Below are 144,179 nucleotides of genomic sequence, written 5' to 3'. Positions count from 1 at the left end.
TTCCTTTCTCACTGCAATTGCTCCAACAAGATCCTCATTGCTTCTTTCTGGCTGGACTTTTAGCCTCTGCTGCCCGATCTTCATGAAAAGCAACCCTAATTATATCACTCTCCATATTAAGAACTTTCAGATGGTTTACAGTTGTCTTTTGAATTAAGTACCATCTCCTTATTCTATCATTTACGGCCCAGCTACATCCTACCTTTCTCTTTTACAAACTCAGCAAAGTAAGTCACTGGCACTTAACAGGTACTCAGTAAGTACTTTTGAATTGTATCACTCAGTTAATCGCTTGCTATAGCCTGCATTTGCTTACCTTTGTCTCTTTGCTCATACTGTCCCCATCTATCCAGTCTTTTTGAGATTCATCTCAAGGTTCACTTCATTCCCTCCAAATGCACTTGTTCCAAAATAACTCTTGTCTCTTCATTCCAATAGGCAGAGATCATCATAGCAGTTCCTTTATAGAAGACAGGTTAATGGTAGTTAATTTTACAATTAAGTATTTGGATTATAAAATACCAAATTGGGATTTTGTTTGAACTAGAAGAGAAGTGAATATCACCCAGAGATGGATGCTTGGCTGATAAATTTTAGCTTTATTCATTTGGGGAAAAGATGTTTTGGCTTGTATGAAGAGGGGTTCCATTAAATTAGGCAGAAGTGTCTTGTGGTCGCTCTTGTAGGTTGAATGTTAGGATGGTACAGGGATGTTGAGTCAAGAGGTGGACTCTGATAGTTATGACCAGCTGTTACCCAGCATTTATCCCACTTCCCCCTGGCATAGCTTTCCTTACTAGAGAGGTTGGAAAGGTATAAACTACATTTCTATATTTCTCAGACTCCTTTGCAACTAGCATTAGAAATTTTCTCCCAATTTGAAGGTGGAATTAAAGAAAAGGCCATCTTCTTGCTGCTGTTCTGGCAAGCAAAGCTACAGAGATGCATTTAGATACAGCCACAATAGCCAGGCTCAGCCTACTCCCATGTGGTCACTAGCTGCATTGATGCTGAGAGACAGTTCAGCAGCTGTGCAATGAAGGCAGCCCTTTTATCCTAGGAGAGACAAAAGAGTGATATAGTTGTTCAAGTAGCATCCTGTGATTTGTATTCTGCTTCTTGCCCTTCTATTAATTTTGTAAACACCTAATCCTTTGCATTAAATTCTGTCTGCTTAAAATACTCCTGTGAACTGAATGTTTGTGTCCCCACAAAATTCAAATACTGAAGCCTTAACCCCCCAATATGACTATATTTAGCAATAGGGCCTACGAGTAGGTAATAAGATTAAGAGAGAGCATGAGGGTGGGCCCTAGTTCAATAGGATTGGTGCCATTATAAGAAAAAAAAAGACAAGAGAGATTTCCCTCTTTCTCTCTCCACCCCCACTCCCTCCCTCTCCCGCCCCTCATTCTGCCCCACACCTCTCTCTGTCTTGAGAGGATACAGCAAGAAGGCCACCATCTGCAAGACAGGAAGGGCGTTTCACCAAAAACTGAAACCTGGTGACCATGATCTTGGACTTTCCAGCCTCCAGAACCAAGAAAAATAAATTTCTTTGTTCAAGACACTTGGTATGCAACCCAATTTTTGCTATTTTTTATAGCAACACAAGCTGACTAATACAAACATCTAGAGTGGTTTGTACTGATCTCAACTTGATACAACTATTTAGAACATAATGTATGAAATGTAAATATTTCAGGCTTCATAAACTTATGAATATAAAGGCAATCACATGAATGTTAGCACCTAAAATCTCACCTTCCCTAAGCCTCCATCTTCATTATGTAGAGTCCTCTCTTCCTAACATTTCCAGAGGAACAAATGTGTATACACAGCCCGTCCTGGTGGTTCCCTGCTTCCTTGTTAGCTGGGCCAGGATTCTGCTGCAGCAGATATAATGAGACCCAAAATATGCTGCTCCTCTTTACCTGCTGCTCTTGCTGCTAGAAATTTGCTGCCCTCAATGTCAGCAAAGCCGCAATGCTGCCCCTACCTTCTGATTCAAAAATCAAACTTGCACTCCAGTTGGAGGATTTCTCATTTCCAAGATGTTCAATATTCCAGAGTATAGGAGTTTTTTCTTCCCTCACCTTCTATCCAAGCTGGGTCTATGACAGCTTCCCTCAGTGCCAACCCTGAAGTGGGATTTTGTCCTATGGTAGTCAGTCACTGCCGTTGTCAATGCTGCTACTTCCGCTGTGGTCATCACCACCTCCACTGCTGAATACACACTCTTCTCAAAGTTCACAAGATTGTGAAGCTACCACTGAATTCCAGTGCTAGAGATCGGCGCTCAGCAGACATTCTTATGAAGTGACAGGTAGGACCTTAACACCATGCTCAATGAGAATTTTTCCCACAGTGGAGTTCCTGGGTCACCACAGGGTAGAGTTCAGTCTTTAAATGCACACACATTGCCATTTCCCACAAGGTGCAGAAATGGAATGTTTCTAAGACCAGTCAGAACACTGGACCCAGAAGCACCCCGCTCCACATGACATCAAGCCCTGAGGCTAGGATGTACTTTTCATTTTCATCTCATTTTCAGTTACATTAAGTCTCTCTCGCTCGCTCGCTTGCTTGCTCGCTTTCTCTTTGGATGGGGTTCACTGCATCTGTGGGGTAGGATGGTGTTATCACAGGCTCCCTAATTTTTCAGACATTTGCAAATATCTGTGCAGGGTTCAAGTTTTTGTAAATTCAGGAAGTCATTCAGTTCCCATGAAAATGACAGTTTCCCAACAGACCCCTGGGGGACAGGATTCAGCCTAATCTAACAATCTGGAAGCATCTGAGCCCCAGCTCAGTCCACCCAAGACTCCCTGTCACATTTTAATTAGTGGAACATTAGAAACAACAAATATCAAAAATAAGTAGAATTTTAAGACAAAATGTGACATGGCTATATATGAAATACTGTATGAGCTTGAAAGATTTTTCCCCACTTAATAACATAGAAAAATGTTCAAGACAAAATTTTAAGCCAAAAAGCCAGATACTAAACTCTGCAAACAGTGTGGCCTGAATTATGTTTCAAAATGAGTATGTTTAAAAGTAAAGAGAGAAAAAAATAGAAGAAAAATAATACAGATACATATATAACAATTACATGAGTGTGGATTTGTGATTTTAATTTTGGGTTTTTTATATTTTATAAATACTTACATTGCATATTTTAATAGGAAGAATGTGTACTTTAGGAGGTCATTTCAAAAATAAGTCATAATTAACAATCATGTCACAATCTCAAAAGTGAAAGTAAGTTTCTTGTGAAGAAAAATTTTATTTTTTTAAAGTAAAACATAAGTCGGGCATTGAATAGTTGAGAGAGATTTTAAGTGTATGCATTCTAAAATTTCAAGTAAAAAATAATCTTTCTGAAAAGTATTTTTCAAGGATAAAATCGGGCTTATTTTCTGTAAGGTAACAATAAAAACAAGTGTCCTAAATGTTTAACAATAGTTGGAAAAAGAAAAGAGGAGGGCACTCCCTCCTGAGCTGTCAGGATCATGGCAATGCTATTTTTACAACCAAGAAAAAAAAAGAAAGATTTTTCTATGAAGTACGATCAGGCTTAGAAGAATGTTCTGTGGCGCTTCAAAGCCAATGTTCTATAAAAATAACTGCTATTGAACTTTCAGTAAAAATCTGAAATGCATCTTTGGTGTTTGGGTCATACATAATTAATAAAATATTATCTTAATCCTTCCCTTTTAAAAATTCAGATTCAGATGCTAAATGGCAAAATGTACATGAGCATGGGTCTTGCAGCCAAGACAACTGGAGAATTTTAATAAACAGATGTGAGAGTTATTCTTGGGTTACATTAGGGTTTCTTGTAGAGATAATAAGTAATTTTGAATGCTGGCTCCACAAGAAAGTTTTTCCATCTCATCTTTGGCAGAAGAAATATTTTTGCAAACAAAGGCAGTGAACAAGAGTTACCAAGATGGTGAACTAACAAGGATTTCTTCTGTACCTAATCTGCTAAGAACCACCTATGCTGGCATTTCGATTTGGCAGGCAAGATGGACTGTCATGCCACAGCAGAGACATGCTTAAAGAGCTTGAACACAGCACAAAAAAGGAACCTCCTTATCTGCAAATAGAACAGATCAAATTTATTTTCAATGTTTTGTTCTTGATCCTTTGGCCACTTTTCAGGGAGACTGCGTGGATAATCAGTAATTTATGAGTGAATTATAGTCCAAAAGTCACATTGCAAGCAGGTTGTTTAGGGTTCAGATTCCACAGATTTCTGGGCCATTCCTCAGAAGGTTCTATAAACAACAGTACTAATCACCTACTACTTACACTGTATAGAAATTCCATTTATGACATTATGTCTACATCAAAACACACAGAGGCCAACTTGATCTTGCATTTTAGGAACAGACCTTCTCCATCCACCAGAAGCAGGAGAGGACACTTCCACAAGCCACAAAGCAGTAGTGGCCTGGACACCCTTAAGTGAGAGGGCTGCCAACGGAAGTGACTTCTTGAAGATCAGTATCTCAGCTCTCCCCTCTTTTCATTATTAGGTTAAAGGGCACCTAGAGGTGATAAAGCTCTTTAGGTTCCATGGTCTTGGCAGCCTATGAAACAATATTCCACCAGGATAGAGGATTACCTGTATGTAATTGTATATGTGACTGTTTTTACAGCCATGTATAGACTAGAATATCTCAACCACAATAGTGTATCAATAAAAGATCCACTTTAGAGGCTGCTCCAAAATTTTGTGGTACTGTTTGTTAAGAATTTGTTCATTCATTTTGGTTTGGGGAATAGTAAACAAAGACAATTTTTTTTTCGTCTTTTTAGCTATTTCTTGGGCCGCTCCCGCGGCATATGGAGGTTCCCAGGCTAGGGGTCCAATCGGAGCTGTAGCCACTGGCCTACGCCAGAGCCACAGCAATGCGGGATCCGAGCCACATCTGCAACCTACACCACAGCTTACAACAACACCAGATCGTTAACCCACTGATCAAGGGCAGGGACCAAACCCGCAACCTCATGGTTCCTAGTCGGATTCGTTAACCACTGCGCTACAACGGGAACTCCAACAAAGACAATTTTAAGAAAATTTATAGAATAAAAAAATTTAAATAGGTAATTCTATTAACATTTCCTGAAAGTTGAGGAAAATTGATCTTATTCTGTCCTAACTGATAGCATCCTGGTCCAAAATTTGAGAGGACTGTTCACACTCTAAAAGTTTTAGATTAAAGACCAAAGGAGAGGTGGGAAAGGTAGGGAATGACTCAACGATGATTTCCCGTGACCTTATATTAATTACCTTTTTATGGCCAGGATCCCTGAAAATCAAAGCAGAAAGACAGACTCACAAAACGTTAACCAATAGAGCATCCCTTACTAGCAAGTTTTAAACGATTACAAAATCCCAAATAGTGGTACAAATGGGTTTCATTTGTCTCTCTACAGGATACCTAATGCATACACTAAACACCAAAATGTAGGGCAAATAAATAGAGACCAAAAAAAAAAAAAAACTAGGTAATTTCTTATCTCAGTTTGCTCAGGTTACTTGAAATGCATTGACATGGAACAAAAGCAATTTGTTTTAATATTAGGAGAAACTTGCTAGGAAAAAAATGCATAGGTCTGAGCAAGAAAATACAACGATGCTCGTTGCTCTGCTGAAATATTTATTGAATGAAAATTGAACACCTTGACTCCTTTGTGCTTTGAAAGAGGAAGCAGCTGTAACCCTCTGGCTGGTGGAAGCGCTGGGAACTTTCCTGAGCCTTCGGGTCTTGGGGTGTCTTCAATCTAATTTTCCAGCCCTAAATTTTAAAGACTTTCCATTTCTACTCTTAACACATTTCAACAATCAGTTTGAGCTTCAACAGCTTATTTCTAGCATTGTGTACATGTTTTTTTTTTCCATTTCCATTCACAATTTAATACACACTTGACAGGCTTAAAAGTACATGATTCTAATTCAAGCTAAACACCTGATCATAACTGATGATCATCATCATTATTTACGTCTGCTCCAATTGTCATATCAATTTTCCATTACTCATTATTTCAAATAATGGAAAAATGCATTAAATACTCAAGTGATTGTACAAACACTCCTGGACAAACCAAGAAAGCAATATAGTTTAAAATACTATGTTGACTGGCGGGCAGAGCCACCATCAGACACCTAGAAATATGTGTTCATCACTTGCTAAGTGAAAGTTTAAAGTCTGCAATTTGGGGTCATTTTTATGGAATATGCAGAAGTATAGGTTGGTTAAAGTCACATAAATTATTTGTAAGTCAAGGTATTATCTTTACTCTTTCACCTCATCCTTTAAGCAACGAAGTATAGTTTTGTTTTCTGAAAAGATTAATATCAAGTTTTTCATTAGAATACTATGGAAAGCGAATAATACCTCAATATAAGTTTATCTCTATAAATAGAAGATGAAAAATACACACACACACACACACACACACAGAATGGTTTTTGCACCAAGAGGGCTCACTTACCAGTTGTAGAGAAATGTGTATGGTGTCACTTATATTATTAATATTTGCCTCAAATTGTTTTTCCTGTAACATAATTGAAAGCACTACCCAAGAAAATCACTTTATTTTAATTTTTTTTTTTCTTTTTGGGACTGCATCCATGGTGTATAGAAGTTCTCAGGCTAGGGGTTAAATCTGAGTTACAGCTGCCGGCCTACACCACACCACAGCCATGTGGGATCTGAGTTGCATCTGCAACCTACACCACAGCTCATGACAACACCAGATCCTTAACCCACTGAGCAGGGCCAGGGATAAAACCCACAACCTCATAGATAATAGCTGGGTTTGTAACTACTAAGCCACAATGGAAACTCCTATTTTAATCTTTTTGAGCTTAAAAAAAAAAAACCCAAAAAACAAAAAACCAGAATTTTCACTAATCATAGGAAACTCTAAAACCAATTATACTCACCAGTAGTGTTTTTGTGTTCTTTAATTATTTTTGCTTAATTTCATTTTGCTTTATTTTACGTTATTGAGAGGCATGATAACAGGGTTCTTAAGAGCATGGGATTCTAGAGTCAGACTGCCTGGGCTTGAATTCAGGCTCTCCCAATTACCAGGGGAATAAGCCTGGGAAGTGCTTAACCACTCAGGCCTCAGTTTCCTCATGGTAAAATGGGAATTAATAACTGAGTTGTTGTGAGGAATCAAGGAGTATTGAATTCAAGGCAATCAGAAGAGTGCCTGTCATGTGTGAGCCCTCACAAACCCCTCTTCCACTTCATTTCTCTCTTCTAACTCAAAATAGGCAGAAAGGAAAACACAGAATTCCTCATTACTGGGCACTAGTGGTATTTGGGGTGGGACGATTAATTCATAGTGCGAGACTGACCCACAGAGCATTTACTATCCTTGACTTCTAGGCACTAAATGCCAGTGGAACGCTCCAGTCATTGTGACATTCAAAACCAGTGCCCCTTCCCAACAGGATTTACAAATGCCCCCTGGTTCCAAACGCCCATCTTGGCGAAGAAACACAGATGAGGTGGATGAGAGTAACATTAACAACTAGCAGATGTTGAGTGCTTACTATATGCCAGAGCTCATAATAGATCCATAAGGAGAGGAAGAAATAAAGACTTCAATGTTAAATAACTAATCCAGGTCACAGAGGTGTCAAGGTGATATCAGAATTTGAATTCATGGTTCTTTTACTCCATATCTTACACTCCTGCTCACCAAACCAGATAGCTTATTGCCTCAAGTTAACTACGTCAGCTGACCTTCAAATAGCTCCATCAGTTTGACTGAAGACCAGATATTGTGCCAAATTAACACACTCATCTACACATCTATAGGGTAGACCTTGAACAGAGATGTTTATGCTCACTCTGAGTCCTGGATTCTTGACTTTAATAATTAGGTAGAGTTCAAACAGTTTGTAGATAGATATAGAAAATACTACCTGTAAGAATTCTTAAGAAATTCACAAAAATTGTATGGAGATTAATGAATTCTTAATCTGTAAAGTAATAAGAGTCTAAACCAGAAGTCTGATTCTTTCTCACATGTAGATGTGACTTCTACTGGCTTATTGTCTCCACTTGCCCAGACAGCAATTCCTATCTCTAGGAATGTTCCCCTCAGGCATGTCTAAACATTCCTAGAGGTGCACTGGGTACAGCCAGGAACACCTGTTCTCCTCAGGCTCCACTCCAGCCCCTGTCTCATGAAAACCCACCTGAAGGGTACCTCCTCATCATCAGTGCCATGGAGACTGGCAGGAAAGTTTACATCCCTGCCAAGGGGGTTGTCTCCTGGCACTTCCAAGCTGATCATTCTGCAGGGCAGAGCCATGCTAGGTTTCCACAGAGGTGGGGAGAAGCCTCTCCCCCAGCTCTGGTCACATTTTTCTGAATTGCAGAGCAACTCTGCCTGAGCCCAGAGTCCCATCTTCTCATGAAGCGCCTTTAGTTTGAGGTTCACTTATCTTTACATTGGTGCTCAAACCTGTCTCATGAACCAGACAGGGAGCAGTCAGTCATGCTTTCCTCTACCCTTGCCTCAGAAGAAATAAAAGAAAAACCCCTTCATTTTGATGGTTAAGCTTATGAGTTAGCTTGACCAGGCTAAGGTGCCCACGTGCTGGGTCAAACACCAGTTTAGAAGTTGCTGTGAACGTATTTTCCGAGATGTGATTAACATTTAAATCTCTGAGGAGACTTTGAGTAAAGCAGATTATCCTCTGTAATGTGGGTGGACCATTGAAAGTCTTAAGAGGCAAAACTGAGGTCCCTGAAGAGAAAGGAATTCTGCCTCCAGGCTGTCTTTGGACTCAAGACTACAATAACTCCTGCTGGAATTTATAGCCTACTAGCCTGCCCTGCAGATGCTGGACTTCTAACCCCCATAGACACATGAACCAACTCCTCAAAATAAATCAATTCAGATTTAAATCTAAATACGGAGAGAAGATAGATATGGAATACATATAGGATGATAGGATAGCCTAATGAGATCATAGGATATAAGATAATAACATATATATATAGGATATTAGGATTATTATATATATGATTATATATACCCTATAATATCTTCTATATTTATTCTTTTTTTAAAATTTTTCTTTTTAGAGCCACACCTGTGACATATGGAAGTTCTCAGGCTAGGGGTGGAATCAGACCTACGCTACAACCATAGCAACACCAGATCTAAGCCGTGTCTGCTACACCACAGCTCACGGCAATGCCAGATCCTTAACACACTGAGCGAGGCCAGGGATCAAACCCACATCCCTATGGATACTAGCAGGTTCTTAACCGGGTCACAGTGGGAACTCCATCTTCTATATCTACTCTGTATCCATCTCCTACAGATTCAATTTATCTGAAGAACCCTGATTAATGTACATATCCTCTTTCAAGTGACCCAAAGTATTCAATCACAGCAACTCAAACATGCTCAGAGAGACCACCTGCTGCAAAGTCAGAAATCAAGACATTTTGTAGCCTCCGGAGCACTATTTTATGCCGTAGGTAATTTATAGGAGATACAAGGTGGATTAGGGTATCAGTCTCAGTGCCTTCACCAAGGACTCTAAACAAGTGTTGCTAAGGCGACACCTTCTGTGCTGACCTTGTAGCATCTTGTTCTTAACCCACCCAGTTGGCACAGGGGTATCTGCTTCTTCAAGAACATTCCTACATCACAATTTCTACTTCCACTCGTACTATAATTAGCTAACATTTACTGACCGTTTCTTCTTTCACTCAGATGTCACCTGGGATATACTCACACTGAGATAAAATTAGCTTGAATCCACAGTCCAGATCCCATGACAGTCCACATCGCTGCAGCTTTTTACATGAGAAGGAAAGTCAGCACAGGCTCCAGGGTCCTGTTGCTTCTCTTGAGTGATTTGTCATCTTAGACATACAACCCAGCTTTTTCCTCCATTTCTACTTAAAACAATTCAAACCAAACATTTGAGAGTATGTAGATAATACTGGGGAATATTTTATAATTTTTAGGATTTCTTATTTCACATCACTCAGAAACATATATTAGTGTAGTGAATAATATTTGAAATATGAATTGAAATTCCCTTTGCTTACATTTCCTTTTACCATTATCTTTCTTCTCACTACTCAAGCAGTAGTATAATATCTTTCATGCACCCTTAAGAGGAGGTTAGATAAAATCAGAGAAAGACAAATATCATGTGATATCAGTTGTATGTGGAACCTATTAAAAATGATACAAAAGAACTTATTTAAAAAGCAGAAACAAAATAATGCCATTTGCAGCAACATGGATGGAACTAGAGACTCTCATACTGAGTGAAGTCAGTCAGAAAGAGAAAGACAAATACCATATGATATCACTGATATCTGGAATCTAACATACAGCACAAATGAAACTTTCCACAGAAAAGAAAATCATGCACTTGGAGAATAGATTTGTGGTTGCCTAGGGGGAGGGGGAGGGAGTGGGATGGATCAGGAGCTTGGAGTTAATGGATGCAAACTATTGCTTTTGGAATCAATTAGCAATGAGATCCTGCTATATATATATAAAGCAGGAACAAACTCACAGATACCAAAACTCATCTTATGGTTACCATAGGTGAAACCATTGTGGGGGATCAAAGAATTGGGAGGGTGGGAATAACACATACACGCTATTGTATAAAATAGATGATAAACAAGGAGTTCCTGTTGTGGCTCAAGTGGTTAAGAATACGACATGGTGTCCATGAGGATGCGGGTTCAATCTCTGGCCTCACTCCGTGGGTTAAGGGTCCAGCATTGCTGACAGCTGTGGCATAGGCTGCAGAGGTGCCTTGGAACTGGCATTGCTGTGGCTGTGGCTTTTGTCTGCAGCTGCAGCTCTGATTTGACCCCTAGCCCAGGAACTTCCATATGCCATAGGTGAGGCCATAAAAAGAAAAAAGAAAAAAAGAACCTAGTGTATAGCACAGGAAAATCTACTCAATAGTTTGTAATAACCTATATGGGAAAAAAAAGAATGGACATATTTATGTGTATGACTGAGTCACTCTGCTGTACACCTGAAATTAAGACAACATTGTAAATCATCTAAACCCCTTTTTTTAAAAAAAGAGGAGGTCAGATATAAACTAGACAGTTGAACTGAGAGTCACAATACTACAGTGATTGAAAAAAAAGAATTTCTAAATTCCAAAATCTTAGCTTTAATTATTAAGATCCAAAACCTGAGGGAGGAAGACATAAAGTTTACCCTCAAACAATGTATAAGGAGGAGGAGAAAGATGAAGAGTCCGTGTTCAGCCACACAAGAAGAGGAGGAAAGACATTTCTTGTTGGGAGAAAGAATTTTAAAGAGGAGAGATGAGCAGGAAGATGGGTTTGTGAGTGTTTGGTGTTTCTGGATCCTCGTCCTCATTCCCCACCCAGGCTGAGTCCAGGTGGGGAAGATAATTGGAAATCCAAGATGGATTTAGGAGACCCATGGCAGGAAAAAACTAGATCTTCCTTCTCAAAGCATAGCCTGTGAAGCCTGCTAGTGTCTTAGAGAAACTCTGGTACAGCAAAATCTGAGAGATGCCTCGATAGCTGGTCCCAGGGCAGCCTTGGGGGGGAGCCAGGCTGATACAGGGACGACAACAGAAAGTTATTGTGGCCTCTGAAAGGGGGGTGGGGATGTGAAGGAAGCTGGGATCTATGCCCTAGGGGCTGGACCCAGAGTGGCCTGCACTGCATCCAGAGGCTGGTGGGATAAGGTGCAGCCCAGTGGCTGCCAGAGATGCACACAGGGTGACTTAGGATAAGGACATCCTCTTCTCTGGACCAGGATGATACTTAAAGTCTCTTCATTCTGGAATTTATGTCACTTCCTGGGCAGAAAGGAGGAAACTCTTGAGGAAGACAAGGAGACAAGGCAATGCCAAAATGGTAGCCATAATCTACAGCATTTCAACCCTAAGTATCTGAGCTAAACCTGAATCAGAAGATTATTTTTCTCACTACCCACTAAAAAGCAAGATTCAAAATTTAGTTCATTTACAGAGAAATAAAGTTCCAATGTTGCATACCTGTGCAACATATAGGGAAGGTTTATATAATTTTCACTCAAAATATCATTCCTGCTGTTGAAGTGCCATTTCATTTTCCCCCTGGGGTTTCTCAATTGTCCTTCACCCAGGCTTTCTTCTTCTTTCCGGCTTTCTCTACTCACATTCACTTCTCTGCTCCTTTTCCATTTTTTTTTTCCACCTTGGGAATACCAAATTCTGCTTCTGTTATACAAAGCAAGTCAACCCCTACACCTTCTCCCCTGCCTCATCTCCTATTTTCATCACACACAAACCAGGTAAGTCTTGAGCAACATGAAGCATCTTTCCATGGAAAATAATCTATCTCTAGAACTCATTTGAGGTTATGAATGGCACCTTTCTCCTTTTATAGCTATGTAGCAGTAATGTGCTGTATGTACCTTAATTAATAGTAACACAAATAAGAAAATTGAAGACACAACTCAACAGCAAAAAAACCAATAACCCAACTGAAAAGTGGGCAGAAGACCTGAATAGACATTTCTCCAAAGAAGATATACAGATGGCCAATAAGCACGTGAAAAAATGCTCAACATCACTAATTATTAGAGAAATGCAAATCAAAAATGCAATGAGTTACCACCTCACACCAGTCAGAATAGCATTAACAAGTCCACAGACAACAAATGCTGGAGAGGGTGTGAAGAAAAGGGAACCCTCCTACACCGTTGGTGGGAGAGTAAATTGGTACAATCACTATGGAAAACAGTGTGGAGGTACCTTAGAAAACTAAATATAGAACTACCATATGACCTAGCAATCCCACTCTTGGGCATATATCTGGACAAAACTTTCCTTGAAAAAGACATCCACCTGAATGTTCATTGCAGCACTGTTCACAATAGCCAAGACATGAAAACAACCTAAATGTCCACTGACAGGTGAATAGATTAAGAAGATGTGGTCTATATACACAATGGAATACTACTCAGCCATAAAAAAGAGCAAAATAATACCATTTGCAGCAACATGGATGGAACTAGAGACTCTCATACTAAGTTAAGTAAGTCAGAAAGAGAAAGGCAAATACCATAGGATATCACTTATATCTGGAATCTAATATACAGCACAAATGAACCTATCTACAGAAAAGAAACAAACTCATGGACTTGAAGAACAGACTTGTGGTTGCCAAGGGGAAGGAGGAGGAAGTGGGATGGACTGGGAGTTTGGGGTTTGTAGATGAAAACTATAGCATTTGGAATAGATAAACAATGAGATCCTTCTGTATAGCATAGGGAACTATATCTGGTTACTTGTGATGGAACATTATGGAGGATAATGTGAAAAAAAGAATATATATGTATATATGCCTGGACTACTTTGCTGTACAGCAGAAATTGACAGAACATTGTCCATCAACTATGATAGAAAAAATAAAAATCTTAAGAAAAAAGAATGATTATACTCTAAAAAACAAGCAAACAAAAAAACCAAAACCCAAAAAAAGCACTTGATGGAGGCTCAGAAAGAAACTAGAAGGAGACATAGGTCAGAAATACTGTGGGCACTATTCAGACCCTGTCTCCCGCTTCTGAAATCCTGCACAGTTAGCCATTTTATTGCAAATAGTACTAGTCTTTGCTTAAGTACTTGCTTAACATCCTTGAGGATTAAGTCTTTGATCATTCCATTTCTTCTGAGGGTTTGGATTCCTTCCAGCCTACTTTGCTTGATTTTCTGGTTAATGAAATGGCTGATGGCTACTGGGTCTGTCTCTCCAACTGGAGAGGTCATTATCTGCCTTCTCACTTTGGCAACTAGCTCAGTGGTACTATCAGACTCACTGCCGTTGAGGCCTGAGGGAATCTTTTAATTCCCCTTTGATGATAGTAGTCATTTCCTGCCCTGAGTTTCAACTGGAATTTGATCATGAACATTTCCTGTGCATCTCTCTGGAGCAGTGGCTGATGGATGGTATTATTGTTTAATCCTTTTATGTCCCCCACCCCCATGGACCTTTAGGGTCATTTGAAGAAATGTTCCAGCAACCTCCTCTGAGGAAAATGACTCCAAAAGAGAGTTGATTTACCCTAGTTCCCAACCAATGTTCTCACAAAATAGAGGGGGGAAAGAGAGTTGTGTAAACAGATAGAACCACACAAAATACTTCACCCTAGACTGAAAAAAATTATGTATTTGGAAATGCCTCACAGCTCATGAAAAATATGCACCTCAAATATTTTCTCATTTCAAAGACTAAAGAATAGAACATTGCATTTAACCTTGGAAATCCAAGTATCATTATGAATTTTATTTCAAGATCATTTTACTCTGAAAAATTAACAATTTTTGATATTTATTGAAAACAATTATAAAAATAATCTTTCACAAGTTAATAAATTGTGCTAGAATAACTAAGCAGTTAAGAAGAATAAACTCGAGTCCAAATTGATGAATTCCTGTTTTAAAAACTCTTTTAGGTAGGCAAGTTATTTCAGCAATCAAAAATCATGTAACTCACCATATTTTTAATTTTAAAAACCCATATTATCATCTCAATAGGCACAGAAAAAAAATCATTTGACAAAATCCAGCATCCATCCTGATTTTTAAAAAGTTTTTTTTTTTTCAGCAAACTAAAAGTGGAAAGGAACTTCCACCGTTTGATAAAGGGCATCTACAAAAAACTACAGCTAATATCATATTCAATGACAAAAGTTTTATCCCTAAAACCAGAAACAAGTTGAGGATGTCTCACCACTGTTGTTCAGCATTGTACTAGACATCCTAGCTAGTGCAATGGGCAAGAAGAAGAATTCAAAGATGTTAGAATGAAAGGGAAGGAGTTTACCTCTTTATTTGCAACCAACATGATTTTATACACAGAAAATCCTATAGAACCTACATAAAAGCTCTAAGAACTAGCAAGTAAGCTTAGCAAAGATACTAAGCATACTTAGAACAATTATACTTAGTAAGGAGAGAAAATCAGTACAAAAATCTATTATATTTCCATATGCTAGCAACTAATAATTGGAAATTTAAAATAATACCACTTAATATAACATTTAAAATGTTAAATCTAACCCAAAAATGTGCAACCCCTATACACTGTGTATTATAAACATTGCTGAAAGAAATTAAAGATCTAAATAATGGAGGGTTACACTGTCTTCATGTACTGGGGGACTCAATATTATTACAATAGTTCTCCCCAAATATATATATAGGTTCAGAGCATTAACATGAAAATTCTAGCAGGTTGTTTTTGCATAATTGACAGACTACATTTATAATGCATATGGAAATGCAAAGGACCTAGGGTAACCAAAATCATCCTGAAAAATAAGAACCAGTTTGGAGGATTTATAGTATCTAACTCAAAATTGTAATTAAGACAATGTAGTAGCAGCTTAAGAATAGACAATAGAGTAACTAAACAAGATACAGAGACAAGACATGGACACATGTATAGTCAACTGATTTTCAAAAAAGTGCAAAAGCAATTCAGTGGAGAAAGGATAATTTTCAACAAATGATGTTATAAAAATTGGAGGGCCACATGCAAACATAAACTGATTCATGCCTTAAACCATTCAACTCAAAATGGATCATAGATCTAAATGTAAAACCTAAAACTATAAAACTTTTAGAAGAAAACTTAGGAGAAAATCTTTGTGACCTTGGGCTAAGCAAAACTTTTCTTACACGTAACACCAAAAGCCAAATCTAAATTTAAAAACCATAAATTTGGCTTTACCAAAAATCAAGAAACTTCTGCTCTTTGAAAGACATCTCAAGAGAGTGAAAAGACAAACCACTAACTGGAAGAAAATATTTACAAATCACATATCTGACAAAGGATTTTTATCTAGAACTTGTATATAAAACACCCTCAAAACAGTAATATGAAAACAAATCATGCGATTTTTAAAAATGGACAAACAAGGAGTTCCCGCTGTGGCGCAATGGGATCGGCAGCATTTTGGGAGTGTTGGGATGCAGGTTCGATCCCTGGAGTGGCACAGTAGGTTAAGGATCCAGCGTTGTAGCAGCTGTGGCTTCAGTTGAGAATGTGGCTCATAACTGATCCCTGGCCCTGGTGCCATGTGCAGTGGGGCAGCCAAAAATGAAAAAAATAGAGAATAATAAAAATATTAAAATGGGCAAACAAGACATGGAAACAACCTAAATGTCCACCCACAAACTAATGAATAAAGTAGATGTAGTACATATACGCAGTGGAATATCATTCATCTACCAAAAAAAAAAAATAAAGGAAATTTTGCCATTTGAGACAACATGGATGGGCATTATGGTAGGTAAAATAAGTCAGACAGAGAAAGACAACTACCATATGACCTCACTTATATGTGAAATCAAAAATGCCAAATTCACAGAAACAAAGAGTAGTTGCCAGGAGCTGAAGGGGTAGAGGAAATAGGGAGATGCTGGCTAAAGGGTACAAACTTCTGGTTATAAGATGATCAAGTTCTAGGTGTCTAAGTTACAGCTTGGTGACTGTAGTTAATTGCATTGTGTTGGAGAGTTCCCTTCGTGGCTTAGTGTTTAATGAACCCAAGTAGGATTCATGAGGATGTAGGTTCAATCCCTGGCCTCACTCATTGTGTTAAGGATCTGGCATTGCCATGAGCTGTGGTGTAGGTCATAGATGCGGCTCAGATCCCTCATTGCTGTGGCTGTGATGTAGTCTGGCAGCTGTAACATCAATTCCACCCCTAGTCTGGGAACTTCCATATGCCACAGGTGTGGCACTAAATAGCAAAAACAAAAACAAAAACAAACAAACAAGCAAAAAACAATCGTACTGTATTGTATATTTGAAAGTTGCTATGAGAGTATATATTTATATTTAATATTCTTGCCATAATCACAATTACAGCAAAATGGTAATTATGTGAGGTAAAGAATGTGTTAACTATCCTTACTGTGCCAAGCACATAGCATGATATAGATGTGTTTCAATGTTTCGAATCATCACAATGAACATCTTTAACTTACATGATGTTATATGTCAATTACATTTCAATAAAACTGGAAAAAATTTTAAATTAAAAATGGGCAGAAAATTTGAACAGGCACTTGAGCAAAGAAGATACATGAATGGCAAATAAGCACATAAAATATGTTCAACATGATTAGTCAATAGGGAAGTGCAAATTAAGCATGATGTGATATTGCCTCACACCTATAAAAATGGCTAATTAAAAAGATGAACCATACCACATGTTAGCAAAGATGCTGAACAACTGTAATTCTCATACACTACTGATAAAATGTAAAATGGTATAAACTGGAAAACAGTTTGGTAATTTCTTAAATACTTAAAAATATACCTCCTTCCATTTGATTCAGTGATTTTGCTCCTGGGTATTTATCCAAAAGAAAAAAAAAACAAACATATGTCTATACAAAGATTAGTACACAAATGCTCGTAGTACACTTATTTATAACAAAAACTGGAAACAACTCAAATGTTCTTTACCAGGTAAATGGATACACAGATTATATATACAATTAAATACTATCCAGCAATTTTTTAAAAATGAGCTATTAATTCATGCAACATGCACGAATTGTAAAAATGCTTTTGCTGAATGAATGAAAACAGATTCTGCCCCACCCACCCACACGCGAAGAGTAGACAGTGTATAATTCTATTTATACATAATTTTGGAAAAGACAATCGAATTTATTTTCTGTCATGAAAGCAGATCAGTGGTTGCCTGGGGATAGGGAGGAAGGTTTGCTGGAGGGGTGGAGAGGAAAGGAGTTAGGAATTACAAAGGGCACAGGCTCCCTTTCGGTGGTGATTGTGGCGAAGTTTCCACATATGTCAAAAGCCATCAAATTGTATACTTGAAACATGTCCACAGTAGGTGTCAATCACAGCTTGGTAAAGCTGTTCTCAACAACCCCTTTTAAATGATTTTAATTAATTCATTTATGGAAAATCTGACTTTATAGCCTATGTTTTAAAATTAAAAATTTGCTATTTTTGGAAATGTTTCAAGCAGTCATTTTTAAAGAACATTTACGCATTTGAATGGCATGACTGAAAAATGTCAAACTGCACAGGTGAGATCTCTAAAAGGCAGATTTGTTTGAGCAAATGATCCAAAGTGGTTGCCTGGAACCAGGTGCCAGGCAGAGTGCTATAGGTGTAATGTGCATGGATCTTGTCTTTAGGGACTCAGGAGATCTGAACACACTGGAAATGTTGGACTCTTAAGGAAAAGCCAAAATAGGAGGACATGGCACTGGTAGCTTGGGCTGTTGGGATGGGGAAAGTACAGGCACCAGGCTGACAGTAGAAATGGGCTCCAAGTCTTCTTGGGGTTGACTGCACTCCCTCAGGCAGCCCTCACCTGCCCAGGTGGACAACCAGAGGCATCTCAACAGAGTGGCTCTTCTTTCTCACCTGTGGGAAGGCAACCACCAAGCCCTGCTTTGGGGCATGAAAAGCCATAAAGAGCTCACTGCTGCTCCTCCTCCCCTGAAAAGCTGAGAAGAGCAAAGAGGACCAAAAATGATCCAAATATGGCTCTAGGCCTGATTTTTGTGTTTCTGCCAATTCCTTCCTTCCTTCCTTCCTTCCTTCCTTCCTTCCTTCCTTCCTCTCTCTCTTTCTTTCTTTTTCTTTCATCTTTTGTCTTTTTAGGGCCACACCCATGGCTAGGGGGCCAATCAGAGCTGTAGCTGCCACCATACACCACAGCCACAGCAACGCAGGATCCAACCTGCAGTCTTTGACCTACATCACTGCTCACCCGAATGCTGGATCCTTAACCCACTGAGAGAGGCCAGGGATCGAACCCTAGTCCTCATGTGTACTGATTGGGTCTGTTAACCACTGAGCCATGATGGGAACTCCAGTTTCTGCCAATTTCAATAAGAGTCAACGTGTTATAGTCAACAATACTGCATTGTAAACTTCAATGTTGCTAAGAGACTAGATCTTCATTGTTTTCACCACAAAAATAGAAGCAATAATTGTGTCACGTGATAGAGATGGGTGCTGAGGCTACGGAGGTAATCCTACTGCAATACGAAAATGGATCAAATCAGCACCTTGTACACCTTAACCTTAGGCAATGTTGTGTGGCAACTATATCTCAATCAAAAGAAAAAGATTCAACATGAAGATCTCTCGCTGGCCATGGTAGCAGTGGGAAGAGCCACGGTGTACCTGTGGTGCCAGCCGTCAGTGACTACTTGCAAACTGTGTTGGCTCCAAACAGACACGTGCAAAAGAAGCAGCTGCCCCAGAGCAAATCAGTGATGAAGATGAGGTTGAGAGGGAACGTTCTATTCCAGTTGAGGAGGGAGCTGACTGAGGACTAACAGCTCACTAGAGAATTTAGGGTCTAGCCACAAAGGACCCAACTGTCACTCTGGGATGGGACATGTAACAGTAGCCACTGAAGGGCATCCAGTCAACCTCCTAAGACTGGGAGTAATCTAGATATGAAAGAGAGAAAGGTGAAAAATCATGAACCTTTCTTTGTTATCCCCTCAGAATTTGCTTTTACTCATCTATTCAAGTTGTCTTATATGAAATGGTTTCAAAAAATCTGATCTGTAATAAAATTCTGAAAATAAATATCATAGTTGGCATCACTGCTGTGCATAGAATGTCCTGCCACTGTGGAAAAAGTTTTCATCTGCACTGTCCAATGTGTTTGCCACATGTGCACCACTAAACACTTGCAATGTGACAAAGGTGAATGTTATTGAATTTATAACTATTTAACTTGTATTTGAATAGTGACATGTGGCTAATGGCTACAGTATTCATTGTTTATAACCTATCCTGAAACAGTCTGCTTTTTATTTATTTATTTAGGGCCGTACCCATGGCATATGAAAGTGCCCAGGCTAGGGGTCAAATAGGAGCTGCAGCTGCAGGTCTATGGTGCAGCCACAGCAACCCCAGATTCAAGCCTTGTCTGAAACCTATACCACAGTTCATGGCCATGCCAGATCCTTAACCCACTGAGCAAGGCCAGGGATCGAAGCTGCCTCCTCATGGATACTTGTCGGGTTTGTTACCACTGAGGCACAATGAGAATTCCCAGTCTGACTTTTAACTGGTGGTAGTGTTGCCCTGAGTGAAGTTCAAGAAACAAGTTTAACTGCTACAAATAAAAAGCACCAATACTTTTGAATTCTGCATTTGAGAACATCTCAAAATTGGCAGTTTTCTTCTCATTCTTCTTGTTGGCTTTTGTTTGTTCAGTTTTTATTGTTGTTTGCTTTTTAGAGCTGCACCTGCCACATATGGAAGTTCCAGGCTAGGGGTTGAATGGGAGCCACAGCCACAGGCCTACACCACAGCTGTAACAACACCAGATCCGAGCCACGTCTGTGACCTACACCATAGCTCAAGGCAATGCTGGAACCTTAAACCACTGAGCAGGGCCAGGGATCAACCCTCATCCTGATGGATACTAGCTGGATTCATAACCTGCTGAGCCACAATGGAACTCCCTGTTTGTTTTTGGTTTTAGTGAATACCAAGATAAATTTTTAGAAAAGACAGCAGAGATGTTTCTTTTTTTTTCTAAAGGAAATTCATTAATTTCATTATGTTAGAGATTAGTTCCTATCAGCTTTTATATAGTGAGCAAGAAAGTTTTAGCAGATATATGTTATTTTGCTGCTCAACTTTCACTTACATTTGTCCTGGTAACAGAACAATGGTTTATTTCTCTGTCATACCACCCAAACCCATCTACCACTTTCATCCTTGCCCCATCACTCAAACATGAGGCAGAGGGTGGGGTGGGGGGTGGTTAGAAACTTTCTTATCATCCAATCAGAACCAACCAAGTGAAATGAATTTTGTAGGGACTGTAGAGAGAAAGACTACTCATGTTGCCAGGACTGCTGGCACATGAGCATAATGTGAGCCTGGAGGGATCAAGGAAGCTACCAACAAAAAAGAAGGCTGGGCACAGGCAATGAGAGGCTCCTCACTCCCTCCCCTGTCCTTGGAATGTACATTCTGCCCACTGTTTCTGCATTAGGAACTACTTTAAAGATGCAGCCTTGAGAGAGCATTGTGTTGCTGAGAACCTGTGGATGATATATGTGACTGAATCCCATTAAAGCCTCTGTATAAGCTCTTTAAGATGCTGGTGGTGGGTGTAGAGATCTATTTCTCTTGCAGCTGGCCTTGGCAAACCTCATATCTAAGTTCTCTTGCTCCCAGTCTGGAATCATCTGCTTCTTCCTTTGGTTTCTCCAAAGGAAGGGCATATGGGTGCCTGCCTGAAGTTACAGACAAACATGAAGCAATACAGCTGGTTTCAAAATCAGGTTATCTAACTCAAATTCCCATGCCTTGTCCTTCCTACTGGGTTATTGATAATGTCGTCACGTTACTGGGGATACTGACGTATTTACACCGTAGAGATCACTGGGCTTTTTCAGACAGAGACTCACATGTGATTCAAGAGAGCCACGAGGGGTCCCTAAGTCCTGATTCAGAGCAATAGCATAATCCCTGTTGACACCCTACCATTAGTCATAAATCTGACATAAACAGTAATGCTGCTAAAGATATGGAAAAGAGTATAAACATTGATTTTTTTTAAAGCTCTACAAATATTTCCATTTCTCTTTTTCTTTTCCTTCTTCTTTTTGCCAAATGTAAATTCTCAAATTATTAACTTATAGAAATAAGCAATTCATCTGTAAGGGCTGAAGATACGTGTATTTAATTGACTCTGGATTTACTGTCAGCCTTTATGACCAACATGGAAAAAGACATGGGCTCTATGTTAGTTCATTTCACATGGTGGCTGCCTGGTAAATGTTTATTGAATTAACCAATTTTTCAAATAACCAAATATTTACTGAACTCAACTCTGTAGAGGCTCCAAGAAGAAAAACTTTCTGTCCTGAAGGAGAAATGACCTTGTTGAGGGGGTGAGGCAAAAACACCTGTTCATGCTGAGCGTCAACAATACAAGAATGCAGGATAATAATGAAAGAACTAGTATGGGATTAATTGCTGATTAAGTGATGGGTAATAGACAGTGAAGAATTTCTGAGCAGAAAGCACCTGTTCAAGCAGAAATGATCCAACAGACGTTTCACAGGGGAGATGATTTGAATTTGATCATAAAAGGTGGCTCTGCTTTGGGTGGATAAAGGTGTTGAGGAGGGCTACTGTGAAAGACATGAGAACAGGGAAACACAAAGATTTCCTGTCTAAAAGGCTGTTTTTCTATTAAAGAAAGAGTATAGGAGTATTGGGGTGAAGTTGCTTATGTCAGAGCAATCAGGAGTCTTTATCTATCTCAAAGCAGCAAAATATCTCAAGTACTCTTTAAGACTTTGGATACTAAAATAAATTAGCTAAAATTCAAGTGTTAAAAAATCAGAAAATTGCCTTTTTTTCTAATTTTTTTTGCTTGTAAAACTACACTCTCAGAGAATATCATTTGGAAAAGTAATTATCTTTCTCTAGAGTTTAAATTTAAACTAAGTCTCTGTGTTTTTTAGTTAAATCTCAAGTATTTAAATAATCAAGAGGGAGTTCTCATTGTGGCTCAGTGGTTAATGAACCTGATTAGTATCTATGAGGACGTGGGTTCAATCCCTGGCGGGTTCAATCCCTGCAGTGGGTTAAGGATCTGGTGTTGCTGTGAGCTGAGGTGTAGGCCGCAGATGCGGCTCAGTTCCTGAGTTGCTGTGGCTGTGGTGTAGGCCAGCAGCTGCAGCTCTTTTCAATCCCTAGCCTGGGAAATTCCATATGCCTCAGGTGTAGCCCTAAAAAAAAAAAAAAAAAATCAAGATTTTCCCCAATGAATACAAGCATTCACGATAATTTTCAATGGTATGTTTTAGAAAAATCCCATGTCCCTATCTTTTGTAAGACACCTTATTTTTCCACCTTCTGTTTTTGAGATTATGTACCATGTGGGAAATAGTTTTATGTTTCTCTTTCATTTGTGGACAGTCTATCATGTTTCCAGGTTGCTCCTCACATCCCAGGAATCTGAGGTTCAGTTTCGGTTTCTGAAATCCACAAAGAACCTTGTTACAGGGGAGTTCCAGCCAGAACTTGAACCCTAGTTCCCTGCATATATACCTATCTGTAAGTGACAACAAATTGGTTCTGAGAAGTGGATTGCCTAGTTTTAAAATGCGCACTATTCTGTCTAAGAATGAGACCAGGACAAAAATTTCCATTTGCCTAGGGAGTCTAATAAAAGAAAATGGGGGGGGGGAGTATTTATTATTGGGAAGAAAAATTGTCATCTCCTTTCCAAACAGTGCTAGAGGCACATGTCAGAATGTACTAAAAATAGAAAAAAGTCATTCTTCCCCCCCCCTTTTTTTTACTGTTAATGTAGCTTGTGTGAGGCAGCTGCAAATCTTCATTTCCATGGAAACAATCCCATACTCTTGTTCACCCCCAAGCCCTTTTCTTCCAACTCAGCTCTGATTTTTTTTTTTTTCCCTTCTCATGGGGTCGTAACATTTTGAAACTTAGGGATCGCTTCGTCTTATTTTATAAAGTGAATGAACAGACAAGAGTGATACAGGAAAATCATGGGAGAATCCACCCATCATCCTATCCCTTGTCCTTGTTCTCATGTACAGGCTAAGTACACTCCAGTAATATTCAGCTTTTTGAAAAGATGTGCTGATTGTAGGACTCTGTATCTTAGCATAGGTAGTTAGTTCCCTTGCCTGGAATGACCAGCTCCTCCCTCATCAGAAAGACACTTGCTCATCCTCCAAGACCCAACTCAAAGATCACCTCATCCATGGAGCCTTTTCTAGTGCTCTGAGGCAATCACTGTCTTGTGACCCCCATGTTTTCTTAGAGTGCCTGGTGACACCTCTGTCATAGCACTTGTCATGGTGTACTACAATAATCTGTTACACACTCAGACACTCACTGGACTGTGAGTGACTCAGTGTCAACTCTTCGTTTCCACATATCCATTGTTGAGCATAGTACTTGCCACATAAATACGTAATTAATAGCTGATGTCTGAATGGCTGGCTAGAATTTGCGTGCAGCCCCCCTCACCTCTAATATGTTACATATTCTCAGATCTGAGTCTTATTCTAAATTGAAATCATTACTTAGGTAATGATTCTGAACTCCACACCTTTTGGGTAATAAACTAAATTAACATAGTTGCTTGTTTCCAAGCTTCTTTGACATGTTTGCTGAATAAATTATTAACTAAAACATATGACTCATTACATTTTCAAGAAGTATATGGTCATTTAGACTTCTCCCTAGAAAAATTGAATCAGTGGACTTGACAAATTTAAAATAAAGCAAAATTAGAGTTTGATTATTTGTGCCTTTTTGTAAGACATCTCTTTGTCCTCCCTTAAATAGATATGATTAGACTTCATAATCAAGTTTTTATAAACTGTTATCCTCATGGATGTCCTTGAAGAGTTTTCCAACACTTGTGAGATTTCTGCCCTCAAATATTTTAGGGACTAGGAAGAATGGAGTTTAATAAATATGTGCTTAATAAATATTACCAAATAGGAGAGGTCAAAAATTTTAAACTTAGTTTTTTAAAAAGTCAGTTCTATCCTTATCTTCCAGTCTAGGAGTAAAATGGAAATGACTCTGGGAACTCTGACTGTGTTGCTGATGAATCATTCCTGCTGTGACTTGAGGCCCCAGCACTGGGTTCCTGTGTATTTTCTCCACTGCCATCATTGGTTTGATATGTTTGTTTAAAATGAGCCAAACTAGTGCAAACATTTCAGCCCCTATAGGAAGGCCACTAACCTGCCTGAGAGGGGAGCTCATTAGGGGTGTTGAACAAATCTTTTGGATAAAAATCAAAGGCTACAAAGAACTTGGTATAAGCAAACTCTGTAAGCACACATGGAGCCAAAAATAAATGGTGTGTATTGGCAAAGGCTCAGTGCTCAGAAGTTAGGCTTTGAAACTTCTGGTGTAAGTTTCCAACTTTCCCTCTAAACTGAAAATATACTATTTGCAGTTCTCTACAGTTCTAAGTAATTGCTCCCTACTACAGAAAAATGTAGAAATTGTAAATGTTATTCTTATCTATTTGTTTCCTCTTTTAAGCCAGCTGGTATATTTGTTTTTTGGATACAAAGGAAAAAAATCTTTAAAATTTGCCTTATATCCTATAGTTTTCCTAAAGGTAAAATCATGTCTAAGCATATATGTTTTCCTTATTTTTTTGTCTTTTAGGGCTGTATCCAAGGCATATGGAAGTTCCCAGGCTAGGGGTCAAATTGGAGCTGTAGCCGCCCCAGCCTATGTCACAGCCATAGCAACACAGGATCCCAGCCGCATCTGCAACCTATACCACAGCTCACAGCAACATTGGATCCTTAACCCATTGAATGAGGCCAGGGATCAAACCTACATCCTCATGGATACTAGTCGAATTCTTTCCCACTGCGTCACACCTGGAACTCTTGAAGTGTGTTTTCTCATTTTGCATTCCAATCATACGTATACATCACTTGAAACAAAAGCAGAGACATCTTGAGAAAAGATACTTGCATGTATATCCTGATTGGAGCAGGAAGTAACTTGGAAAAATCTTGTGAGGGGCTTTCTTGTGACCAAATTTGACCAGTGTTTGGGAAAGTCCAGGTGTTTATGAACTTAACATAAATTTTAAATTGTTCTCTGAACTCTTATACCAAGCATGGATTTACCTTTATTCCATCTCTCCCAGTCCCCACCCGCTAAGGTTTGAAAAGATATGTCTTTATACCTTGAACTTAAAAGGGGGAGGGAACTGTTACCCCAGCAAAATGCTTAACCAAAATTCTCCCATCTTTCTCCTTGCTGTCTCTTTAAACCAACAAAGAAAGGCGCCAGGACACTTTATGAAGCTTTCAAAATGTAAATCCTAGTTTTCAAATATTATGTTGCTATGAATTCAGTTCCTTGGGGAATTACTTTTATTATTAGAGCACTGATTTACTTTCTCTCCAAGACAGATCACCAGGGCTGAGTGAAAGCAGCGGGAGCCAGGCTCTATATTATCTATGTCAGCTCCCTAGCCTGCTGTTCTCTTAACCCAGGCCAACATGATGTGGAATAGCAGTTAAATATTTTCCAAGTTATCTGAGTAACACACACAAATATATATAGATACAAACACACACACATACATATATACTTATATAAGTGTTTGTGTGTGTGTGTTTGTGTGTGTGTGTATGGTTATATATGGTTTTACAAATAAAAGAGAAAGTCTTTTCAACTGGACGTGTTCTCTGGATAACTTTAAATACAAAAAGGTGGGCAGACAGGAAAACAGTGCCTGGAGATAGAACACGACCTGCAACTTGCATAAATCTATCCTCTTCTTAAGATGAAAATGACACACCTTGATGGGATGTAGCCTAAGCTTCCTCTTCCTCAATGAAGTCACCGCCTCAGCTGTTGTGCCCAGTCACTCCCTCGGTGAGTCAGTCATGTAATCATGTGTGGAAACTGGCCTACCATCGTGTGGTTTTGTTCCAAGAGGAGATTCACTTCATTGATTTCCAAGCCCAAGGCCACTGAAAGTGCATCATTAACAAAGCTTTTCAGGACATTTGTGTCACGAGATGTTTGATACAATTAAGTAGAATCTGCAATGATAGCTCAAGCCCAGTTAAGATACATGGAAAATCAGCAGTCATCCATCCATAACCCAGTTTTCTGATGGCAAATTCTGGGGGGAAAAAATTGCTTTGTAATACTAAAGCTTCACTTTGTGTTTTGAATAAAATGGTGCCCCTCATTAATAACATTTAAAATGAGTATTTTTTTCACTTTCAGAAACGGTCATTTTCTAAAGATCATAGACTAATCACAAGTCATAGCTGGATCTATGTGACAAGACACTAGCTTTTAGGAAGAATCAGTTGCAGCTGTGTTTTTTTGTCCTCCAATCATTGATCTCCCCCAAGTCGAGATTCTTTTACCCCTTGGGAAGCCATTTTTATATGTAAAGGAGATTTTTTATCTCCTACTATGTTATTTATTATCCTTGTTATATAAAGCCAAGAGAAACCACATTAAAGACAGGTCCCCTTTGTGAGTGAAACATCTTCCTTTCCAGATTTGTCTAATAGAATTCTCTGAACTCTGGAGTAGGAGGAGCCAGGTTACCATGGCATTAGCAGCAGCTGTAACCAATAATAGAGAAAAGGAATCTGAAAGGAGGAAAGGCATCCCTCACTGTGCCTCAAAGTGGGTAGACTTACTAGCAATTCTAGACATTGACTGCTCTAGAAGGCAGGGACCAAGAAAAAAAATCAGATATAGATGCGAAAAAGTTCTAGTATTGGAAAATATTCGGCAGTTCCTGTCATGGCTCATTGGTAATGAACTCAACTAGTATCCATGAGGATGTGGGTTTGATCCCTGGCCTAGCTCAGTGGGTTAAGGATCTGGCTTTGCCCTGAGCTGCAGTGTAGTTTGTAGACACTGCTCGGATCACCTAGTTGCTGTGGCTGTGGTGTAGGCTGGCAGCTGTAGCTCCAATTCCACCCCTAACCTGGGAACTTCCATATTCTGCACCTGTGGCCCTAAAAAGCAAGAAAAAAGAAATAAAGAAAGAGAGAAAGAAAGAGAAAATATTTTCAGTAAGGGAAACAGAATTTAAATCACTGAAATTTTACAGGCAGTGAAGTGAAGCTAAGTTTTTTTTTTCAGATTTACTGAGATATAATTGACATATAACACTGGATAAGTTTAAAGTGTTCAGCATAATGATTTGACTTACCTGTTCTTTGAAATTATCACCACAAAATGTTTAGTTAACATCCACCACCTCGTTGTTACAAAAAAAAAAAAGAGAGAGAGAGAGAATATTTTTTGTTGTGAGAACTTTTAAGATTTACTCTTTTAAAATGGAAAGATATTCCATGTTCATGGATTGGAAAAATCAATATTGTAAAAATGGCCATACTATCCAAAGCAATCTACAGATTCAATGCAATCCCTATCAAATTACCCATGACATTTTTCACAGAACTAGAACAAATAATCCAAAAATTTATATGGAACAACAAAAGACCCAGATTTGCCAAAGCATCCTGAGAAACAAAAACCAAGCAGGGGGCATAACTTTCCCAGACTTCAAGAAATATTACAAAGCCACAGTCATCAAAACAGTGTGGTCCTGGTATCAAAACAGACAGACAGACCAATGGAAGAGAATAGAGAACCCAGAAATAAACCCTGACACCTATGGTCAATTAATCTTTGACAAGGGAGGCAAGAACATAAAATGGGAAAAAGAAAGTCTATTCAGCAAGCATTGCTGGGAAATCTGGACAGCTGCATGCAAAGCAATGAAATTAGAACACACCCTCACACCATACACAAAAATAAACTCAAAATGGCTGAAAGACCTAAATATAAGACAGGACACCATCAAACTCCTAGAAGAGAACATAGGCAAAACACTCCCTGACATCAACATCATGAATATTTTCTCAGGTCAGTCTCCCAAAGCAATAGAAATAAGAGCAAAAATAAACCAGTGGGACCTAATCAAACTGACAAGCTTTTGCACAGCAAAGGAAACCCAAAAGAAAACAAAAAGACAACTTACAGAATGGGAGAAAATAGTTTCAAATGATGCAATGGACAAGGGCTTAATCTCTAGAATATATAAGCAACTTATACAACTCAACAGCAAAAAAGCCAATCAATCAATGGAAAAATGGGCAAAAGACCTGAATAGACATTTCTCCAAAGAAGATATACAGATGGCCAACAAACACATGAAAAAATGCTCAACATCCCTGATTATAAGAGAAATGCAAATCAAAACTACCATGAGATACCACCTCACACCAGTCAGAATGGCCATCATTAATAAGTCCACAAATTAATAAGTCCACCAATAACAAGTGCTGGAGGGGTTGTGGAGAAAAGGGAACCCTCCTGCACTGTTGGTGGGAATGTAAACTGGCTTAGCTACTATGGAGAACAGTTTAGAGATACCTTAGAAAACTATACATAGAACTTCCATATGACCCCGCAATCCCACTCTTAGGCATATATCCGGACAAAACTCTACTTAAAAGAGACACATGCACCCGCACATTCATTGCAGCATTATTCACAATAGCCAGGACATGGAAACAACCCAAATGTCCATCAACAGATGACTGGATTCGGAAGATATGGTATATATACACAATGGAATACTACTCAGCCATAAAAAAGAAGAAAATAATGCCATTGGCAGCAACATGGATGGAACTAGAGACTCTCATCCTGAGTGAAATGAGCCAGAAAGACAAATGCCATATGATATCACTTATAACTGGAATCTAATATCCAGCACAAATGAACATCTCCACAGAAAAGAAAATCATGGACTTGGAGAAGAGACTTGTGGCTGCCCAACGGGGAGAGGGAGGGAGTGGGAGGGATCAGGAGCTTGGGGTTATCAGGTACAACTTAGAATAGATTTACAAGGAGATCCTGCTGAGTAGCACTGAGAACTTTGTCTAGATACTTATGTTGCAACAGAACAAAAGGTGGGGGAAAAATGTATGCATGTAGGAATAACTTAATCCCCATGCTGTACGGCAGGGGAAAAAAAAAAGATTTACTCTTTTAGCAACTTCCAAATATACCATATAGCAGTGTTAACTACAGATGGCCCTTGAGGGCATGATGCTCAGTGAAATAAGTCAGACAGAGAAAGACAAATACTGTATGATCTTATTTATATAATTTGGTGTCTAAAAACAAGCAGACTCACAGAAAAAGAGATCAGATTTGTGGTTATCAGAGATAGGCGGTAAGAGAATTCAATGAAGCTGGTCAAAGGGTACAAACTTCTAGTTATAAGTAAGGACTGGGGAAGCTGATTAAGTCTTATGGTGATTCTCAGTTTTGCCCTTTCTCCTGGGTCTCATTTCACTAAGCATTAAATCAGAGACCTTGTGAAATCCTTTGGATTAAAATGAGTGCCACAGCAGCCAGGTCATAGGACTAAATAAGAAGGTAAATAAAAACCAATTCGATAACACTTGTTCCCAAATACCAAACCTGAGTAGCTCCTGCCAGCTTGATGGGTTGTGCGAATCCACGGAAGCTGTTGGTTCCATCCCCCAGGAAGGAAAGCAGTCTGTCCTGAGGGAGCTTCTCTGGTGCTGAGACTGCAGGAGGCCGAGCACTGTGGGTAGATAACAGCCATCAGGTGGGGAGAAGTGAGCAGGCCGAAAAGGAAGGGCTGCAGAGAGAATCAATGATTGGAAAGCAATACGGCAGGAATAAGATGAAATGTCAGAGGACATTGGGTTCAAAGACCTTGTGAAATGTACAGAGAGTAGAGACAAATTTCAAAATGCATTGCAGTACAACTCGTACATGAGGAATAGTACCATGTAAAGTGTGAAACTAAGAGGAAAATGAGGATGACACAGGTGCTGGGTTAATGCAGCAATGCAGGTCAGGGTGGTGGTGGCTGAGCTCCAGTGATAAGAGTCACAGTTTGGGTGTGTAATGTTTGTTCTAAGTTGGCTACAGATCCAGAGTATTAGAAGTTGGTAGAGAGCCTTTGGAGCAAGAAGCTGAGGACCTATGAAGTTTGGTTTTTCAGGTTGTACTATTAGATCCCAGATCCCTTTCTTTTTTAAAATTTATTTATATATTTATTTCATGATTTTTATTTTTTCCATTATAGTTGGTTTACAGTGTTCTGCCAATTTCTACTGCACAGCAAAGTGACCCAGTCACACACACACACATACACACACACACACACATATGTATATATATATTTTTTTCTTACATTATCCTCCATCATGTTCCATCATAAGTGACTAGATAGAGTTCCCTGTGCTATACAGCAGGATCTCATTGCTTATCCACTCCAAATGCAATAGTTTGTATCTACCAACTCCAAATTCCCAGTCCATCTCACTCTCTCCCCCTCCACCTTGGCAAACACAAGTCTGTTCTCCAAGTCCATGAGATTCTTTCCTGTGGAAAGGTTCATTTGTGCCATATATTAGACTCCAAATATAAGTGATATAATATAGTATTTGTCTTTTTCTGACTTACTTCACTTAGTATGAGAATCTCTAGTTTCATCCATGTTGCTGCCAATGGCATTATTTTCTTCTTTTTTATGGCTGAGTGGTATTCCATTGTGTATATATGCCCCTTCTTCTTAATCCATTCATCTGTCAATGGACATTTAGGTTGTTTCCATGTCTTGGCTATTGTGAATGGTGCTACAATGAATATACAGGTGGATGTATCTTTTTCAAGGAAAGTTTTGTCTGGATATATGCCCAAGAGTGGGATTGCTGGATCATTCAGTAGTTCTATATTTAGTTTTCTGAGGTACCTCCACACTGTTTTCCTGATCCCTTTCTAGTTTCCATTCTGTGCCACTTGCAACTTCTGATATGAGCCTCCAAGATTAGAGATGAAAAGAATGCAGAGCCACATCTATCAAAGAGATTGGTTTTTGAGTTTGGATCTAAACTGTTGGTGGTTCCCCAACTTTTATACTACTAGAGTAACAGTTGCCAGAAGTGGTGGAGCTTGTTTGAAAATACAACCCCAGACAGAGGTCTTTTTCAACAGATCTTAGGTAAAAATCCAGGAATTTGTATATGTAATCAGCATCCTAGGCCATTCTGATCAGAGCCAGCTGCTAGGAAAGATGCAACATGGTGCCAGTTAGAAAAAGGAGCCTCCTCTGGGTGAAATTAATTTAACAAGCTCTCCTTTACAGGATCCCACACACACCTGCCTGTGAGCACTTCCTAGCCAGCTAACTTTGACTCTTTAAAGGGGTCCTTGAAATGCAATGTGCAAAAACCTACTTTAATTCAGCATTTCCCAAGCTGCACTAATAATAACAGCATCCTGGTAACTTATTAAAATGAGAGCTCCCTGGGTCCTACCCTAAGCTACTGAATTAGATTCTTCAAAGGCAAAGGTTGGGAATTAGCTTTTTTTTCCCCCTTTTTTTGGCCACCCCTACGCATATGGAGTTCGGGTCCGAGGCCCAGTCATGACCCATGCCACAGCTGTGGCAACACGGGATCTTTTAACCCTCTGTGCAGGGCCAGGGATTGATCGTGCATCCTGGAGCTGAAGAGACACCATCCATCTCCTTGCATCACAGCTAGAAATCCAGAATTAGTATTTTTAACAATATCCTCAGAGGAGTTGGGAAGCACTGATTTAAGGGATGATAAGACACTGGAGCAACTTTGTGTTCTCTCACTTGGGGAAATGAGAAGCCTTTTTCCACCCCAGATCTGATTGCTTCTCAAGATGAAATAGAAAGGCATCATAACATAGACAGAAAAGCAGACTTGAAAAAGGTCCAGGAAGTTCAAAATACAGGGAAGAATGATAACTAGCTACACATTTTCATGGGAGAAGAAACTTGGAATATTTCCTTGCAGATTTAGGCTTAAGCAGCTGTAATCATTGGGTTCACATCCTCAAAGCCTTTTTCCAGGTGGCATATTCTGCAAAATGAAGTGAATTCAACATTTTAATGTCCTCACCTCCACATAGTTTGAACACTTTAAGTTGTGGTAAACTTATGCGATAAGAACATTCAAATGCACCTATCTCGCTGTTTTCACTTTCATTTTATTAAATAATACCAAAATCAGGCATGTCTGGGAGATATTGTGGTTATGTTCCAGACCACTGCAATAAAACGAGTCACATGAATTTTTGGCTGCCCAGTTCACGCTGCACTGTAGTCTAGTAAGTGTGCAAAGATTTATCTAAATAAATGATATACATACCTTAATTTAAAAAAATAGAAACATCAAAGATCACTGATTACAGATCAACATAAAACTATAAAAATGAAAAAGTTTGAAACATTGCAAGAATTACAAAAATGTGGCACAGAGACACCAAGTGAGAAAAGGATATTGGAAAAATTGCACTGATAGACTCAGGGTGACTTGAGCCTTCAGCTTCTAAAAAAATTAAAAAATTTTAAAAAATTAAAAATAGCAGTATCTGTGAAGCACAATAAATACAATAAAATGAAGTATGCCTGTAATCAGTCCAGAAAAGAACATAAAATTATCAAAATGAAAATATTAGAAGTGAATCTGCTATTCTTATTTCTTAAATATCTTAAATATAACTGCAGAAATGTGAAGAAAATACATGCTTTAAGAGTCTGGCAATTTTCATATGGTAACCAAAACTCTGCAATGTGCAACTTTGTAGGATCGAAATTCTGCAATGTGCATAGCCTGGAGTTACAGTATTCATCAGTGTCATCATCTTCTACAATTATAAAGTAATTCTCCATTATGGTGACCTATGAAAGAGTCTGTTCTTAAAGACATTCTGGCCAAGGACTGGCTCTGTACTGGGTAGATTGTTGTAATATGAGTCAGGATAACTTTTGGATGTTTCCAGCTGGTATTTGTGATCAGCTAGGGTCCTTGATTATTTGATGGTCTAATGACCACTCCTAACCAGACTGGGGATTTTGTTGTGTTCTTCCAGCAGACTTAACGAAATTGATTCCTCATGAATGTAGATGTTCAAATTGGTTTTTGAAGGGGGTACTCATGCCGTGAATATTTGCTAAAAAGTGATAAACATGAAAACCTGACACGAAAAGACCATCCTAAATCAACAGATGAGCTTTTCAAAAAGACAGAGTTCTTTGTGAGGAGCCCATAGCAATCTTACAAATTATTTGATTAAAAAGCCAAAGGTTTGAGTGACTAAACTCTGTTTATAGATGAATGGGTCCGTAGAGACTGGAGACTTGGAAAAGCCTCCAGCTGGGTCCTAGGATGTAGTGCTAAGGGATTCTTGGCCAGGAGGCTCAGACACTCCTGAGAGGAGGATGTAGAAAGGGGTCTTGCTCCTCCCCATAAGCAAAAGCAGTTTCTATTTTTATCTTACTATTATTATTATTATTTTGTCTTTTCTAGGGACGCTCCCACGGCATATGGAGGTTCCCAGGCTAGGGGTCAAATCAGAGCTGTAGCGGCTGGCCCACGCCAGAGCCCCAGCAACACAGGATCTGAGTTGCATCTGCAACCTACACCACAGCTCATGGCAATGCCAGATCCTGAACCCACTGAGCAAGGCCAGGGATCGAACCCAAAACCTCATGGTTCCTAGATGGATTCGTTAACCACTGCGCCAAGACAGGAACTCCGCAAAAGCCGTTTCTAGCCATAATAACACAAATAAGATGGGGGGAAAGGCAAGCAGATTAAAGGGAAGGAATGAAACTGTCTTTATTTGTAGACAATAGGATGGTCTACAAGGAAAATGCTAAGCAATCTACAAAAAAAATCTCCTAGAACTTAAAAGTGAGTTCAGTAGAGTCACATGATACAAATCAGTATTCAGAAATTGTTACTATTTACGGACAATGAACAGGTGAAAATCAAACTAAAAAATGCAATACCATTTAAAATTGCTCTTCCCCAAAATGAAGTACTTGGATGGAAGTCTAAGAAAATGTGTACCAGATCTAGACAATAAAAATTACTAAATGCAAAAAAAAAAATTACTAAATGCAGGAGTTCCCATCATGGCTCATTGGTAATGAACCCAACTAGTATCCATGAGGATGAAGATTCGATCCCTGGCCTCACTCATTGGGTTAAGGATCCAATGTTGCCATGAGCTGTGTTGTAGGTCACAGATGCTCCTCGGATCCTGTGTTGCTATGGCTGTGGTGTAGGCCTGAAGCTGCAGCTCCAATTCCACCCCCAGCCTGGGAACTTCCATATGCCATAGGTGCAGCCCTAAAAAAAGCAAATAAATAAATAAATAAATAAATAATAAAATAAAAATTACTAAATGCTGAATAAAGAAATTAAATACTTGGAGACATACAATGTTCAAAGATTGAAAAAATAAGGATGTCAATTCTTTTAAAATAAATCAATAGGTTTAATACAATTCCTATCAAAATCTCAGCAAGGTTTCTTGTAGACATAGACAGATTTATTCTAAAATGTATATGCAAAAAGAAGAAGCCTTCGAAAGGTTGAAACAATTTTAAGAAAGAATATATTGGAAAGAATCACTCTTCCCAAGATTAAGGCTTACAATACAGCTACAGTAACCAAGACTGTTTTACTGGCAGATAGATAGACTCACATAAATCAGTGGAACAAAATAAAGACCCAGAAAGAGCACTACACAAATAACGATTCAATTTATTTTTGACAAAGGGATGAAAGAAATTCAATGGAGGAGATACAGCCTTTTCAATACATGATGCTGAACACCTGGGCATCCCTATGCAAAAACCAAAATAAATGAATAAAACAAAACAAAACCCACCAAATTAAAAAAAAAACTATAACATAACGTCATGTCTTGTATAAAATTTAACTCAATAATAATAATAGAGTTAAATGTAGAATGTAAAACTATAACACTTCTAGAAAAAAATTAAAGGCAATCTTTGGGAATGAGGACTAAATGAAGAGTTCTAGACTTAACAATATATGCATAATTCATAAAAGGAAAATGGATCAGTTAGACCTCATAAAAATTAAATTTTTTTCATCTGTAAAAGACTCTGTTAGAAAAAAATGAAAACTAAAAATTACCAACTGGGAGAAAAAAATTTCTAACCACACATCCAACAAAGGACTTATATCTAGAATAAATAAATAACTCTCAAAACCAAACATTAATAAAAACCCAATGGGCAAAAGACATATCTAGACATTTCACCAGAGAAGGTATATAGATGGCAAATAAGCACATAAAAATACCTTCAATATTATTACCCATTAGAGAAATGCAAATTAAAACCATAATGAGTTATCCTTAAAAAGTTATAAGAAAGGCTAAAATTTAAAAAACGATAATAACACAAAATTCTGGTAAGGATGCAGAGAAGCTTGATTACTCGTACATTGCTGATAGAAAAGTTAAATGCCACAGCCACTTTGGAAAACAGTTTGGCAGTGTTTTATAAAGCTAATTATGCAAATACCCTACAACCCAGTAATTGTACTCTTCAGCATTTATTCCCAAGAATGTAAATTTATTTTCAGGAAGAACTTTGTACATACATGTTTACAGCAACTTTATTCATAGCAGTCAAAAACTGGAAATCAACCAAATGTCTTTCCATCAGTGAATGCATAAAGAAATTGGTACATGCATATCAGGAAATAAAAGGTGGAATCCCCTTCGTGGCTTTGTGGTTAACAAATCTGACTAGGATCCATGAGGATGCAGGTTCGATTCCTGGCCTCACTCAGTGGGTTAAGGATCCATCGTTGCCATGAGCTGTGGTGTAGGTCACAGATGCGGCTCAGATCCCAAGTTACTGTGGTTGCTGTGAGCTGTAGTGTGGTGTAGGTTGCAGATGCAGCTCAGATCCCATGTGGCTGTTGCTGTGGTGTAGGCCGGGAGCTGCAGCTCTAATTTGACCCCCTGGCCTGGGAACTTCCCTATGTCGCTGGTGCAGCTCTAAAAAGACAAAAAAAAAAAAAAAAAAAGGAAATAAAAGTTATAATCTATTGATACATGCAGCAAGTTGGATGAACTTCAAAGTTATGCAGAGTGGAAAAAATCTCAAAAGGATACATATTATAAGATTCTGCTTATGTAACACTCAGGAAATAATATAATTGTAGAGGTGGAGAACAGATTAGTAATTATCAGGGATTAGGGATGAGGATGGCCATAAATGGGTAATAAAAGGGTCTTATGGTGATAGCAAAGTATCTTTTTTTTTTGAAATATAGTTGACATACAGTTGGTTGTATCTTGATTGTGGTGGTGGCTAAAGGAGCTAGACACAGAAAAAATTGTACAGCACCACACACACATGAATACACACACATGTTTAACTGGTGAATAAGCTTTGTGGATTGTATGAAAGTCAATTCCCTGGTTTTGATGTTATATAAAAACTTGCTGTAGTTATTCAAGATGTTAACATTGGAAGCTTGTTGGAGACTTCACGGGACCTCTCTGTTGATTTCCTTGCAAATTCCTTTGAATCTATATCTACTTAAAAATTGAAAAATTCTTAAAAAGTAATAGGCAAGATGGGCAAGAAATAAGTGTTAACTGGTGCTCTCACATCTTTTTCAAGGTAGTTAAAGAGATACAATCTGTTTGGAAAATAATTTAGCACATTTTTGCCCAAATTATATATGCCAGAAGAAATTTTTCATGGTGTTACTTGTAGTGATATATATATATATATATACACATAGATTATAGCTCAGGTGCAATCTAACTTTCCAGCATAAATGGGAGGATTAATGACCTCAAGATGTGCCATCTAAACAGTGGACTGCCACCTGTCATTAAATGTTATGGTTAAAAATACAAAGCAGCAAAAGGAAAAATGCAGATAAGTTTATCAAAAGGACAACATCGGGATGCCAAATAGTATGCATTACATATACGTAAGAAAGAGGAAATGGAAATGTACAAGAATGATGTATATGTTGGTATATTGAAAATCTGGGGCTGTTTGCTTTCCCATACTTTGTATGTTTTTAATACACGATTATTAAATCCCACCCCACCATGAATTTGTAGAACATTTATCCCTTTGAGCAGGCTCAAGTGCATACAGGGGAAGGAGTGGGGAGGGTGGGCTGGAAAGTGCACCCGTCATCCTTGCCTGCTTGTTAATTCAGTCTGGGATCAGCCCTCCATCAGAAGGAAGACATTCTCTGCCTTCTACTTTCCTTTTACACGGCTCAAGTCTCCATTTAGTGCTGTTGGAAATCATGATGAAGCTATGCTATTATCATCTCTGCCATGTGAGCTGGTCTGGGTTCCTAATCATCTCTCATTACATTGTTTCTGAATTCTAAATCACTGCCAACAAAACTGAAAGAATCATTGTAATGATAGGAATGTAAAATGGTGCAACCACTATGGAAAACAGTATGGTTCTTCCTCGAAAAATTTAAAAGAGCAATCCCTTTTCTGGGTATTTATCCTAAGGAGATGGTTCACTGTCTCTAGACATCCACATCCTCATGTTCACTGCAGCATTATAGACAATAGTTAAGACAGGGAAACAACCCACATATCCATCAACAGATGGAAGGAAAATGTGGCATATGCTTACAATGGAATCTTATTCAGCTTAAAAAGGAAGGAAATCCTACCATGTGCAATAACATGGAGTCCATTAAGCTAGGTGAAATAAGTCAGTCATAGGAGGACCAGTACTGATAATGCCATTTACATGAAATATCTAAATAGACAAATTCATAGAAGCAGAGAATAGAAAGTTGGTTGCCAGGGCATGGGCGTGAGGCAGGGGAAATGGGAAGTTGTTCAATGGGTATAAAATGTCAGTTATATAAGAGAAATAAATTCCAGGGATCTGCTGTACAATGTAGTGCTTGTGATTAATAGCACAGTATTGTGCACTTAAAAACTTTTTCCAGGAGTTCCCATCATGGCTCAGCAGTTAACCAACTGACTAGCATCCATGAGGATTCAGGTTTAATCCCTGGCCTAGTTCAGTGGGTTAAGGATCTGGCATTGCCATGAGCTGTGATGCAGGTCACAGATGCGTCTCAGATCCTGCGTTGCTGTGACTGTGGCATAAGCTGGCGGCTACAACTCTGATTTGACCCCTAGCCTGAGAACCTCCATATGCTGCGAGGGCGGCCCTAAAAAGAAAAACCCCAAAAAACCAAAACCAAAACAAAACAAAAACCTTTTTCTGAGGGTCAATCTCTTGTTAAGTATTCTTACCACCACTACAAAAAGCAAACAAACAAAAACCCCCAAAGAAAACAAAACAAATAAACAAACAGAAAAGGGGACAGAAGAATTCTTTTGGAGGTGATGGCTATGTTTATTATCTTGATTGTAATAATGGTATCACAAATGTATGCATATGTCCCACTCATAAATGCATATACATTAAATATCTACCATATTTAACATATAAAGTATATCTCAAATAAATAAATTGAAAAAAAGAGAGAGAATATAGCACTGCCTTTCCTGGGCAACAAAATATGATGGTGACTATCTCTTCTATTTTGGCAATAAGAATCTTGCCTACGGGCTAGCCTATGTGTCATACAGTCTTCCGGATGCAAATCTATTGGTAATATGACCATTTATAATAAACATTAATAATAATATTAGCTTGTCTTTATATTAATGCTCTAACATGGATCCCACACTCTTTTGTATGGGTTTTTATGTGTCTGATCCTTCCCAACATCATAAAAATCAAATATGATTTGAAAGCATCATGTGTGGCTGTAGCTAGGACCATGAAAATTCATTGGTATATAAATCCTGATATTTGCCTGGAAACCAGCTGGGTGACAAGGAACAGGTGCCTGGCAGTATCAATTCTTACAATTCTCGACTTTTTCTCCACAGAATGTTGCCATCTCTAAATACGTCTTCATTTGTGTCGTTGTTTAATGTCTCCCTTCCAGTTGATTTGAAACCCCAAGAGGACGTGGTCACATCCCTTTCCCTCACTCCAGTATCCAAATGACCTAACAGACTGCCTAGCTCAGGGCCCTTAATGAGTATGAGCTGAAATAAGAAATGTTGAGGGTATAGGTAAGCTCTCAGAGTAGAGGGGGGAAAATGAATATTTATAAGAACAAATTACGTGCTAGGTGCTGTGTGCAATTCTTATTTCAGTCCTCAACTGGCTACTATAATTGCATTTGAAATAACCCAACTGAAGTTCAGAAGTTGAACCATTTACCTAAAGTTATACTGTTCAAGATTTGTTGACTTTAAATACTTTGTTATTTCTATATCTCACTGCCATTTTAAGCCCTGCTGAGAGGAGAGGATGTAATGACTAAACCTCCTTTAAAGGGGACTGGAAAAATAATTGTAGGGTCATCTGTGGAATAAGCTTAATGGAGAAAATAGACCAAACTAGTAGAGATACATGTTATGGAGTCCTTGCCTACAGGTCTACATACCAGGGGACCAGCAGCTGTGTGGAGGCTGAACTCCAACCCACCAGGTAGGTGAAGAGGTGGCAGAGAAACCCATAGCCCTTTAAGCACTCTCTTTGGAGAACTTCTCTCATGGGTTACCATGGGGTGTTAATGATGCCACAGGAAAGATGCCCACTGGATTTTTGTATTTGATGGCTCTCCTGAATCCCATTTTGGTTATAACACAGCAGCTTTGAAAGGCTGTCTAAAGAATTCTTGATGATCTGAGTGATTAAAGTATTTCAAATCTTGTGCAAAACCCAGTATCAAGATTTACTGTTTTATCTCTATATTATTCCAAACACATCTACTTAAAATAAATTGATTGTAGCTCCACTTACACTCTACTGAGGAACGAGGAACAATGAACAAAGGAAAGGGTGTCTGTCACTTTGACAAGACCAGCCATGTTCATTCCTTCAACCAAGAGTTTTGTTTTGTTTTGTTTTGTTTTCATTTTTGGCCACCCTGTGGCTGAACTGAGAGTCTTTTGTGCTAGGTTTTATGCCAGATGGGAGTACACGAGGCTAAAGAATACAGTCGCCATCTTCACGGAGCTAACTCTTCAAATAATTATAAACAATAATCAAACTCTAATCAAAATTCCCTGAATAAAAGTCCAACCAAGAACTAGAAATGACCTACTGTACAGCGCAGGGAACTGTATACTGTCTCTTGGGATAAAACATGATAGAAGATAGTATGACAAAAAAATGTATTGTTCATATATATGTATGGCTGGGTCACTTTGCTGTACAGCAGAAATTGAAGGAGCATTGTAAATCAACTATACTTTAATAAAAAATTTAAAAAGAAAAGAACTAGGAATGAGAATTACTTGACTCCATAGTTGACTGGCTTTATTGTTTACAAGAATGACAGAGAAAAGTCATCAAATACATTATGTTCCTTGAGGAAAGAACAGATTTCTCTGGGCAGGATAAATTCCTTCTGGTTCCCTCAAAAAACAGTGGAAGCAAAAGGGCAATGGACGGAAAGGATAGTGAGGGTTTCTTGGACTAAACGTTCTGTACTGCTTGCTTATATCCAAAAGAGAGCACATTATGTATTAAGCCACAAGAGTTCAGTGAAATTCCTTACATGGTTTTAAAATAATTATATAATGGAATACAAACCAATTCTTTGAGTTCTAATTCATAAGGACCAACTAATTCATAAGGACTTGGAAGTTGCTTGGACTTTAAGAAGCTTCGACAACTACTTTTTGATGAGTTGAGTGTGAGTGAATCTGAAACATATGGATTTCATTTGCTTTGTAATACATATGAGCTCAAAAACTAAGAGCAACAGTGGTTGTCAAAACATGTTCTGGGAAAAATTTGGTGCAATGTTTCTCTCAACCAAACCCAGCGAAATTCTTTTCATTTGTATCCTTAATGAATTCTAACAACAAACTTGGCACAGTGTTGAATTTTATTTTTCCCTACTTTAATGTCACATTTGAGGATCTCCATTATTTTAAACTTTGGGTTTTATGGGTGACCATTGCATTGCTTTTGATTTTCTACTGAATACACGAAACTCAAAAAAAGAAAAAGAAAAAATCTGTTTTCAAATTTAAATGAAAGTGAAGTGAAACTTATCTGTTTCTTTTAGGTGTTAGTGGGTGGATAGGAAGATCAAATTTTATTTATATAAAATCAGCTATTGTGTTGGAAAAAAAAGGAGTTTCAAGAATGTGAATTTTGTTATATTATTCCTACATTTGCTATAGAGTTAGGCATCTGAATTTTCTTCTACACTTTTATTTGATTGACTATTCTTCTCCTTCTCCTTCTTTTTCTTCTTTTTTCTTTTTAGGTCTGTACCCATGACATACGAAAGTTCCCAGGCTAGGCATGGAATCAGAGCTACAGCCTCTGGCCTGCACCACACAGCCACAGCAACGCAGGATCCGAGCTGCATCTGCTACCTATACCACAGCTCCTAGCAATGCCAAATCCTTAAGCCACTGAGCAAGGCCAGTGATTGAACCCACATCCTCAGGGATCCTAGTTGGATTCATTACTGCTGAGCCACGACAGGCACTCTGACTATTCTTTTTAATTGAAAGCTCTTGGAAAGCAGACTGTGTATGTTTTATCTGCTTAAATGGTGTTAAAACACTCCATACTTTTCTATGAACTGGATGATAATCAGTGCAATTACATTAAGACAATTTTCAAAGAATCATAAGGCCTCATACTTATTGGGGGGAACAAAATCATCAAAGCTCAATTATTTCTTTATTATAGAGAATAATTTAATTTTTATTAAGTACCAAATATATATCAGCTATGCTCCAAAATTATATTGCACTACCCTTTTTTATTGAGTAAAAAAAGTTTGTTTGTTTTTTTGCTTTTTAGGGCCACACCCTTGGCATATGGACGTTCCCAGGCTAGGGGTCAAATTGAAGCTGCAGCTGCTGGCCTACACCACGGGTCACAGCAATGCCAAATCCCCGACCCACGGAATGAGGCCAGGGCTCCTCATCCTCATGGATACTAGTCCAATTCATTTCTGCTGCACCACAACGGGAGCTCCTTTTAAGTAAAATTTATTTGCATTTATTTTATTTATTTTATTTTTATTAATTTTTTTTGGTCTTTTTGCCATTTCTAGGGCCACTCCCGTGGCATATGGAGGCTCCCAGAGTAGGGGTCTAATCGGAGCTGTAGCCGCAGGCCTACACCAGAGCCACAGCAACGTGGGATCCGAGCTGCGTCTGTGACCTACACCACAGCTCACGGCAACACTGGATCCTTAACCCACTGAGCAAGGCCAGGGATTGAACCCACAACCTCATGGTTCCTAGTTGGATTCATTAACCACTGAGCCATGATAGGAACTCCAAAATTTATTTGTATTTAAAAGGAAAAATTTTGCCTGTGTCTGTATCCTCTGTTATTTTTGGAAAGGTCCACTTTTTTCCCAGAGAAGTGTAAAAAGATTTTTTTCTTTCACTTTTTTTGAGATATAATTGACACTGAGCACAGTATAAATTTAAGATGTACAGCTAAAGATTTGATTTATATACATCATGAAGTGACTATCACAATAAGTTTAGAGACCATCCAACATCTTATATGGATACAAAATTAAAGAAATTTGAAAAATTTTTTTCTTGATATTAGAACTCTTAGGATTTACTCTCTTAACAACTTCCATAGGTAACATATAGCAGTGTTAATTCTATGTATCATGCTTTACATTACATCAAAACACAATGTCCTGGAAATGAGTTTTATAGCTAAATCTATGGTCAAAGCAGATTAAGCATAATTTTTATATTCAAACCCAGGAAGATGAGTTCTAGTATTCCATTTTGTACTCACAAAATCAGGATACCGCCATTCAGATTTAATTTAAAGGAGTTCCCGTCATGGCTTAGTGGAAATGAATCTGACGCAGGTTCAATCCCTGGCCTCGCTCAGTGGGTTAAGGATCTGGCATTGCATGAGCTGTGGTGTAGGGCCCAGACATGGCTCAGATCTGGTATTGCTGTGGCTGTGGCATAGGCCAGTGGCTACAGCTCCAATTTGGCCCCTAGCCTGGGAACCTGCATATGCTGTGGGTGCAGCCCTGAAAAGACTAAAAAAAAAAAATTAATTTAAGTAAAGTTGTTTAGCTCCTTATATAATTCCCTAAAGACATAATGTTAAGCTTAACATTTATTTTCAGGATATCATGGAACTGCAGTTAATGGTGTAAAGCAGAGAATTTGTCTTCATTGGGTCTCTGGATCAGTAAGCATCACCCCATCTTGACCATCCACTGGGATGAGGTGTATAGAGTACACAGAGCAAAACCAGATTAGTTTCTGGGCATTGCAGCTAGTGGACATTTACTGTCTGTTTTTCACTTAGGTGGTTGCCTAAGAGCAGAAACTTGAACTAAGTTATCACAAGAATTGCCCAACATATCAAGCTTGTCAACCAGTTTTTGACACCTACGTCAACACCAGAAAGAAAGCAATGATTGCAGTTCTGCAGCCACACCCCTCCACACACCCCCTGATATCACTAATCATAGGGCTTCCAGATGGAAAAAAATGATTGAACAATTTAGCCTTGCTTTATCTCTCCCTAAGTTTTATTTAAAGTTTTGCATATTGTATAATATTCTCTTTCAACCTCACCTAACCATAGAGACCTAACCTAACCTCTCTTAACCATCGAAAAGATATCGTTTTAATCCCTCAGAGAAAAAAATAAGCAGTATATTAGAGATGGGTAAAGCCATGATTGAAAATTTGTCTTTTCTAATCATGTACCCCATGTACATTGTCTTTTGTGTTTGTGCAGGTTTCTGACACATCTCATCTAGCTGACAAATGGTTTTGACAAATGCCTAGTCATTGTCTTGCTACCTCTCTACCTACACTTCTGATCACATCTCTGTTTGAAATCACAAGGTTACAGGACAAGTTGTCCTAAGTATTGAAATCCTGTATTTGTCTAGTGGTGAAGCATGTTTGAGGCAAGTACTAGTTTCCTGCCAACTGCTTCAGCCTTGACCCCCAGGACACCTGCCACCTTTGTTACGAGAGCAGTGATGCATTAGAGGTGGCCCTCTTCTGACATTTACATTCCTCCCTAGAATCAAGACATCCAGTGGACTGGGGAATTACATAGAGGCACAGGCGGGATTTGCTTTGAGAAGCAAAATAAGAGTGCAAAAAAATTTTACCAACTTCACTTTGGGTATTCCACCAGATAGGGTTAAGGCTTTAGGGAAAGACATTTAAATTACCTAGGTCCCTCTTTCCCTTTGTGAAGGATGAAACAGCTTCACTAGATCATGCCAGAGACTGACTTGACCTCTAGCTTTCAGTGGTTCTATGACAACAGAATGGTTTACCAATGGGCAGAAAGAACACCGAACAGCAAGAATATAAATCTTAGGTTCTCCACTGTCCTATGACATCTTGGGTTGCCATTTGCTTCATTTTCTTAGAGGATATAGTGGAAATATAGCATAAAAATAATCTTAAGAAGTTATCTAACCCATGCTTGGAAATATCTGCTCACCTGTTCACATAGGCACATACTTGTAACCATGTTGAAAATGTTACAGATTTTGGGAGTTCCCTTCATGGTATAGCAGAAACGAATCCGACTAGGAACCATGACGTTGTGGGTTCGATCCCTGGCCTCACTCAGTGGGTTAAGAATCTGGTGTTGCTGTGTGCTGTGGTGTGGGTTGCAGATGCAGCTTGGCTCTGGCGTAGGCCGGCAGCTGTAGCTCTGGTTGGACCCCTAGCCTGGGAACCTCCATATGCTATGGGTGCAGCCATAAAAAGACAAAAAACAAAACAAAACAAACAAAAAAAAATATGTTGCAGATTTTAGAGTTTCCATTGTGGCTCAGCAGGTTAAGGACCCAGCATTGCCTCTGTGAGGATGTGGGGTCAATCCCCGACCTCACTCAGGATTGAGGGTCCTGTGCTGCCACAAGCCGAGGCATAGGTTGCAGATGCTCTTGGATCTGGTGTGGCTGTGGCTGTGGCGTAAGCCTGCAGCTGCATCTCCAATTCAACCCCTAGCCCAGGAACTTCCATGTGTCACAGGCGCAGCCTAAAAAAAAAAAAAAAAAGTGTTACAGATTTTACTTATTTTGTCACCAGTGAAATTGAATGGGAAATCATGGGCCAGAGGGAAACATGTGTACCTTTTTCTTCTTTGATGATTATAATTCTTCTTATAATCAATCATAAAAAAGGATGGATTGCCCAAGAATGATTTATGTAAAAATAACGTAAACATCTAATTCTGAGTCATAAATGTAGAAAGAGAACACAGTGTACTAGTGTGAATACAGAATGTCAACAAGTACGGTGTTGGGACAAATGAAACTGAAAGATGGTTTTGTCTAAGCAACTACAAAATAGAAGTAAATAAGAAAGATAATGTTTTTATTAGATAAGTGATCTTGTCACCGCTAGTCCTCAGGACACTATTATAAAACATCATCAATGAGAGACAGAAAGCCATGGAAAGTCACATACCATTAAAAAAAAAAAAAAGGTGCATTTTGGTGAGCCTATTTCCAGAATAATGACAAAAATTTTACCTTGGTATAAAATTGATTCTTGTTATTGCTAAAGATGGAGAAAAGAACAAAATACAAAGATATCAAAAGTTGTACTTAGTAAAAATAGGCAGGCCTCACAGATACATCAACAAGCTTAGCAAACCAGCTACAAAATTGAAGGCAAATATTATGCTTAGAGAGAAAACAGAATTATCTCCTCCCTAAATCTCTTTACTAAATGACACCAGTGAAGGGCAAAGGTGCTGTGTCTTCTTTAGGGGTTAGGTTAAATAAGTAGCAAGAAGGCAAAGGAAATCATTCCTTTTGGAAATTTTTCAGGGTGGTGTTGGGTTGCCAGCCTAGGAGACGGACTATCTCTTACTTATTTCCTCCAACACTGGGACTCATCACTACTTAGGTTGGCACTGGATGAGTTACAGATTGCATTAATGGACCATGTCATACAAAGAATATGTACCTTCAACCCACAGAGTCATACTTGGTGCAGTGGGATGACAGATACATGGGATCTGAGAGCAGTTAAGGAATGATGGACAGACTCAGGGCCCTTATGGCATGATCGGGATACTTCATACATGTTGAGTAGAAGAATAGACAGAACTGTATGTATTTGAATTCTCTCTCTCTCTCTCACACACACACACACTTCATCTTTGTATAGAGGTAAATACACCTAAATTAAATGAGCAAATGGTGCAACATTTTTGCTTTGCATCAATGTGTTTCAAAAGGAAAGAGCAACTTCTATGCTTGTCTTCAGATCTGTCACATTTAAACAACTGATGGGAAGTCCCTGACAAATTTGCTACCTCAGAAGATCTAGTTCAGTTGGTGAAAGACTATATTGCAAGCTAGAGAGCAACTGAAAAAAAAAACGTGTTGCCCTTAGTGTTGAGACCAGCAATGTGTGAAGAAAAAAAAAACTGCACCTGAATGCTTCTACTCAATACCAAAAAAACAAACAACCCCATTAAAAAATGGGCAGAAGATCTAAACAGACAGTTCTCCAAAGAAGACATACACTTGGCCAAAAAACACATGGAAAGATGTTCAACATCACTCATTATTAGAGAAATGCAAATCAAAACCACGATGAGGTACCTTACACCAGCCAGAATAGCCATCATCCAAAAGTCTACAAACAATAAGTGCTGGAGAGGGTGTGGAGAAAAAGGAACCATATTACACTCTTGGTGGGAGTGTATATTGGTGCAACCACTGTGGAAAACAGTACGGAGATGCCTCAGAAAACTAAAAATAGGAGTTCTTGTCGTGGCGCAGTGGTTAACGAATCTGACTAGGAACCATGAGCTTGAGGGTTCAATCCCTGGCCTTGCTCAGTGGATTAAGGATCTGGCATTGCCGTGAGCTGTGGTGTGGGTCGCAGACGTGGCTCGGATCCCACGTTGCTGTGGCTCTGGCCTAGGCCGGCGGCTGCAGCTCCGATTAGACCCCTACCCTGGGAACCTCCATATGCCCCGGGAGCAGCTCAAGAAAAGGCAAAAAGACGAAAAACAAAAACAAAAACAAAAAACAGACTGCTGAGTATGGAGTTCCCATCGTGGCTCAGCGGTTAGCGAATCTGACTAGCACCCATGAGGACACGGGTTCGATCCCCGGCCCTGCTCAGTGGGTTAAGGATCTGGAGTTGCTGTGGCTGCAGTGTAGGCTGGCAGCTGTAGCTCCTATTTGACCCCTAGCCTGGGAAGCTCCACATGCTGCGGGTGTGGCCATAAGAAAAAAATGTTCTCTTACTATTCAGAACTGTCAGAATTCCTAGTTTTAATAATATTAAAAAAATAAAAATAAAAATAGAACTACCATTTGATCCAGCAATCCCACTCCTGAGCATCTACCCAGAGAAAATCGTGACTCAAAAAGACACATGTACTCCAATGTTCATTGTGGCACTATTTTCAATAGCCAAGACATGGAAACAATCTAAATATCCATTGACAGAGGAGTGGATCAAGAAGCTGTGGTACATATGCACAATGGAATATTACTAGCCATTAAAAAGAATGAAATACCCACATTTTTTGCAACATGGATGGACCTATAAATTACCATGCTAAGTGAAGTTAGTCATACAATGTGACACCAACATCAAATGCTATCACTGACATGTGGAATCTGAAGAAAGGACAGACTGAAGTTCTTTGCAGAACAGATACTGACTCACAGACTTTGAAAAACTTATGGTCCTCAAAGGAGACAGTTTGGGTGGGGGGATGCGCTGGGGTTGTGGGATGGAACTCGTATAAAATTGGATTGTGATGATCATTGTACAACTATAAATGTAATAAATTCATTGAGTAATTAAAAAAATAGGTCTTCTGTAAGTTCTTTTGTGGTGCAGCAGGTTAAGGATCTGGTGTGGTCACTGAAGCAGCTTGGGTCACTGCTCTGGCTCGGGTTCCATCCCTGGCTCAGGAACTTCCACACACCACGAGTGTGGCCAAAACAAACAAACAAAAAAACCCAAAACAAAAATAGGTCTCCTAATCTTGGTCAGCATGATGCTTATAATGACAACAAACTCATTCTATAATTCCATGGAGTTTCTCATATAGCTCTTCCCAATGACATGCTCAATTAATACCTGAGTAGGGAGAACCTGTCTCTCTCTTTCTGCACCTACTTCTTCCTGCAAATCTACTGCAACTGTTGGGGGTAGGGGTGGAGAGAAAAACAGGGAAGAAACACATCTCTCCAGGTGCTGACAGTTCAAATCACAAGGAAGTGTGTAGGATCTTAGGTCCAAGCTGTGTTCACCAATGTAGATATAATAAATCAAAGCTAACATTTTGACACCAATTTCCATATATCAAGTGTCTCAGAATTCAGAGGGAAGAGAAATTAATTTCCAAGTGTCAGCACATCATGCATTGGCCCAGAGACCTTGAAAATGCACTAACATTACTACCAATGGGTTATCAAGATATCATATCAGGATCGTGAAGCTCTTGGGTTGGGGACAGAATTTGGCTACTGTGAGTGAAGGCATGGCTGGTTTTATGACCCCTAGGTTGCAAAATCTCAACTCACTAGAGTATAAAGAACAACAATAAGCCCATCCATGTTTGTTAATCCATCCCATTTTTCCAGAGGATTGACAATTCTCTTTCAGTCCAGTTTTGTAACTTTTGAATAACTTGGATAACTGGCTCAGTCTCACTCAGTTCTTATAGTCTCAGTCCAGCTCTTCTGAAAATCCACCTTATTGAGTATTACCAGCATACAACGAATTGCATGATTCAGGTTTAGAATTTGACAAGTTCTGACATATGTGAACATTTGTGAAGCTATTACCACCATCAAGGTAATGAACACATCCATCACTCCCCAAAGTTTCCTCTTGGCCCTTGCAGCCCCCATCCCTACCCCTTCCCACTTCTCCTTTCCTTAAGTAGCCTGTAGTCATATTTTGCGCTGGCTCCTTTCACTCAGCATAAGTATTTTGCTGTTGCATGTATCAATTGTTCATTTCTTTTTCTTGTCCCCTAGCATTCAGTTATATTGTTATACCGCAATTCGTAAATCCGTTCACCTGCTCATGGACATTTGTCTTGTTTCCAATTTGGAGTTATTACAAATAAAGCTGCTATGAATACTTGTGTACAAGTGTTTGTATGGGCATATGCTCTTGTTTCTTTCAGATAAATACCTAGAGGTGGAATGGCCAGGTCACGTGCTCTGTGTATGCTTAACGTTTTAAGAAACTGCCAAAACTGTTTTCTGAAGTAGTTATATAATTCATCAGAAGTGAATGAGGGTTTGGGTTTGTCCAAGTTCTTTTCAACATGTGATACAGTCAGTTTTTAAAATTTTATTCATTCTAATATGAATATAATGGAATCTCATATTGGTTTTAATTTCAACTTTTCTAATGGCCAATGATGTTGAGCATTTTTCATGTCTTTATTTGTATATCTTGTAAAGTTTTATTCCATATATTTTCTCTCTCTCTCTCTTTTTTTTTTTTTTTGTAGTTTTGAGAGAGACGATACATCTGATCCTGGTGACTCCATCTTGGCCAGCAATCCTGGTTCAGTTCATTTTAAAACTTGAATCTTATATCTAGTTCAAAGCTAGTCATCTCTCTCTTCATACCACCATAGACTAGACAGTCTATGGAGTAGAGAAAGAGGCATGAGGTGGACTTCACACCCTCCCCTTCTGGAGAATCAGCAGGACAGATGGATGTCTCAGTATTAAACTCTGCAAGGTTGCGGTCCTTTTCTCTGGATGACCTTAACTGCTGTTCTAGCTCACTGTCCTGGTATGGATGGATGAAGAGAGGTGACTGGACAATCTTCCTTATTCAGTGGAGACCACTTTCAGGGGTTGGTTGCAACTTCCAACCAGCTGCTAACTTCATATCACATTGCTTTGCTGTGTCTATCTCTTTGTCTCCAGTACTGCCATGGTCCTGGCAATGACCTCCATCTACCCTGAAAGACCAGTTCTCTGGTCAGTGGGCAAGAGTAGTCCCAAGTCCCATAGTTCTTTCAAATTAAGAATTCAGCAAGGATTGGGTGGAATTTTAGCCCCTGCTGAGCATGTCTGTCCCACACCAACATCCCTCTTCTATTCTTTTCTACCAGCAACCTGTCTGGTCACCAAATCTATTGACCAGATAGATGACAAACAGCAAAATTAAATGCTAATCTTGCCTTCCAATCTTTAGAAATGATTTTCTGGCTAATCACTCCTTCCAATCTTTAAAACTGATTTTCTTGGGAGCACCCCCGTCCTTGGCTTTAGAGAAGGATGAGATAACTGCTTTCCACCAATATCACATTCTCACAAAGCCTACTTCCTTCACCTAGACCTTTCCTCCCTGGGAAAGGGGTCTACTGGAGTCTCTGAACTTCAAACATAGGATACTCAGCCCTTCTTTCCCTCAGGCTGAAGCTTAACTGCAATTCTGACATAACAGGAAAAATCCCACTTTACATCTGTTACTCTGATAGTGTGGCAGCACCTGGGAATTTCAGGCACATGGCTATTTTAGCAGATGTGAGTCTTAGTAAGCTCTGAAATGTAAACTTCTGTAGCTGATTTTAGCCTAAGTTCCATCAGTCCAACCAGAGGTGAGGAGTCAGAGGATTGCAGTTATTGCAAGTATTAGATTTTATGTAAAACAGTATTTACTTATATGGGCTTTTTAGGTATTGGTGAGTTGACAGATTCTGCATAGTTATTAGCAAGGAATTCAAATCAGGTCTGTAAACTTCAAAGGTACTTAATTGTCCATGAGGTAAAGAACCTTAGTGTCTGAAGTTTGAGGGCATAGTTCCCCTACCAAACTCCTTGTTTAAAGATATTGTTTTAGGGAGTTACTGTCATGGCTCAGTGGTAAACAAACCCGACAAGTATCCATGAGGACGCGGGTTAGATCCCTGGCCTTGCTCAGTGGGTTGAGGATCTGGCATTGCCATGAGCTGTGGGGTGGGCAGCAGATGCAGCTTGGATACTGATTTACCATGGCAGTAGTGTAAGTTGGCAGCTGTAGCTCCGATCTGACCCCAAGCCTGGGAACCTCCATGTGCGGCCTGTGGGGCCCTGAGGGAGGGAAAAAAAAAAAAAAAAAATATATATATATATATATATGTGTGTGTGTGTGTGTAAACACACACACACACACACACACACACACACGTAGTTTTAATTTTCATCCAGTTCCATTTCAGGAACAATATGGGGGATTAACATCAGTTTCCTGTGCCTTGTGGAGAAATCACCCCAACACATGGTCTCATTGGCTCTGGTTTGTTAATTCTATAATCTCTCATTATAGCTACAGGTTTCAGGTATGAAATCTATGGGCTCACTTAGAGAAGAGTGATGGATTTTCAGTGTAAATAAATAAAGAATGACAAGAAATCTTTTCTGTCTTTTGGGGTGAAAGAGAAAATCATCCCAATTAATTAAAGCCCAAAGCTAAAAGAAAGTGTTAGATATAACTTGTGCTTGAACCACTTGGCCTCTAGAAATCAGGTTGTTTTATAGTCTGGATTGGTTGAAAAATATGTTTTGACCTTTAAATAAATACAGAAGCCATGAGATAAGGAGAAAATAATGGAAATTAAGCTCAGTTACACTACATTTTTCCAATACTTTTAAAACTTTATTTGAATAGGAATATGTGGTAATTATTAAAATTCAAGAGAAACTAAAGGAGAAAATTAAAAATCCCCCCAAATTCTTATCTTTCACATATAAAAATAGCCAAAATTAAATATAATTCCAGCCATGTTTCTTTCTTTCTTTTTTTTTGTCTTTTTTTTTTAAGGGCCACACCCATGGCATATGGACATTCCCAAGCTGGGGGTCTAATCAGAGCTGTCGTTACCAGCCTGCACCACAGCCACGGCAATGCAGGATCTGAGCCACATCTGCAACCTACACCACGGTTCATGGGCAACACAGGATCCTTAACCCACCGAGAAACGCTAGGGATCAAACTCTCATCCTCATTGATACTAGTCGGGTTTGTTACCACTGAGCCACTATGGGAGCTCCCTAGCAAACATTTCTGCTGAAAGAATAAAGGAGGGAAGGAGGGGTGAAAAGAAAAAAAGTTTAAAAATTTTTTTTCCTTTTTGCCATTTCTTGGGCCACTCCCTCGGCATATGGAGGTTCCCAGGCTAGGGGTCAAATCGAGGCTGCAGCCACTGGCCTACGCCAGAGCCACTGCAACGCCGGATCCAGAGCCACTGCAATACCAGATCCGAGCTGCATCTACAACCTACACCACAGCTCACGGCAACGCTGGATCCCCAACCCACTAAGCAAGGCCAGGGATCGAACCTGCAACCTCATGGTTCCTAGTTGGATTCGTTAACCACTGAGCCACGACGGGAACTCCAAGAAAAAAATTTTTTTAAAGAGATCATGGTGTACATGTTATTTTTAAATTAATGATATTAGTATAATTTTACTTTAATTCAACCAAAAAGAAATTTACCAAAGTAAAACTGACGGAATTGACAAACTTGAAATTAATGTTTCTTTATTGCAAAATATGTTTCTTAAAAACAGAGCCAAAACTAAGAAAAAAATAAAATCTTCAAGAGGCTGGAATAATATTCATCATTACAATATGATTATGATATTCTGGGAAACTTAAGATTCCTTGTTTGTTACTCATTATTATTACTTATTTATTAGTGTTTACATACTTTACCTAAATATAATTTTAGGAACTTATTTTGAAAAATGAAGACATTAGTACTTACTCTGAAACATTTGTATTTCCATGGCCCCATATCCTACTTTTGATTGATTATATTATGAAGGTTTGTGTCAGTCATGTTCTGTTCTGTAACCATGACCACATTGGTTAGAATGGATACAATACTCACTACTATTTTGGCACATCATTGTTTCTCACATTGGAGTCCGCAAATTCTCTGTAAGAATATAATTGTATATTTTTATTAAATTTCCCTTCTAGGAGTTGCCATTGTGTGCAGGGGGTTAAAAATCTACTGTAGTGGCTCAGGTGGCTGCAGAGGTGCAGGTTCTATTCCCGGCCCCATACAATGGGTTAAAATGATCCCCAGTTGCCAGTCCCTGACCCATGAACTTCCACATGCCATGGTTGTGACCATAACATTTAAAAAAAAATTTTTTTCCCTTTCAAAGTTTACATTTACATTATAATAATACCTTCATTGTTGGATCTTAAGAAGAAAAGAGAATGGATTAATGTACAAATAATGGACTCAAGCTGAGCGAAGGTAAATAAATGATTTTTATGGTTCCCATAAATGAAAGTTTTAGTGGTGCATATAAATGAAAGTCATTTTTTTAAAAAAGGGGAAAACGGTAGGAAAAGTTGAGTCTGCATATGAAATAAAGGAAGATTGACTCAAGATGAAGTCTTAGCATTCAGCATCATGTTCGTAATTTACATGGCCTTTTAGTTTGGCAAAATATCTTCTCATATTGAATTAATAATAATTTAAATTTTGTTGATTTGCAAAATTTAATTCCTTTTAATTTATAATCAGGTTTTATTGTTTTTCTAATAGCTATAACTGGGGTTAATAATTAGTTTTATGTTTTCAAGGCACTTAAGACATGTAATAAAGTCAAATAAATAAAAATAAAAAAATCAATTAAAGAAGCAGGTAACTTCAGTGTTTCACACCTATTCCCTTAGCAGTCCCTATATATTGACAATGAACAAGTGAAAACCAAACTAAAAAATGCAGTATCATTTATAATTGTTCCTCCCCCAAATGAAATACTAGGCATAAGTAAAATTAACTTTACTTAAAGTTAAATATGGGCCCTTAAGTGGAAAAATTTCTGCTCTTTGAGACCATACCTGTGCAGAAGAGTCTGCTGATCCTTCGAATCCTCAGGGAGGTTGCTTTAAGGCTGTGTGAGCTATGCTCTGCTTGAACCCCAGGGGTGCTTTCTACATCGTTGTGCACAAGAATGGCACCTCCTCAGGTCATGCAGTGCACAACCTGCCAGCCCTTATGGGTACAAAACACAGAGTTGTAAAACGAATGTTTACCTCCTTGGCTAGTACTGCTAAACTTTCTTAAAAATTAAATGATGCAGAGTTCCCTGGTGGCCTAGTGGTTAAGGATCTAGTATCATCACTGCTGTGGTTCTGTTCATCACTGTGGTGAGGGTACGATCCCTGGCTTGGGAATTTTACATGTCTTGGATGTGGGCAAATAAATAAGTAAATAAAATAAAATAAGGTAAAATAAAATGTGAAGCAGCCTATCAAATTGAACCCCTCCTCCCAAAAAGGCAGTATTTCTTTGAGAATGTTGAAGTTACTTTTATTCCATGTAGTGTTCACTGTCCCGAATTGCTTTATCTAATGCAGGAATGTACTCATTGAATCATATTTTAAACCAGTATCCTCTATGATTCTATATGCGCCTCAAAGTCTAATCACATTGGAGCTAGATAAAGCGGTACTGTCAAGTTCAATTTAGCCAAGATTACCTCCTCAACAATACTTCAAAGATTTTATTCACATAATTCATACAGGAGGATTAGAATATGCACTCAGTTAAAAAAGATTTCTTTGCTATTCTGATGATCATGCACAATCGTATTGCTAATAAACTCCTTTGTATAGTTTCCCACACGAACAAGTGGAGTTTCTCATGGGAAATATGCTTATGTAACTCTTTGAAAGAAATTTACACTAAGCTTTGTATTTGTTTAAAAAAAAATAAATGTGAAACAGTACCTTGAGGGAATACCATACTTAGGAGAGCACAGAAAATTAAATATCCACCAAGCCTACAGTGGATGTGGTTTAAAAACAATTTTAGTAAATGATTTTGATTGTATACATGGTTATATGAGTAACCTTTAGAATAGATGTTGAAAATTGGCAGCCCTACCTGAGGCCTAATTCAGCCTGTATTTGGGTATTGCCTGTTTGGCTCAGGATTCACATTTTTGCATCAGAATTCTTTCTCAGTTCTATAGCCTCCTTCTCCCCACCTCACTATTACCTGAGGCCCAACTAGATTCTTTTATTTTATATTTTATTTTATTTTTGTCTTTTTACCACCACACCCGTGCCATCTAGAGGTTCCCAGGCTAGGGGTCTATCAGAGGTACAGCTGCTGGCCTACACCATAGCCAAGCAATGCAGGAACTGAGCTGCATCTGCGACATACACCACAGCTCATGGCAATGCTGGATCCTTAACCCACTGAGCAAGGGATCGAACCTGTGTCCTCATGGATACTAGTCAGATTCATTTCCACTGAGCCACAACAGGACTCGTAAAGGAGGTATTATTATCATCATTTCATAGGAAAAAGAAACTAAAAAAAAAATTCGGTTGAGAACTTTTTGCTCAAAATTATGTGTCTAGTTAAGTTAGTAACCAATGGGATTATTTGCACTTTTTTACTGCACATTTGTATGTAATAGTATCTTTTTAGTTTATGATCTCTTCCCCAGAATTAAATTTTGGGAAAGATGAAAATGAAAACCTAGGCAGGACCTTCCAGGTTAGGACAGGATCCTACTTAGGTTTAGCCTGACTTTAAAAGCTTTCTCAGAGTTCCTGTCATGGCTCAGTGGTTAACAAATCCAACTAGGAACCATGAGGTTGCGGGTTTGATCCCTGGCCTTGTTCAGTGGGTTAAGGTGGTGTGGGTCACAGAGGTGCCTCTGATCTGGCATTGCTATGGCCCTGGCGTAGGCTGGTGGCTACAGCTTGGATTAGACCCCAAGCCTGGGAACTTCCACATGCTATGGGTGTGGCCCTGGAAAAGAAAAAAAACAAAACAAAACAAAAAAAGCTTTCTCTCCAGATCCTTGTAAAAGCACAGAAAGGCAAATTTCCTCTAAAGCTGCTGGAGAAAATGCAGATTTGCCCTGCTTGGTATGGTCAGATTTGATGGCAGAGACTAGGGAACAAGCCACATGAAAGCCAGCACCTCAAACTGTTTTGTTTTGTTTTATTTTGTTTTGTCTTTTGTCGTTTTAAGGGCTGAACCCACAGCATATGGAGGTTCCCAGGCTAGGGGCCAAATAGGAGCTGCAGCTGCGAGCCTACACCACAGCCACAGAAACGTGCAATCAAAGCCGCCTCTGTTACCTACACCACAGCTCACAGGAACCCCAGCTCCTTAACTCACTGAGCAAGGCCAGAGATGGAACCTTCATCCTCATGGATACTAGTCAGGTTTGTTAACCACTGAGCCACGACAGGAATTCCTCTAACTGTTCTATGTAACTGAGGAAGGACCCCAGGCATTCTCCCCGTAAGGGAGTAAACCAGCACCGACTTGTCATGAAGAAAGTCAGCGTACCAGACTGCTCATCATTAAAACAGACTCTGTCTGGGACACAAAAGGCAAAAAATACTACTTAATTGGCCAACAGGCATCAACTTGTGCCAATTCAAATATAAAAGTAAAACAGGTGGGAGCTGTAAAAATATGCTCTCTGAAGCTCTCATCCCTTAAGGTCTTTAGGACATGTTACCAACTTAAGAGAGCTTTTTAAGGGTTGGAGCCCAAGTCAAATAGTCAGACATCAAAGACAGGCTGAGCAAGGAACCAACAGTGCCTCTCCATTCCCCTCTCAGCACCAGTAGTTAATTTGCTCTTCATTGTTGGATCTCAGAGAATTAACTTTTTGACAGGGCTACAGAGAAGCCCTGGAAGGTGCTAGACAGTAACATATTCCACATGACTATTTTGAGACCCAGGTTTTGCAACTTGGAATTCACAGGACTGTGTAAGACTTTGCTACTAAGTGGAAATTGGAATTTAGATTTTTTTCAGACTTGTGCAAGAATTTTGGGTGGGTCATTCCACTGCAGCTGAGTTTTTTTGAGTGTATGGGGTAGATGATACGATCGGAAAGGTTTCAGGTCAATACCTTAAAAGTTCAAATCTACGATCTACCCACTTGCCATTATGGCTTCATTCCTTTGGGACAAGGAGGCTTCTTAATCGTGCAACACTTTCACTGCTAGAACTTGTTGTTTCACTTTGTCTTTTTTTTTCCCCTCTTTTGACTCCACCTGTGGCATATGGCAGTTCCTGGGCCAGAGATTGAATGCAAGCCACAGCTGCAGTATCATCTGAGCTTTAACCTGCTGTGCCGGCCAGGGAAGGGACCCACGCTGCCTCAGAGACAACGCCGGACACATAACCCACTGTGCCACAGCGGGAACTCCATGTTTTCACTTCATCTTGATGGTGCCCTTCAGCAAACAGGCTTTGAGAATGAGAACGGGACTTTCAAGAGAAGCATAACCTCTGAGCAGCCAGGAAGAGACCCAGGAGGAAGCGTCAGGGAGCTGGCAGGAATGATTAGGTTCCAAGGAAGGTGTAAGTAAACTACTTGCAGGTAGGATTCCTTCTAGTCCCATTCTTTGGACCCTAAGCCTTCCTCCTGGATTTGATTAGCTCTATCCAGTGACATGTTTGTAAAATGCCAGTTGAATGAATTTAACGTGAAGAATTGTGACCCCGGGACATTATGAAACCAAGGCTAAGAAAAAATGTTGTCGAGTCAGCCCTGCTGTGATGGGGGAAAGCAACAACATTCCTTCCCAACACAATTGCACTGTCTCTGTCGTTTTGTCATAGAAATCACATTAATGACTAGAAAGGAAAAACAAAGTCAGAACATGAAGCATGGCAGAGTAAGTAAATGGGACCAACCATTCCAATTTCTCTGGAACTGAGGGGTTTCCTGAGACATGGGACTTTCAGCGCTAAAACTGGGATATGCCTGGGAAAATTTAGAATGTTTGGCCAAATAAACACTGGGTTTTATTCTTTACATGGGTCGGACCCTTCATTCAAAGGTTTTTCCCGGTTCAGAACATTTCCTCAGCAAAAACACCATACAGTGCCACTGTCTGGGAGCATACATCTGAAGTATACTTTCTGGAAATGTAGTGAGAAGCAGAGTAAAGACCTGGCTGGCAATATGCAGGTACCTCTTTTCCTAGTTTCAGGTCCTGAGTTATGCGAAAGCCTGGAAGAAAATATTGGGACAGAGACTGATGAAGAGCAGGCAACAAGTCATTCTAGAGATGGTTGAGTGCCCAGTGGCACAGGAAATATGTCGACCTGAGTCCCTTCCAGGGCATGGCATACACTCCAGACAAGGGCATCCACATTTACTCCAAGCCCACTAATGCTTTCCTACCTCCTCTTTTCTTTTTCTTTTTTTTCTTTCTTTTCTTTTCTTTTCTTTTTTTTTGTGTGTGTGTCTTTTTGCCTTTTCTAGGGCTGCTTCCTGTGGCATATGGAGGTTCCCACACTAGGGGTTGAATCAGAGCTGTAGCCGCCTGCCTATGCCAGAGCCACAGCAATGCGGGATCCGAGCTGCATCTGTGAACTACACCACAGCCCATGGCAATGCTGGATCCTGAACCCACTGAGCAAGGCCAGGGATCGAACCTGCAACCTCATGGTTCCTAGTCAGATTCGTTAATCACTGCACCACTATGGGAACTCCCCTGCCTCCTCTTTTCTGGAATGCCTTTTTTTCTTCCACATTCGCAGAAAAGAGATCTATCTGTCCTTTAAGGATCTTTTGAAATTCCACTTCTCTGGAAAAGGCATTCATGGTCACCTCTCACCTTTAAACTTCCATGGGGCTAATTATCTTTCTCAGTCATTTGGTGTTTGCCTACTGGTTGTGTCTTATTTTCAATGTCTTATCACACTCTTGCTGGGTTGTGAAGGAGTGGATTCTTTCCTTTTAAAAAATCTATTGCATCTGGCTTAGCCCAGAATAGGCTTGTTGATTGTACAAAGCAGCACTATCCAATCAAACACAAGGTAAGCCACATTTGTAATTTAAAATTTTCCAGCACATTGAAGTCAAAAGAAACAGGTGAAAATGATTCTAATGATGTATATTACTTACCCAATATATATCCCATATTACTTCAACATGTAATCTATGTGAAAAAAAATTATTGAGACATTTTTACATGATTTTGAGTACCATCATTGAAATTCACTGCATATTTTGCTCTTTAGCACATTTTAATTCAGACTAGCCATGAATCAAGCACACAAGAGCCACATGCGGCAAGTGGGTGCCACGTTAGACAGCACAGGTCTAAACGGTAAGTTGAGAAGATACACTGATGGAATCTTTACAAGATACGAGTTTAGTTTGATTCTATAATCAATGAGAAGTCACCACGAGCTGTTGAGAAGACTGCAATAACTTGTCCAAACATGATGAGGATAGAAAGTAGAGAGACAGAAATTAGAAATCAAAAGAAAGGATTATTTCTGTAATACAGAAATGATGGAGGGAAAAGTAGCACAACTCTCTGACTGATGGAATATAAAAAAGTAGAGAAGAGTAAACAGCAATTCAAGGGTATTACCTGGGAAGTTTAAAACTTAAGGAGCATCAGAAGAATAGTAAGAAGGAAGGTGGAGAGCAACACCAGTTAAAGGAAGAGAAGGATTTTTCTTTGACAATATCATTTAAGCAAGTTCATCTCTCCAGAGACACAGCAAGGAGCAAGGAAGAAAGATAGGGTCTATTTGAGCAGCTTTTGGGAGTGATGCCATCTGATTGGCTGAGCCTTAGGAATGGATAACTACCAAGATTGTGAGGGTGAATGAAGATAAGAATGATTCAAGAATTTAATCTGAGGAGTTTCACAGTTAGCAAGCAATACAAAAATTTTAAGGATGGTAGGAAGAAAATTAAGAGATCACAAAAGCCAAGAGTGAAAACAGTTTCAAGATAGAAAAGGACAGAAAACAGGAGAGAATTTGAGGCAATTAAAAATGAGAAAAGTCCACTGGACATGGTTAGGAAGCCATCTCTGGAGCAAGGAGAACCTTTATCAAGGCTGAAGGCACAAAGAAAAGGATTTACATGAGCTGAGCCCTTGGATTTAATCCTTAAAGCAACAGCCTGACTGAAGATGTTTGGATTGAGAAGTCTGACTTTTTCCAGCAGATACAGTCCCAGCAGGAATCCAGGCAGAAGGAAACAGAGATCAGCACAGAGTGGGTGGAGCCCTGGGTGATTCTTGATTAATGGCCAATGTAAAGAAAACCCAGAAACAAGCCGAGTGACAGGATGTAAGGAAATTCATAAGGAGAGCAGCGTAGGACTGAACCACTGTGAAACCATTATTTGGTCTTTGTTAAAAGACAAGCAGAAAAATGTGAATTTAAAAGATAATTTGTCCTACAAGGACTTATCGTATTTTTCAATATTTTATTGCTTACCTTAAGGGATGGGTAAATATGGAATGTGTCCAGTGGAAAGTCACCTTTAATTTTTTACATGTTTTTGAAAGGGAAATGGCGAACAACAGTGGTCTGAAAGCACTTGAAACTCTAGTGGCCTGAACTCTGAACCAATACTTTTTCTCCTTCAAGCCTGTTTATTCAATTGTAACACAAGCATCAATATCCAGTTATCCAGACATTTGAAAAAAAACAAACAAAACTGGGGGATTTTAGTTTTGTCTTTGCTGAAATAGCTTGGGGATAAGGGAGTCAAAATTAGAACTAATAAGGTTCAACTCATTCAGTCTTGATACTTAAAGTAAATCCCTTATTCATGGACGGGAGATTTATTTTGGGTTGTATTTGGCTAGTGTAGGAGTACAGGGTGTGGAATTTATTCAGCTACAAAAGTCCCTTGAAATTCCCTGCAATTTCATAAAACAAGAGTTCAGATGTGCATAAATGTTTCTGAAATCTTTGGAAGACAACAACCTAGATGACTCCTACTGAAAATGACTAAGTTGGATTTTCTGTTTCATTCCTAAGGAGGAAATTTGACGATGAAAGTGAAAAGTGAAAATAACTCTATACAGGATGAGGTAGAGGAAGGTGGGGAAAGGATTACTCAACTAGGAAGATGATAATTCTGTTTGTGTACCAGAAGAGTGGCGCCAAAGGAAATACAAATGCAGATGTCAAAATAGCTTAATCCATGTCAAACATTTTGTTTCTAAATGTTGTGTTCTAATTTCCTTTGTCTTCCACTCAGTCTTAGAAACTCACACTAAATCTGTGGACCTTCTTTTCTTTCTATATCTAAACACATTTTAACAGTTAAGAAATAACCAAAGGAAAAATGTGGGGCTAACAGTTAATAATTTCAAACAGGAAAGGGAATATATGTCAGAAATTCCAGAGTGTCAAGATACTCATCAAACATCGTGCTTGTTAGAAACGACTTGTTCATTTTTGCTTAGAGATGAAATAGCCTTTAGTATCCAACACATGCATTGTCACTTCAAGTGCCAAAATCAAATTAGCATATTACAAGATGAACTCAAAGATTGGTATTCTGACTAAATTGGCAGTTTCTAAATGTCAGGTAGATTCATTTATCTCCAATCATTGCTCCTCAACCTAATCAGACTGTCCCCTCACAGTGCTAAAATAAAAATATTGTGGGGGTGGGAAGGAATCTCATACACTAAAAAATAGCAACCTCTATTAAAAAAAACAAACAGGTAGAAATTTTTGATTGTGTTCCTCACCTTTAGAAATCAGATGAATTCTCTTGAGTCTTGAGTCTTCAACTCTGTTTACAATAATGCCTCCTAGCCTTTGTGAGAATGACAGAATTTGGTGTCAGAAGCTATACGCATCAATGTCATTATAATTATTTGCCTAAGAAATCTATTTTATACTGTAAAAATAATTTTATATTAAGAGTGTCTATTACTTAGAACGTTTACTAGAACAGATAATACTCTTAGAGCCATGGTGCTAATTAGATTTCCAGTTCTTTTATGGGGTTCCTAATGACTTCATGAGGTAAATGAGCTTCCGACAGAGATTGTATACAGGTACCATTTTCTGGAGCAAAGCCACTAAACTTTATTCACATTCTCTTGGGAACACGTCTTAAAGAAGTTAAAAATGATTTAGAGCATCACATTAAAAGTGTACCTGTAACGTATCAATGTGAAACTGGCACTCTGCTAAAGTGAACGGCCTTACTGATAGACGAATAAAGATGTGTTTACCACAATCTTGAACAAAATAAGGTAAATCTTTCTATCAAACAAAAATAATAAAACACACTGTTCCATTCACTCCCAGGGTTTGCCTCTTTTGGATTAAAATTAACAGAGTTTCATATTGTGTCTTTAATCTTATCAGAGACTCCTAAAGTAAACAATAGCGCAGTATGAGAAAACTTGGTTGTGTAACTCTTGGAAATAGCAAATGTCGCTTTCTTATAGCTCACCTCTAAGTCATCAGGACTACCTGTTCACTTCACTGGGATTTTCCAAATAGCAACTAAATATTGCAATAAACGGTTTACGGCTTTTGTTGGTGAAATAATACTATTTGACAAAGCACTCCCACCTGGGTTCTTTTTATCACGAGGTCGTTGTTATATTTTACTATTATTTTCTTATTTACAAATTCCTCGCAGACTAAAACCTAAATCAAGTCAGGGACAAAATCCCACCTGAAGGAACTCTGCTTAGAAGCCTCGGAGATGGCCCTGAGTTTGGGTCCTCCATGGAAGGCAAGAATTCACCCTCCGCTGGGTGTGCCCTCCTCCCACCCGACCTGCCCCCACTGCTCTCCGGAGCCCACCAGCCCAGCCCCAGGCAAGCGCACGCCCACGTGTGCCATGGCTCAGGGAGGGAGACTGAACTAGCGGCGTTGCGACCGGACGCCGCCTACCCCAGGATTGGCCGGCGCGGTGGGGGCGGGAGGCGGGCTCGGGTGGGGGGGGTCTGAGAGCGCGGGAGAGAGAAGGGGGGCGGTTCCACCCGGCCAGCCCCGCCCCCGGCGCGGCTACACCAGCTGCGCCCACGTGCCCAGTCCGACTTCTGCAGCTCGGCGGCGACTTCTACCCGCGGACCAGCTAAGGCGGCGGCTGCTCCTACAGCCTCCTGAGCCACGGGCCCTGACAAGCTCCAGCCGTTCGCCCACCACCACCCCCTCGGCGCGGTCCTCGCGCTGCCCCAGTAAGTTGCCAAGTGTCCGGCGGCGTGGAGGGGCCGCAGGCGAGGGGCGGCCTGGATGCCGGGGCCGAAGGGGTAGGGCTGGGGCGCGGGCTCCGGGGCCGCGTCCAGCTGCGCGCAGCTGCCGGGAAGCCGCGCTCCAGTCCCTCGGAGACCAAGAGTCCCCGGGGCTGCGCCCCGAACTGCACCTCGCCCCGTCCAGCCCCTGGGGCGTCGGGATCCGCGGCCGCCGCGGGAGTCGTGGGAGCGGGGAAGCGGCCTGACAGGGCGACGCCGTGGGTCCCTTTGGCCACTCAAGTCCCGAGGGGCTTTGGGCACCCCTGAGCCGGAGGGCCGCCGGGCCTCCCCCCAGCTCTGCACACTGAGGGTTACCTGAAGTAGCCTGCCACTCAGTTGAGATCCTTGGTTAAATATATAGCGCGCTGCTCGGAACTCTGAAGTCTTCTGACACTCAAGATCTGTCGGGGACTGGCAGGACAGGTAAAATGGCCCGTCGTGGTGTCTCTTTGGGGTATTTTAAAGTAAATGGGTGCAGTTTTAAACCCTTTTAAGATGGGCTTTATTCTTTTAAGCCTGTTTCATGCAGTCTTCAGCCTTGAACTTCACATGCTTTTGTTGACATTTAGGGAATCACTCAGCCCGCCAACCCCAGAATACCCTTTCCTCCAGAGAGCTTTGCACCTTCCCTGTGAGCGTGTATCCAGTACATGGAGTAATATTTGCAGATTGTATCTTAAAGATAATTAAAAGAAATCCTCTTTATAGAGTAGATAAATCGAAATGGAAACCACTTAGATGTTAAGAGCAAGCATGTTCAGATGTTCCAAATATTCACACTTTGAAATATTTATGCAAGAACTGCCTTAAAAAGCGTTTAGGTGCCTCCTTTAGGACTGGCAATGAGATATATCTAGTTGTTTGTACAAAAATACTTATCCTTTTAATGAGGTCATATTGTCAGGTTTTATTCAAGTAGAGCTCTGAATGCTGGTGGGAAGCCTGGGATATAAAATTGACTTGAATGTAGCCTCTGACTTGATACTTTTTCATCCTTGTCCCAACCAGTCTTAAAATCTTCTCTCACTTCTCCTCCTCCTCAGCATTAATAATAATTATCTCCTTAGGAAATTGCCAACATTTGTGCTTGTAGTCTTTTAAAGAGGATGTACAGGGTAAGAATATGCTAATTATACACTTACGGGTGCTTTTTCCCTTTTATAGTATTAAATCCTTTTTTCTTTTAATAGCGCTACAGCTTAACCTGAAATTATTTCTCAGTGCACAGCATATGCATTGTTTATCCCTTTACTGAAAAGTTGAGGGATGACTCTGGAAGGCCTCATTATTTATTAGGATTTTTCAAGTTTCCTCTCTTGCCCCTCATTTGGTTTCCACACTGTGTCTTGATTAGGGAGATGTCATTTACCTTTAATCTTTTCAGGTGTACATGGCCTTGATGACCAGAGTAGAACTCTTCGTGGTATCTGCAAGGATTTGGTTTACAGAATCCTTGGCCTCTTTAGCAAAGACAGTAAAGCCCCTTTGATTCAAAGTCTTTAATCATTATCTCTGGATTTAGAGGGTGGAAGGGAAGATATGATAACTGTTGGAGCTTAGAAGTCTGAATGTACTCTGGAATTTTTCATGTTATATTCAAAGACATGTTATATATGTTTTTGTCATTTGCACATGAATGTCTGAAGGATTTTAAAGTTCATGTTTCTTGTTTTTCCACTACTAACCTCCTCACCTCGGAGTGGGGGTGGCTGGTCTTTATTCTCAATGGCATGACCCACCTCGTTCCTTTCTTAGGCTACCTTGCTTCACTTAGTGATTATTTCTTCTGGCTCTTCTGGCCAGACCTAGAGCCCTGTATGTGGTCATATCTTCTCTTTTTTTGGCCCTACTTTTTCAAGTGGACTTTCCCTCATAGTTTTCCTTTGTGACATCTCTATTTGTCCTAGTTTTGGTCTTCCTTTTTTTTTTTAATTTGCTTGCTGCCCCATATATCATATATCATATCATATCATATCATATATCAATTTAGGTGTTCAGAGCCATCTGGTTTTATTCTGATGCCCTTCAGGGACCAACTTTCAGAACAGAACCTTGCAAACCCCCATAGGTTGCTATTTGTTTTATTCCCCAAACAGGATATGAAGACACTGATTTCATGGACTGGCTTCTTGTAGATACTGACTGCATGTCAAACATGCAGGTCTAAAAACAAAAGCAGCATTTTCAGTCGAATGTATTTCTGAATATTCACATACTTATTTCCGCATCCCAATTGGATGTTTTGTCACCCGAATGAATCCTCAAAAACTCAGTTAGCTAAGATTTCGGTTACATGATACTGCTTGTCTAAATGATGTTGAAAACTTAATGGTTAACTCATTTCTACACCTTTAATCTGAATATTCAAAATCATGTAGATATAACTGAATAGAAAAAAATAATGAAATTGTTCTTTTCATTGTCTTCCGTTTTAATAGCTTCTAATTCTCTTATACAGTATCTGGTGTATAACATATGCTCTTTATTGTTGAGTGAATGCCACTGATTTCAGTGATTTCAGAAAAGGTGTTATTTCTGCCTTCAAAGGTATATTCCTTGATTGAAAATTATTGAGTCCCTGCTCTGTTCCAGGCATCAGACATCTGAAAGTAATGTGTAACTCCAATTTTGGAGGGATTCTACAATCATGTTTACATTTGGGAAACCCCCCCCCATTGATTGAGTAGTTTTTTGTTGTAATTTTATATCAAGTAACAACACCTGTAAACACAGGACTTCTGTACTGTTGACACCAGAGAGCAAGCAAGGAACACCTTCTCTAAAATATGACTCTTCCATCATCAAAAACTTGGTGTTTCTGTTTTACTGGTAGTAACAGATTTGTCCTGACTTCTCTTATACTTTCCTTTCATTGCCTTTAATGGCTGTTTTTTTTTTTTTTTTTTTTTTTAAAGAAATGGTGTCTATGGCTGTGGAAGTGTTTGTAAATGCTATGAACAAAACCAAACCAACAACTGGAGGTTTATTCCCACTAGCCTCTAACTAGCTGAGTTAAGGTAATTACAGCATGATTTACCTATTAATTTTTCTTGTCTAATTTAGTAAAAATAATTCTCATTCTAATCTGTGGAAGCAAGCAGTATACTATGATTTTTCATATTCTTATGGACTCTTAGACTTTAAATGTTTTCTGAGAGTGGCCTCTGCTGCCATTATGTTAAGTTCTCATTGACGAGTACAGTTGGTATTGACTTAAGATTTGAGTTAATGTGGTTTTTCTTTAAAAGTCTGGATTTGAATATGTGGGTCACATCTCTTCTGCTCATGTTTAGACTTTTATTTTGATTATATATCCTCAGAAAATTCTGTGGTTCTCTGTTTTTTGGGTGTGTATGAACATGAATATTTTGTGGAAAATTTCTCCATTTCTTACATCCAAGATTGAGTCATCAAGCCGAAGTGTCCTGTGTGATGACGTATTTAATTGTATGCCTTCTCCTTATCCCACTTCAAAAAATAAAACCTAAAACCTATATGTCCACAACCTCTTCTAGTGCTGCATGCTAACTAGACCTCTGTTCAGAACCTGAGTATCATCTAGGATTTTGCAATGACGTGGATGAGAGAAGATTTCATAACCTTTCTTCTAGGAGTTGGGGAAAAAAAAAAAAAAAAAAAGCCCTGACTGTTGTATTCATTTTTGGAATATTTTGTGAATCATACACAATAAAGAATTTTTCTGTTCCTTGTTGATTCTTTTAGTTTTTCCCACAGTTGTGGAGAAAATTCTTTTCTTTCCTTAGCCCACTCTGGCTTCAATAAGACTCCCTAAGTCTTCATACAATTATGCCTAATACAGTGCTGTTTACACCATCACATTCTACTTCTTCCAGTGGAGATGTAGTGGTCACAGTGGATAGAATTTGATGTCGCCTTGGATGCTGAACAATCCTGGAATTAAGATGCTCTCATTCTATACTATTACTCTTGCTCATCTTTTTTTTGGAAGGGAGGACAGATTTTAAGATAAGTCGATATTTCCACTTCAAAACAGGTGCTTGACGCTTCAAAAAGTCAAGTGTAACATAAACCCTCAAGCTCACTTTTTATTCATTCTAGTCCTTTGTGGGCAGAAAGACGTTATGTGAGTTGGTAACTTGACCATAATTAGAAGGTAAAAATTGGTTAGGATCTTTTCTTGACGGTCCTCTAGATTTTTTGCTGTCATCTTATAAATGATGATAATGATGAGTCGCTAGTGAAATTAGTAGTTATTATATATTGAAATATAAGGGGAAAATAGGTTCTCTTTGCATGTTCAGTATTTTGTTTACTCCCTTAATGTGAACTCAGGGCAGATTTTCAGGATGCAGTTCAATTTCTGCTTTAAAAAAAACCACGATCAAATCTCTAGAACTTGAAATATATTTAAGTGGTGGGAAGTCATCTCTGTATCACATGCCAAGTGTATTTTTTAAAAGCATGTGAATCCCTCCCACAGTTCACATTTATCCTGTCTGGTTTCTAAAAGAAGGTATCATCCTTTTGATGGAAACAACTGGATTTGATTTTCGTGAAACTATCACACACAATATTTAGTTTTTAGCAATTGTATATGCAACCAAACTACGGAATGCTAAAATATTCCAAGTCATATTTCCTTGGGATAGGAAATAAGACTTGAATTCTAAGAATATCCTAGGAGATGATCTTCTTGGAGTCTTCCACGATAGGAGGTTAGTTCATCCATTTTGGATGAATACATGTAAATATTGACAGCCCTGGTCGAGAGTCTGTTGGGAAGCAAAGGATAAATATGTTACTTGGTACCTGCTCCCTGGGCTTTGACCACCAGCGTCAGAGTTAACAAATGCACACACAATGGGGAGAGAATGCTAACGCTGCCATTTGAGCCATGAACAGAGCTCGGGTTGTCAGGAGGAGAGATAGCAGTCTGTTCTAAACTTCTTATTTAAAATATGTGTTGTGTTCCTGACAGATACTAAATGTTCTATCAGTTTTCAGTATCATCGTCACCATTGCAGTTACTATTTTGCTGTTAAAACCACTATCCCTCTTCTTCCTCCTGTTACTTTTTGGTGAAACTTGGGTCACGTGGGTTGAGTTCTGGCTGAGCATTTATTCAACAAAGTTTGCATCTGAGAGGGCAGTAATACTCATTAATCATTTGCCCATCATTTATTCCTCTGGGACTCAAGAATATTATGATGTTGAACTGAAAATTCAAACTATTCCAAAAGGTCTTAGAGGAAAAATTAAAACACATTAGGGGATTATATTTTAAGTGGAAAATTTGAAGAATAAAGTCATTCCAAAAGTGCAGTCCAATTAAGAACATAAGATTTTCTTAATTTCTCACTCTGACAGTTGTTACATTAGTTAAGCTTAGTACATTTATACAAACTTAATGAGTTTAAAACCCATGAAGGACCTTGTCAATAATGGGAAGATCACAAGAGGTCTTCAGCCATCACGCCCACTTCTGCTTCTCCCACAGGGGTCCCTCTGAAGTCCAGGAAAACCATCCTCATATACTGTTTAGTGTTGGTTCCAGTCTTGGCTTTCAGCTTAGAATGAATGGACAAAGACCAGATAAAAAGGTCTGGGAGCTGGAAAGATAACTTTTCTATTCCATGTTAGAGAGGGAAGATTTCTTTTGTTAGAAGGAAATACATTCAGTTCAGGGTCCTACTGTTAACTTAGTAGAAGAAAAATAATGTTCTAAAAGAAGTTCCATAACTGAAAATATCTTTACTGTCATCTTCAATTCCTGTCACTCGTAGCTCTTCTGTTGTGCAAGGAAGATGCCTGTGAAGATGTGGAGCTGGGTAGCACTGCTTGCCCTTCCAAGTTTCAGGTTCTTATGACTACCTTTTTTTTTTTTAACCAATTGTGTTTATTTATTTATTTACTTATTTATTTATTGGCTGTGCCCATGGCATGCAGAGGTTCCTAGGTCAAGGATCAAACCTATGCCACTGCAGTGACAATGCCACATCCCTAACCCCTAGGCCACCAGGGAACTCTGAGACTGTACCTTTAAAAAAAAAAATCTAATAATTTTTCCCAAGAGGTGGTGGGTGTGGAGGATCAAGGTGTTGATTTACATCCTCAGCCTACTAAGCAAATTTTTATTTAAAGGAATCATAGGGTAAATCCATTTCTATTAGTAAAAATCATAGAGTTTTTATTTCATGGATCACAGATGCTCAGAATTCCATTAATCATAATGCTTTGTTTGCAGTACACTTTGTCATGTCATTATTGGCTCATGTGTGGCCAATTAAATATTACCCATTTTAGATTCTTTTTTTTTTTTAGGGCCGCAAGTGTGCCTCATAGAAGTTCCCAGGCTAGGATACTAGTCAGGTTTGTTACCACTGAGCCACAAAAGGAACTCCCCATTTTACACCACAGCCACAGCAACACGGGATCCGAGCCTGAGTCTGCTACCTACACCATAGATCATGGCAACACTGGATCCTTAACCCACTGATCGAGGCCAGGGATTGAACCCATATCCTCATGGATACTAGTCAGATTTGTTACCACTGAGCCACAAAGGGAACTCCCCATTTTAGATTCTTGGGTTAGGTGGTGGGTAGGTATTCATTGTATTATTACTTTAAAATAATACATGAATAAATAAAATTTTAAATAAATTTACCCTAAATATATTGGTAAATAAAACCTTTAAAAATGTCTCCTTTGTGTTTTTCCTTCATGTAGAGACCATTTGTACTGAATGAAATTCTCCTTTTGTTCAGAAGGACAGCTTTCTTTAGACAGTGATTTTGTTTCTCTAAAAGTTCCGTTATATTCACTTCTACAATGTGCCTGGTCTTTTGAAGCAAAGGGTACTTATTATTTTTGTATGGGGCTCATAATCCACAAGATGTTTGCAATTTGCATAGGTGTTTGTCCTGATAAAAATCCAAATGAAAACCTCCTTTGGTAGTTTGTATCAACTTGCATGTGAATTCTTCTGGGAAAAGCCTGTGTTTAAAAAAAAAATTCAGGCTACTCTGTATAGATTTTTTTAATCTGCTTTAATGATCATATTAAACAACACAGTTTTATAATTGTGTTTGGATCCAGCACCAAATTTTAGGTAGTTTCTTTAATTCTGTTGTAATTTGAGCAATTGTTTGGGAGACATTTTCATGACTTACAAGGAACCTGCAGTGAGCTTTGACACTCAGTCCTGCAGACTCACTGACATTCTAGAGTGCTTGGGTCATGGTAGGAATTTATCTTTGTTCCAAGGCAGCCTATGCAAGAAAATGAAGTCTATGATTAATCAGGCAAAGATTGCTGTTTCAGTTTTTAGGTTTGACATTTTGCATTGATCTGAATTTTAAGGGAGGAGTTGAAAGGAAGAATAAGAACCTTTGATCAAGTCTAAACCTACTGAGAGTTCAATTTTTTTATCTTTCTGAAATTCGGTGGCACTGCTGAGTTTTTTAGTGAGTCTCAGCCCTTGGAGTAAGTATTGAGCACCAGCTCCGTGCCATGTGAAGATGTGTCCGAAGTGGCGAATGAGGCTGGTGGGGCTGCCACTTCAGTCTCTATGGAGCTTCATGGTGTTCAGAGTTACTACTTAACCTCTCTTTGGCTTTTTAATCTATGATATGAATTTACATAAACATTTGGAGGAGAAATTCAAGGTCATGTTCTTTTGTGTAGACTCATATTTTTAATATTTACAACGCAAAGTCCCTTCTGTTTCAGCAGTAGTCTCTGAAATGTAACTAATTTCTAAAAGACTGGACAAATGAATCAGGTGGGAGAACTAAAGAAATTCAGGTTTGAAAAGAAAAGATTATATTGATTTACTGTCTTTTTTAAGGAAAGGCCTTCATGACAAGTTTCCTACAATTTTGATCAACTGTATTTGAACTACTGGTACTTCTAGTTCTTTGATACACAGAGAAGGGACTCCTCCTTTAGTATTCTTTTGATCACTTTTATGCTTTAGGAGAAAAAAGAAGAACCACACATATGCATGTGAAATGCTCCTACCCCATGGGAGTGCAGGAGCCACTGGGCATCTAGAGTTTCCAGAACCCAGGATAAGAAAGAACCCTGGAATTCAGAAGCCATTTCAACTCCTGGAAAACTGTCTTAGGAGAGAAACCTTTGGGGGCAGGATGGGGTCTTCTTTGTCATACATCCTTTCCCCTTGTTGATAAAAGATTTCTCATGGCCTCCAAGGAGGAGCTGAGAATGGGCTCAGAGATAGGTGTGGCCATGGGGAGCTCTGAGTTAAAGACAGTAATGCAATGACAGCCATGCCCATGTGCCATGGTGGAAGCAGTTTCCTGGCCTCCAAGGAGTACTTTGAATTGTCCCCAGCATCAAATTCCTCCTAAATTCTTAAGATTCTTTCTTCAGATTCTAAGATTCACAGGTTTCTAGGTCTGTGGAAATAAATTTGATTCTAAGTGAAGCCAAGATTATTGAGTATTTGTTATATGTACACAAATGGGAAGAAAAAAAAAAAAAAGAATGGACAAGAATAATGAATGCTCTCTCATCTAAAATTGGAGCACATTTAGGGAATTCCCATTGTGGCTCTGTGGAAAGGAGTATGCATGAGTATGCATGTTCGATTCCTGGCCTCACTCAGTGGCTTAAGGATCTGGCGTTGCCATGAGCTGTGGTGTAGGTCTCAGATGTGGCTTGGATCTCACATTGCTGTGGCTGTGGTGTAGGCTGGCGGCTACAGATTCAATTCGACCCTTTGCCTGGGGAACTTCCATATGCCAGGGGTGCAGCCCTAAAAAACAAAGTAAATAAATAAAATTGGAGCACATTTAGAGTGACATTTGAAATCCAATCTTACGGCTCAGTGTCTGACATGGATCTTCTTGTAGGAGTCTCTGGAATTTAATAGAACTAGAGAGGTCATAATAAAGACGTAAGCATTACTGCAGAGCCTTGTCAGTTTTTCAAAGAATAAAATAGCTAACTGAAAGCTTTTCCTTTTACTTGCTGTGTTTGTTGAGTAATGTGCCAATGGGAAAGCAAATCACAGTCACTATCATACACTACTTAGGTGGTAGGAAAGCAGGGTGAAGAATTTTTAAGCTGGTTTCTCTACTGAAATTCTTCACTTTTGTAAAACTGTCTTTAACGTGATTAAGATCTGTAATGTTTTGTTGCAAAAAGCCCTCTTTTAAATGCATTATATTTGCGACGGTGGTTGTGTAGGTGGAGTAGGATTTGTGTATGCTGTATTTATTAAGAAAAGAACACAGAGCACATTTGCATGCCACAGAGAAACACTAGTGGGTGCTGAAGAAATGTGTAGTACAAGACCTTTTGAAACATGTCCTAGGCTTATGCCTGTTTTCAACTCTCTCAAAACCTAGAATTTCATCTTTAAAATAAAATCACTTTTTCATTAGATAATAATACATGAAGAAGGCACAGCCTCCTGGAAATTTGGTCATAGCCCTGTGAAAGAGGTGAGACACCGTTGTGGTAGTAGTGAGTTTTGTGTTCCGTTCTCTAAACTGGACAGTATGCTGAAAGCTGTGTGCTGTGGGCAATTTCTGAAGTTTTGGAAGCTTTTGCCTCCAGCCTTTCTGGACTTGGACAGTTACCGAGTTCTTGGCTCTCTGTCGGTGCCGAGCACAGTGCTAGGCAGCTTTGAAAGGGAAGGATGCTCCTGGAAGTGATGTTTCAGAGCTCTCTTTTAATCAGTTAAGAAACTGAATTCTTATTTGTTGTAACTCCTCTGAGGTCAGTCAGCTAGGGACAGAGTGAAGAATGATTTTTAGCATCCTGACTTAGCAAAAGCACTAATTTAGGTCAGGCCGTTTGGCTTTTTGTGAAAGCCAATCACAGTCACTATCATACACTACTTAGGTGGTAGGAATTTTATAAATGGGGATCAAAATACAATTTTAACTTGAAAGTTTTTAAATTTTAAAATTTCTTAGACATTAACGTCTGAATAAGACATTTTAGTAAGAGTGACATGCTTATGATGTGAACAGTTTTTTTTTTTAATGGCATATTTTAGCCCCCAAATAGAAAAGTGTAATCTTAATCTAAAAATAAAAAGACTTAGCATACGGGTTCTAAACTATCTAAAGACATTAAGATTTATACCTCATATGTTTTTAAACAAGCTCTTCATAGGGTGCTGTTATGCTACCTTTTTTTTTTTTAAAGAAGCTGAATTTTTACTTTTTCTGATTATCATAGCTAACAGATGGTTTGCACTTAGTTCAATGAACCAAATAAAAAAAAGAACAGCCTTTGCATAAAATTTTTGTTGATAGTGCGTTCTGTCTCTCTGAAATGGGTCATGTGAACTTTCTGAATAATGGCATATTTACACCATTCTCATTTTTTTTTTTTTTGGCTGCAGAGTGTAAAAATAAATGTGAAGGACAAATATCCTAGCACTATCATTTCAAAAGTTATTTTTGTAAAGTATTTAAAGTAATTTTCTATTCTTACTGGATTGCTAACTCTGGGCATGTTACATGTCCTGATTGCTTCTAAAACTGATAAATTGTTCTAGTGACTTTGAAAGCATAAGGCACCATTTATCTCATTGAACTACTGGAAATAGTAAATTAATTTTTATGAGGATTTTAAACCTTAAAATCTCAAGGACCCACATCATTGTGCTAATTCCAGTTTTGGAAGAATTTAGTACAGTTGCAATCTAATATTTAAGTTTATTTTGATTCAGCATCACTAGCCTGTTCATAATTGTTGGTTGATGCTTGTATGTGGTGGCGAAAGGTGGAGGTGATGGCCTGATGTGGGCAGGATGCCTTTACTGATGTGGAAGTGACTGGTCTAGTGATGAGTGCAGACAACTGCTGTAGTAGTTGGTATCAATGATAACTGAAAGTTCAAGAGTCTTCTGTTATAGGAATGGGCTTTTAATTTATCACGTACAACTTTAATTCATTACATATTAGACCAGGGAACTGAACTATATAATTTTACTTCTAACTTCCTGTGTGTGAATCAGAATTTAGACTGTTTTTAAAAATTGGAAGAGGAGTTCCCGTCGTGGCCCAGTGGTTAAAGAATCTGACTAGGAACCATGAGGTTGTGGGTTCGGTCCCTGCCCTTGCTCAGTGGGTTGACGATCTGGCATTGTCATGAGCTGTGGTGTAGGTTGCAGACGCGGCTTGGATCCTGCGTTGCTGTGGCTCTGGTGTAGGCTAGCAGCTACAGCTCCTATTAGACCCCTAGCCTGGGAACCTCCATATGCTGCGGGAGTGGCCCAAGAAATGGCAAAAAGACAAAAAAATAAAATAAAAATAAAAAATAAAAATTGGAAGAAAAGCACTCATTTTATTGAACTAACTATAATTTCCATTGTGTGCAATAAAAGGTGGAAAAGAATGCAAAAATCTTGTTTTTTTGCCTTCCCCAAAATGATGTATGTAGCATAATGTTTTAAGGCAAATAGAGTAATTTTTCTCAAGTAGTCTCAACAGAACTTGTACTACAATTATTTCCTAAACTGGACTGTCCACATCTTTAAAAGCATAATATACAGCATTGCTAGTTTTATTAAATTATGAGATTCTAGGCTCAGAAGAAGCCTGTACATTTTTTTTTTCAAGCAGAACTACGCCTAACCATTCCTCACAGGCATGTGTATTATGTAAGAGTGAGCAGAAAAGTGAAGATTTCCTAACTAATATCATAGGTGACAGTATTTTCTTATTTAAAAACAGAATGTTGAGGAGTTCCCATCATGGTGCAGCAGAAATGAATCCGACTAGGAACCAGGAGGTTTCAGGTTCCATCCCTGGCCTCACTCAGTGGGTTAAGGATCCGGCATTACCTTGAGCTGTGGTTTAGGCTGCAGAGTGGCTAGGATCCTGCATTGCTATGGCTGTAGTGTAGGCTGGCAGCTACAGCTCTGATTTGACCCCTAGCCTGGGAATTTCCATATGCCACAGGTGCAACCCTAAAAAGTAAATAAATAAATAAATAAATAAAAGAAAAAATAGAAACAGATTTTTGAGACTGTTTGTAACTGTAGAAAAGAATCAGCATTTTCTCCTTAACCTCTTTTTTTTTTTTTTTTTGGTCTTTTTAGGGCTGCACCCAAGGCATATGGAAGTTCCCAGGCTAGGGGTCGAATTGAAGCTACAGCTGCCTGCCTACACCACAGCCACAGCAACAAGGGATCTGAGCCACATCTGCAACCTACACCACAGCTCACAACAATGCTGAATCCTTAACTTACTGAGCAGGGCCAGGGATCGAACCCGAGTCTTCATGGATACTAGTTAGGTTTGTTACCACTGAGCCACAATGGGAATTCCTTAACTTCTTAATCCTCATTACTAAAATGTTGATTTTTTCCCCCCAACTCTTTATTTCAGTGCTTAGGAAGAGGGCCTGAAGATCCCTTAAATTCCTTTCCTGCTCTAAGAGAAGTAACATCATGTAGCTCATTCTCATTTATTACTCCCTGGGTTTTCCCACCAAGACTCCTTAACACAGCAGGTAGGAGGTGACTCACAGATGTCAGAGGACTTGATGTGCAGCTGGGGTGTTCCTGGAGCTGTGACAGCCTGGGGCTCTTTCAGATAATGAAGCTTATAATTGAGGGAGCACTTATAGTAGCTCCAGGTTTTCCCCACCCTCTTCCTCCTCTTTCCTCTTTCCTTCAATTTCCTCTTCCTCCCTCCACCTCCTTTCTCATCTCCTCCTTTCTCATTTTTTCTTCTTCTAGTTGGAGGTGTCAGTGGGTACCTGATCTAGTTAAAGCTGGGCCTAGTTCTCACCAGAGACCCAGTGGTCAAGGCTGAGCTCTTTGTAGACTATGCTGTGGTCCCCTTAACTGCTGTCATTGACATGTAGGTTGTATTTTTGTCTTTGGGTACTATCAGCCTTGCAGAATGTTGCTGTGTGCCCTTGGCCGAGGCTTTGGGGAGCATGCTACTATGTGGGGAGACGCCACACCACCTTCTGCTTTGTGGCCCAAGAGTAGAACCGGTGCTTTCCTCCTCTCCCTTACTGTCTTCCCACCATCCCTTTCCCTCAATCCTGACTCTGAATGCTAACTTCAGGATCACTAGCCACCTTTTCAGAGTATAAAACCTAACAGTGAATATAGGGAGTGTAATTCCTCAACTTTCTTGAAAAAGCTGCATCCTCATTCACTAATGGTATCACCTTAATTTTGTGCAGAAAAGCACTTTGTCATTGCTCTAAAAAAGGGCCACGGTTGTCTTTTCTGGAGATGTCAGCCTCTCCACTAGTCATCACTTTTAGTCATTGCTTTTCTGAGTAACTTTTAAATGGACCCAGAAAGGGATCAGCTCACCATGTGAATTAGAGTAACACAGTTACTGCTTTTTGAAACCGTTATTACCAGTTATTATATTTGTTAGTATAAAAACTGTTCAGAGGATAGAATTTAGTGACTTAGGTTTGTATTCAGGTGACACTGTCCCTAAAGCATTAAATACTATGTGTATATGAAAAATTATTACAATTAAAAAACATCTACTGGCAGGACTTATCTTATTAGCTTTTTCAAGGATAGTAACCATTTTCTGTGGACTTAATGTTACAAGAAACTAAACTGGGGTCTTTACAAAGCCTAAACAAAGAACCCTTGCTGTTGAAAAGGTTTCCACTTACAACTTAGACTCTGAATGTTAGAATTTTGGTTAATGTCTAGCCATATCTTGACAAACTGACGTATGGAACCAGTGATTGATTTTATATCATTATTTGCCATTCTTTATTTATTTATTTATTTATTTTTGTCTTTTTAGGGCTACACCCGTGGCATATGGAAGTTTTCAGGCTAGGGGTTGAATTGGAGCTGTAGCTGCTGGCCTACACCACAACCACAACAATGTGGGATTCAAGCCGTGTCTGTGACCTACACCAGAGCTCACAGCAATGCCAGATCCTTAACCCAGTGAGCAAGGCCAGGGATTGAACCTGTGTCCTCATGGATACTAGTCAGTTTCATTAACCACTGAGCCACGACGGGAACTCCTGCCATTCTTTAAACAAATGAAATCTTCTGTTCATTGACCTAAAAATAAACCTTGTGATTTCATTTTTCTTTCTTTTAAAATATATGGCCACTCAGTAGTTACAGAATTCCCATGTGCAGAGCTTTTCTGTGTGCTCTGATACAGACGCAGGTTTTAAAAGGACATGTTATTTGAGTTCTTACAACTTACATTCCAGGCCACTTATATACTTAGAATTGGATACCCAAATCCACCGATGCTTAAGACCCATAGTCGACCCTCCCTGTTGGTGGGTTCAGCACCTGCAGATTTAACCAACCACAGTTATGTTGTGTTGACTGAAAAAATCCACATGTTAAGTGGACCCATGCAGTTCAAACCTGTGTTTTTCAAGCATCAACTGTAGAATCCCAAGTAGTTCTGCAGTAAAATACATGTAGCCTTTCTCAACACTTGTAGTGTTTATTTCTATTAAAAATTTTTAAATTGTGGCAACATACATATAACATAAAATTTACTATCTTAACTGTTTTAAACTGTACACTTCAGTAGTGTTAATTCACATTGTCGTACAACCCATCTCTAGCACTTTTCATGTTGTAAAACTAAAATTCTGCCCATTAAGTCCTAATCCCCCATTTCCCTCCTTCCATCCCAGGCAACCATCATTCTATGAATTTGAATATACTAGATGCCTCACATAAGAGGAATCATACAACATTTGTCTTTTTGTGACTAGCTTATTTCGCATAGCTTAATGTCTTCATTCATGTTGTAGCTTGTCAGAATTTCCTTCATTTTTAAGGCTGGCCAATATTCCATTGTAGGTATACACCACACTTTGTTTATCCATTCATATGTTGATGAATACTTGAGTTGCTTCCATGTTTTGGTTATAATGAATAATGCTGCTATGAACTCAGGTGTGCAAATATCCGTTTGAGTCCCTGTTTTCCATTCTTTTGGATATGTAACCAAAAATGGAATCGCTAGATCCTATGATCATTTAATTTTACATTTTTTGGAGTTGCCATACTATTTTCCATAGCAGCTGTGCCATTTTTACATTCCCACGAACGTTGTACCAAGGTTCCAATTTCTCCACATCCTTGCCAACACTTACTATTTTGGTTTTATTTTTTTTACATAGCCTTCCTAACAGGCATTAAAATGCTTTTATAGTTACAGATTTGCTCTAAACTAAATAAAACAAAAAAACCAAAAGAGGTACTTTAACCTCATTCACACAAAAAGAAGTTTAAAATCTTGCCTGGTTATTTTTCCAAGTTTTTAGAAGTTTCCATTTATTCTCAGGATATGTTGCCTTTTATATACATCTATATAATAGCATAGGTCAAAAAGGAAAATCCTGGGCTTATCTCAACCCAAAAATAGCATATGAATATCAAAGACACATAATAGTCTTGATTCTTCCCTGCAAGAGTCCATGCTCTGCCCTTATAGGATTCCTTGTGAGCAAAGTTCCTGTTCACGTTCAAGAGGCTTCCCTGAGCTCATAGAGTCTCCGTTGATTTGCTCCCAGTTCCTCCAGGCATGTGACACAAATGAGTACAACCAATGAGTTCAAAATAGTAAGGAATGGTGGGGAACTGTAGTGAACCAGAGAACAATCAATTTAAAAAATACTGTGTATCCGAGAATATACATTGGTTTAGGGGAAGAGTGATTGATAAAACGTTTACAAAGAACCCAGCAGAGTGAGAATGTCACATCTGTGGAAGGGGACTACAGCCCAGAAAACCCATGCTGATGTCCTAGATATCTTTAAGTATGTTAGAACACACTGGCATCTACAGCAATTCCAAATCTATTTTCCCTTTTCAAAAATACACATAGAAAAGAATATACATGTAGCAGCTACCGATGGGGGCTGACTCCATGCCGCTGTCTGATTCTAGAATGACTTGGTTTTCCAGATTTCCCCATTCTCTTAAAGATACTCTGAGTTGCAGCAAAACTCAATCTTGGCAGAATGTCCTTTCCTCTTAGATCTCATACTTATCTCTTAGGCTAACATAGCCTCATTCAGCCAAAAATGTTGTCTTGTAAAAATGACTGACTAAAGCCTCATCTCCACACAGATTCTACTTTTTCAAATTATGAACCACAACATCCTTAAGACTTGGAAGCATAACAGTAATGAGGATAAAGGCAGTGGGGACTGACAAAATTTTGCTGAAATGGGAAACTCTCCTGTTTGTGTGGGAGCTGAGAATTCACAGCATTTCATATTGTGATTGTCTGAGCATGTAATATTGTGATTGAATAGGAAATGACAGTACTTTCCTGGTTTTGTGGAAGATTGTTTTATGGATGATAGTAGGTGCACTGGTAGAGGCTGTCATTACCCACTTGTGGAAGATTGTTTTATGGATGATAGTAGGTGCACTGGTAGAGGCTGTCATTACCCACTATTCAGAATTAAATGTTCCATGCAGGGGTACAGAGAGAGAAAGAAGAAATATAGTTGTTAACACTAAAATAGACTTGTTGCATAAAGTGAACCTTCAAACTGGAGAAAGGTTTATCCAGATGATATTCATTTGATCTGAATAGTGAATATGTCATGATGTCACACCCCTTGACATTTTTCCAAAGTCATCAATACTGTCAGGACATTCCTTAGGGGTTTTAAAATTTTCTAGTCACTGTGAACTTAACATGATTATCACTTTTTTTGAAGATGAGGATGTTGAATGGGGTGGGAGGCTTCTGGAAATATGGACTTTGGTGTAAACTATCTATTATCTGACTTTTGGTTTATACCTAGGGAAAGAATCATGAAAAACTTAGTTTATCAGCCACAAAAAAGAACTTGTATCGTTAAATCACAGAGCCTGAGCTGGCAGATACTTTAGCTAATACCTTTTTAGCTAAACCTCATTCTCCAGATTTCAGAATCATTCTGAATCACCAGTCCTCTGTTTAAAATTACAGATGTCTGACACATTTCTTGGTGGGCAGCTTTAGGAACACTATTAGGGTGTGTTGCATTTTACTGAGTCAGCATTTTAGTCCTTTTTTTTTTTTTTTTTTTTTTGCTTTTTAGGGCCTCACCCAAGACATATATGGAAGTTCCCAGGCTAGGGGTTGCCACAGCAACAAGGGATTCAGATTGCATCTGCAACCTACACCACAGCTCATGGCAATGCTGGATCCCTGACCCGCTGAGCGAGTCAGGGATCGAAACTGCATCCTTATGGATACTAGTCAGATTTGTTTTGGCTGCACCACAATGGGAATTCCCCTTAGTCTTTTTATACAATATCCTTTTCTTCTAGTTTTATCTTCTAGTATAACATGGATAGAGTCATTGTCTTCTGACACATTGCCGTTCCCATGTTTGAAGAAAGTGGTCATCTCTGAGACTTTTCCCCCCTCCAAGGGTGAAAAGAAGTGAAATGTAGAAATATGGCCAACTTATATTTCTATAGCTCTTTGCCTAACACCTTTATATCACTACTGTTAATGTCTGTTTCAAAGATAGAAAGACCAAGAGTCCAGGGACTTGCTGGTAATTCCAAGAGCTTATTGGTTAGACTCAGAGCAGGGTGACCTCTCTGGGCCCCAGCTATGTCCCTGCATATTGCACCCAAACACCAGCAGTGTCTTTTATTGTCTTCACGTCATGACATGGTTTCCAGACCCCTTACCCTATCCTGGTCACTCTTCACTGGACACATTTGGTCAGCATTTAAGGAAAAGATGATGGCTGCAGCCAAGCATCCATCCATCCATAGCTGAGTGGCTGTATGTCAGGCATTCTCTAGGAATTTGGAATCACCAGTAAACAGGACAGTCAGATGAAATTCCTGCCCTCATGAAGCTTACCTTCTGAGGGTTTCTAACAGCTCTCAGGTCCCTGCCCCCCAAACAACACAAGAGGAGATGCAAAAGGGGGACTGAGAAATTGGAGTAGCAGATTCTGTGCTCTTAAGAAGTTAAGATGGGAATTCTATGTGAAGACTTATACACACACACACACACACACACACACACACACACATATATATGCATACATACACACTGTATCTGCTCTTTCCTCCTTTAGATCCCTTCAAACAGATTCCTTCTGTAGATGAAGAAAATAATGTCGACTGCAAGTGAGGTATACCAGTTTATTTCCAGGCACAAAAGGAGGCCATAGAAAAACTTTTTTAGTAGACAAGAAAGGTCTGTGATATTATCAGAAACTATTTGAAAGAAAATCTAAGCCAAGTGAAAGTTGTGATTTGCAGGGCCCAAGACTTATTTGTTCTGTGATACGTTTTGAATTCAGATGTATGATGAGAACTAAGAATATTAGGTATAAGTGTTAGATGTTTTAGTATAAGTAGTAAAAGTCTTCAGCTTTTTATTGCAGAAGTGTTCTTATATGAAATTGTTGGGGAGTTCCCTTCGTGGCGCAGTGGTTAACGAATCCAACTAGGAACCATGAGGTTGCGGGTTCAGTCCCTGCCCTTGCTCGGTGGGTTGACGATCCGGCGTTGCCGTGAGCTGTGGTGTAGGTTGCAGGTGCGGCTCGGATCCCGCGTTGCTGTGGCTCTGGCATAGGCCGGTGGCTATAGCTCCGATTGGACCCCTAGCCTGGGAACCTCCATATGCCGCAGGAGCGGCCCAAGAAATAGCAAAAAGACCAAAAAAAAAAAAAAATTAAAAAAAAAAGAAATTGTTGGAAATTTTTGTATCTAGAACTAATGAATTTTAATATATGTTAGAATTTTTAATACAGACATAAGTTACGATGCTTATGTAGGTTTTGTTTGTTTTGGTTCTTAAATTTTTTCTCTGTTGCTTGTATTTTAATAACTATTACACTTTCCATCTTTAAGTAATAGTCATTCAGGAATTTGAGAGGCTCAAGTCTATTGGAGATGAGGTGTTTTTTTGGTTTTGTTTTGTTTTTGTTTTCCTTTTCAGAGCTACATCTAAGGCTAGGGGTGAAATCAGAGTGATAGCTGCCAGCCTATGCCACAGCCACAGCAGAGCCAAATCCAAGCCACATCTGTGACCTTCAGCATAGCTCATGGCAATGCTGGATTCTTTTGTTGTTGTTGTTGTTGTTGTTGTTATTGTTGTTGTTGTTGTTGCTATTTCTTGGGCCGCTCCCTCGACATATGGAGGTTCCCAGGCTAGGGGTTGAATCGGAGCTGTAGCCACTGGCCTACACCAGAGCCACAGCAACGCGGGATCCGAGCTGCATCTGCGACTTACACCACAGCTCACGGCAACGCCGGATCGTTAACCCACTGAGCAAGGGCAGGGACCGAACCCGCAACCTCATGGTTCCTAGTCGGATTCGTTAACCACTGCGCCACGACAGGAACTCCGCAATGCTGGATTCTTAACCCAATGATTGAGGCCAGGGATCGAACCCACATCCTCATGGATACTAGTCGGGTTCATAACCCCCTGAGCCACAGTAAGAACTCCCTGGAGATGAGGTTTTAAATTTCCAGTATGCCAATTATATTTTTGGTATAATGACATCTGGATAATGACCTTCATCATCAGCCGAGTCTTGGGCTGCCAAGGGCCTGGGAACAGCTAGAGTTCTGCATTTCTTCCTGCAGACGTGGTTATGTGGCATAGAGGAAAGGGCATGGACTTTGGACTCAAATCAAGCTCTGTGATTTTGAGCAAGTTCCTTAACATCTCTGAACATCAGTCTTATCATCTGAGGATGGGACATTTCCCCTGAGATGGCTGAGAGGATTCGATAAATAATGGATGGCAGATAGGAGAGCAGTGAATGACTCCACTGAGTACTTTTTATTTTCATATCCTGTGGTAAATGGCCTTGCTTAAAAAAGGAATCTTCTTTCAATTCTTTTTTCTCCCCAGAGGATAGCCTCAAGTATTTATTCCTTTTTCTTTCTCCCCCACCCCGCAATATCCAAATCTAAAGGAATAGCATCCCGCAGCTCCATCGATTCTGAGTTTCTCTTCAGCAAGCTATATTGAGCTAGGTGATGTAATCATTAGCTAACACTGGCTTTTAACCAAGCAGTGGCGACAAATTTCTTTCCTCCAGACATGCTCTGCATAGCATTTCATCTGAGTTTAGAATATGTACTTCATAACTGGACTATTTATTGGCAGAGAGCTGCTTGTGCTTCACTTGCAGGATGTGGTTGATGCTTGGCTTGTCAGAGTGCTCTGCTCCCTCGGCCCCGGGATCCTCGCCAGGATTCTGAGCTCTGAGAGAGAGAGAGAGATGCACTTCATGTGTGTCTCTTTAGATGGAGCAAACCGGGAAAAAAACCTTCAGGGGCTGTAACAAAAATAGACAAATCGTGACATTTGATGGCATTGCTTCTAGAAGGCTAAGGCCCTTGTTATATCTTTCTGTGGGAAGTCAGACGTGATTTTGTGTCCTGACTTCGATACACATGAGCTAATGCTTCACTTCTCTGAGCTTTGGTTTTCTCTTCTGTAAACCAGGCATAGGATAGTACCTGCCTTGTCGGGTTGTTGGGTAGTTTAGTATGGTTAACATGTATATTGCACTTAGCCTACCTCCTAAAAACTACAGTGCTCTTGATAAGTGTGAGCTCTCAGGAGTAGCAGCAGAAGTAAAAGTCTTAGTGGTGGTAGTATTTTTGTGTATATTTGATGAAACTGTCTTATTTCAAGAATACACAGAACTCTTCTTAAAGTTAAAACTGATGGGATTTCCCATTGTGGCTCAGTGGGTTAAGGACCCAATGTAGTCTCCATGAGGTATTTTTGTGTACATTTGAGGAACCTATTCTTATTTCAAGAATACCCAGAACTTTTCTTAAAGTTTAAACTGGTGGGAGTTCCCACTGTGGCTCAGTGGGTTAAGGACCTGATGTAGTCTCCGTGAGGACACAGGTTCAATCCCTGGTCTTGCTCAGTGGGTTAAGGATCTGGCATTGCTGCAAGCTATGGTGTAGGTTGCAGCTGCAGCTCTGATTCAACCCCTGGTCTGGGAACTTCCTAAAGCCTTGGGTGCAGCTGTAAAAAGAAAAAAAAAATTTTTTTTAACTGATGATTGAGTTCTCTTTAAGCAATATCAATGAAAGTCTCACTCTTGTTTATTATTCCTGCTGTGTTTTCTCTTCCCTGGATAATTCTAAGTTGCCAGTCTCTGAATCCCACTTCTTCCAGCTCTGACCCCTGAGGCCAGCCTGAGGGTATGGTGTTCTCAGGCTCTTTTTTGCCGCTGACTCCACCCTATGTGCAGGTGTTTGTTTCCAGTTGCCTCGTGGCTTCAGACTGTTTCTCTTACTTGTCCCCCTGCTGCCCCATCTGGTCCACTTCATTCATGTAAAGGTCACTTATATAAAGAAAATTAAAGTTTCTCCAGATCCTCAGAATAAGTGTGGCCAGGTTCCAAAAACCAATGTTCACATGCAACAAACCGACTCTTTTTTTTTTTTTGTCTTTTTGCCATTTCTAGGGCCGCTCTGTGGCATATGGAGGTTCCCAGGCTAGGGGTCTAATCGGAGCTGTAGCTGCCAGCCTACGCCAGAGCCACAGCAACACGGGATCCAAGCCGGTCTGCAACCTATACCACAGCTCACGGCAACTCTGGATCCTTAATCTACTGAGCAAGGCCAGGGATTGAACCTGCAACCTCGTGGTTCCTAGTCAGATTCGTTAACCACTGCGCCACAACGGGAACTCCACAAACTGACTATTTTGATGCTTAAAATATTCTTTTCTACGTCTTCTCCACAAGGCCTTCTAGGCACCTGGCTTCTTCTGTGAATCTTAGCAGTGGATCAAGCATCATTGTCTCCAGTAGAGCATTTGATAGATTGAAACATCTTAGTCTCCAACAATGAATAGGGGAAAGGAAGAGGGTTTTTTTTGTGAAATTTTATTTTTTACAGAATAAAATACATACATTTAAACACAGTTACATTCACACAGATTATTATATCATGGATCTTAAGAAACAGATTGACTCCCACTAGAGAAGTAGAATGGAAAATATGCTGAGACAAATAGGAAATTTATTCTATACTTTATCCCATTTTTATGGCTTTCATCTTTACTACTTAGTTTTATCTATTACATTTCAATTTTTCTTTAAAAATTAGCATTGGAGTTCCCGTCGTGGAGCAGTGGTTAACGAATCCGACTAGGAACCATGAGGTTGCGGGTTCGGTCCCTGCCCTTGCTCAGTGGGTTAACGATCTGGCATTGCCGTGAGCTGTGGTATAGGTTGCAGACGCGGCTCGGATCCCGCGTTACTGTGGCTCTGGCATAGGCCGGTGGCTACAGCTCCGATTGGACCGCTAGCCTGGGAACCTCCATATGCCACGGGAGCGGCCCAAGAAATAGCTAAAAAAAAAAAAAAAATTAGCATTATATTAAAATTGTTATATTATGCAACTAAAATTTATAAAGAAGAAAGCCTTATATACCATTAAATATTTTATATAGCATAATAAAAAGAATAACTTAACTGGTAAGAATAACAAAAATAATAACCCTCTGAAAATAAGTAAAATATAAAATGCATAAATTGGTTAAAAAACAATGTAACTATATGAATATGTCCTCACAATTTGTTACATCTTATTGATTCTTCAATATAGGCATTACACCATTCTAGGTGATGTGATAAACAAAACATTATAGACCTTACATTGTACCATGGAGAGAAATGGTTATTAATAATACAATTGTAGAACTGTATTATTTAATTGTACAGTGGCATTGTTTAATTATAATTATCATAAATTCTTTGATGGAGAGGAAATCAGAATCAGATGTAAGAAGACTTCAGCATTCCAAGAATGATGTCAAATGACCCCCTTCATGGTGGATTATGCACTTATTTACTATGAGATATATTTCTTCTCCAGAGATTCCTTGTTTGTGTATCAGTTGTAGATTTTTGGTTTGCAGTTATTCTGAAGTTTTGATATGAGTCTATATGTATATGAGATTGTTTTAAGTTGTTGTTCCTCTTAATTGCAAGTTCATCTCCAGTGTCTTGCATTTGTACCCACCTCTTCTCATGATTTCTGATTTTGATGGTATAATTGTGCATGGATGATTTCGTATCTTTACTGTATATATACCTTTACTGGTGAGCCTTGTCATTAGTGGAATTTTTGTTTCCTGTTGCTGTCTTTTCTTTCCTGCCTAGAGAAGTTCTTTGAGTATTTGTTGTAAGCCTGGTTTAGTGTTGCTGAATTTTCTCAGCTTTTGCTTATCTGTGAAGGTTTTGATGTCTCCTTCAAATCTGAATGAGAGCCTTGCTGGGTAGAGTAATCTTGGTTGGAGGTTTTTTTCCTTTCATCACGTTAAGTATATCATGCCACGCTTCTGGCCTGCAGAGTTTCTGCTGAAAAATCTGTGGATAACCTTATTGGGGTTCCCTTGTATGTTACTTGTTTCTTTTCCCTAGCTCCTTTCAGGATTTTCTCTGTGTCTTTAATTTTGGTCAGTTTGATTAATATGTGTCTTGGTGTCTTCCTCCTTGGGTTTATTTTATATGGTACTCATTGTGCTTCCTGGATTTGAGTGAGTGATTCCTTTCCCATATTAGGGAAATTTTCGGCTATTATCTCTTGGAATATTTTTTCTGTCTCCTTCTCTCTTCTCCTTCTGGCACCCCTATAATATGGATGTTGGTGCGTTTCATGTTGTTCCAGAGTTCTCTGAGAACTCTGAGAACTCTCTCTCTCTTCATTTGTTTTCAGTCTTTTTTCTCTTTTCTGTTCTGCATCCATAATTTCCACTCATCTGTCCTCCACCTTGCTTATTCGTTCTTCTGCCTCCTGTATTCTGCTGTTAGCTGCTTCTAGTGAATTTTTTATTTCGGTTATTGTATTTTGCATCTCTTCTTGTTTAAGTTGTATCTCTTGTATCCCTTTGGTCAGTGTTTCCTGTAAGTTATCCATCTTTGCCTCCAGTTTATTTCCAGTGTCTTGCATCATCTTCAGCATCAACAGTCTAAAGTCTTTTTCCTGGAGGCTGAGAATCTCCTGAACACTTAGCTGATTTTCTGGGGTTTTTTGTTTCTCCCTCATCTGAGTTATAGTTCTCTGTCTTTTCATTTGTATAGGTTTTTGGTGTGGTGACCTTTTGACAGATAATGGAGCTGTAGCCTCCCTCATTTCTGGTGTCTGCCCCCCTTGTGGCTGAAGTCAGTATGGGGGGCTTGCTGTAGGCTTCCTGATGGGAGGGGCTGATGCCTGCCCACTGGTAGGTGGAGCCGATTCTAATCCCTCTGGTGGGTGGGCTTAGTCTCTGGATGTGATTAGGGGCAGCTGTGAGCCTGAGGCTCTTTAGGTAGCCTGTTTACTGAGGGGTGTGGCTGTGATCCCACCTGGATTGTTGTTTGCCCTGGGGCTTCTCAGGCTCACTGACAGGTGGGGCCAGATTTTCCCAAAATGGCCACCTCCAGAGAAAGGCAAGCTGCTGAATATTCCCGAGAGCTTTGCCTTCAATGTCCTTCCCTCACAACAAGCCACATTCACCACTGTTTTCCCAGGATGTCCTCCAAGAACTGCAGTCAGGTTTGACCTAGGTTCCTGTGGAGACCTTGCTCTGCCCTGGGACCTAGTGCACGTGAAAGCCTGTGTGGGCCTTTTAAGAATGGGGTCTCCGTTTCCCCCAGTCCTGTGGAGCTCTTGTGCACAAGCCCCACTGGCCTTCAATGCCAGATGCTCCGGGGGCACTTTCTCCCAGTGCCAGATCCCCACATGTGAGGGTTTGATGTGGGGCTCAGAACTCTCACTCCTGTAGGTGAGTCTCTGTGAACCAGTTAGTTTTCAGTCTGTGGAGCTTCCCACCCAGGAGGTATGGGTTTGTTTATATTGCGAAATCACCCCTCCTACCTCTTTTTCTTTTTCTTCTGGAGTAGGGTATGGATTTCCGGTCCATTTGGGTGGAGATTGCTCAGCCTTTAGTTGTGAATTTTGTTGTTTTTAGGAGAGAAGTTGAGCTTCAGTCCTTCTATTCCGCCATCTTAATCCCGTCTCGGAAAGGTTTGTTTTGTTTTTGTTTTATGGCTGTGCCTGCAGTTTGTGGAAGTTCGCTGGCAAGAGACTGAACCTACACCATAGGAGCAACCTGAGCCAGAGCAGTGACAATGCCAGATCCTTAACTCACTAAGCCACCAGGGAACTCAAAGAAGAGTTTTTTATAAGAGGAAAGCATTGGTGATTATGATAGTGAAACGTGTATATTAAATCTATATGGTGTTTAATTTTGAATGCTCTTTGGTACTAATTTTAGAATTTGGGAAATTTTGAGACTTATGACAGATGTGCTTTAAATCTTCAACGCATTTTGTGTAAAAAGTTGTAAATGTGTTATAAGAAAGAATCATCAACAGCACAAACTTTCTTATTGTAGCATATATTCTATCGAAGTTTATTTTATTTTATTCTATTTTTTTTATTTATTTTTTTTGTCTTTTTGCCATTTCTTGGGCTGCTCCCACAGCATATGGAGGTTCCCAGGCTAGGGGTCAAATCAGAGCTGTAGCTGCCAGCCTATGCCAGAGCCACAGCAATGAGGGATCCAAGCCGCGTCTGAAACCTACACCACAGCTCATGACAATGCTGGGTCTCCAACCCACTGAGCAAGCCAGGGATCAAACCTGAAACCTCATGGTTCCTAGTCAGATTCACCAATCACTGAGCCTCGACAGGAACTCCTCAAAATTTATTTTAAAGCAGAGTCATACAAGCTTCAGGATTCATGAGAATGTACTTTTGGCTCTAATAGGTAATATATGTATGTATATATATAACCTAGAAATAGACAAATTCAAATTCTTTTTTTCAATTTGTCTATTTCTCCTTTTATAGCCTTTCGTTCTTTTTTGTTTTGTTTTGTTTTTTTGTTTTGTCTTTTTAGGGCCTTGCCCATGGCATATGAAGGTTCCCAGGCTGGGGGTTGAATTGGAGCTATAGCTGCCAGCCCACACCAGAGCCACAGCAACGCGGGATCCCAGCCGCGTCTGCGACCTACACCACAGCTCACGGCAATGCCAGATCCTTAACCCACTGAGCAAGGGCAGGGACCGAACCCGCAACCTCATGGTTCCTAGTCGGATTCGTTAACCACTGCGCCACGACGGGAACTCCACACAGCAGGAACTCTTAAAAGACATTTTTGATGTGGAAATGGTGCTAGCAAAGGACTCTGAAAAACATGAGAGCTTTTGGAAAAGGAACACATACTTCTCTTTGACCGAAGTTAAGGCGGAATGTAAAGGAGCTGGGAGCCGGGAAAGGCAGAGGAAGAGAAAAGGAGTAGTAATAGCTCACACTTTTTGAGCACCTACTATGTGTCTGGCACTGTTTTAAGCAGTCTGCATGCATTAACTGGTTTAAGCCTAAGGAAGGTAAGGCTGGCAGCAGAAATTGGGTCATAGGAGATAGTTTATAATTAGATTGGCAGTGAGGTGTCCTCATTGCAGCAAGGAATAACTGTGCTCCTGTGAAGTGAGGGCCATGATGAGCTGAGGTTACAGCAGGGAGAAGAGTGTTCACAGAAATTTTTTTTTAGTTTTGTCTTTTTAGGGCCTCACCCTTGGCATATGGAAGTTCTCAGACTAGGGGTTGAATCGGAGCTGCACCTGCCGGCCTACAGCACAGCCACAGCAATGCAGGATCTGAGCTGCATCTGCAGCCTACACCACAGCTCATGGCAATGCTGGATCCTCAACCCACTGAGCGAGGCCAGGGATCAAACCCACATCCTTAGGGATACTAGTTGAGTTTATTTCTGCTGCGCTACAATAGGAACTCCAGGAATTTTTAATTAAGGTAATTGGGCATATGAAAAGTCCTCCCCACCTCCCACAACAAAAAAATCCCGTGGGCAATAGTACTAGTGTTTTCATATTTGCAAATTCCAAGTCTCCTCAAAAGAGAATATATTAGGTATATTGTTAATAGAGTAGCATGTTAGCTTATTTTGTACTCCGTTATTGATTTATGACCACAGAACTGCTGTATAAAAATTTTAAAGAATCTTAAAAGCAAATCAATGCTGTTATCTCTTTAAAGTTACTAAAATTTTTAACTGTGAGCCAAAATGCATATTATTGAAATGACCGTCTATAAACCTATAGCATTTTTCTATATACAGTTTGATTTTAAAAGAAAACTCATAATGATATTTACTCTCACTGATTTGTTGACATTATTGATTAGGCTAACATATGCAAGGTAACTAAATTTTTCCTCTAATCATCTGTTTCATACCCCTTGAGCCTTTTCCAGAACTTGCTTTCTAGGGAAAAGATATTCAAAACATAAAATTGTATATCTTGATAGAGAGAAGTCAAAGATGTGTACATTTCATTAAAAAATGCAGAGAGGAGTTCCCGTCGTGGTGCAGTGGTTAACGAATCCGACTAGGAACCATGAGGTTGCGGGTTAGGTCCCTGCCCTTGCTCAGTGGGTTAAGGATCCGGCGTTGCCGTGAGCTGTGGTGTAGGTTGCAGACGCGGCTCGGATCCCGAGTTGCTGTGGCTCTGGCGTAGGCCAGTGGCTACAGCTCCGATTGGACCCCTAGCCTGGGAACCTCCATATGCCGCGGGAGTGGCCCAAAGAAATAGCAAAAAGACAAAAAAAAAAAAAAAATGCAGAGAAATCCTCATAGAATATAGGCAAGAATTTTTCGTATTTTGTGTTTTCCCTCCACATGGAAGAGCTTGTAAATGGCCTATGTGTGTTCTTTGTGACTGGTGGGGGAGGGACAGTGTAGAGCTGAAGTAATTTACATCAGGTAAATTTGGCAGGATGCTGAAAGTTTCTTGTTTAATTCTAGGCCCACTGCTTCCATCCTGTTAGTTTGTGTCAACTTCTTGAGGGGCTTCTCTATCCGATGCACACTGAGTTGCCATCCACGGAGGGCATCTGGAATCCCAGGCCAGACCTCGCTGTGAAGGTGGCCATGGTGACACCCAGCATGAGGTGGTACCAGTAGCCCAGAGAGGGGTCCTCTCCTGGAATAAGGGGCGCTGGGCTGTGGCCTCTTTTCAGCTCTCTGGAAGCACATCCGTCATTAGCATCAGTGCTGGGATGTGCTCAGCTAAGGAGGAAAACTTGAAGGAAAGCCCAGCTTTTTGCTGTGTCTGTGCCCAGAATGATGCAGTGCTGACTGGCATGTAGCCAGTTATACAAGGAAGAAATCAAACCCAAATGTGAGCAAAACTTTCTTAATGCTTTCATTTCCCACTTTAATATTTTCTGTCCAATAACTTCTTAGGGAGACATGACCTAGTGGCCATGCTCAGGAAATTGTGTTTGAAATTTCTTTTAACTGGAGCTAAAGAATATCATTGAGACTGTGCCCTAAAGACTGTAGTGGGTGAAGCAACACAGCCCCTTCAGCAACAGAAGGAAAATGATTCAGGCTCTACATGGGGCCTAAGAGACTAAAAACAGAGGGGCAGAGCTGAGCGTGTGTCCTGGGACCTGATGCACCATGCCCTCTTTGGACGCCCTGGTAGCTGGTTGAGAGGCGAGACCTGGCGAAACTCTTACTATATTTTATCACATTTTCTCAGGCCATGTAAAAGAGAGTGCTATTTGTCCTCTACATCTATTCCATGTTTGGTGTTCTCATTGTGGCTCAGTGGTAATGAACCCGACTAATATCCCTGAAGTTTGATCCCTGGCCTCACCCAGTGGGTTAAGGATCCGGCGTTGCTGTGAGCTGTGGTGTAGGTTGCAGACGAGGCTCAGATCTGGTGTTGCTGTGGCTTGTGGCAGGGGCCCGCAGCTGCAGCACTAATTTGACCCCTAGCCTGAGAATTTCCATGTGCCCCAGGTGTGCCCCTAAAAAAAAATATATATATATATATATATATATATATATATATATATATACTTATGTTTTTACCTGGGCATGTACATCAGCACTTAAAGACTAGGTACTCAGCTTCCCCTGAAGCATAATGTGGCCATTGAACTAATTCTAGCTAATAGCAGGTGAGGAAAAGTGATCTCTGTGACTTCTAGGAAGTATCTATTTAAAGATTCCTCTTGGAGTTCCAGGGTGGTCTGGACTTAACGGACTTAATGGACTCAGCATTGTCACTGCTCTGGCTTGGGTTCGATCCCTGACCTGGAAAATTCCGCATGCCATGGGTGGACCCCCCCCCCAAAAGAAAAAAACTTTATTAGGAAAAAAAAGTCCTGTCTTCACTCCTTCTATTATGGACACAATGTTTGCGACCCCCCACATCTATATGTTGAGAACCCAACCCACAAGGTATTAGGAAGTAGGGCCTTTAGGAGGTGATGAGGTCATGAGGGTGGCTCTCTTGTGAATGGGACCCCAGAGAGGTGCCCTGTCCTTTCTGCCACATGAGGACACAGCAGGAAGATCACCACTGATAAACAAGGAGGCAGTCCCTCATCAGACTTGGAAGCTGCTGATGCTTTGATCTTGGACTTCTCTGGGCTGTGAAAAGGAAATGTTGTGTAAGCCATCCCGTCTTTTGGGTTTTTTTGTTTGTTTGTTTGTGTTTGTTTTGTTTTGTTTTTACTTTTTAGGGCCACACTCGATGCATATGGAGGTTCCTAGGCTCCTGGTTGAATCGGAGCTGTAGCTGCCAGCCTACATCATAGCCATAGCAAGTCAGATCCGAGCCTTGTCTGCAGCCTATACCACAGCTCATAGCAACACCGGATCCTTAACCCACTGAGCAAGGCCAGGGATTGAACCTGCATCCTCATGAATGCTAGTCAGACTTGTTTCCACTGAGCCATGATGGGAACTCCATGGTGGTTGGTTGAGCTGGTGGTTGAGCTGTTATGGCAGCTCAAGCTGACTGGGACACTTGCCAAGAAATAGTAGCCTAGGTATCATTTATAGTTTTCAGCAAGCATTCATGCTATGGTACAGATTTCCTTATACCTACGAGATATAACAGTTTCATCTTTGCATGATGTAGCACATGATATCTCAGGTTTTGTCATATTAAAATACACTATTGTAGGAGTTCCCTGGTGTTGCCATGGGTTAAGGATCTAGCATTGTCACTGCTGTGGCTCAAGTTGCTAGTGGTGTGTGTTGGATCCCTGGCTCTGGAAATTGTGTATGCCATGAGCACAGCCAAATAATAAAATAAGATAAAATGTTGTAGCACTTTCAAGAGACTCTAATGTCATTATGCTAATGTATGAGCAAAAACGAATCTTTATTTATTTATTTTTTGTCTTTGTCTTTTCTAGGGCCACACCCGTGGTATGTGGAGCTTCCCAGAATAGGTGTCTAATCAGAACTGTAGCCACTGGCCTATACCACAGCTCACAGCAACACCGGATCCTTAACCCACTGAGCGAGGCCAGGGATCGAACCTGCAACCTCATGGTTCCTGGTTGGATTCGTTTCCGCTGTGCCACAATGGGAACTCTGCAAAAACGAATCTTATGTTAAGATAACTTCTGTTTCTCAGACACAAAATCAAGAATCCCCTTTCTCTCCTTTAAATGCCTCTACCTCTAAAATTTGGATAAGGAGGAAAAGGCTTTAAACAGAATCTCCTGAGGGAAAGGGCTGGGCTGGGGGCAAGGAGGGGAGCAGAGCCTGCCCTTTTGGTCTCCCGTGGCTTCCCCTGCAGTGCTGTTTGGGGAAGTGAGTTGGAGAGCCGCTGAGTTGAGGTCCCCTAGGTTGTAAGTAGTGTTTTTCCCCTCAGAGTATTCATTGCAAGGCACCAAGGGTGGCCGGGAGAAGGTGAAGACAGAATTTCACGTGGTGTTTTCAGGCTCAAGTTTTCTGGCCTGAGCCAGACCAATTAGCTTTCTGTGTGCCCAGAAAAAGTCCCTGGACCTCAGTCTCCTTTAAACCTAGAGCACCGGACTGGGAATCAGTTTCATTCTATATATATTAATTTCTTTTCTTGCCTTTTTTTTTTTCCCTGTCCTTTTAGGGACACACCTACAGCATATGGAAGTTCCCAGGCTAGGGGTCGAATTGGAGCTGCAGCTGCCGGCTTATGCCACAGCCACAGCAACACCAGATCCGAGCCACATCTGTGACCTACACCTCAGCTCACAACAATGCCAGACCCTTAACCCACTAAGCAGAGCCAGGGATCAAACCCATGTCCTCATGGATACTAGTTGGGTTCATAACCTGCTGAGCCATAACGGGAACTCCTAAGTGGCTTTTATAAATGGATTTTTTTCTTTTTTCTTTTTTTCTTTTTTTTGGTGTTCCAAGACATGAGTGTCAAACACATGTCTCTCTTGGGTCCTTAATAAATATTATAATAAACTAAGGGCAGCCACTGCCATCCACCGAGTACCTGTTCTGCAGTGAGCACTTCAAAAGCATTATCTCATTTAATCCTCAAACCACCTTAAGAGAATATCTCTATTTTATCAGAGAGAAAATGAGAGCTGAGAGGTAAACACCCATCTGCCTGCCTCTAAAACCCCAAGCTCTTCCCACAAGGGGTTGCTTTTAGGAGTCTGCTTTTATCACTTAGCTATAGGATCAAATGGGTGTGGATAATAATGCTGTCATTACATCTGATTCTCATTAGAATTTTTTCTTTTTCTTTTCTTTCCTTTTATTTATTTATTTTTATGGCCACACCCAACAGCACATGGAAGGTCCCAGGCCAAGGATCGAATCGGAGCCACAGTTTCCACCTCTGCCACAGCAGCTGCAATGTTGAATCCTTAACCCACTGCACCAGGTGGGGATGGAAGCTGTGGCTCAGCATCCACATAAGCCACTGCAGTTGACCTGCTGGGCTACAGCGGAAACTCCCTAACATTTTCTTTTTAAACAAATATATTTAGTTTTTTTTATCTCAATGAATTTTATTACATCTATAGTTGTACAGCAATCACCACAACCCAATTTCATAGCATTTCCATCCCAAACCCCCAGCCCATCCTCCCACTGCCCAAACCTGTCTCCTCTGGAAACCATAAGTTTTTCAAAGTCTGTGAGTCAGTATCTGTTGTGTTCTTTTTTAGATTCGATACATAAGTGATAGCATTTGATGCTGGTGTCTCACTGTCTGACTAATTTCATTTAGCATAATAATTACTGGGTCCATCCATGTTGCTGCAAATGCCATTATTTCTTTCCTTTTAATGGCTGAGTAATATTCCATTTGTATATGTACCACATTTTCTTTACCCACTCCTCTGTTAATGGACATTTAGGTTGTTTCCATGTCTTGGCTATTGTATATAGTGCTGCAATGAACATTGGAGTACATGAATCTTTTCGAGTCATGGTTTTCTCTGGATAGATGCCCAGGTAAGGGATTACTGGATCAAATGGTAATTCTATTTTTAGTTTTCTGAGGCATCTTCATACTGTTTTCCACAGTGGTTGCACCAATTTACATTCCCACCAACAGTGTAATAGGATTCCCATTTCTCCACACCCTCTCCATCATTTATTGTCTGTAGCCTTTTTTTTTTTTTTTGGTTTTTTAGGGCCACACACGGCATTATGGAGGTTCCCAAGCTAGGGGTCGAATTGTAGCTGTAGCCGCTGCTCACAGCCACAGCCACAGCAACATAGGATCGGAGCCACGTCTGCAAACTACATCACAGCTCACAGCAAAGTTGGATCCTTAACCCACTGAACAAGGCCAGGGATCAAACTGTGTCCTCATGGATGCTGGTCAGATTCATTTCCACTGAGCTACAACAGCAACTCCTGTTTGTAGACTTTTTGATGATGGATATTCTGGCTGGTGTAAAGTGGTACATCATAGTAGTTTTGATTTGCATTTCCTTAATAATTAGTGATGTTGAACATCTTTTCATGTGTTTTTTGGACATCTGTATGTCTTCTTTGAAGAACTGTCTGCTTATATCTTCTGACCATTTTTTTTATGGGGTTGCTTGTTTTTTTTTTTTTTTGGTATTGAGCTGCCAAAAATTGAAGGTATTTTATAGATTTTGGAGATTAATCCCTTCATTTGCAAATATTTCCTCCCAATCTGTAGGTTGTCTTTTGATTTTGTTTAGGGTTTCCTTTGCTGTGTAGAAACATTTAAATTTAATTAGATCTAATTGTTTTATTTTTGTTTTTTGTATTATTACTCTAGGAGAGGAATCTGAGAAGATATTGCTTTGGTTTAGGTCAGAGTGTTTGTCATATGTTTTCCTCTAAGAGTTTTATACTATCTGGTCTTATATTTAAGTCTTTAATTCATTTTAAGCTTATTTTTGTGTATGGTGTTAGGAAGTGTTCTAATTTCATTCTCTTACATGTAGCTGTCCAGTTTTCCCAGCACCACTTATTGAAGGGAGAGTCTTTTCTCCATTGTATATTCTTGCCTCCTATGTCATAGATTAGTTGACTGTAGGTGCATGGCTTTGTTTCCTGTTCCACTGCTCTATATTTCTGTTTTGTGCCAGTTTTGATGACTGTAGCTTTCTAGTATAGTCTGAGTTCAAGGAGCCTGACTTCTCCAGCTCCATTTTTCTTTCTCAGTATGTCTTTGGCTATTCTGGGTCTCTTATGCTTCCAAACTTTGAAATATTTTGTTTGAGTTCTGTGAAAAATGTCCTTGTTAATTTGTTAGGGATTGCAATGAATCTGCAGATTGCCTTGGGTAGTATAATCATTTTGACAATATTGATTCTTCCAATCCAAGAGTATGGTATGTCTTTCCATCTGTTTGTGTCATCTTTCCTCAGCCTTTTATAGTTTTCACAGTACAGGTCTTTTGTCTCTTTAGATAGGTTTATTCCTAGGTATTTTATTCTTTTTGATACAATGGTAAATGGGATTGATTCCCTAATTTCTCTTTCTGATGTTTTGTTCTTAGTATATAGAAATGTAGCTGATTTCTATGTATTAATTTTGTATCCTGAGACTTTGCCAAATTCATTGATGAGCTCTAACATTTTTCTGGTAGTCTTTAGGATTCTCTATGTATAGTATCATGTCCTCTGCAAATAGTGATAGTTTTACTTCGTCCTTTCCAATTTGGATTCCTTTTATTTCTTTTTTTTTTCTCTGATTGCCAAGGCTAGGACTTCCGGAACTATGTCAAATAGTAGTGGCAAGAGCAGATATTCTTGTCTTGTTCCTGATCTCAACAGGAATTCTTTGAGCTTTTTACCATTGAGAATCATGTTAGCTGTGCTTTTGTCATATATGGGCTTTATTATGTTGAGGTAGGGTTGAGGTAGGTTCCCTTTATGCCCACTTTCTGGAGGTTTTTTTTTTTTTTTTTTTTTTAATTTCCCCACTGTATAGCAAGGGGATCAAGTTATCCTTACATGTATACATTACAATTACATTTTTTTCCCCACTCTTTGTTCTGTTGCAACATGACTATCTAGACAAAGTTCTCAATGCTACTCAGCAGGATCTCCTTGTAAATCTATTCTAAGTTGTGTCTGATAAGCCCAAGCTCCCGATCCCTCCCACTCCCTCCCCCTCCCATCAGGCAGCCACAAGGCTTTTCTCCAAGTCTATGATTTTCTTTTCTGTGGAGATGTTCATTTGTGCTTGATTTTAGATTCCAGTTATGAGTAATATCATATGGTATTTGTCTTTGTCTTTCTGGCTCATTTCACTCAGTATGAGATTCTCTAGTTCCATCCATGTTGCTGCAAATGGCATTATGTCATTCTTTTTTATGGCTGAGTAGTATTCCATTGTGTATATATATATACCACATCTTCCTAACCCAATCACCTGTCGATGGACATTTGGGTTGTTTCCATGTCCTGGCTATTGTGTATAGTGCTGCAATGAACATGCGGGTGCACGTGTCTCTTTTAAGTAGAGTTTTGTCTGGATAGATGCCCAAGAGTGGGATTGTGGGGTCATATGGAAGTTCTATGTATAGATTTCTAAGGTATCTCCAAACTGTTCTCCATAGTGGCTGTACCAGTTTACATTCCCACCAACAGTGCAGGAGGGTTCCCTTTTCTGGAGGTTTTTTTAAAATCAGAAATGGGTGTTGGATTTTGTCAAAAGACTATCTGCATCTATTGAGAGGATCATGTTTTTTATTCTTCAGTTTGTTAATGTGATGTATCACAGTGATTGACTTACGGATATTAAAGAATCCTTTTATCCCTGGGATAAATCCCCCTTGATTGTGATGTTCAGTCCTTTTCATATATTGTTGGATTTGGTTTGCTAGTATTTTGTTGAAGATTTTTGCATCTATATTCACCAGTGATATTGGCCTGTAATTTTTTTGTGGTATCTTTGTCTGGTTTTGGTATCAGGGTGATGGTGCCCTCATAGAATGAGTTTGGGAATGTTCCTTCCTCTGAAGTTTTTTGGAATAGTTTCAGAAGAATAGGTGTTAGCTGTTCTTTAAATGTTTGATAGACTTCACCTGTGAAGCCATCTGGTCCTGGGCTTTTGTTTGTTGCAAGTTTTTAAATCACAGTTACAATTTCAGTACTTGTGATTAGTCCATTCATCTTTTCTATTTCATCTTGGTTTAGTCTTAGAAGCTTGTACTTTTCTGAGAACTTGTCCATTTCTTCTAGGCTGTCCATTTCATTGTCATATAGTTGTTTGTAGTAGTCTCTTATGATCCTGTGTATTTTTGCGATGTCTGTTCTAACTTTTCTAGCAGTGTGGTCAGAAAAGATGCTTGATATGATTTGTTTTCTGTAAGCTATGAAGGCTTGATTTGTGGACCAGAATGTGATCAATCTTAGAGAATGTTCTATGTGCACTTGAGAAGAAAGTGTATTCTGCTGCTTTTGGATGGAATGTTCTATAAATATCTATTAAGTCCATCTGGTCTAATGTGTCATTTAGAGCCAGTATTTCCATGTTGAGTTTCTGCCTGGATGATCTGTCCATTGCTGCAAGTGGGATGTTAAAGTCCCCTGCTTTTATTGTGTTACTGTCAGTTTTTCTTTTTAAGGTTGTTAGTCACCTTGTATATTGAGGTGATCCTGTGTTAGGTGCATATATATTTACAATCATTAGATTTCCTTCTTGAATTGATCCTTTCATCATTCAGTAGTGTCCTTCTTTGTCTCTTATAATCTTCTGTATTTTAAGGTCTATTTTGTCTGATATGAATATTGCTACTCCAGCTTTCTTTTGATTCCAATTTGCATGGAATATTTTCTTCCATCCTCTCACTCAATTTGTATGTGTCCCTAGAACTGAAGTGGGTCTCTTGAAGACAGCATTTATATGGGTCTTGTTTTTGTATCTATTCAGCTAGGCTATATCTTTTGGTTGGGGCATTTAGTTCCTTTATATTTAAGATAATTATTGGTATATATGGTCTCATTAACTGTTTGGGATTTTTTTTCTTGGTCTTTTTTCTTCTCTTCATCTCTTCTCTTGTGGTTTGATGACTATCTTTAATATTGTGTATTTGAGTTGCTTTTTCTTATTTGTGTATGTATCTATTTTAGACTTTGAGTTTGCAGTTACCCTGAAGTTTTGATATAGGTGTCTATATACATATACAGGATTGTTTTAAATTGTTGGTCTTTTAAATGCATTTCCAGTATCCTGCATTTGTACCCTCCTCTTCTCACAATTTCTGATTTTGGTAGCATGTTTTTGTGTGGATAATTTCCTACTTTTACCATATGTATGCCTTTACTGGTGAGCCTTGTCATTTGTAATATTTTTGTTTCTAGTTGTGGCCTTTTCTTTTCCATGTAGAAAAGTTCCTTTAGTATTTTTTGTAAAGCTGGTTCAGTGGTGCGGAATTTTCTTGGCTTTTGCTTGTCTGTAAAGCTTTTGGTTTCTCCTTCAAATCTGAATGAAAGCTTACTGGGTAGAGCAATCTTGGTTGGAGGTTTTTTCCTTTCATCTCTTTAATTATATCATGCCACTCCCTTCTGGCCTGCAGAGTTTCTGTTGAAAAATCTGCCTATAACCTTGTCTGGGTTCCCTTGTATGTTGTTTCTTTTCCCTAGCTGCTTTCCATATTTTTTCCTTGTCTTTAATTTTGATCAGTTTGATTAAGCTGTGTTTTGGGATGTTCCTTCTTGGGTTTATTTTATGTGGTACTTGTGCTTCCTGGATTTGAGTGGGTGATTCCTTTCCCATGTTAGGGAAGTTTTCAGCTATTTTCTCCTCAAATATTTTTTCTGGCCCTTTCTCTTTCTCTTCTCCTTCTGGCACCCCTATGATACAGATGTTGGTACATTTAACGTTGCCCCAGAATTTTCTTAGACTATCCTCATTTCTTCTCAATCTTTTTTCTCTTTTCTGTTCCACATCAGTGATTGCCACTAGTCTGTCCTCCACCTCGCTTATTTGTTCTTCTGCCTCCTGTATTCTGCTGTTGGTTGCGTCTAATGAATTTTTTCTTTCAGTTATTGTATTTTGCATCTTTGCTTACTTAATCCTTAAATCTTATATTTCTTTGCTCAGTGTTTCTTGTAATTTGTCAATCTTTGCCTCCAGGTTATTTCTTTTTTTTTTTTTCTCCTTTTTTTGTCTTTTGTTGTTGTTGTTGTTGTTGTTGTTGCTATTTCTTGGGCCGCTCCCGCGGCATATGGAGGTTCTCAGGCTAGGGGTTGAATCAGAGCTGTAGCCACCGGCCTACGCCAGAGCCACAGCAATGCGGGATCCGAGCCTCGTCTGCAACCTACACCACAGCTCACAGCAACGCCGGATCGTTAACCCACTGAGCAAGGGCAGGGACCGAACCCGCAACCTCATGGTTCCTAGTCAGATTCGTTAACCACTGCACCATTACGGGAACTCCCAGGTTATTTCTAATGTCTTGAATCATCTTCACTATCATCAGTCTAAAGTCTTTTTCATGGAGATTGATAATGTCCAGATCACCTAGCTGTTTCTCTGAGTTTTTTTCTTCCTCCCTTATCAGAGTCATTATTCTCTGCCTTTTTATTTTGTATAGATTTTTGGTATGATCTTTTTTTTGCATACAATAGAGTTGTAGTCTCTCTTGCTTCCAATGTGTGCCCCCCTTGTGGCTGAAGTTGGTGTGGGGGTTTGTTGTAGCTTTCCTGCTGGGAGGGACTGATGCCTGCCCACTGGTAGGTGGAGCTGATTCTTATCCCTCTAGAGGGTGGTGCTTTGTCTGTGGGTGAGATTAGAGGTGGCTGTATGCTTGGGGAGGGGGGCGGTCTTTAGGCAGCCATTTGCTGATGGGTGATTATTGTTTCGCCTGGAGCTTCTCAGCCCTGATGGGCAGGGACAGATTTTTCCAAAAGGGCCACTTCTAGAGGAACACATGCTGATGATTATTCCTGAGACCTTTTCCTCCAATCTCCTTCCCCACAATGAGTCACAGTCACCCCCTGTTCTCCTAGGAGATCCTCCAAGAACTGCAGTCAGGTCCCACCCAAATTCCTTTGGAGTCTCTGCTTTGCCCTGGGATCCAGTGTACATGGAAGCCTGTGTGTGCCTTTCAAGCATGGGGTCTCCATTTCCCCCAGACCCCTGGAGCTCCTGTGCACAAGCCCCACTGGCCCTCAATGTCAAATGTTCCGGGGGCTTCTTATCCCAGTGCTAAATCCCCAGGCGTGGGGACCTGACATGGGGCTCAGAACTCTTACTCCCATAGGTGAGTCTCTGTGATACAGTTACTTTCCAGTCTGTCGGCTGCCCACCTGGCATGTATGGTGTAGCCTATATTGCATAATTGCCCCCCTGCCATCTTGATGTGGCCTCCTTTTTGTCTTCTAGAGTAGGATAGGATATCTTTTTTGATAGTTCGCAGTCTGTTTGTTTGAAAGTTGTTCAGCAGCTGGTGGTAATTGTGTTGCTTTTATGAGAAAAAGTGAACTCCAGTCCTTCTACTCTGCTATCTCAATCCTGTCTCTCATTAGAATTTTTAAAGTGTTTCATTTTTATGAGGGCAAAAAAATCCAAAATGTCTGTTTGATGCCTAGAAAGGTGGGAATAGTTGTTTTGTGGTTGTTACCATTAAAGTGGGCCTATGAAAAGCATTTTGCTTACCCCTTCCCCTTCAATCCCCACTTCAGGAATGAGTAAAATAATTGGCTGAAGTGGTTACGTATTTAGGTACACAGCTGTGCCTTTCACATATAATCCTGAGGGTTTTTTTTTTTTTTTTCCTGGTTTGTTTGTATGGCAGGGGACGTGGGGGGGAAATACAGATCCACCATATTCCATTGAGAACAAGCTCTCAGCATACATGGTTGGTTTCCCTGTGCTTTCTGAGCTGTACATTTGGCTAGCACTTTAATTTTTGGAAGTGGAGAAATTACCCCAAATTATTGATTGGGGCAAGAGTCAAAGATGACTCAGAACTAAACTCTATCCCTGCATCTAAAGTTGGAATCTAATGAGGAACCGTTTTCCCACATATTTTCCCTATATTCTTGCTACATTTCTGTTATCCTTTCATCCCACCAGAGAAATTTGCCTTGACTTTTCAAGTTGAATAGTATCCTTCACTGGGGGTCTTAAGCTATATGAGGCTCTTCATCAGACCATTGGAAAGAATATTTTGGTTCTACATATTCACGATTTGAAGGAAAAGGGAGTGTTTAGAAATCTTAAAAAAAAAAAAAACCAAATAAACAATCTCTAGAATATGAAACAAGGAAGTAGCCAACAGTCATCATTGTAATGATTAGTAGTTGTTGTGTTTTCTTCAGATTCTTCAGTAAATTATCTTTACACTCACAGAAAGCTGTCCTAGAAAGGAGAACTGTAGGAATGGCAGGTCCTAAGGGAGGTATAAGTGATGTTCCAGAAGGATTTGTTTGCCAGGGTTTTAATTTGACAACGAGCTGCTTACCTTAAAGGATCATGGTCCAGTTCCACCTTCTGCGTGCCTCGCTAGTGATTGGGTGTGGGCCAGCTCACGCTTGGAGTGCATTAAGCAACTCAGTGGTACTGGGGCTGTGGATGATGAAACACTGCTTTGCTGCTTGTAAAGAGGGACCTTCCCGCAATCGGGATTTGTTGAAACCTTCCTGTGAAAGATTCTTAAACAAACTTGGTTTTTGTTGATATAAGATAAATGAAATGGGGAGGTTGTGTAGTAAGAGTTTAGGAGGTTCAAAGAATTTTCACTCGCCCTACTTTTTGGTAATTATCATAAAGTGTCTCTCGGTGACAAGGAAATAATTTGCTTAGAACATTCTCTATGACCCTCTAGCGGACTCAGTCTGTGTACCCTAGATTTTAAAAAATCAGACTTCTGAATACTCAAGAGAAACTGTGGGTAGAACTCTATGGACTGCAAGTAACCCTAAAATGTAATACCATTTGGAGAGAAGAAAAGACAAATGGAGTTTGCCCTCTGTAAATGTGGATGCCCAACATGTGAATACAGAGGACCGATTATGGGACTTGAGCATCTGTGGAGTTTGGTACCTGTGGCTAATCCTGGATTGGATCCCCTACAGATATGCAGATATGGAGGGATGGCGGTATGGTCACCATCCTTGATCAGAATAATGAATACTCAGTGTGAGGAACCAGAAGGGTTCATTGTGCTGTCACTGGAATTCATTTGAGGGGCTCAGACTTAAAAGATAAAGGAATAAAATGCGAATCTATGAAAAATAGCCACGGAGTGTTTGCTCTTATCTTTTCAAAATATTTAGTCATAAAGGTGGGAGAAAAGGGGACCTTGGAGGAGTGGCAGTAGGTGACTGAGGGAGGGCTGATCTGCTTTTGGCTTTAGAAGAGTGGCTTTCTGACCAAAGGGGGAGAACAGAAAGGGAACCTGAGGCTCAAGTTAATGGGAGAGAACATAGCTGCTTCATGCTATTTCACAATTTTAGGCCTGGAATACTTACATCTCATGACAATTAAATAATGAGCAGATATGAGGGTGGAGTGACCATCTGTCATTTTGGAGGCCCCCTGAAGTACAGGAAAGGGAGCAGCAGAAATTAAAGAGGCAGTTACTCTTCAAAATAGAGGCCACTATAGATCCTGGAAACCACAGATCAGGGAGCTGGATATAGTTTACCAGCAAAATTCTAGGAATGTGTGGTGTGTACTTGGAAAAGAAGTAAGCGATTTCCAAAAGGTGTCATAAGTTCACCAAGAATAGTTTTGCCTGAGAAACTCCATACCCTCTTTTTACAAGGCTATGAGACTGATGGGTTTTGGAAATTTAAACGTAATATATTAGCATCTCAGCAAAGCTTTTAATACTGTGTGTTGTGATAACTTTAGAGTAAGCTGGAGAAGAATATGGATCTTCCATTGTTTACATGATGTACCCCGAGTGTTGATTAATGGGTTGATGCCAGCTTGGAGGGACATTCTTGATGGCATGCCATGGTACTCTGTCCTTTGCCCTGTCACATTTAACAGTGTTTATCATTTACTTGGGTTAAGATAAAAGTCATGCTTGCTAAATTTGCAGTGACATTGGAGTTCCCATTGTGGCACAGCAGAAATGAATCCAACTAGTATCCATGAGGATGAGGGTTCGATCCCTGGCCTCTCTCAGTGGGTTAAGGATCCGGTGTTGCCGTGACCTGTGGTGTATTAGGTCACAGACTTGTCTCAGATCTGGCATTGCTATGGCTATATGGATAGTCTATGTATATATCATTGAGAAAAAAAATACCTGAGGGTTTTAGTTGATGACAAGCCAAGTATGAGTCATTTATTCACCTAACAAATGTGTACTGCACTCCTCTCTGTGTTTTAGTCACTGTGCGTACACAGGGAATGCAGCATGTGAGTAATAGATAGACCCTGTTTTCCAAAACATTTAGTATAAAGGAGTATACTAGTTCTCAAAGGTTTCCATAAAAAAGTACCACAAACTGTGTGTCTTAAAATAACAAAAAATGTATTGTCACACAGTTCTGAAAACTAGAAGCCCCAAATCAAGGAGTGGGCAAGGCCATGCTCCTCTGAAGCCTTCAGAGAAGTCTCCCTCCCTTCCTCCTCAGGCTTTGGTGGTGGCTGCCAATCTTAAGTATTCCTTGGCTTGCAGCTATGTCACTCCAGTTTCTGTCTCTGTCATCACATGGCATCCTTCCCTCGGGTCTGTGTCTTCATGGGGCATTTTCCTCTTCTTATAAGGCAGTAGTTATATTGGATTAAGACTCACCCTAAAGATCTCACCTTCATCTGATAACACCAGCAAAGACCCTGTTTCCAAATAAAGTCACCAAATAAGGTACCAGGGCTTAGGACTTCCAAATATATATATATATTTTTTTTAATGAATAGAGCACAGTTCAACCCATAACAAGGAGTTAAACATGTTTAACCAAGTGGTTGATTATGATTACGATAAAGAAAAAGTTCCATAAAAATACAACGTGCTATGAGACCAAGCCATGGGGTGACCTCATCTAGCCTGGGGGAGGGGGTCAGGAGGATGGGGAGCTCTCCATGCAAAGGGGAGAGAGAGTAACTTTCCAGAATGAAGAGACAGCTGTTCAGGAAGCCTGAACGCAGTAGAGACTTCGAGTTCTGAGAATGTTAAGAGGGAGCCAGGGTCGTGCAAGCATGTGAGGAGTGGAAGATGTGCAGAGGAGATGGCGAGGGGCTGGATCTAGAAGAGCTCTGCACTCTGTGCTGCCTGGGTTTGAGGCGACTCTTAAAAACAAAACAAAAAGAATAATAGTATATGGAATGGAGATAATAAATTAGACCAAATGTCTAATGTACCTGTTTGACCACATGTGGAGTGCTCTGTCTTGTTGACAATGTCATATTTTAAGTTCGAGGTTATTAGTATGGGTTTTATACTTTGTTTTTTGTTTTTTGTTTTTTTTTTTTTGCTTTTCCAGGGCCTCACCCACAGCATATGGAAGTTCCCAGGCTCAGGGTAGAATTGGAGATGCAGCTGAGGCCTACACCACAGCCACAGCAACGCCAGATCTAAGCCGAGTCTGCAACATACACTTCAGTCACAACGATGCTGGGTCCTTGACCCCTGAGTGAGGCCAGGCATTGAACCTGAGTCTTCATGGACACTGTTCGGATTTGTTTGTGCTGAGCCACAATGGGAACTTCCTGGGTGTTGTACTTTGAGTGAATGTATTTATCTGAGTGGAGGGAAAGCTTTGGAAGAGCAGCCACTTGGAATTACTTGAATGAAAAGACTTTCTGTCTTTCTTCTTGGGGCAGAATTAGACCAGTGGGTAGAAGTGACAGGAGGACTCCATGGAAGAAAGGTCTTCCAGCAACGTGAGCTACACAAGGGGAGAGCTGGAGCCCTGGGGAGGATAGCCGCCTATCAGACATGAAAGGTTCTGCAGTGAAGGTGGGCTGGGAATTGCTGTCCCCTGTGCAGCAAGGCTGGGGACAGAGGAAGAGACTTAGAGTTCTGAGGATGTAAAAGGAAACCCCTTAAGTATCCACTAGTGGTTCAGATGTGATAAGATTTCTAAGGCACATTTACTGGTACTTTATAATTAAAAAGTAAGAGCATTAAAAGGGCTTTAAAATTCAGTGTCATTGGAAGATTGTGAAATAACTCAATTCTAAAATGTCTTTGTAATACAATGTTACATGTGAATTATATCTCAATTAAACATAAATTTGCAGAATTGTTTAGAGGCATTTATCTTTACTGACCCTCGGCTGTCATCACAACCATTATCCTTAACCTCATGTCTTTGACACCCATTCATTCCTCTCCCTGATGTTCTCCCAGCTGCCCTCACCTGACTTGTTCTATTGAGCTTGTTTCTAGGGATCAATTGCCAGTCATTTATGTTAGGCCAAATAAGTCCTGTTTAGAAGTGATGGTATTTAAATGTGTACCTTTTGTTTTATGCCAAACAGTTTTACCTTCCCTGGTGGGGAGGGAGCAGGAGGGCACATCACATAACAAGTGTCCGTCCCATCCCATTGCCATGGGAACCAGTCCCTTTGTATTCAAAGAAACCCTGACTAGCTCCTGAAAGTATATTTGCAAGGACTTCCCACATGCACTTGTATCTCTTGAAAGAGACCAACTCATATTCCACACCTGCTCTTCTCAGCCTCTGCCTCTCTTCCCTTGCCCACTTCTCTCTGCCAGGCGGGTTTTCTCTAGGCTGTAGGCTCTTACTTTACTCCCAGCCTTCTGTTATATAAATCAGCCTGCTTCTTGGCTTTCCATTTGCTAGGTGTGTAGTGGTTTTTTTCTCTTCATTGAGTCAAAAGGAAAGCTTAGAAACTGGCAAATGAGGCAAAAGAGAACCTTCCTGCTGTCTCTGTAGTAGTTCAGAAGGCCTGGAAATGGAACCCTCCATTGAGGACAAGGGGGTGACCAGAAACAGGTCAATAAATCTTGTCCCCTATGTGTGGACAAGAGGGGAATGTTCTAGGGGTGGTTGGACAGACTGGATTCTGATATTCCTGTGGAAGAGAGCAAGGGATAAAACTAGGAAGATCAGCTGAGATCAGATGGCAGAGGGGTGGTTTTAGAAACTCAGCCTGGAGTGTTAGAGTTGGAGAAGTTGGCAGGAGGCCCGTTCGATACAACTGATGAGCTACCAGAGAGTTGAAGCATGAAAATTCAGCTCATTCTGCACGTTTTGTAGCTCTCTGTTATTTAGGAGAATGTTGACAGACAGTTCCACCGTACCATAAAATTACAGACTCTAGAAAATTCTCTTCTTGTCTCAGCGGTTTACAAACCAGACTAGGATCCATGAGGATACAGGTTTGATCCCTAGCCTCCCTCAGTGGGTTAAGGATCCGGCATTGCCATGAACTGTGGTGTAGGTGGCAGACACGCCTTGGATCCCGAGTTGCTGAGGCTGTGGTGTAGGCCAGCAGCTGCAGCTCTGATTCAACCCCTAACCTTGGAACTTTCATATGCTGCAGGTGCAGCCCTAAAAAGCAAAAAATAATACAATACAATACAATAACAGACTCTAAGCCATGTTCGACCACAATAATTCTTCTACATATCTCTGCATGGCATGGTTTCATTTAATGTCAGGGGTGGGAAATAACAGTGCTGGTTTCCCGGATGAAGTAGGAATCAGAGCCCCAGATAGGTATTTTTCTCTCTGCATTGTGGTTCTGACCGCTCTGAAGATCAAATGGAAGAGCTCTTTGCTTTGTCACAGCAGGAGTGTTAGGATGAAGGAAGTTTATCTTTCTCCTTGTCACATCCTTCTTATTTTAATACCTCAGGTGCACTGTGCTGTACTGTAAAACAGACATTAGAGAGGTTTTAGAGGTGGGAAGGCTAAGTTACAGTTTCATTTTTGAGTAACAGAGAGATTAAAATGAATATTTTAGGTAAGTACCAGGCATGTAATGTACAATATGATTGATATGTGAAAGTTGTTAAGGGAGTAAAGCCTGAGTTCTCATTACAGAGAAAACATTTTTTTTCATTTTCTAAGAAAAAAAAGGAATTTGAGAAACTTGATGAGTAATAGGTATATATGTGTACACATTTTAAATTTATGCTTAAATAGCAGGTTTTACAGTACTTTATACTTTTTACTTTTTTATTTTTTATTAAAGCATAGTTGATTTACAGTGTTGTACCAATTTCTGCTGTATACCAAAGTGACTCAGTCATACATATGTATACATTTCTTTTTTTGTTGTTGTATTATTTTTCATCATGGTCTATCCCAGGAGATTGGGTATAGTTCCCTGTGCTATACAGGAAGCCCTTGTTATTTTTCTATTTTATATATAGTATTGTATGTCTGTTAATCCCAAACACCTAGAGTTCCTGCTGTAGTGTAGCAGGTTAAGGATCCAGCCTTGTCTCTGTAGCAGCTCAGGTCACAGCAGAGGTGTGGGTTCAATCCCTGGTGTGGCACAGTGAGTTAAGGATGTGGTGTTGCTACAGTTGCAGCATAGGTGACAGCTGCGGCTCAAATTCAGTCCCTGGCCCAGGAACCTCCATATGCTGCAGGCGTGGCAAAAAAAAAAAAAAAAAAAAAGAAGAAAAAAAATACCAAACTCCTAATTTATTCCTCCCCCCACCAAAAGGGTTTTTAATCAAATAAAGAGAGCAAAAATTGAAGTTTTAAATAATTGATTTTAAGAAAAGGCTGATTATAGTCAATTTCAAAATGAATATTAAAGATTATGGATACTGCTTCTTTACTAGAAAAATGTAATGTTGATTTTCATGTTTGTAGTCTTTGCTCTAAGGACTAGTTAAGCAGTATTTAGCCATTTTATTTATTTTTAATAAATTCTGCAACAGAAGAATGAATAAGGAATCAGATCAATCATGGCCCCCACAGGAAGACTTCCCAGTTGACACCCACTCCAGCCCCTGAAGAGGGCGCCCCCTCTGTGTGTTGGTAGTGCCCTGACTTTCCTTACACAAGCACAGTAAATGATCATGGTCAGCTGCATTTGTCATTCTCCCTCTGCCTGTATGCCCCTACTCCTGGAATTCTGTTTAGAAATTGCCTTCAGGCCATTTCCTTTTTTTTTTTTTTTTAATTTCTAAGTTGTGTTTTTTTGTTTTGTTTTTTGGTCTTTTTTATTTTTACCTTTTTTTTTTTTTTTTTTTTTTTGCCATTTCTTGGGCTGCTCCCATGGCATATGGAGGTTCCCTTCCCAGGCTAAGGGTTTAATTGGAGCTGTAGCCACCGGCCTACACCACAGCCACAGCAACAGAGGATCTGAGCCGCGTCTGCAACCTACACCACAGTTCACGGCAATGCCAGATCCTGAACCCACTGAGCAAGGCCAGGGATCGAACCTGCAACCTCATGGTTCCTAGTCAGATTCGTTAACCACTGCACCACGACGGGAACTCCTTTTTGGTCATTTTTAAGGCTGCACCACAACATCTGGAGGTTCCCAGGCTAGGGGTTGAATTGGAGCTGTAGCCACTGGCCTACACCACAGCCACAGCAACTCGGGATCCAAGCCACGTCTGTGACTCACAGCACAGCTCAGGGCAATGCTGGAACCCTAACCCACTGAGCTAGGCCAGGGATCAAACCTGTGTCCTCATGGATACTAGTCGAGTTCTTTAACCTCTGAGCCATGAGAGGAACTCCATTGATTTTTTTTTTCAAGACAGATTGACAATTCATTAAACAACTGATAGATTGAATTCAGCCTATGCAATAATATAAAAACAGAAAAATCTGGTGAAAACTTAAGGTGGAGAAATTTAAATTATGGCGTATTAATAAGTAGACTGTAAGTGTGACAAGAGTATCAAACTTCACTTTTAAGGACCTCACCACTTCAAGTTAATTTTAAAAATTCTTCTTAGTTTGCATGTTCTAAATTTAAATCTTAGAGGCTCTGAATCATGATGATGAAGAGCTGGCACTGTTTTAATTACTTTCTCTGAGCACATAATAGGAATGTTTTATTCAGATTTATTTGAAGCCAACAAAATCTCTCAGCCAATACCAGTGTTTTAACACTCTGCCAAGATGCTAAGGATAAAAATCTCTGGTGATGTATTTGTTGTTTCTGTATTTTAGGAAATAATCAAAGCAGAACAGGCTTTTCAAAATTAAAATATAGTTTCAAAAATGACTGTTTTTCAAGACATGACTTTATAGCAAAACCATAAACCATAAATATACTCAGCATGGTATCCATCTAAATTTCTTGAACTTGAATTAAAAACGAATGTGAATTCTGGTCGAATTCCTTTTCTGCCACAGTTTGATGAAAGGAATTTTGCTTAGCATTGAAACAAAAATCATTGAATTCTAACAATTAAATTAGGTAGCTTTTTGAGGAGGGTTCGGGGTGAATTCACTGAAGTGAATTGAGAGGGATCCTTTGGCTGTTTGGAAAGAGAATGATTAGAAGAAATCAGAGTGTTCTCAAGGACTTCTCAGTTCTTTGCCTTCAGACAAAAAGAGCTTTCTTATACTTTAACATGCCTCTGAGTTCATGAATGTTCTTCTAGCATCTTTCATCTGAAATTCAGCTGCTAATCCAGAAAGAAGTAGAACTAAAAATCTTGAGCAAAGGCTTTTAGTTGACAGGAGCCTGGATGGGTTCATCCAAGTCATCTGGATTTCCTTGGCAGCCTTGAGCTGATTGTAATTTGTGTGGACAGTGGATTAAAATTGGAACTAAGGTAATTGTGAATATTTGTTTTTAAAGTAGTATTTATTTGTTTGTTTTAAAAACAGTTTTAAACAGTTTTTTGATAAGTCATACTGCATAGATCACCTTCCTATAGAGATGAGCTGCATGGATGCCTGGTATCACAGCACATTGCCACCATAAAATTCGGTAGCATTTAGGAGCATCACCGAGTTGTGGCAGTATTCGATCCACAATAGCCACAGAGCTGCATTTTTACACATCAGTAATTTAGACAACCCATTCATCTAGCACACCTCCTTCATGCCTCAAGTTCCTGTGTTTAGTTTTCTGACACTTCAAAGGGATTGATGTGGAAACTTTGACTATATTGTAGAAGCACATATTTAAAGTCACTCTTTATTTTTTCGTGTTTAGAGTGGGAATGCAAGTTTTCAATGGTGAAAACAAAAACAAAACAAAGCTGTTCTTGTATAAAGTTACACTGATGTCATTCTGACATTATTTGTCCAGTCCTTTTTTATTGTTATCTATAAACAACGTGCCATATGCAGTTTGGATTTTAGGAGCTTGCATATAGGATAAAAGCCCAACAAACTGTCACCTAGCCTACAAACTTGTCTGCCTGGTCCCACCCTGTTCTCCTTCTTGACTCTGAAGGTAGAGATGCCATTTCTCCTCCTATCTAATTGCAGCTCTTCAGTCTGGCTCTGATCTCCCTCCATCATCCACATCCCAAGAACCTGTTTTATCCATTCTCCCCTCTGGATTTTCGACCTCTCTCTCTCTCCTGGTACCTACCCATCAGTATCTAAACAGATTAAATTCCTTCTTTGTAATATGCTCTGCCTTGATCCCATGGACCCCTTGTGGCACCTACTTGAAAAAGCCACCGGAACCTATCGATTTCATTTCCTCTCCGCTGCAGCCTGGCTTACACCCACCTTCCCTCTTCTTCCCTCTAGTTGTCTCCCAGTCCCTGAGCTCTATGCGTAGGGAACTATTTTCTGTGCCTCTGAGTTTGCTGTTCCCTCTGCTCAGAGCACTCGTCATCCCCACCACTCCCTCCCAGCCTCCTTCCCACTCCACATTCAGAAGGCTTTACCCAACTCCCCCTTTATGGGGTCTCAAATGAGACCTGGCTCTCCAGAAACTCTCCTCTGACCACTTGAATCCTAGTCTGAGTCCAAGCTAGGAGCCCTCCCGTCGCCTCTCACCCCTCCTTCCCTTGTGCAGAAGCATTTGCTTCATGATATTGAACTGGTTGTTGTCCTGCCCACTCCACTCTAAGCATGATGTGGGGAGGGATGCTGGCAGCTTGTTCATGGTTGTTCGGTGTCTAGCAGAGCACACCGAAATATTTGTGGAACTAGTAAGATAGTGCAAGTGCTTTTAGGAAATTGGCCATTTTAACAAAAAATAACCCACTAACAATGAAGTCTTAAGGCAAGGGTGTTGAGAGACTTCTCTGACTCAGGAAACTCTTAAAAACCCTCTCAAGTATGATAAAATATTCCCAGTGCTTCTTTCTCTGTCCCTCCCTTCATAAGGGGAAGAGTTGCAATACCACTAGTCTACTACTATCATTAATTTTTTTTTTTTGGTCTTTTAGGGCTGAACCTGAATATGGAGGTTCCCAGGCTAGAGGTCGAATCGGAGATGTGGTCGCCAGCCTACACCACAGCCACAGCAACCCCAGATCCGAGCCACCTCTGCGACCTGCACCACAACTCTCAGCAATGCTGAATCCTTAACCCACTGATCGAGGCCAGGGATCGAACCCACATCCTCATGGATCCTAGTTGGGTTCATTAACTGCTGAGCCATGATGGGAACTCCGGCTGCTATCATTCATTGGTGAAAACATGTTTTAAACATCTTTAGTTAAAGTGCTGAAGAGCTCTTGTTAATTTGCTGTTTTTGGGATGTTGACAAGGTGGAGGATATTCCTTTCTCAATAGTGGGCACTGGAGAAATAGTGGTACCAAGAACCTAGGTTGGATACCTGTCTAAGAACAGATTTTCTCCACCTTATAGAAAGTCACCCCTTTCAGGTAGAGGGTATATATGTCTGTGGGCGTGTATAAAGGACAGGCCTAATACAGATTAAACTCTCTGAGTATCTTATTGCAGGAATATCTAAACAAATTCAAGTTATTCCATAAGCCCACCTGCTCTTGGAAAGAAGAGGAATTATTAGGAAACCCACCAGGGCAGGTGGGAGCAGAAGGCTGAAATCGGGAGTAAAGTGGGTGGAGCCAGTGCTACTGATACCACCTTGACCTTCTTCAGTTGCCTCTGGTTTCAAGAAACAGGGACCACTTGGAGTTCCCCTTGTGGCTCCGCGTTAATGAACCCAACTAGTATCCACGAGAGCTCGGTTTGATCCCTGGCCCCCATTAAGTGGGTTAAGGATCTGGCGTTGCCATGAACTTCAGTGTAGGTTGCAGGTGTGGCTTGGACCAGGTGTTGCTGTTGCTGTAGCTGTGGTGTAGGCTGGCCCGTGGCTGCAGCTCCGATTTGACCCCTAGCCTGAGAACTTCCATATGCCATGGGTGCGATCCTAAAAGACAAAAAAAAAAAAAAAAAGAAGAAAAGAAAGAAAGAAAAGGAACAGGGACCCACTCACAAGAGCATAAGTGAATAGGAGGTTTGCTGAAATTATACAGAAGACTCACAACCCAATCTCAGAAAGGACAGAAGGGCCTGACCCATTTGGTTGCATTTTTCAGATTTTCAAGAATGTGAATGAGCGTCCCCAGCCTTCATATATTTAACCCAGGAGCAAGCATGTGGTCCAGTTCCCTGTGGCTTGAGAGGTGGGAGCACAGTGCTGTGAGGAGAGCAGATTCTCTGCCAAGGAGGTGTGGGCAGGTGGGCAGTGACTGGGCTCTCTGGCAGGAGGCAGTACATCCTAATGTCTGAGTATAAAGGCTGCAGAGTCACCCCTGCTGGGTCTATCCCTAGTCCACAGATACCTGTGGTATGGGCTGACTGTCCTGTGCCTCAGTTTCCTTATCTGTGCTATGAGAGTCCTGATCTTATAGGGCTATTGTGCAGATGCATGTAAGAATAAATTAAATGGGCTTAATAAGCACACGTAGGAGTTCCTGTCGTGGCACAGTGGTTAATGAATCCGACTAGGAACCGTGAGGTTTAAGGTTCGATACCTGACCTTGCTCAGTGGGTTAAGGATCTGGTGTTGCAGAGAGCTGTGGTGTAGGTTGCAGATGCGGCTTGGATCCCAAGTTGCTGTGGCTCTGGCATAGGCCGGTGGCTATAGCTCCGATTGGACCCCTAGCCTGGGAACTTCCATATGCCACGGTGCGGCCCTAGAAAAGGCAAAAAGACAAACAAACAAAAAACCCGAAAAACACAGTAAATGCTCAACAAACCTTGGTCATTTTTATCAGTACAGCAGTGATGGGCTGATAAAGTAGTGATGGGTGTGAAGTAACTTTGGAAAGGGTAGCTCTCGATGTTTGAAATGGCATGTATAGGGTGACTGAGCTTAGCAGAGGACACTTCCCTCAATGGTTGCGTGGGGAGTGGGAACAGGTGGTACCCTCTGGCATTTGGAGTGATTTAGTAGCCAGGGCTTGCTCAGACCTAATGGGAATGGGTATCTGCCTGGGGCTGAACTAAGCCACCGAGATCCTTGACTGTGCAAGTGGGGTGCTGACTGGGCAGGTACTCCAGTTACCCAGTTGCTGAGGGCTCTGCTTTCTTCTTTTCATTTATTTTCCCTTCCCCTCTCTCCAACCCGAAAAACAAAAGTTGGACACTTAATTTTTTCAATTGTTCTGTATCTATTTGAAGGAGACAGCTAGGTATGCCTTATTTCTGTGTTTTTAACGTTTAATGAAGTTAAGTGGATTAGCAGGTTTTGAAGCACCAGCTCCCTTTACAAACTGGAATTCTCCATCAGCTGTTTGTTTCTTCGATGTCCTTAGAAAAGATCCTTGTCTGTGTCTGGATTTTGTCAGAAATTTTGAAATAGTTCAATTTCTTGGTAGTGCCAATTTGAAATAAAAGGGGAGAAAACAGAAACATTATTGCTGCATAGATTGTGGCCTCAATTATGTCTTTCACTTTTACTTATGTCTACGTTTGTGTCCACCTCTATGGAGAAAACTCTGGAGGAAGATATTGTTTGGAAAATTTGACTTGGGAGTTCCCCTCATGGTGCAGTGGTTAACGAATCCGACTAGGAGCCATGAGGTTGAGGGTTCTATCCCTAGCCTTGCTCAGTGGGTTAAGGATCCTGTGTTGCCGTGAGCTGTGGTGTAGGTTGAAGATGCGGCTTGGATCCCAAGTTGCTGTGGCTCTGGCATAGGCTGGCCGCTACAGCTCTGATTAGACCCCTAGCTTGGGAACCTCCATATGCCATGGGAAGAGCCCTAGAAAAGGCAAAAAGACCAAAAAAAAAAAAAAGAGAGAGAGAAAAAGAAAATTTGATTTGAAGGAAAGATGCATTTGGGACCGAATATAAGTGAAATATATATGAAAGGGCATTTTTGTTTTCCAGGAAAATAAAGGTTTTCAAATTTTCAAGAGTTGGTGATTGTTGGCTTGTTTTTGTTTTTCAGTAGCCAAAGTGAACAGTTACCATTTCTGATTATCTTTTATCCTGCCTTGTACTTTTTGGTGTATTTTTATGAGGAGTTAATCTCTTAAAAGTAAGAAGAATGAGGGAAAAGCCAATAATTCCATGGTATTATGTCCATATCTTTTTCACCCTTTCATGCAATTATTTAACCTACAGTAAAATTTGAAAATATGCTTTTGAACTTGAACGTTATAGAAATGTAATTGATGTTGAGTTTGGAGACTGCAAACCCAAAAGCTCTAGCTCAGGGAATGTGCACGCATGCGCACACGCCCACACACAATGGGGCAAGGTTCCTGGGTTTATATGGTTAAATTCCTTTTTCTCAGTCATTCCAAAAAACAGAAAGTACAGATGTCTCACCATGATACTAGCAACTCAAACAAGGAAGGAAAATCTGGTTATAATCTGGATGAGTGAATTTGTGGAGGATTTCTTGGAACGCCTGCCCCACCAGCTGGCCACGGCTACTTTCTCCTGTAAGATTTATTGTCAGTGCCTGTGATATTGATACCAAGGACTGAGTTTGAAATTACAGCTCTTATTGGGGTGGGGCGTGGGGGAGATTCATCCTTGTGCAGCTAAATGCTACATCCAACTTTTGAGCCAAGGCGAAAAGCCAGGATCAACTTTCGAGTGTAATTACCAGATTTTGAAAATCTTTTTCTGGCGTCAGACAAAGAGTTCTGCTCTGTGGTGTTTTCATATCATCAGTGCCAGGGATTTATTTGACCTAAAGTTCTACATGGTCGAGTTTACAACCGAGATATGAAGAAGTTTCAGGAGGAGATAATTCCAAGCTGCTGAGGAAGGAATTCAGCTTTTTGGCCAGAATTAATAGGGGCTCCATCAGGGAGTTAAATGTCTTGAAACTGTTACACTGAGGGTTGGGGTGGGAGTGGCGGGAAGGACTCAGGAAGATCCAGTCGTAAGCTCGGGCTCACAAATCCATTCAGAGGCTCTCCTGCTACCTGGGCTGTTGCAGATCCCTCTGAGCATTTCCGTTGGCTGATTGCATTTTCAGATGTAAGTTAGTATGTCCATATTTTATGCCTTGGTAGAGAGACCGTTGTCTTAGAAATTAGTAAAATAACTGTTTATTGAAGAAAGATACATATCTGTTTCTGGTATCACCAGAATCATCTGTGACCTCATAGGAGTATTGATTTGAACTTTTATATTCTAAGGCTAAGGTCAAGGGTATGCAAGTTGCATGGGCCTCTTCCTAGAGTCTAAATCATCGTCCTTTACTACATTTACATAGGTTTTTATACCCAATACCAGTCCTTGGTCATAGAAGCAATAGCTGACAGTAGGTACATGGGTTTGGATCATTGTCTGCTCTTGGAAAAACAGCCTGTGTCCTCCAGACCAAATAGAATCACCTTCGAAATCCCTGCATAGATATTTGTTGATGAGCAACACATCAGAGCCCAGGCAAGAAGAGTAAATGCAGACATGAGTCAAAGAATAAGTATGAGTGGATTTTTTCAGTGATGAAAGAAACTTTTAGAAATAAGACTGAGGTTGTCATAACAATTTTACTGAAGGAGCATGTCTTTTAAAAATGCTTTAAAGGAAAATTTATAAAACTTTTTAAAAGGTAAATTTTAAATATATTCATATTAGTTACAGATTTCTTATTTTTCCTCATTCCCCCTTTGCCACTCTACTTTCATATATCAATCTGTCTCCACAAAATCATATTTTACAAAAGCACAGGATTCTTTTTTCTTTATTGACGAAACACTATATGACACACCTGCTAAGGTTTAGTAAATGTTTGTTTAACAGTGATTTATTAAATTGACCCAGTGTGTTTTTACATTGCTTTTTCCCATCTCATTATATTTCTGCAAAGTTGGTTTTGTGTCATAGCTTTTGCAATCAGTATTTTATCAGTTGTGCGTAGTTAAGACTGTTTGCAGAGGACATTGCTTAACCTGCCCATTCGGAGAAAAGTTTCCGATGTCCAGTTTTCTGTTACTCAAAAGCAAATGAATGCTTGACAAATGGCAGCTTTGTCTTGTTTCCTCAGGGCAACATAAAAAAAAAAAAAAACTGAACATGAAATACTTTCCATTTTTAATAGGAAAGAGGCAGTAGCATTCAAATCTTATTTGATTAAAGCTATACATTTCTTTAAACAGTTTTGCTTCCCATGTAATCTGGAGTGAATGAATTTTACTTGTATATTGACAAGATGAAGGTCACTCATTCATTTGGGATAACTGTTACTAAGAAAAGTTTTCACTGCTATTATTTCAAAGAAGGTTCGTTTATTTGTTGGCTTGCTTATTCTTTTTTTTTTTTTTTTTTTTAAGGGCTGCACCTGCAGGAAAAGGAAGTTCGCAAGCTGGGGGCTGAATCTGAGCTGCAGCTGCCGGCCTACACCACAGCCACAGCAACTCGGGATCTGAGCCGTGTCTGCACCCTACACCACAGCTTGTGGCAACACCATATACCCGACCCACTGAGCGAGGCCAGGGATTGAACCCTCATTCTCATAAATAATAGTTGAATTCGTTTCTGCTGCACCACAGTGGGAACTCCCTCTTTTATTTTATGCTCTTTTGTGTTTGGGGGGTTTTGAAATTTTAAAAACAACATCGTGACCATATTATAAAAAAAGGGATTAAAAAATAAAGGAAAGCTCGGAGTTCCTGTCGTGGCTCAGTGGTTAACGAATCCGACTAGGAACCATGAGGTTGCGGGTTCGGTCCCTGCCCTTGCTCAGTGGGTTAAGGATCCGGCGTTGCCGTGAGCTGTGGTGTAGGTTGCAGACGCGGCTTGGATCCCGCACTGCTGTGGCTCTGGAGTAGGCTGGCGGCTACAGCTCCGATTGGACCCCTAGCCTGGGAACCTCCATATGCCACGGGAGCGGCCCAAAGAAATAGCAAAAAGACAAAAAAAAAATAAAATAAAATAAATAAAGGAAAGCTCACCCACAATCTTATCACTCCTTTCTTCTTAGTTTGTCTGGCTTCCTTTCAGATCCCTTTGCAATAGTTGTAAAATTTGTGCTTTTTGTTCTTAACATTTGAGGTTCATCAGTCCTTTACCAAGAGAGTGTTGTATTTAGTTAACCACTAATAGGTATGCCTCATTCTGTATATCAGAGTAACAAGTCCCATTTTCACATGATCTTAAATCATTACTAAAATTCAGTGGGTCTTCAATTCAGAGCATTTTTCAGTTGGCAGTTATCCCTAATTCTTGATCTTTGCACATCTCTGTTGTGTAAAAATGCTTACATGTTACTGAAGGTCAGCATTTAGTAAATAGCTTCAAGTTCTCCTCCTCCCACCTCAGTAGGCCTTTGTATAACTCCATCTTTTGCTTCTTTTTTAAGCAAAACACTTCCCTCCCTTATCTTCCAGATGTTTCGAGAAAAGCTATTTAAGGGCTTGGTGGGGTAGAAATTGATACACATTTCATTTATGAAAGTGTTGATAGATTTTGGCATGGCAAAATTGGAGATTTCATCTTCAGCAAGTATTTGTGAGGTGCCACGCTTGCCATTCTGGCGCAGATGGTGTGGAAATATTGATGTATAAAGCTTTATTTTTACCGTCAAAGAACTTTTCACCTATTTTCATTTTTCTTTAGGCTTTTTCTCTGTATTCTTTGAATCAGCTGCTTTCAACATTAAGGACTTGAATTTTAGTGATGTGTGAATAATGTTGTTAGCTTTATATAGTAGGTTTAATGGGAAACTGAATTATTCGTATCCCAGAAATGTTTTTCTCCTTTGAGCAACAACTCCTTGAGATTCAGTATAGAAAATTATTTATTTATTTATTTACTTATTTATTTACTTATTTATTTATTTATTTATTTATTTATGTGCTGTTCTTAGGGCCACATTCATGGCATATGGAAGTTCCCAGGCTAGGGGCCGAATCAGAGCTACAGCTGCTGGCCTACCCACAGCCACAGCAATGCGGGATCTGAGCCGTGTCTTCGACCTACACCATGGCAATACTGGATACTTAACCCACTGATTGAGGCCAGGGATTGAACCCACATCCTCATGGATCCTAGTCAGGTTTCATAACCTCTGAGCCATGAAGGGAACTCCTATTTGTTATTTTTAAATAAATTTTAATGATAGTGTTCTTTTATTAGAGATTAAGGTTAAGAAATATTCAAGGGTTTATTTTGTAGGATAGAATGCTCTAAATTCTTCAGAGAACATGTCAAGCTGTGATCTCATGAGTTTAGGTTATTGATAATATAATCAAATTGAAGGGATAACATTCAGCCTCTGTAGATCATTGTGCAATAGGAGTGGTAAACATGATTCTGAACTTCTCAAAGTTAAATACATTTAATTTTATTGACTAAGAAGGTGCAAATACTGTTACTTCCCTCTTCCTAAGTTATTTCCTAACCTGCTGAGGTATATGTATCTGTAGACAGGGCCATGTAGGGCCTTTTAATTTTCATATTTTTTTTGCATATAAGTTGTACATATTCATTGGTGATTTTAGAAACACGTATTAGCAATGTAACACACTTTACATGAAATACGTGGAAATAAAAATTAGCCTGCCACCCAAAGATCATTACTGTTAATATGTTGGTGTATTTTGCTTCAGACTTTTTACTGTAACATGCGTACTTTTTTTTTTTTGTCTTTTTGTCTTTTCTAGGACCGCAGCCACGGCACATGGAGGTTCCCAGGCTGGGGTCTAATCAGAGCTATAGCTACCGGCCTACACCACAGCCACAGCCACAGCCACAGCCACACAGGATCCGAGCCGCGTCTGTAACCTATACCACAGCTCACGGCAATGCCGGATCCTTAACCCACTGAGCGAGGCCAGGGATCAAACCCGAAATTTCATGTTCCTAGTCGGATTTGTTAACCACTGAGCCATGATGGGAACTCCCATGTGTACTTATTTTGCTTACTAAAATTCATGATTTCTTTTATAACCTGACCACTTTTTTTCAGTCTTAGGATGATGGGCCTGCAGGGTATGGGGGATGAGACTTTCTGTCTACATTATTCCATTTAAAAAAGAACATTATCATAGTTGGCATGGATTCTGTGTTTACTTATTTAGAAATAACAAGTAAAGGAGTTCCTGTTGTGGCACAGCGGAAATGAATCTGACTAGTATCCATGAGGATATGGGTTTGATCTTTGGCCTTGCTCAGTGGGTTGGGGATCTGGCATTGTGGTGAACTGTGGCATAGGTTGCAGACGTGGCTCAGATCCTCAGTTGCTCTGCGGTGTAGGCCAGCAGCTGTGGCTCTGATTCCACTCCTAGCCTGGCAACTTCCGTATGCCTTGGGTGCACCCCCCACCAAAAAACAAAAAACAAACAACAACAACAACAAAAAAACCCAAGTAAATATAAATAAGCATGTATGTTTTATTACAAATTCATATTTAAAGTATAGTTGAATAGCAGTTTTATTTAGAAAACACCAAGCATGTTTCGAGGGAGAGTTTCTTTATTCTAAATGTGGCTCCACATTAGAAACAATGAAAGCAGAACTCACACATATTTGATAAAGCTGTAGACTATGTTAATGACGGCATTTTTACCTGCTTTTAGGCAATAACTAAACTGCAGGTCCTGTCAAGCTAGAGGACATGCCTATATTCCACGTCATTCTAGACATAATATGAGCACAGTCCCTGGCATGTAATAAGGCCTAAAAAATATGGGTTCAAGGAACGATTGAAGAAAAGAGAGGGAGAAAGAGAACGAAAAAGATGAGGTGATTTCCCCTATTGCTTACTGCAAGGACAAATAAACCATCTCTTGGAATATATTTCTATCTTTAAAAATTGCAACAACAAACAAAAATAGCAAATCTTTGTAACGACCCAAGGCTCCTATATATATTTTTTTAACTTCCCAAATAAGTCCTTTGTGGCAGTCCCCTATAAAAGCCCACATAGGTGAACTCAGAGAAAATCACAGCTTTGGCTCAGGGCCAGCCTACGGCAACAGGGAGAGCAATTCAGGTGCCACAGCTGTGCCAACAAGCAGGGTGGATAATTAGAGAGTCGATGATTCCAGATCATTCTTTAACCACCACCCCCTTCTCTTCCTCAGGTGCCTGTCTTCAGAATGATTCCCTGCAGAGCAACGCTGTCTTTTGCCCGATGTCTGATCCGGAGAAAAGTCGTCACTCTAGACAGTCTAGAAGATTCCAAACTCTGCCGATGCTTGTCCACCATGGACCTCATTGCCCTGGGGGTGGGAAGCACTCTTGGTGCTGGGGTTTACGTCCTCGCTGGGGAGGTTGCCAAGGCGGATTCTGGCCCCAGTATCGTGGTTTCCTTCCTCATTGCTGCCCTGGCTTCCGTGATGGCAGGTCTTTGCTATGCTGAATTTGGAGCCCGAGTTCCCAAGACTGGGTCCGCGTATTTGTACACTTACGTTACTGTCGGAGAACTGTGGGCCTTCATCACTGGCTGGAATCTCATTTTATCTTACGTGATAGGTGGGTTTCCAAAACAAAACAATAATTTGGTAGAATGGTAGAAATAGCACTCCTGAGGCGGAGGCCTTGGGGTTTCATGGCAGGTGAGCATTGAGTGACTGAGCATCTTAGTGCAGCACTTAATCTCTGTGTGTTTCACTTTTCTCATTTCTAAAGTGTCTCCTTTTAATTGCAAAATTTGGTAATTCTGCTTCTCCTCTGAATATACCTCTTAGTGTTTTGAAACCTAAATTTTTTTTTAGGCCCACACCCATGGCACATGGAAGTTCCCAGGCTAGGGGTGGAATAAAAGCCACACGTGCTGGCGGATGCCACAGCCATAGCAATTGTAGATCCGAGTGGCATCTGCCACCTACACCGCTGCTCACCGTAACGTTGGATCCTTTACCCACTGAGTGCGGCTAGGGATTGACGCGAGTTCTCAAGGATACTCGTCAGGTTTGTTACCACTGAGCCATGACAGGAACTCCTGAAAACTTAAAAAAATGATAGTTTTTGTTGTTGTTGTTGTTTGGGTTTTTTTTGTCTTTTTAGGCGGCATCCTTGGCATATGGAAGTTCCCAGTCTAGGGGTCAAATCAGAGCCACAGCTGCCGGTCTACACCACAGCCACAGAAAATCGGCATTCAAGCCACATCTGCGACCTACATCACAGCTCATGGAAATGCCGGATCCTTGACCCAGTGAGCGAGGCCAGGGATGGAACCTCCTCATGGATACTAGTTGGGTTTGTTACTGCTGAGCCACAGTGGAAACTCCCAAAAAAACGATAGTTCCTTAATGTGATTAAAGTTACCTGGTTTCACAGTTATGGACTTGAGCATTTGATAACTATATTGTGAAATTATAAAATTATGAAGATAATTTTCTGTGATTAAAAATATTCACTTCTGTCTGATTTAACCCATATTGATCCTAGAATCAAGTAGCAGAAGATGCTATGTTCATTTTCTCCCACTGACCTCATGTTCTCTGATCATTCTGTTTTGGAAGGTACATCAAGTGTTGCAAGAGCATGGAGTGGCACCTTTGATGAACTCCTTAACAAACAGATTGGTCAGTTTTTCAGGACATACTTCAAAATGAATTACACTGGCCTCGCAGAGTATCCTGACTTTTTTGCTGTGTGTCTTATATTACTTCTAGCAGGTGAGAAAACCAGTTACACCTGTCCCTCAGATGAGTTGGACTAGTTGTCTCAGGAAAATAGGTTAGCACTGAGTTGGGCACCTGAGTTCCTAAGGCTAGACAGCATCTTTACACACATAAGCTGCTGTTGGAGATCTGTGGGCTTTGTCACTAGCTAAAATCACATTTTATCTTATGGAATAGGTATGTTTCAAAAATAAATCTAGGAGTTCCTGTTGTGGCTCAGCAGTAGCCAACTCGACTAGTTTCCATGAAGATGTGGGTTTGATCCCAGAACTCTCAGTGGGTTAAGTACCCAGCATTGCCTCCAAGTTGGGGCATAAGTTGAAGATACAGCTCGGATCTGTTGTCTCTGGCTGCGGCATAAGCCAGTAGCTGCAGCTCCAGATTGACCCCTGGTCTGGGAACTTCCATATGCCACAGGTGCAGCCCTAAAAAGAAAAAAAAAAAATCTAAATTATATAGAATGGTAGAAATAGTACTTCTGAATAAATACCTGGAATGCACTAAGTCAGATAAGGTACATCAATTTTATATTAATTGGAGATTTGCAGGAATGTCAGTTTCAAAAAGGAAGAACATAAAATTTTGGCATTATTTCATTTTATTAGTTATAATTAAGGGTATTTGCAAGCATACTGTTTCTGGAAGAAATTCTTTCTATTTATGCCTATATAATATAGACATCTGGTTGAAAAGGAAGTATGTTCAAGCCACCTGTTGTTTTTTAATGTAGACATCATATAGACAAACCTACTTGATACTAGAGTTTTCCCATTTTCATCAGTTTTGTAGCATAGCCATTTAGAAAGGCAGAGAAATTAGAGTCAGTGATCAGGTTTTCCGTTTACTCCCCTACTTCCTGCCTTTGGAACACTGAGTGACTTAATCTTTGCACGACTCAGTTTGCTCATCCATAAAATGGGGGTGTCAGTGTCTATGTTGTGCAGGCTCTTGCTTGATGCATAGCAACTGGCAGGCAATTTTATTTTGTAGGTGTAGCTAATCCCTGCTGTCCCTTTATACTTGTTTTACTTATTTGAACATTTTTCCATGTTGATTGTCATCCCTGCCTTGCACTCTTATTGAAATCCATCAAGGATTGCACTAAGAATAAAGTTCATGTTTGTTCCCACTTCCATACACACCCTTGTTTTCCGGTCCAGCCTTATTTCTAGCTGCTTTCTTCCTGTTTTTCTATAAATTAAACTTTTCCTTATAAAATTATGTAATTATATGGTATCTGTCTTTCTCTTTCTGACTTCACTCAGTATGAGAGTCTCTAGTTCCATCCATGTTGCTGCCAATGGCATTATTTTGTTCTTTTTTATGGGTGAGTGGTATTCCATTGTGGATCACCATGCTGTACAGTAGAAAAAAAATAGTAAAGTATTGGGGAAATAAAAAATAAAATAAAATAAAATGCAAAAAAATAATTATATAATTAAAAAAACTACACACGCTAAAAAATTAGCCATTAATTTAATGTTTTATGTGAAGGTAGGGTTATACACATGAACAGAATTTATAGGTCCAAAACATTTGGCATTTTCCTTCTGATGTCATGAAAAATTCCATCAATTGTTTTCAAACAGGTGGTAGGTTTTGTTTATTTGTTTTGGTTTCTCAACAGACTAGCTAACATTATAGTTACATCACATTTTATTTAGGGATGGTTTTGGTGATCTTAAATCTTCAGCTTTAATCTCTAAACAATGAGAAGCATGTAGCTATGACACGGTTCCAGTCATTAAATTGCACGGCAAGACTCCAACCTTGGCCTGCATCTTATGTCTCATGTTCATTGACCATCATGTCTTTAAATATAGGTTAAGATAGCAGGATAACTTTGTTCTTAGAAACTTTGAAGACCAAAACCTCCTACTATAATCTTTTTTCATATTGTAATACCAAATGTCTTGTCAACTGAAGCTGGATGCAAGAGAAGTAGATGTAGCATTTAGATGAGGTAGTCATTGGCCTCTAATCTACTGGGAGGAAGTGGGGATCTCAGGATGAAGAGTGTACTTGGGGTATTGGGGAAGATTTATAAAGCATGGCGATGGCTTTGTTATTTTCCAAAGTGTATGGTGATATACAGTGTATATGTATAGTGGATGTTTCCAAGGTCTGTATTTGCATAGTGTTTCCTAATCTGACAGTCAGCATCAATAATTGCACTGACCATACAGTTCTCCTTTATGTTGTTAATATAGTTATATTCCTGTGTAATTCTGGGAATTGTACAGGTGGGAGGATGAAATTCAGCTTTTCTCATCTCTACTTAGATATTTTTGCTTATTTGACCATGGGTGGTATAAATATGTGGAAGAAGCAAAAGCATACGTGATATAAGCCTTTCATCACAATTATTTTCCCAATAGTAAAAAGTAAACTTTCTTTGATCCCTAATTCATGTGTTATACAAGATGGATTAAAGATACAAATATGATAGATATAATCCTGAAAGTACTGGACGGAAACAAAGTTGAATGTTTGGGGGTTAATATTAGGGAGAATCTTTCTAGAGGTAGAAACTGAAGAGGAAAAATTTATATTCTAAAACTTTCTTACATGTATACTCAACACTAAGATTAAAAGTACATGATAAATTGGGAAAAACATGCCATACACATATACAGTCAGAGAGCTTATAGTATTATTGAATAAATGTATTATGAATCAATATGAATAGGAATAGCCTAATGGGAAAAAATGGACCATTTAAATTGGGCCAGACTTTCTGGAGATTGTTTTGACAATATGAACCAAAAGTCTTATATAAAGTGTATACCCTTGATACAGTATTACCTTATAGAAAATTATTGTAGAGAAATAATTATGAAGTGTAAAAAGATATTTATAAAAGGATGATTATCTCAGTACGGTTTATAGTTGTAAGAAACTGTGACCTGATTTCTATAAATATAGGAGTAAAGCGTAGTGTCTCCACATAACAGGAGAGGATGTGGCTGATAAAAATGAGAATATGTATTTGTCGACATGGAAATGTGTGTGTCCTTGTGTGTGTGTGTGCTAAATTAAGGAGAGGAGATTACATTTGATCTTTATTTCCTTTTATTTTCTTTTCTGTATCTTCAAATTATTTAAATAGAAAATTGATTACTTTTACAATCACAGTGTAAAAATAAAACTATTAAAATGAGAATCGATTTACAAAATATCTTTTGGAATGACAATTGAAGAGCTACTTTGTTTAATGTATCCAGTAACTATGAGGCAGACAATATGATTGAACTTTTACTTAAGATTTTGCAGCCCTGAACCTTGAAATGACTTTTTAGAACAGCATTTAATTAAAATTAAGTTACTTTACCTCCACCTACCCATGGGTAATAATAGCCAAAGTTACTAAATTGACCCATTTATTGGAGAGTGTGAGGTCTCTTGGCTATGAGCATGGCCTGACTTCTGAAATCAAGTTGGTTTTATTCACAGGTAAGGGCTCTCAATAGAAAGGGATAAATGTCAGTTAAATATATGAATACTGGTGGAATAACATGCTAAAACCTGTAACTGTCTCAAAATGGTCTTGCTTTTTCCTAAAGGTTAGGTTAAAAATTAAAATACTCCCTTTTTTCCTCCCATAGGTCTTTTATCTTTTGGAGTAAAAGAGTCTGCTTGGGTGAATAAAGTCTTCACAGCTGTTAACATCCTGGTCCTTCTCTTTGTTATGGTGGCTGGGTTTGTGAAAGGAAACGTGGCAAACTGGAAAATTAGTGAAGAGTTTCTCAAAAATATATCAGCAAGTGCCAGGTGAAATATTTGGGTTTTTTCCTCTCCTATTTTGAGGTTTTGGGTTTTTGGTTTTTTTTCATGCTTTTGTCTTATGTTACATTTTCCTCTAGAACAATGGTTCTCAAACTTTCTACTTCAGAGAACTTTCTGAAGGTCTGTTCTATTTTGAGACTGTTCTTCCCAGGCTCCCCCCACACATGAATGCATAGGTATGCTTACCATTGTGCAGCTATTTAAAGCCTTGCAGCTGCTGGTTCTTAATCTCAAGTTTGGCTCCAGGTTTAAGGGAAGAGCAAGGAGAGATCCTAACCATTGCTTGGACTAATGTTTTTTTTCCCCCCAAAGGTTTGCCTCTAAAAAGCAATGAGTATTTTTGAGTCATGCATCCTTTAGTTCTTTCTTTGGGAACACTCTTTGGTTCCATTGCATTCTTTCAACCATGTAGTAATTTTCAGGCCTTCTGGCTTTTTTTTTGAGAATGTTATTGGTTGCATAAGCAGAATTGTCTATGCATTTCACTTTAGACCAGATAATCTCAAAAGTTTATTATATACAAAAAGTTTCATCCTAAGATTTATTTAAGCATAATATTCCTATGTGTAAATAAATGATTACAAAAATCTCTATTATATGAAGTGATGTACATTTACTTGTTTTTCTTTACATATGTTGTTTGTTGTCATTCTGATAAGGCAGACACTTAGTATCCTCTGGTTTTATACAATTTTTAACATGTTTCAACTTCAGTATTATTAATCAAGCCTAGGAGGATTTTATTTCACCGTGTCAGATGTCTTAGTAAATTTTTTAGATACATAGTCTACCCTACTGTCCATGAGAAAAGAAAGTTTCATGCCTTTATTTCAGACCATGGCCCATATATGTGGTCTCTGTTCTCAAAATCCTGCCTGACTGTGAGTTCCAGCCAGAGTGGATCTGAGCCTCCTGCTTATGCTATTGATCAGCCTCCAGTTGAGTGCTGGTAATCCAAGAGCATACCATTGTTGGGAACACAACTGTATCCTCTAAGACAGAATGAAAAAAAAAGTCAGAATTTACTTTTAGCTGTGTACAACAGTAGCTTCAAAGAGCTGGTGAACACAATAACCTTCCAAGGAGGTAGTTTGAGACAATTCACTTGAAGAAGCAGTTTTCTAGGAAGATGACTTTCCAATGTGCTTCTTCTCTTCTTTAGAGAGCCCCTTTCTGAAAATGGAACAAGTATCTACGGGGCTGGTGGCTTTATGCCTTACGGTTTTACGGGAACTTTGGCTGGGGCTGCAACCTGCTTTTATGCCTTTGTGGGATTTGACTGCATTGCAACAACTGGTAAGAGCAGAGTCTTGGCTCTATTAAAAGGAAAAAGGGTTCCTTGAACCCATGGGTGACAACAGAGGGTCAAGGAAAGAGAGTGGAATTCGAGGTAATAGGGGCTGGTTCCAAACACAGATGTAACACCTACTATATAAAAAAGCAAAATTAGTAGAACTCTGAGCCTTGGTTTCCATATTGGTAAAATCAGGAGAGCAGAACCTACTCCTTAGATGTTCATGAAGGTTACCTAAGATATAATACTTTATGAAAAATACTTTGCAAGCTGTCAATTACTTTGTAAATCTTAGTCATAGTTACCTTTGGTCTGGGAGTGGTATCACAGTGAATAACAAATGATGATCATGCCCTTAAATTGTTTCTTCTTTAATAGGACAAAATGCATTGTGATATACATATATACATTTTTTTCTCTATATCCTATACAACAAAATAATCATGCCACAATCGCTCCCTAAGAGCTTCCTCTGGGTTCATATTATTGCATGGACTTATAATTGACCATATTTTGGGTATTTCAAATACCAAATCTTATGAGAAAGATCCAGATTGTACTCTTTTAAACTAGAATTTAATACCAATCAATGCACTTAATAGAAGCTTATCTTCATATATACAGAAGCCTTTATAATTAAGGGCCTAAGAATGCCATGGGGTGTAATCTCTGCAGAGGAATCCTCTTCAAAGTGGATTAAGGCTGCTGTTCTATCCCTAAACATTTAAATTTAAGAGTGCTGGCATATTATGTTTTTTGTTTTGTTTTGTTTTGTTTTGTTTTTTCTGGAAACATGACCTTGGCTTGCAGGATTTCTTGCTTTCTCATCTTGCCTCTGGGCTTTGGGATTTTATGTGATAGTAAAGGGCCTTCAAGAGGAGAGAGGCCTTCATGTGGCATAGATGGAGCAAGTTGAGAAAACAAAAGGGACAGAAGCAGAGGAGAATTACTGTGAAGGAGAAAAAGAATTCATGTTTTATTAAATATACAAATCTTTTTGTTGGCTTAGGCGAAGAAGTCCGGAATCCTCAGAAAGCCATTCCTATTGGAATTGTGACTTCTCTGCTTGTTTGCTTTATGGCCTATTTTGGGGTCTCAGCAGCTTTGACCCTTATGATGCCATACTACCTCCTTGATGAGAAAAGCCCACTTCCTGTAGCATTTGAGTACGTTGGATGGGGTCCTGCCAAGTATGTCGTTGCAGCAGGCTCCCTCTGTGCTTTGTCAACAAGGTATGTTGCATTGCCTTTGGGGCAGGGCTGTCTGGGTTACTGCAAAGTCTAAAGAATTGCTTTCGTATGTTTTAAAAATAATCCTAATTGGAGGAACATAATATGAAGTGTATGCTCTGAATAGTTCACCCAGAATTGCCATATCAAACTCTTAAGTGATAAAAAATTTTCCCCCATCAGGTAAAAGTCAGTTTTCCAAGATAATGATGGTCCAAGCTTCCATGGAGATATATATATATGTGTGTGTGTGTGTGTATATGGCACTTATACACACATATGTATTTCATTTATTCATACATATGTGTGTCTAAGTATGTCTTGTAAAACTTCACAGTGTTTATACTAGTATGTTTCCCTGCTGGCTTTGGTGTTAATTGTAGTGCTACAAATCCTTGAGATATTATGTGCAGGCTTGACATTTTCTTCTGTCTTCTAAAATGATATCAATTCTGTGTGAGTGGAAGCTATATGCTGTGGCATTGTTAAGTATGATGTGCTTTTTATTATGAAACACTGAGACTTTTTCATTAGTACTGATCAGAGTGAACTTGATCTAGAAATGGAAAATACTGTTCTCAAATTAATAGTGGAAAAGAATAGTTGAATCTCAAGTATTCAGATTTTTAGTAGGTGCTTATTTTAATATTTTATAATTTGATATTTTGAATTAATGTGTGTTCATAAGATACTTCATTTGAGTTTTATACCATGCTATCCTGTAAAGCATTCTTACAAAGAGAAAATTAATTTCTGCTTGATTACTAATTTTTTGAAGTGAAAATAATTTTCTAAAAGTTGAAATTGGAAAGAGAAATCTTTTTAGGTAATTCATCAGCCTAGCTTTTTTTCTCCTCAAAATCCCTTTCGAAATCTCTTAATATTCAAGATAATATTAAGCAGCAACTTCTAAATTACCCTCATTGGTTTCTCAGCCAGTGCTGAGGTTTATTCTGAATAGTTTCAAATAGTTTCAAAAAAATCTACACTGTGAAGATACCTTGCACCATGGTCTTAGAAGAGAGATGAACAAAAATCTTCTTGTGGTCAAGCTCAACCTAGCTTTATTAAAAGATAAAGAAGATGGATTTTAAAAATAAAATATTTTTCTTATTTTCTCTTAAATGGTTACTTTACAACTAATTCATATATGGAAAGATACAACCAGTAAACACATAATTCAGAACATCTAAAGCAAACAATCATTTTCTTAAACCTCACTGCTGTTACTAATGTTTAATTGCGGCTACTTCTATGTACTAAATTTATAGTGAGTTAATTTTTTTTTTTTGCTTTTTTCTGTCTTAATTATCTTATGATGCTGAGAATTATTACTACTTTGATCAAAGATCATGCTATGTGAGGGAAAATAATGGTAAAATAAATATGAAAATGTGTAATTATTGAATAAGTGAAGAGACTGATATAAAGTCAATCTTCTCTTTAATTACACATCAATTTATGAATTTTATTTTCTGAGTTTAAAAAAATGTCTTAATGACACAATTGGTTTTGTTTCAGTCTTAATTACTTAGTTTTAATTCATTAGTAATCATGGGCCTGCACAAATTATTTGCAATAGTTTTAGTCTGATAATTGTGCTGGACAAATATCTGTAAGAGAATAATAAATAGCACCGTGATTAATTGGCAGATATTTTTAAATGCCTAATTGAAAAACATTTTTAAAATAACAAGACTTCATAATCACTGCTGTGATGCTGAATTTTGTACAATTTCTTAATTTCAGTTCTGGGATGTAATCTTGCATGAATGTGTTTGCCATACTGCATGTGTTTGCTTTTTATTCAGTCTTCTTGGATCCATTTTCCCAATGCCTCGTGTAATCTATGCTATGGCGGAGGATGGGTTGCTTTTCAAATGTCTAGCTCAAATCAATTCCAAAACGAAGACACCAGTAATTGCTACTTTATCATCGGGTGCGGTGGCAGGTGAGAGAGAGTTGACTTTTATTAAGTAAAGGGGGATCTTTCTTCATCAAGGATTCTGGGGGAAAAATGGGAAATGAGGTGCTTTTCTATTTGGATATATGTAAAGATCAGTAGCTTTTTTTGGTGAGTGTTTTCTATTTTGAATTTTTTTTAGCATAGGTTCTGTACTTTAGTGTGTCCAGTCTTTACCTGTATATACCCATCTAGAATAATATTTGTGATAACTCACATGTGGATTATGAATTTTTCTGTTCTAGTCTTCTGGGCTCTATGTTTCCTTTACCCCGAATTCTGTTTGCCATGGCCCGGGATGGCTTACTGTTTAGATTTCTTGCCAGAGTGAGTAAGAGGCAGTCACCAGTAGCTGCCACCTTGACTGCAGGGGTCATTTCTGGTAAGCTTTACAAACATAGGATTCTTCACCATTGGACTTGAGTGTTTTTGCGCATGCATGGACTTAAAAAGAGGGTCTGCTTGCTGTGCATGTAAGTTAAGAACAAAATCACTGATAAATTTGGGTGTGAACATTGAGATTATATCTGGAAATTGTGGTGGCGGTGGTCTACTGAAACTCATAACTTTTGACCCTTTGGGATTTTTTTCTTCTTTCATTATTTTAACCTTTGGGGCTTCTAACAAATGTGTAAAGGGTTGCAGGGGTTCCTCACTATATATCAGGTATAAATGCTTTTCAGATTGATGAATGAGGAAATAGTATTATATTATTAACACATAAAATATTAATTTAAGAATGATTTTTTAACTTTTGAGTTATTGGTTTAAAAATAATGTTTCAGTGTTTTCTTTTTTGTCTTTAAGATTTAAGTTGACTATTGTAAAGCACCATAGGGTTTTTGAAAAGATAATGTATGTTTACCTATTTTTAATTAAATATAAGAAATGTCAAAAAACAATTTATACTTGGCCATTGTCATCCCCGCACAGCATGGTGGCTGTCCCCACCTCCTGGGCCACCATGGTTCTCTAAAAGTTACTAACACCTATCTCTAAATAAACCCCACTAAGAATCTATTTTTCCTTTGAACAGTTTTGGTATTAACTCATGTTTAAAAACAACAACAACAAAACTCCAGATGCCTACTTTTTGGCATGTCATAATATCCATGTAAAATGCTTTTGGTCAAATTCTTACCCCATGCAGAAATTTTCAAAGATATCTGCAGATTGAGAGAATGAAAGGCCCAGATACAGGGAGCACGAGAAGGACTTTAGCAAGCTTTATAGATAAAATGATCGATACTCTTGATAGTAGAAATTCAAACTAAAAATGATAATTTTGTTGAAGTTCCTAAGCCTTGGGAAATTAGGTTAGAGAAGACTGCAGCTTAATTATGTATGAAACGGGGTCCTTTCAGAGTCAGAAAGTATAATTTTGCCTAAACAATTTTACTTCATAAATGTTTTCTAATTAATTAGGCACTTTATTAGATGTACGTTGGGAGGTCGAATCATTCATTTTCTCAGTGCCTAGATTCCTGCCCCCATAAAATAAGGTTCGTTGCACTAGACAGTTTAAGGCCCGACTTATGATTAAACAGTACATTATGATATTAAAGATAGGTCATAAATCTTAACAATGGATAACATTTTATTTAGTCCATAAAAGTTTTTATTTTTCCAGTAAAATCTTGCCGATTAATTCTCTATTGTATATTCAAAAATTTTGAAAAATGTGTCCTTCTTCTTTTAGGAAGAATTTAATTTGGCAGCATAGTAAGATACTAGAATTAACAGTTAAAAGAAGACAATGGTAGCATTTTTAACGCTCTAAAATAGTAACATTTTTGTTATTTTATAGTCCCTACATCTTACTTTGCTTGTTTTAAACTTAGATCAGAGAGCTTGTATGGATAATGTTTCACTTTCTTTTGTTTTGGCTCCCTTGATTTTGGTTATCTGTGATTCTTACAAACATAATGAGATTTTAATCTAACATGATAGTCCACTAGCAATGGCGATTTTTCAAAGTAAGGCGTGAGGTGTCTTTAAAGAAGCAATATGGTCTCATAGAAGGTGAATGGGCATGTTGATTTACCTGGAACCCTGCTTCTACCTAGTAGTTATAACCGTGCTAAGTTAGCCTGTCTATAAAAAGAGGACAATGATCCTATTTATTAGGTCAAATCGAGTGAAATAGCTAGGGTTTTGTTCAAAAACAGTCAAATTCTGGACTGTGTAGCTAAACCTAAACAATTTCCCCCATTTCATAGGATTATTGAATTGAAGATAACTTGGAATTATAGAGATACAAAGCTTGCTGAGATGTCAGGAACACCACACAAGTGGAAGGTGGTGTTTTCTGCTTACTGTGATAGGCACAACTTTTTGGTAAATTCAAGTCCATGTTATCCCTATTTTGATGTTTCAATGAGGGAAAAATAGTTAAGTTCAAGTTAATTATTCAACTATATAAAGTATTCTTTTCCTCTTAACATTATTGAGCTTTGAGTGGAGAGCACAGATGATCTCTCAAATTTAGTCAGTCTTCCTAGAGTGTGTGGTTTTAATCAGCAAAATTTTCCTGCAGTCAGAGACGTTATTTAGTTTGGCACTATTCTATTTTGTATAAGAAATAACTCGAAATGCAGGTGGAAATTAAAATTGATTGTATAACAGCTATAACAAAAGCACTCCTGTTTGACTTCTTTTATGGATTTTTTAAAAAGGAGCCAGCCAATATTTCCTAGCAATGTTTTGCTTCTGAAACATCAAAGGACAGTATTCTGTCATATAAAATTTTCACTCTTTGTCAGGTCAATATTTTTAAGTGATCAGAGTAGATTTTTTTTTTCTTTTGTCTTTTAGGGCCACACCCATGGCATAGGGAAGTTCCCAGGCTGGGGTTGAAGACAGAGCTGCAGCTGCCGGCCTATACCACAACCACAACAGCACTATATCTGAGCCATGTCTGCAACCTACACCAGGGCTCACAGCAGCACTGGATCCTTAACCCACTGAGAAAGGCCAGGGTTTGAACCCTCATGGATACTAGTCAGAGTCATTACCACTGAGCCACAACAGAGTAGATGTGTTTTGTACTTGATAGAGAGCTGAGGGTGTTTGAAGTTTTATTCGCAGTTTGCATGACCTAAAGAACATCTTATTAACTGTGAGAAGTATGCTTTCTGTACTTGATTGACTTATTGGTACTAAAACGGAAAAATGCCTATCCTTTGTCCTTGACTTGAGCATTATCAACTGTGTGGAAATTTATCACAGGCCATTTTCTTCACCATTCTTTCTTTCCTCAATAGCTGTGATGGCATTTCTGTTTGACCTGAAGGCTCTTGTGGACATGATGTCCATCGGCACCCTTCTGGCCTACTCTCTGGTCGCGGCCTGTGTTCTCATCCTCAGGTGAGTTGTCCTCTTTGCCAGGTGGTTCTGAAGGGCATGTGTCACAGGGAATAAAGGCTTAGGGAATAAAGAAAATGAGGCCTCACTGGTTTTATTTTCAAGGAGCTAGTTGTCTCGCAGAAGTGAGAGGCCATAGACATAAAATCATCAATACCAAGTGTAACTTGCATACTTGGTCCTTAAGCAAAGTATCAAATACAGTTTGATTTTGGTCATTTGATAATTACCAATAGATTGGCCTAATCTATGTCAGCAAGTTCTCATAATATATAAAAACACGTAAGAATATTATCTTTTTACTCCCAGTGATTCAACTGCTAAATTTTATACTAAAGATTTAATCCAAGAGGTACACATGGATATATGCAAAGGATGTTCATGGAAAAGGTAATTTACAATAGTGAAAAAATTGAACTAGGCTCTGTATCAATAGTAGAATTGTTAACAAAATAGATAAACAACAAGATCCTACTGTACAGTACAGGGACCTATATTCAATATCCTGTAATAAACCATAATGGAGAATAATTTGAAGAAGAATACACACATACACACACACACATATATAACTAAATCACTTGGCTACACACACACACATGCACACACACACACACACACACACACCCCAACTAAATCACTTTGCTGTACACCAGAGACTAATATAACATGTAACTCAACTACACTTTAATTTTAAAAAAGTAGAATAGTTATATAAATGAGGGTGGTGGATTTTTCTACAGCAAATAAAATATTTAATTGTATGGAGAAATGTATCAATTTCCAGATGCAAAGTTATATGTAACATCTGAATTTATTTAAATAGTAATGAATTTACATGAAGAGATGGTTTTTGTATATACACATACACACACATATGCACTTGTCCCTGATTGAAATTGTGTCAAAATGCTAGCAGTGATTATCACTGAGTGGCGGTGTTATGGATAATTTTAATTTTCTTCTTTGTACTTTTGTGTATTTTTTTCTCAGTGAGCGTATTTCTTCATTAAATGGGGGACACGTTACTTTTAAATTTAAACAAAGGCTGTTCAGAGGGAAAAGAGACATCTTGGGGAGACTGGACAGATATGAGGAGGTGAAGCAGACTGATACCTTGACACCAGCTGAAGAGGAAGGGGAACAATAATAAAGGAGAATGGCTGGGAAGTGGTTGGGTGCATTCATCTGAGTTACACTAGGACAGCAGAGGGGGTTGAGGCCACAGAGGCAGGTTGTATTGAGGCAAAGGCCTTCCAACGCCCACCTGAGGACTGTATGTTATTCTGTAGCTAATGTTTAACCAGGGTTTCTGTGCTGTTTCGTGAACTGCATCTCCTTTGGACATAGATATTTCCAAATAATTATCTTGTCGTCACAATTGCCTTGCTTTAAAATGTAGCTCTCGGAGTTCCCTGGTGGCTCAGTGGGTTAAGGATCCGGCATTGTCTCTGCTGTGGCACGTGTTTGATCCCCAGCCTGGGAACTTGCACATGCTGCAGGTGTGGCCAAAAAGGAAACAAAAATGTAACTCTCTTCTGCATCTAATCTGCATAACTTTCCAATTAAGTGACTATTGGAGAAAATCCAGAGTTGCCACAGAGATGTTATGGAGCAGGTGTGCAGCCTGGCTCAGCACGCTTTGCACAAGCTGTGAATGGAAACGTCCCCCTTAGGGTTTTAGGTGCTCATTTCATTTGGCGCAAGTGCTTGTTTGAGAATAAAGACACACCTTTATTTGGGTACAGGTACCAGCCAGGATTATCTTATGAGCAACCCAAATACTGTCCTGAGAAAGAAGCTCTGGGATCGTGTGCCAGCGCTGCCTCCAAAAGCAAGTCCCAGGTCACTGTGGTGCCAGAACGGTGCTTCAGCCTGCCAGCCTTCTTCAGCCCCTCACTTCTGCCCACAAAACAGTCGGCTTCTCTCGTGAGTTTCCTGGTGGGATTTCTTGGTAAGTCCCTTTCAGCACAGACTTTATAAAGACCCTGCAGACCTGGCGGAGGTACGCAGGTGGAGCAGGTATGATGTGAAGGAGGATGAAAGAGCATGTTAGCACCACCCTGAGTCCTGAAATTTGTACCTGACAGGTCACTCATTGAGCTCCCCTCTACATTATCAGGAGAAATCAATCATATCTTGGTAATTGAAAAAGAAAGACCTTCCCCAAGGTGAAAGTGGCAGAAGTACAAAATTGGTATATTTCGTCAGCTGTGAGGGCACTTCCTGTGTGAAGCAAAGTACACCTTCCAGTAACTGAACTGGGACCAAAGGACACAGGAGGCATTAGAGCAAAGCCTGTTTGCTCCCCACAGCTATGTAATCATTTGTATTTTCAGCAATATTTATTGGGCATCGTCAGTGTGCCGGGAACTCTACCAGGTACTTGGAAGAGCGGGAGATGGTCCTCGCTCTCCCTGGGCTGTACAGAACAAGGTTGTTGCTGGCAAGCTGAGGGAAGTACCAGTTTCTCTGAGAGCACATAGGAGGGACCCCTAGTGCTCACTCGGTGGTCAGAGACAGGGTGGCTGGGCAGTCATGTCCTTCTCTGAAATAGGAAGCAAAATGCAAATCAGATATTATTTGTTTCCATTAACAGTATTTAGCACAGCTGAACCTGAACAGGCTTGTTTTCCCCATTTGACAAAAAAAGAAAGAGCCACCCCGGACAAGATCCCATCAATCTGTGCACTGTCATCGGAGATAGTGGCAAATGAGTGGAAAAGCAAGGTGGCAGCACCAGAGGGAAGGTTGATGTTTAAGGACGAGACAGTGCTTCTTAACCAGGGAAATCAGAAAGGGAGAATCTTAGTACTTGGCAGAGTGGACGTATAAAGAACTTGCTATCTTTTCAAAATGGACCCTCTGAACTGAGGCTTCTGAGTGAAGGGTGTGTGCTCATCTTGTCTTATGAACATGTCACTTTTGCAGCATTTCTCATTCTGGGCCTGAGTATTTTGACCACGTATGGAGTCCATGCTATTGCCAGGCTGGAAGCGTGGAGCCTCGCTCTTCTTGTGCTGTTTCTTGTTCTCTGCGTTGCCATTGTGCTCACCATTTGGAGGCAGCCCCAAAATCAGCAAAAAGTAGCCTTTATGGTATGTGTCATGAGGATGAGAAATCCTAAATATTATGCACATTTTATCTTGTACATTAGTTTTTATGAATTGTTTCTTAAAAAAAAGCCCTCTGATGACATCAACCAATGAACAAAAGTGTCACAGTTCTTTGAGATGTTCGTTTTTGTCTTTAATATTCTCCCTGCATTGGCTGTCTTACTGCCCTTTCCAAAAACTTGCATATGCTCCTATGACATGATTTTGTATAATATTAGGCAAATTTCTTGTCCAGTACTCTAAAGTAGCAGAAGAACGAGTTGAGTATTTTATTTTAGAAATTTAGTACCCTCTCAAGTCATTTCCACCAAAAGCCCTTCCCCTGCAAGTGAAATTATCCTGTCCCATTTGAACTAAGAGGATTCAGCATGAAGAGGGCTTCCTAGAAGTGTCTTCTGAGATACCATAGATAGCCAGAGTTCCAGAGGCACGCCCTCTTGATTTCTGAAATAACCCAGTAAACCCTAAACTACACCCAAGAAACCAGTTGCTTCTTGGTGACAATGCAGGTGTTAGCAGGCTGGATAAACCTTCTGTTGCTTTGGGCTGCAGTAAACAATATAAAATACAGCACTCTTTGCAGTACTCTCTAGGTGAATGGGTTTTATTCAGGTTGTTCTTTTTGTAAGAATATAAACTGACACGGTGTAAAGGTAGGTATGTTAAATTAGTTGCCACCACATCAAAATAATTTGGGGAATGTGCTTTAAGAATTTGAGTATATTTAAGAAGATATTTCTCCCCCTTAGGTTCCATTCTTACCATTTTTGCCAGCCTTCAGCATCCTGGTGAACATTTACCTGATGGTCCAGTTGAGTGCAGATACCTGGATCAGATTTAGCATTTGGATGGCACTTGGTAGGTCTTTTCATGTTTGCACTTTCTGAACATGGGCTCTCTGTATCAATGCACTGTGATTAGAGTAATGCATTCATTCATTCCCACTTCTTAGAAATAAAGGCTTTTTTCAGCTTCTTCCTTTCTCACTTTTTAGGACATCTGAGTATTTACATTTCCAGATAGCTTTTTTTTCTAAATGTATTTTTTATTATGGTATAGTTTATTTACAGTGTTGAGTTAGTTTCTGCTGTACAGCATAGTGACCCAGTCATATATATACATTCTTTTTCTCATATTCCATCATGGTCTATCCCAAGAGACTGGATATAGTTCCCCATGCTATACACTAGGACCTCATTGCTTATCCATTCTAAATGTAATAGTTTGGGAGTTCCTGTCGTGGCTCAGTGGTTAACAAACCTGACTAGTAACCAAGACGTTGCGGGTTCAATCCCTGGCCTCGCTCAGTGGGTTAAAGATCCAGCATTGCCGCAAGCTGTAGCAGACTCGGCTGGGATCCTTTGTTGCTGTGATTATGGCGTAGACCGGCAGCTACAGCTCTGATTGGACCCCTAGCCTGGGAACCTCCATATGCTGTGGGTGTAGCCCTAAAAAGACAAAAGACAAAAAATAAATAATGAATCTCATTCACTTTTGTGAGAATATGTGTTTGCTTCAGCTGTAAATTAATTTAATTTTGATCTCAAGCCACCAAACCACTTGAGTTGATGGGCAGGTTTAACCTAAGTAGTTTTACCCATATTTTGGGGATCTGACACTGTGCCAAAGAATTGGGATGGTACTGTTTTGGGTCAAAGGTTATCCGTCTACACAGGTTACACTAGGGTATTCTCTCTGTAACTGTGACCACTTCTGGTAGGTGGCTCTGTTGCATCAGGGCCAGGATCCTACAGGAATCACTTGTCGGTTGGCCGTGCCCTCCAGGATGTACCACAAAGCCATGCCTTTGGGATCCCACCACCTCCATCTCCTCAGATGCTTCCAGGAAGCCGAATCCAAATTCCCAGGGCACAGGACCATAGGGCTCCCTCTCCTATCTGAGCCCAGAAGAACCTCTTTGTAATCTGATGGAACGCTTATCCACGCTTCCTGCCTTTCCACGAGTCACTCTTTCCTTCCTCACATCATAACTCAGTCTGGTTTAATGTTCCTGATCTTGGGGAAGAGCATGAACTATGCCAGACTCTCTGTATTTGAATCCATCCCTGCCGTTTATTAGCCGTGTGACCTAGGCCATGTTACATCCCTGCTTCTGGGTCCCAGTTTCATTGTAAAACGGTGACAGCAATACCTGTATTTGAGGACAGGGATTCTGGATCTTCAAACCTCTGAGGAGATGAGAGGAAACAGAATCATTCCTAATTGGTAGACATGCCAAAATACTAATTGGTAGTCTATTTGCCAGTATTTGTCCTGGAAAAATTATAATGCATTTCACATCAACCCAGACTCTCAACCAGTTTTTAAAATGTTGTTAAAATACATCAGAATGCCTACGTATAAGTAATGAACTGTCTTGTGAGATGCTTAAAACATTTCCCTCTGGTCCCCAATAAAACAGCTTTGTACACAGTTATTTGTCCTCTCCTGGTGATAGGAATGTGTAAGGCACACTCATATTCCCTGTTCCCATAGGACAAGGTTTCCAAAATATTTGACTGTGACCCTGACAAACCACCACTTGTATTTGGAATGTATTTGAGACTTTTCCCCACATATCCTTTTGCTTAAAGTGTAGTGTTGAGTTTTGAGAAAGTAAATATAATTTTTCTCTATAAACATCTGAAAAACATTTTTTGGGAAAAAGACGCATGTAAAGATGGCATGTTAACCACTAAAAAGAAGGACTGGTTTGTTAAAAATGAAGAAGCACATTCTACTGGAAAAACGTTTGTCAGGAACCTTTTATGGGTTATCCCTTGCTTGCATTCCATCCTTCTAAAAATAGCACAGGAAGAAAAGGTAAAAAGCCCTATTAAGTTCTTACATTTCCCACATACAAACAGTCTCTTTCTTGCTTGCTTGCTTTGTTGCTTTCTTTGCTTTCTTCAATTTTTTAGGGCCATACCCAGGACATATGAAAGTTCCCAGGCTAGGGGTTGAGTTGGAGCTATAGCTGCTGACCTACACCACAGCCATGGCAAATGCCAGATCCAACCAAGCCATGTCTGGGACCTACCCCACAGCTCAGGACAATGCTGGATTCTTAACCCACTGAACAAGGCCAGAGATCAAACCTGTGTCCTCATGGATATTAGTTGGGTTCATTTCTGCTGAACCTCAATGGGAACTCCCAGTCATTTTTCTGACACACCTAAAATATTGATTTTTTTTTTCTTCTCTGAAAGGTTTCCTGATATACTTCGCTTATGGCATTAGACACAGCTTGGAGGGTAATTCACGGGATGAGGATGATGATGAAGATACTTATTCAAACAACATTAATACAGCGGCCAAAGAAAAATCTGCCATTCAAGCAAATGACCATCACCAAAGAAACATGAGTTTACCTTTCATATTCCATGAAAAGACGAGCGAATGCTAGTGCCTGCAGGGGCCGAGCTGGTCCACAGTCTAAATGTACACATCCTACGTTGAGTGAACCGTGACGGCATGTCATCATCACACTAGGTTGTCATGGGTTTGCTGCAGACACAGTTCACCCTAATTTATACTTCCTCACCTGGACAGCACCACCTCAGATGCTGAACTGTGCATCTGGGGAACCTCCTGAGCTCTCTCCTCAGTGACAAATAGCCCCAAATAGCGGGAGTGTGGGAGTGTGTGTATGTGTGTTTGTGTATCTTGGGGACTGTCAGTGTTACAAGTTGTTGGTGTTTTGCTGTTATCACTTTGCATTTTTCCAGTGTTGTCCTTAATTGGTAGCATATACTGCACATACTGAAATGGAGGTAATCATTGAAGAGAAAAGTATTTTGTATGTGCCAGGCATGGTTGGGGTAATGACTGTTGCTTTTCCTTGTTAGGCTTTATTAATGTTGAGTTAGAACCTGCTAAAAATGCATTTGCCCATCCTGGGGTCCGTCATGGGTCTGGAATTGGAGGAGGGGATAGGAAAAGAGCCTTTTCTGTACCTTATAAACTCCAGCAGTGGGTTTAGTGCAGATTTCTCTCTGTTAGGTATGACAGTTTGTGAAAATTTTAGCCAGTAGGAGTGTTCGTGCTGCAATACTGCACAGGGCACGAGCAGCCTATGCATACCCAGATAGCAGGCACCCCTTTGAACAGCATGCTGTCTTCTTTGAGAACAGTAGTCTTTAAATACGAGGGCTTTCACCTGCCACTCCCTCCCCTCACCCCAGTTCAATCGGGGGCTTGAGAGAGGTAGTGTGGTCCACTGGCTCCCTTTGTGCTGGAAGATGAAGGTGGTCTCCATGGCCAGGAAGCCTGTATAGGTGGCAAAGATGAGGACATTTTTGAAGATCAGAGTAGATACATGCTTGGATAGGGAGATCCCAAGCCTCCATGTTTGAAAAATCACTTAAAGAGTTCTCTTGTGGTGCAGCAGATTAAGGATCTGGCATTGTCACTGTAGCGGCTTGGGTCACTGCTGTGGCGCAGTTCAGTCCTTGACCTGGAAACTTCCACATGCCATGGGCATGGCCAAAAAGGAAAAAAGAAAGTTGCATATAATTCAGCCAGTAGAGTCTCCCAGATGGCACAACCGGCAGAATGATTCATATCTTTTCCCCTTACTTAATAAATAATCACAGTTCAGGGTTTTTTCTAACCCAGTAGTAAATGGTATCTTTATGCAAAAGAGGAAAAACTGAAGGGGTACAAGAAAATTACCCTGTTCTGATTTTAAAGTGCCTATTCAGATATTAAAGGGCATTTGACCCAATTTGAGGAGTTTGAATCAAATTTGCCTCTGATGTTTCTTTTGGAAACATTTAGGAATATTTTTCTTCCTCCATCCCATAAATTGTTTAGAACTTCTAATTTCACTTATTTTTAAATGACCACACTAAAGCTATTAACACAAGCTGCAGTATTCTACAAAAACCCATCAGTAGTTGGGGAATAGAATATTATGGTAAAATACATGATTACTTAAAACATCCAGCTAAAAAATCAACCAAATTGAATTAAAAGCCATATAAATGCAGTAACATTTGTATGAGTAAATAATGTTTAAATGTAAGCTTTTCTAATTACTATATTTTACTTTATAGGGTTCTCCAACATGGACTGTCTGCAGTGTGTTTTACTTCTCATGAATTATTTTTCTTACAAATAATTATATGGTTCACTAGATGAGACTAGAAGCTAAACAGTTATCTTTGTATGGTTTACATTTCCAGGATAAACATTCTCAAGCCCAGGTGACCACCTTAATCCAAGGGCAAGGAAGACCTTTATTTCCTGACAGTACTTCCAAGAGATCATTTTATTGATATAATTAAAAAGCAAGTTTACGTGGAGTTCCCATTGTAGTTCAGCACATTAAGGACCCGACCCTCTCTCTGTGAGGATGCAGATTTAATCCCTGGTCTCATTCAGTGGGATAAGGATCCAGCTTTGCTGCAAGCTATGGCGTAGTTCTCAGATATGGCTCGTATCCACTGTTGCAGTGGCTGTGGCTTAGGCCTCAGCTGCAGCTTCAATTCGACCCCTAGCCTGGGAACTTCCATATGCTGCAGGTGTAGCTACAAAAAGACCAAAAAAAAAAAAAGCAACTTATGATTGTCTTGTCTAATTGAGGGTTTACTGTGATTAAATATCCAACAAGAGGGTAGGAAGCCTGGGTTTCTGGCTGCTAGTGTTGCAGCACCCCTGATGTAGAACTCAGCATTTACATTCCACAGGTTCCAGGGTACATGTGGTCAAATTGCTTGACAGAATTCTGTCAAGCTGCATGTTTTCCTGG

The 144,179-nt window shown here is 39.7% G+C and overlaps 1 protein-coding gene across 2 annotated transcripts; it reads left to right on the top strand.

The window, feature by feature from the left end:
* The first annotated feature begins 63,379 nt into the window (after nt 1-63,379).
* On the top strand, nt 63,380-142,913 carry SLC7A2 (solute carrier family 7 member 2). Of its 2 annotated transcripts, none has more exons than XM_047771872.1 (12): nt 63,380-63,530; nt 122,132-122,522; nt 123,515-123,670; nt 127,282-127,447; nt 128,625-128,758; nt 129,766-129,988; nt 132,194-132,330; nt 135,212-135,314; nt 137,060-137,265; nt 138,243-138,409; nt 139,177-139,285; nt 141,637-142,913. In XM_047771872.1, the coding sequence occupies exons 2-12, from the start codon at nt 122,147-122,149 to the stop codon at nt 141,831-141,833; spliced, it is 1,974 nt and encodes a 657-aa protein (XP_047627828.1). In that variant the 5' UTR covers nt 63,380-63,530; nt 122,132-122,146; the 3' UTR covers nt 141,834-142,913. The 2 variants fall into 2 exon arrangements, with proteins under 2 accessions (XP_047627828.1, XP_047627827.1); XM_047771871.1 differs by lacking the exon at nt 132,194-132,330 and adding an exon at nt 131,797-131,936.
* The last annotated feature ends 1,266 nt before the right edge of the window (nt 142,914-144,179 follow it).

Source organism: Phacochoerus africanus, chromosome 3, assembly GCF_016906955.1.
Source record: "Phacochoerus africanus isolate WHEZ1 chromosome 3, ROS_Pafr_v1, whole genome shotgun sequence".
NCBI classification, from domain to species: domain Eukaryota; kingdom Metazoa; phylum Chordata; class Mammalia; order Artiodactyla; family Suidae; genus Phacochoerus; species Phacochoerus africanus.
The sequence above is the reverse complement of the archived record's forward strand: the minus strand, read 5'-3'. Positions and strand labels throughout refer to the sequence as shown.

What these genes read in the sequence shown, in the direction of transcription:
- SLC7A2 (XM_047771871.1), top strand. Translation starts at nt 122,147, where the DNA reads ATGATTCCCTGCAGAGCAACGCTGTCTTTTGCCCGATGTCTGATCCGG. An exon ending in CTCTGTGCTTTGTCAACAAG is followed by an intron (nt 129,989 to 131,796) that starts GTATGTTGCATT and finishes CTTTTTATTCAG; the next exon opens with TCTTCTTGGATCCATTTTCC. An exon ending in AGCAAAAAGTAGCCTTTATG is followed by an intron (nt 138,410 to 139,176) that starts GTATGTGTCATG and finishes TCTCCCCCTTAG; the next exon opens with GTTCCATTCTTACCATTTTT.